The sequence below is a fragment of the Saccopteryx leptura genome, chromosome 5 (genome assembly GCF_036850995.1).
Source record: "Saccopteryx leptura isolate mSacLep1 chromosome 5, mSacLep1_pri_phased_curated, whole genome shotgun sequence".
Classification (NCBI taxonomy): Eukaryota; Metazoa; Chordata; class Mammalia; order Chiroptera; family Emballonuridae; genus Saccopteryx; species Saccopteryx leptura.
In genome coordinates, this window is record NC_089507.1 from 136,974,830 (window position 1) to 137,119,008 (window position 144,179).

At 40.0% G+C, this 144,179-nt stretch overlaps 2 protein-coding genes and 1 long non-coding RNA gene across 10 annotated transcripts in view; 1 reads left to right on the top strand and 2 right to left on the bottom strand.

The window, feature by feature from the left end:
• Positions 1 to 11,550: 11,550 nt before the first annotated feature.
• On the bottom strand, positions 11,551 to 76,193 carry SPAG6 (sperm associated antigen 6). Of its 3 annotated transcripts, XM_066385086.1 has the most exons (11): positions 76,008 to 76,193; positions 75,822 to 75,917; positions 56,804 to 56,970; positions 55,668 to 55,851; positions 43,724 to 43,929; positions 42,280 to 42,453; positions 40,571 to 40,723; positions 37,178 to 37,369; positions 32,810 to 32,926; positions 15,453 to 15,598; positions 11,551 to 11,695 (listed from the first exon to the last, which is right to left on the bottom strand). In XM_066385086.1, exons 1-11 carry the CDS (start codon positions 76,030 to 76,032, stop codon positions 11,626 to 11,628), a joined length of 1,530 nt encoding a protein of 509 aa, XP_066241183.1. In that variant the 5' UTR covers positions 76,033 to 76,193; the 3' UTR covers positions 11,551 to 11,625. The 3 variants fall into 3 exon arrangements, with proteins under 3 accessions (XP_066241183.1, XP_066241184.1, XP_066241185.1); XM_066385087.1 differs by lacking the exon at positions 75,822 to 75,917; XM_066385088.1 differs by lacking the exon at positions 32,810 to 32,926.
• LOC136405578 (uncharacterized) lies at positions 24,432 to 32,876 on the top strand. The gene is made up of 3 exons (XR_010751541.1): positions 24,432 to 25,048; positions 29,541 to 29,671; positions 32,792 to 32,876. It is a non-coding gene; the product is annotated as an uncharacterized lncRNA (long non-coding RNA).
• Positions 76,194 to 103,700: 27,507 nt separating the features above from the next.
• PRPF18 (pre-mRNA processing factor 18) overlaps positions 103,701 to 144,179 on the bottom strand; it is a 52,521-nt gene continuing 12,042 nt past the window's right edge. For 3 of the 6 annotated variants that reach the window (XR_010751540.1, XR_010751538.1, XR_010751539.1), the window contains exons 2-3: positions 123,981 to 124,049; positions 103,701 to 104,402 (exon numbers count right to left, since the gene is read on the bottom strand). Coding sequence is in view for 3 of the 6 variants with exons in the window: in XM_066385092.1 (XP_066241189.1) it covers positions 104,353 to 104,402; positions 122,764 to 122,854; positions 123,981 to 124,049 (210 nt within the window). In the remaining 3 variants the exon portion in view is untranslated. Of the gene's footprint in view, positions 104,403 to 120,295; positions 121,064 to 122,763; positions 122,855 to 123,980; positions 124,050 to 144,179 lie in introns of all 6 variants that reach the window. The other 3 variants (XM_066385092.1, XM_066385091.1, XM_066385093.1) reach the window with 2 other exon arrangements.

Sequence of the window (144,179 nt, forward strand, 5' to 3'; positions counted from 1 at the left end):
ATTCCTCTCTTCCCTGGATGACTTCACTAACCTTACTGAAGTTGGTAGGTTTTCTCGCAGCTGCCTTGAGCCCCCTCAGCAGAGCCCAGCGATACTGGAGGAGCGCATCCCTTCCTCTGGTAGTATTAGGGTCCCAGGCCGGGGGCTGAGAAGGGAGTATGTCTTCTATTTCCCTCCTCCCGGCCGTAGTCTCTCCCTCCTCCCCCATGACCGCCTTTGCGGCCTCCCGCATTATCCTGTCTCTCTCTTCAGAAGTGAAGAGAGTTTGCAGAATCTGTTGACAGTCATCCCAGGTGGGCTGATGAGTTCTGAATATGGTTTCGAGGAGGGAGATCAGCCCTTGGGGCTTCTCAGAGAACGGGGGATTCTGATGTTTCCAATTATATAAGTCACTGGTGGAGAAGGGGACATAAACAAGGCGGGGAGGTGCCCGTGGTGGAGCATCTGGTGCCAGCGGCGCCTCTCAAAGAGCCAAAATGGCGGCGCCTCCTGCCAAAGGCAAAACTCCCTCCCCATAGAATACCCCTCCCCGGGTGTGTGTGGGGGGCTTGGGAGCCCGCCCGCATCCTGACTTGAGGGATCTGGTTCCTCTCGATGCGGGTAAAGTGGAGGCGCATACACCAGGTCTAGGTCCTCCAGTGGTTCGGGCAAGACGGGTAAAGCCTAGGCTGGCTACGAGGCTGTTTCGGGGCGTGGGCTTCCCCCTTTTCCTTTTCTTTGACCTTCTTCTCCCCTGCGGCGAGGCAAACTGCCTGTCTGCCTCACTGGTTTCCCTTCAAACACTTCCTAATGAATCCAGGCTGTTCAGTAGCTATATCTACCCAGATGTCTATGTACAGATATTGGTCTGGGTGGGGAACCCTGCCAGGGGTCCCCAAACTTTTTACACAAGGGGCCAGTTCACTGTCCCTCAGACTGTTGGAGGGCCACCACATACAGTGCTCCTCTCACTGACCACCAATGAAAGAGGTGCCCCTTCTGGAAATGCGGTGGGGGGCTGTATAAATGGCCTCAGGGGGCCACACGCGGCCCGCGGGCCATAGTTTGGGGATGCCTGCTGTAGATGGTGGCTTGAACAGCAAATAAAGTCGGAAGGTCAAAGGTACCCTCTGTGGTCCATCCTACATTAAAGGTGGGCCACTCTAGCTGACTTAAGGTTCGGAGAAATTCGGGGTCAGGCGGCGGGCCTTCGTATTCCCGGGCCCTCCTCTGGAAATCAGAAAAGTTCTTCAACAGGCAATCAAGTGAAGAGCCGGGTACAGATTCCTGCTGGCCCATCCTAAGAAAATCAGGGAGGAATAAAAGGGGAAAACAAACAATATAGACTAGCAAGAAACAGACGAGACAATCTAACTTTTGGACATATGAGAATAACATGTAACTCAAAACTAACGCAGCGCAAGCAAATAAGAACCCTCACGTGACCGGTCACTTCTAATGTTAGCGAAACCATATTTCAGAGAGCGGCGTCCTGCCTCTGAGAGTCCTGGGTAGGTTACCGGCAGTGTCCCACCTACTACCTCAGGGTTGTTTGCTCCGGAGCCCAAATACTGAACCAAAAGCGGATCCTCAGTAAATACTTACTCAGCTCGAGCTGCCTATCCAGTCTCCAAACCGGGGGCGGGGGGGGGGGGGGGAGGAGGGGTTCCCGGCCAATGCACCAAATGTTGCATCCACCAAGCGTGAGAACAAACGTCGGAGACTTTCAGGGGTTAGATCTTACTTTATTGGCCAAGTTTAACCTGCAGAGGGACGAACTCTCAAGGTGTTCGGAGACACCATACCCACAGGGGGCTACAAACGAGAGTCGTGCCTGGCACTTACAATTAGGTCCTTATATATCCTAAGTGAGCAAGCATTCATTATACAGGAGCAAATGTGGCAGTTCGCTATTCGCTAGGGGGGTCGCGCGCAACATAGCAACAGGGGAAGGGTTTAGCTTAATGACGAATTTCAAACATAAACTTCTGATAAGGGTCTCTAACCAATAGAATGCAGGATGTTTGCCCAGTTTTGTGCTGATCTCTTTGTTCTCAGCCTCACAGGGACCCTATCACCCCTTTCCTGTTCCTGCTCCTTCAAGAGTTAGACTCTAGCAGCCACAGCCCATCTCCCCGAACCTAACAGTAACCACTCATGAAAAAACCAAAACTGAAATACACAGCTACAAAAAAGAGAAAGCAGAGGGAAAAATTATGTAATACAACCAAACAAAAACAATAGACAGAAACACAGAAGAAAAGAACCAAAAGAGACACAAAATACCAGAAAACAAAACATAAAATGGCTATAGGAAATCATCAAAAGCCAGTAACTACCCTAAATGTTATGGACAGAACTCACCAATAAAGAAGCACAGAGTAGCAGAAATTGGGTCAAAAAGCAAAACCCAACCATATACTGCCTTCAGGAGACACATCTAAGCTGCAAGAACCAAAGTAGATTCAAAGTGGAAGGTTGGAAAATGATTCTCCAAGCATATAATACCCAAATAAAAGAAGATATAGCCATACTAATATCTGGTAATACTGATTTCAACAACAAAGGTAACAAGAGACAAAGGTGGACATTTCATAATGATAAAGAGGACTCTATATCAAGAAGATATAACAGTCCTTAATATAGATGCATCAAATCAGGAAGCAACAATATATATATAAGACATCTGCTAACAGAACTAAAACAAGAAAGAGACAAAAACAGTCATAATTATAGATCTAAACACACCATTGACAGTTTTAGACAGATCATCCAAACAGAAAATCAATAAAAAAAATCAATTAAGAAACAATGGCACACTAGACCAAATAGACAAACATTTAGAGATCATTTCATTCCAAAACATCAGGTTATACATTCTTCTCCAGTGCACATGGAACATTCTCAATGATAGACCATATGTTGAACCAAATATTTAGTCTCAACAAATTCAAGAAGATTGAAATCATACCAATCATATTCTTTTTTTTTTTTTTTTTTGTATTTTTCTGAAGCTGGAAACGGGGAGACAGTCAGACAGACTCCCGCATGCGCCCGACCGGGATCCACCCGGCACGCCCACCAGGGGCGATGCTCTGCCCCTCCGGGGGCATCACTCTGCCGCGACCAGAGCCACTCTAGCGCCTGGGGCGGAGGCCAAGGAGCCATACCCAGCGCCCGGGCCATCTTTGCTCCAATGGAGCCTTGGCTGCAGAAGGGGAAGAGAGAGACAGAGAGGAAGGAGGGGGGGGGGTGGAGAAGCAAATGGGCACTTCTCCTATGTGCCCTGGTCGGGAATCGAACCCGGGTCCCCCGCATGCCAGGCCGACGCTCTACCACTGAGCCAACCGGCCAGGGCCCATATTCTTTTTTAAAAAATTTTTTTATTTATTGACTTTTAGATAGAAGAGAGAGAGAGAGAGAGAGAGAGAAGTGGGAAGCATCAACTTGTAGTAGTTGCTTCCTATATGTGCCTTGACTGGGCAAGCCTAGAATTTTGAACTGGCAACCTCAGCATTCCAGGTCAACTCTTTATCCACTGCACCACCACAGGAGAGGCCCAATCATAATCTTTAACCATAATGCTCTGAAATTAGAATTCAACCGTAAAAAGGAACTAAAGAAACCCACAAAAGTGTTGAAATTAACATACTTCTAAAGAAATGACTGGGTCAAAGAATAAATAAAAGCAGAGATCAAAAGAGGTATACAGGCAACTGAGAATGAAAATACAACATATAAAAACTTCTGGGATGCAAAACAAAGCAGTAAAAAGATGGAAGTTTATATTATTACAAGCCTATCTCAAGAAACAACAGAGATCCCAAGTAAACAACCTAACATAACATCTTAAAAAACAAGAACCTACAACCAAGACTTCTTTATCCAGCAAAGCTATTGTTTAAAATTGAAGGAGAAATAAAAAGCTTCACAAACCAAACCAAACCAAAAAAACCTCAAGGAATTCATTACAACCAAACCAGTATGGCAGGAAATGTTAAGGGGCCTGTTGTAAAAAGAGCAAAGGGAAAAAAAATCTAGAAAAAACGGATTGTACATTTAAAGAATAAAATGGCATGAATAAGTACATATCAATAATAATCTTAAATGAAATTCAGATTAAATGCTCCAATCAAAAGACATAGGGTAGCTGCATGGATAAGAAAACAGGACCCGTACATATGCTTTCTACAAGAGATTCAATTCAGAACAAATGATACACATAGACTGAAAGTGAAGGGATGGAAAAAAGTATTTCATGCAAATGGAAATGAAAAAAAAGCTGGGATAGCAATACTTATATATGACAAAATAGACTTCAAAACAAATGCTTTAGTAAGGGATAAAGAAGGTCAGTACATAATAATAAAGGGAGCAATCCAACAGGAGGATATAACCATTGTTATATCTAGGTACCTGATATAGGAGCACCGAAATACATAAAGCAGATTTTGATGGACATAAGGAGCAAGGTCAACAGCAATACTATAATAGTAGGAGATTTTAATACCTCACTAACATCAATGGATAGACTCTCTGGACAGAAAATTAACAAAAAAAAGCAGCCTTAAATGACACACTACATCAACTGGATTTAATAGATAGCCTCAGAACATTTCACCCCCAAGCAGCGAATATACATTCTTTTCAAGTGCTCATGAATAGACCACATGTTAGGACACAAAAGAAGTCTCAATAAATTTAAGAAGACTGAAATCATATCAAACATCTTCTCTGATCACAATGGCATGAAACTAGAAATCAACTAAAATAGAAAAACAAAAAAATATTCAAACACTTGATGGCTAAATAGCATGTTATTAAATAATGAATGGGTTAACAATAAGATCAAGGAAGAAATAGAAAATTTCCTTGAAACAAGTGAAAATGAATATACAACAACTCAAAATTTATGGGACACAGCAAAAGCAGTCATGAGAGGGAAGTGCATAGCATTACAGGCATACCTTAAGAAGTAAGAAAACGCTAAAATAAACAACTTAACCCTGCATCTAAAAGAACTAAAAAAAGAACAACAGGCCCTGGCCACTTGGCTCAGTGGTAGAGTGTCAGCCTGGCATGTGGGAGTCCCAGGTTTGATTCCTGGCCAGGGCACACAGGAGAAGCGCCCATCTGCTTCTCCACTCCTCCCCCTCTCTTTTCTCTCTGTCTCTCTCTTCTCCTCCCACAGCCGAGGCTCCATTGGAGCAAAGTTGGCCCGGGTGCTGAGGATGCCTCTGTGGCCTCTGCCTCAGGCGCTCGAGTGGCTCTGGTTGCAACAGAACAATGCCCCAGATGGGCAGAGCATCGCTCCCTGGTGGATATGCCGGGTGGATCCCGGTCAGGCGTATGCGGGAATCTGTCTGACTGCCTCCCTGTTTCCAACTTCAGAAAAATACAAAAAAAAAAAAAAAAAAAAAAAAAAAAGAACAACAAATAAAGCCCAGAGGAAGTAGAAGGAAGGAAATAATAAAGATCAAAGCAGAAATAAATGACATAGAGGCTAAAAACACAATACAAAAGATCAATGAAACCAAGAGCTGGTTCTTTGAAAAGGTAAACAAGATTGACAAACCTTTAACCAGACTCATCAGAAAACAAAGAGAGAGAGAGAGAGAGAGAGAGAGAGAGAGAGAACTAAATAAATAAAATTAGAAATGAAAATAGAGAAGTAACAACTGACACCACAGAAATACAAAGGATTGTAAGAAAATACTATGAAGATCTATATGCCAAAAAATTAGACAAGCTAGGTGAAATGGATAAATTCCTAGAAACATACAATCTTCCAAAACTTAATCTAGAAGAATCAGAAAACCTAAACAGACTTATTGTAAAAAATAAAATTGAAACATTTATCAAAAATTTCCCAGCAATCTGGTCCTGGACCAGATAGCTTCAGAGGCCAATTTTACCAAACATTCAAAGAAGAACTAACACCTATTCTTCTCAAGCTATTTCCAAAAATTCAAGAGAGGAAAAGACTTTCAAGCTTCTTTTATGAGGCAAACATTATCCACATTCCAAAACCAGGTAAAGATATTACAAAGAAAGAATACCATAGGCCAATATCCCTAATGAACATAGATGCTAAAATTCTCAACAAAATATTAGCAAACCTAATCCAGCAACACAGTAAAAAAATCATACATCATGATCAAGTGGGATTCATTCCAGGGAGGCAAGGATGGTTACAACAATCACAAATCAATAAATGTGATTCATCATATAAAAAAAGGAAGGATAAATATCACATGATTATATCAATAGATGCAGAAAAAGCATCTGTTAAAATCCAGCACCCATTCATGATCAAAACTCTCAGCAAAGTGGGAATACAGGGAACATACCTCAACATAATAAATACCATTTATGACAAACCCACAGCTAACATCATACTCAATGGACAAAAATTAAGAGCAATCCCCTTAAGATCAGGAACAAGTCAGGGATGCCCCCTTTCATCACTCTTATTCAACATAGTTCTGGAAGTCTTAGCCACAGCAATCAGACAAGAAGAAGAAATAAAAGGTATCCAAATTGAAAAAGAAGAAGTAAAACTATCATTATTTGCTGATGACATGATATTGTATATAGAAAACCCTAATGTCTCAGTCAAAAAACTACTAGGACTGATAAGTGAATTCAGCAAGGTGGCAGGATATAAAATTAGTATATTTAGAAATCAGTGGCATTTTTATACACCAACAATAAACTGTCTGAAAGAAAAATTAAGGAAATAATCCCCTTAGCTATTGCAATAACAACAAAAAAATAAAGTACCTAGCAGTAAACTTAACCAAGGAGGTAAAAGATATGTACTGGGAAAATAAGAAATTGAAAAGAGAAATCAAGGAAGATACAAGCAAGTGGAAGCATATACCATGTTCATGGTTAGGAAGAATAAACATCATTACAATGTCTATATTACCCCAAGCAATTTATAAATTCAATGCAATTCCTATTAAAATACCAATGGCAAACTTCAAAGTTATAGAACAAATATTCCAAAAATTTATATTGAACCAAAGAAGAACACGAATCTTGCCTCCGCAATCTTGAAAATGAAGAATAAAGTGGGAGGTATCACACTTCCTGATATCAAGTTATATTACAAGGCCATAGTAATCAAAACAGCTTTGTACTGGCATAAGAACAGTCATACAGATCAATGGAACACAACAGAGAACCCAGAAATAAATCCATGCCTTTACAGTCAATTGATATTTGAAAAAGGAGGTAAGAACATACAGTGGAGTAAAGACAGTCTCTTTAATAAATGGTGTTGGAAAATTGGATAGGTCCATTTAAAAAAATAAAACTAGACCACCAACTTACACCATTCACAAAAATAATCTCAAAATAGATAAAAGACTTAAATGTAAGTCACGAAACCATAAACATCTTGGAAGAAAACATAGGCAGTAAAGTCACCGATATCTCTCTTAGCAATATTTTTTGCCAATTTATCTCCATGGGCAAGTGAAGTAAACAACAAGATAAACAAATGGGACTATATCAAACTAAAAAGCTTTTGCACAGCAAAAGACACCATGAACAATATAAAAAGACAAAACACACAATGGGAGAACATAGTTGTCAATTCGTCTGATAAGGGGTTAATAACCAAAATTTATAAAGAACTTCTAGAACTCAACACCACGAAGGTAAACAATCAAATTAAAAAATGGGCAAAAGAACTAAAGAGACACTTTTCCAAAGAGGACATACAGATGGTCAATAGGCAGATGAAAAATCTTCAACAACATTAATCATCAGAGATTTCAAATTAAAACCACAATGAGATACATGAGATACTACCTCATACCTGTTAGAATGACGCTCACTTACAAATCAACACACAGTGTTGGTGAGGGTGTGGAGAAAAGGGAATCCTCCTGCACTGCTGGTGGGAATGCAGACTGGGGCAGCCACTGTGGAAAACAGTATGGTGTTTCCTCAAAAAATTAAAAATGGAACTGCCTTTTGACCCAGCTATCCCACTTTTGGGAATATATCCTAAGAATACCAAATCACTGATTCAAAAGAAGATATGCTCCCCCATGTTTATTGCAGCATTGTTTACAATAGCCAAGTTCTGGAAACAGCCCAAGTGTCTGTCAGTGGACGAGTAGATTAAAAAGCAGTGGTACATATACACAATGGAATACTACATGGCCATGAAAAAGAAGGAAACCTTACCTTTTGTGATGGCATGGATGGACCCGGAGATTATTATGCTAAGTGAAATAAGCCAGGCAGAGAAAGACAAATATCATATGATCTCACTTATATGTGGAATCTAATGAACAAAGTGAACTGAGGAATGAAATAGAGGTAGAGGCAGAGTCACAGGGAGCAGAGCTTAAGCTGTCAGAGGGAAAGGGGATGAGGGGACGGGATCAGAGAGGGTGAAGGGATTAGTGAAATTATATATACATAACACAGAGATACAGATAACAGGACAGCAAGTCCCAGAAGGAAGGGAGGGAGTTAGAGGGAGGGGAATAAAGGGGGGACAAGGGGGTGGGGTGAGGAAGTTATACTGAGTGGGACACTTGAATCCATGTTAACACAATAAGCTAAAATTAATAAATTTTTTTTTTAAAAAATCAATAACTTGCCCTGGCCCACTAGTTCAGTTGGTTGGAGCATTGTCCCATGGTGTTGCAGATTCTATTATAATACATATAACTTATCATTATATATACATAAATAAAAGATTCCATTCACATATAAGTAATATTGGGAAGAACTGGAAGGAATCTCTGCAAAAAAAGAAAACATGAGACAAAGTTTTTAATAAATTGAGAAATCAGTTACATTCTGAGATACATTTATCTATATTTATTGGTGATTTCAACCCACACTCCAATGGGACTTTAATTTAAAGTTGAAAAAAATAAATTTTTGTTTGGAGGAAAAAATAGAAGTAACCAAAATACTTTTGAAAAGGAAGAGTAGTAACAGAAGAGTAACTGTACCAGATGTTTTTACATCTTTTAAACCCAGAGTAATTACAATGATTTTGAACTACTGAGAAAAGATTGGTAGATTAATATTTCAGAACAAATAGCCTTGGAAGAAAATTCATTATGCTAATAAATGAAGCATCACCAATAAGGAGGACATGGATTATTATTCAATAACTATTGTTGTACTAGGAAAACCAGCCAATTTTTTGAGAGGGAAACAAAAGGATTAGATGCTTACTTCATACTATGTACTAAAATACATTTCAGTTGGCTTAAAGAGACAAATGTGAAAATGATACTGGAAAAGAACTAAAAGAAAATATAAATGAATATTTAAGTGATGCCTGAATAGGAAAAAACTAACCACAAAACAATGAAAGAAATCACATAGATGTGTCTGCATAAGCATTTGAGTGTCAAAAAATTATAACAATATTGAATAATAAATTGCAAAGTAAAAAGATATTTGCCATAAATATCATAAAATGGCAGAGTTAGTATTTGCACTAAAGACCTTAAAAGTCTTTCCATGTGAACCAATGTCACCCCAATACATTTATTGAAACCCTACTCCATTTTAGCTCCCTAAGCCAAGGAGGATGCATGTAAAGTCTTAGCTTGATGGTGTTCATTTCAAATTATGTCTTAAAACTCTTAAAAATGTGACTTTTGTAACTTGAAAAAGTGAAGCTAGGACAAAAACAATACTGAAGATCCATTTTACTGCTTCCTTGTTGTTTCATAAGCAGAGCTAAACTAGGAAATCTTTCAATGAAAGTGAAAAGTATGTCTTCAGTATTATAATGCTTAATGTTGGCTTCTATTTTCTCCAGCCATGAAAAGTAAGGAACAGTTTAGGTAGGGTAAGAAAAGAGCTTTAAAAACTTGGGATGAGGCCCTGGCTGGTTGGCTCAGTGGTAGAGCGTCGGCCTGGCATGCAGGAGTCCCGGGTTCGATTCCAGGGCACACAGGAGAAGCGCCCATCTGCTTCTCCACCCCTCCCCCTCTCCTTCCTCTCTGTCTTTCTCTTCCCCTCCCACAGCCGAGGCTCCACTGGAGCAAAGATGGCCCGGCGCGCTGGGGATGGCTCTGTGGCCTCTGCCTCAGGCGCTAGAATTGTTCTGGTTGCAACAGAGCAATGCCCAGATGGGCAGAGTACTGCCCCCTGGTGGGCATGCCGGGTGGATCCCGGTCGGGGGCATGCAGTATGTCTGACTGCCTCCCCGTTTCCAACTTCAGAAAAATACAAAAAAAAAAAAAAAAAAAAACAACCCAAAAAAACTTGGGATGAAAAGGAGAGTTTCCAAAGTTCTTGAGGTTACTGATGGCAGGTTATTCATAGAATCTGTGTATTTGGTTAATGCATTTATGTCACCAGCTTTAGAATCTCTGTATTTCTGTACTTTCTGCCCTGTACTTTGGTCATCAGTTTCCTCTCAACTATTTCCCTTCTTTAATCTACTGTGGAATTTGCAAGGCCAGTTTTCCTTGCCTCAGCCTATGAAGAATTGGCAAAAATAGCTATAAAAGTATTTTTTATTATTGTTTTATTTTTTATTGGTTAATAAAATCATACAGGTTTTTGATAGATAAAATGGTTACTCAGCTGCCATCCTGAGAACAATGTAAGCCCAAAGGAGGAAGAAGGGCTCTAAAAAGAACATTCTCATCCCCCACTGTAAGGCTGTAATTTGCTTGCTATTCACTCTCTTCATGGCTTCCTGGCCTTTACTTTGAAATGTAGCAAAAAATTTACCTTTGCAGGAATGTCAGGAAAAGCTTACATTGAGGAGGGACCTGACAATTAGGGGAGTTTAAATCACAGTAGTTTTGTTTTGTTTTTTCTTCTTATTTTTTTTTTTATTAATTTTACAGTAGTTTTTTTATAAAAGCCTAGCCACAGGCCCAGAGGTGCCAGGTTCCAGCTCTTCCTGGGAGACACCTGACTTCAGCTGTCTTGGAGATTTACCAAAGACACCAGATAGGACCATGCTGATCAGGCCTGTGCTACATCAGAAAAAAACTTGCAAAGGAGGTGTTTCTGCAGTTGAATCTACCTTCTCATGCTCATCATCAAGTCAGTGACCAATGCCATAAACCAAGATATGCTCATCTGCCCCTAGACTCTATATCTACCATTCCTTCCTGCAGCTCAGGGCTGACACCCCTCGCTGGTCTTAGCCCACTTGCACCCAGGTGCTTTTCAAATAAATTTTCCTTTTGGAATACACTAGCTTTGTGGTTTTGGTTTGGCCCACGGTTTGTGCCTTTCAGTTTTAGGTGTACAATTCTATAACACATCATCTGTATATTGTTTTGTGTCTTCACCACCCAAGTTAAGTCTCCTTTCATCACCACCTATCCTAGCTCTACCCTCAGCCCCTTCCCCACCCCCTTTAAGTAATAAATTTCAATAACAAATGCCTTAAAATTCTTTAATGTATTTTTTAAATCTACCTTTAAAGTAAATCCTGTATAAATGGCCATGAATAGTTTCTCATATATTTAAGCTACTATTTAAAGTATTATATACATTTAGAAAATATTATCTAAAGGTATTTTATATTGAATAAATCTAGAATGTACTCAATTCAAATATTTAGAAAGAACTTTAACAACTGTTATTCGTAACTACTGTGCTGTGAAGTCAAGTAAAAATAAATAACTTTGCTTAGTTAGAGAACGGTTGATAGCTGTCCACTCTCTGCAAAAGTGTTTCTGAATATCCAGGAGAATAGTATCTGAAAAAGAAAAATTTCTATGAGATATTTGTGAAAAGATTCAGCACAATAGGTACAAAAAATTCAATATAAATTTTTTATCTGACATAATTCTATGAATAAAACCTTTGAATAATTGTGCTCCAGTAATGTACTATGCACAAGGTTAGAGACTATCAAGAAAAAGAACACCAACTCACAAGACTGTGCTAGATAAATAACAAAACACTTAATGGATACCAATGCAGTGGCAAAAAAAAAAAAAAAAAAGGATATTTTCAAAGCAAGATACTTGGATCCTGTGATAGTATTTTACTAAAGCAATTATTTTTATTATGTCAAGTGACTGATATTGCTTTAATGATCATAGCTTTATAATTTTTCCATAAATTAGATAACACAGTCTATCATTACTAATTAACTTATGTATGCTGATTATCTTAGAGATTATTCCCAATGTATATTTTAATCAGATCTGGTCACCTATAAAAACAAAAATTTCTGGGCGTATAATTCATATTAAGGAACTATTTCATAAATGGTTTACAAATATTCCATCATACAAACCTAGGAAATTAATCTCATTTGTTCTTGGGCATTTTATAGTACTACAAGTTTATATTTATAAATAGATTATTTTATGAAAGATTTAGTATAAAATTATTTAATGCATTGACTAATGCATTGAATTTACATGCATATAGAAATATGTCAAATAAAATATGGCAGACATTCTAGAATATAATAAATGAGTAAAAAATCTAAAGTATAATGTAAACATTTTTAAAACACTTAAAATAAGTAAGCCTCCTAAGGTGTTTTCTCCAGATAAAACTTAATGCTTTGTCTTTTGTTAGATATCTTTATCCTCAGATGCTTGACTTAAAAACTCATAATTGATAGTATATTAATTTCTTTCACAATTTTTCAAATCATAGCAAAACAGAGTTGTATTTTCTTAGGGTGCTTTTATAGGTAGTCACAGATACATTTATACATACATAAAAAGCTTCCTTTAAGAATGTTTTTCATCGGAAGGCACCTAGTCTGAAAATATTCTTTCAACAGTGGATCTCTTCAAAGTATTCATACATCGAGGAATTCACAACCATTTCTCTAAGTCAGAAATTTTAAAGTAGACCTCACCTTCCCAAGCCTTAGAAATATGTCAGATACAAGAAAGGTATTGTTTTTAATGTAAATGGCAAGAAGTAGATTTTAAAAATCCCAAACTTTAAAAAATTGTGCTGCTTCATGGTAGCTGCTAATCACATACTGCTCATAAAAGAATCAAAATGAAATCTCCAAAAAAAAAAAACCTGGAAATTGCTTTTCTCTGCCTGTCAACCACGGTTATCCCAATTTACCTCAATCTGGCTTTAAACATATAAATCAGTGGTAGTCAACCTGGTCCCTACTGCCCACTAGTGGGCGTTCCAGCTTTCAAGGTGGGTGGTAGCGGAGCAACCAAAATATAAATAAAAAGACAGATTTAACTATAGTAAGTTGTTTAATAAAGATTTATTCTGCCAAACTTAGCAAAAATCCAACATAAAATTATATGCTTTAACTTGCTGTAACTCTGCTTTATAAATTTTATAAAGTAAAGTTACCTCCCTACTTTATAAATCACCATTACTGTGGAACCGGTGGGCGGTTAGAAAATTTTACTACTAACAGAGATACAAAAGTGGGCGGTAGGTATAAAAAGGTTGAGTACCCCTGATATAAATGAAGTCACCTTACCCTAGACCCATGTAGAAACTGGGTTATTATACAGTTGCCATATCAGAATGTGCCCAGTGGAAGAATGTATGCACGCCTCCCTCTCCATATTAGATGTTTCCTAAAAGCATCTTCCCCTCCCCAGATTTGACAGAGATCCAGAAGACAAAAGAGTTCCAAAAATACCTCTGGCTACAGAGTGGACAAGGACTAGAACTTAGAGCTAACATCTAGTCCTGGGTCCTTTCTCCCTCATCACACCAAGTACTTTATTAGAAATTTTTAAAGATTATAAAAATTGAAAAGGAATATGAAGTAAATGTTTAGGCTAATAAGAGCAGTGAGAATATAACCCTCTATAATCTCTTATAAAAAATAATTAGTTCTAAAATTGTCACAACGTGATTCTTGAGAATATGATTGCAAACATAGAACCATTTCAAGACTATAGTTGTCTCTTTTCATAGAAAGACAATGTTTCAAATATTTTTATAAAACACTATTTTATAGAACCTAATGCTTTAAAATATATCAGAAACTTTTCAGGTCAGCTAACCAAAATTCTTCATGATAATTAGCCAATTTTTAAAATAAAATCCCAGACTACAGAATATTAGAAGTTAAAATTTTATAGTGGTATTTTGAGAAAGTACCAAATTAGAGTCTAATATGACAGGGTTTTTTATTTTCCCTGTGCTTTGTAAAACAATACTAGAAAGGAGTAGAAAGAAGACTTCTATTCAAGAAAGTACTTCACCATTGGTTAATTCTGAAAGGTCATTCCATTTGGAGGACCCTTTAGTTTGACTTTTTGTAATTTTGAAGGAAATTTTTTTTTTTTAATTTTATTTATTCATTTTAGAGAGGAGAGAGAAAGGGAGAAAGAGAGACAGAGAGGAGAGAGAGACAGAGAAAGAAGGTGGGGAGGAGCTGGAAGCATCAACTCCCATATGTGCCTTGACCAGGTTTGTAATTTTATGTTAGAAATTGTATTTAAAGTTATTTTAAACTTATATAAAATAGCATTCTTCCTAAAGGGACATGTAAATATGTACAAATCAACTTTCTGGAGAAAAAGATTTTCATATTTCCTTTGTTTAGTGGTTTTACACATATTTTATGTGCTGTATAAACTTTTTGGTATATTACTATATTTTTAAGTTATATATAGTTGATATACATTTTGTGATATACTACTCCTCTGGTATATTTTATATGCATTAGTATTTTCAAAGCTACCTTACTGGAACTCTTTTGGTCAAGGGTTCTTTTAAGCCTCCCAAAAGTACAAATTTTATATCTTTGGAAAGAATTTAATTGCAGAATTATATGTGAATGGAAAACATTTTAATTTTAAAGAAAATGATTTTTGTGCTTTTAAAATCAGTTTTACAATATGTATTAAAAACCACTGATATTAAATAGAAAGAATAATTTAATACATGTTTTAAAATTGGAATTTATATTCTCTAATATTAATTAATTAGAAGAAGTAAGAAATAAGTGCAAGATTAGAAAAATACAGCTTACAAAGTCTGAGGCTTAGGTTTAATGTTCTCCAAATTCAAATCAACCTTATTTATTAAAGTTAATCTTGAAAGTATGTCCTGCTACATTACTATGAAGCACCTGTGTATCATAAACAATATCATTTAATTTTTTAAATACAGATTATAACTTTCTTTTTGACACAATCAGCTTAATAATAATAATATGTAGGAGACTATGAAAATCAGAATCTATAGGCCCTTTCTAAATCGGGTTCACATGAAAGATTAATTTAATTTTGGACTCTGTATTAGGTATTCCTTAGTAAAGCATATCTTAAATTGGTACAAAATGTCTCAAATAAAATCCCAGTTTCCTGTAAATGTGTGTGGCAATCAGAACATTATTTAACTTGATGGGAAAAAGCAATCAAGAGAAGAGGTAAAGATATGAGTTGATCTCATGTAGTATTTCAAAGTCCACATTTTGACACAGTGTAAATAAAATCTACTGAAAACAGAAAATACATTTTAATTTTTAATATCTCAAAGTCTATTTTTCCCACCTTACTATTTCCTCTGGGTAGCAGTTGTTAATACTGTGGATGTATTCTTGTAGAAGAGATCCAGGTTCTGCTTTTATCTCTTGAATCTTTTTAAGCCCACCGCTTGTTACAAAAAGTCGTCGAGCTTTGCTATCATGTGGCAGCACCTTGAAAAGTGAAACACGTTCAAGTCTCAGGTTTGCTTTCCCAAGTTGGATTATTACTATTGAAAATCAGTAATAAATCTGAGCAAATGTAAAGGAGAATTTATGCCCAATATACCTGCAACGTAATGAGCCTAAACTAGAAGTAAAATTCAGTCTTTTTAGAAATGTATGAACTTTTTATGTTGTGCAGATGGAATAAAGGAAATGAACATGAGCAAAGGCAATGGGTATCCACTCATTTACATGAAACGTATAGCGCTGTCCCTCCTTTGCTGACAGCCATCCAAAATCTTTCCACTACCTGCAAAATTAAAGGCAAACTACAGTGTATCCGTAAAGTCATGGTGCACTTTTGACCGGTCACAGGAAAGCAACAAAAGACAATAGAAATGTAAAATCTGCACCAAATAAAAGGAAAACTCTCCCAGTTTAATATCTATTCAGTGAAGTTCGATGTGGGCTCACGCACAGATTTTTTAGTGCTCCTTAGGTAGCTATCCCTATAGCCTCTACAGACTCGTCACTGACTGATGGCCTACCAGAATGGGGTTTCTCCACCAAACTGCGGGTTTCCTTCAACTGCTTATCCCACCAAGTAATGTTATTCCTATGTGGTGGCACTTCGTTATAAATGCACCGATATTCACATTGCACTTTGGTCACGGATTCGAATTTAGTGAGCCACAGAACACTCTGTACCATCCACATCTTGACTGCCATGGCCGTGGGCTGCTCCGCTGTATACATGGTGTTACGTCATCATCTGCGCATGCGCACAGCTGCCACATCATCCTACAGAAACTGGGAGGGTTTTCTTTTTTATTTGGTGCAGATTTCACATTTCTATCGTCTTTGTTGCTTTCCTGCGACCGGTCAAAGGTGCACCATGACTTTACAGACACACTGTACTTAACAAGGCCCTGAAGGCCTTCTGTGACCCAGCAACTAAATACCACTCCAGCTTCCTTTCCCACCAATCTCTACCCCAAATTGTGTTCAATAACCTCAAGGGTGCATGCTGGGCCAATTCTTGCCTTTGCCCATGTTGTTTCCTCTCCGAGATGCCCTTCCAGCTTCCACACACACACACACCTGCCTCCATTTGCTTGGCTAATTCTTGCTTATCTTTTAAGATTCAGCTCAGGTGTTACCTACTTTAAGAAGCTTCCTCTGGATGCCCCTACTCTCTTATCCCCAGGGGAGTTATGTTACTTCTCTCCTGGCATTCTGTTAAACCCCATTGGTCCACCTGCCACATAATATTTTAATTATGTTTATATGTCTGTCATACATAAATGTTAAGAAGGCAGAAACTGTACACTTATTCATTCATTTATTTCTCTAGTGCCTAGTGACATCCCTAAGAGATGCTCAATTAATGTTTAATGAATGAAAGAAGGGGTAAGCAGAAAAAGCAAACTGAGATGTTAAAGAGATAGAAGAAGAATCAGGAAAGTAAGGAATCGACAAATCAAGAGAAGATTTTTTTTTTTTTAGATTCTTTTTTTATTTTTTATTTTTATTTATTCATTTTAGAAAGGAGAGAGAGAGGGAAAGAGAGAGAGGAGAGAGACAGAGAGAGAAGGGAGGGAGGAGCAGGAAGCATCAACTCCCATATGTGCCTTGACCAGGCAAGCCCAGGGTTTCGAACCGGCGACCTCAGCATTTCCAGGTCGACACTTTATCCACTACGCCACCACAGGTCAGGCCAAGAGAAGATTTTTAAGAAGCAATCAATGAGAACTAAAGAAAGTCACTGGGTTTGTGAGTGGATGTGTGTGGGTTGAAGGAAAGAGCCAGTGCAGATGGAATAAATTATGCATGACAACTGACCAGACAAGGAGGGTCCTGGAGAGGAGGGGGTTCACAATGTGGCAATTCCTACTCTTTTTTGGTCATTGCTATTATTCCCTCTGACAGAAACACCCTTTCTTTCCCTACCATTTTTACTGTTTTTCAAAACAAGCTTTTTCCACTTGTACTTCCTCCATGGAAATCCTCCCTGAATACCTCAGGCTGCATTCACTTATTCCTTCTTTTTAAAAAGTTTATTATGAAGTCTAACATATTGAAGTATTTTCTCATTCTTTCTTCTAGGCTCCCCAGTTAGATTATAACATTCCTTGAAGAATTTTGTCTTATTTTTTGTCTCCCTCAAAGCTTTTCAAGGTATATGTAAGCATTTAACAAATGCTTAAAACTACAAAGGGAGCCTGACCAAGTGGTGGTGTAGTGGATAGTACATCGAACTGGGATGCAGAGGACCAAGGTTCGAAATCCCAAGGTCGCGGGCTTGAGTGCGGGCTCATCAGCTTGAGCACAGGGCCTCTGGCTTGAGTGTGGGATCATAGACATGCCCCCATGGTCACTGGCTTGAGCAAGGGGTCACTCGTTCTGCTGGAGCTCCCTGGTCAAGGCACATATGAGAAAGCAATCACTGAGAAACTAAGGTGCTGCCATAAAGAATTGATGCTTCTCATCTCTCTTCCTTCCTATCTGTCCCTTTCTCTGACTCTCTCCCTCTCTCTGCCCAAAAAACAAAACAAAACAAAACAAAAACTACAAAGGCATCTGGCTAATAGAATGTTAATACACATCTTCACCTGGACAATAAAAGATTACACTAGTATGTGTTTCCAAAAAAATGGAATGGTAGACAGATACATAAGTTTTAAATATTTTTTTGGCCTGGAGAGTTTTCATACCTCCTATGTCTGTCTCCAGCCACATTAAACTATCTTTTGACCGTCTGCCTCACTCTTCCATCTCTTTCTGGAGCTCTCGTATCCTTAGATTAAGAAAACACAAAATTCTGCCTGAAGCAAATATTCTCAAAGGCACATTTATAAGAATATATAACATGAGGTACTGTCTTTATTTTATCTTGGCTAGCTAACCTTCCACAAATCTCACTGATTTACTTTTATTTGCTTAGTGACTGACCTTTAACTGTTAATCAGGTTAGTGTTATTGAGAATATCTTAGTAGCCTAAAAGAATAGACTATAAAATGAAACTTTCAAAAATAATGTCAACTACTCATTTTTCAGAGCTGTAGATGATTCATTCAGCTCCTTACTGCACCCCCTGTAGTGGAATAACCCATTGCACGGCCTTGGATGGGAACACAGCCAACAAGAAAAGAATGTTTTGTCAAGAAAATTGTTTTGTGACTTGAAGGCGGGTCACTGAAACAGGTCTATGTGACTGAAGGCAGTTGCTGGGCTTTTCTCAGTAAAACATTCTCATAAGATTTCTGTACTTTCCGCCCTGGCCGGTTGGCTCAGCGGTAGAGCGTCGGCCTAGCGTGCGGAGGACCCGGGTTCGATTCCCGGCCAGGGCACACAGGAGAAGCGCCCATTTGCTTCTCCACCCCTCCGCTGCACTTTCCTCTCTGTCTCTCTCTTCCCCTCCCGCAGCCAAGGCTCCATTGGAGCAAAGATGGCCCGGGCGCTGGGGATGGCTCTGTGGCCTCTGCCCCAGGCGCTAGAGTGGCTCTGGTCGCAATATGGCGACGCCCAGGATGGGCAGAGCATCGCCCCCTGGTGGGCAGAGCGTTGCCCCATGGTGGGCGTGCCGGTGGATCCCGGTCGGGCGCATGCGGGAGTCTGTCTGACTGTCTCTCCCTGTTTCCAGCTTCAGAAAAATGAAAAAAAAAAAAAAATATTTCTGTACTTTCCAAGGTTATCCCTTAAGATAAGGAGAGGAATGTTGTGGGATCCATAGAAGCAATAGCAATTAATGCCTTTTGATATTATGTTGTTACTAAGCTATCTTGCAGGTGCACTCCATGTATCTTTAAGTAAAAGTTACACTTAATATTATGCCAATTTCTCAGTAAACAAGCTTTTTGAAGTCTTGTGAATAAAATTAGGACACAGTGTGAACTCGGGGCCATTTGTCTGAGCGAGCGGTGGTCCTTTGCTAGTCCTTGATGATTTCGTCTGCTGATCTCTCTCTCTGCGCCCCTGAATCACAACAACATTTGGCGCCCAACGTGGGGCCTTAACAAGAGATTAGGAACAGGTGGAACCCCGAAAGGGTAAGTTAGATGCTCTGTGTACGTGAAACTTTTGGGTAACTAGCAAAGTCATGGGAAATCCTATTCATTATGGGACAATTATGTACAAGGGATTTTTAAAATCCCTTTTAAAAGGGTCTGGGATTCAGATAAAAGACAAGGTTTTGTTACGTCTTTTAAATACTATTCAGAAACATTGTTATTGGTATACTCCTGAGCATGATAATCAATTGAATTAGAATGTTTGGCAACAAGTAGGAAAATCTTTAAGCTGTGTTCATCAGCACAGAGATCCATTTGATGCTAAAATGTGGGCTGCTTATAATCTTATTGCTACAGCCCTTGGACCTTTGCAATCAGATGGAGATTCTGTTAAAGACTTGAGTGAGGTTATTTTTAATGAGCCTGAAGAATTTGATTCAGCACAGAATGAACAGAATAATGACTTGGACAATACTGTCTCTGCTTCTGAAGTTACTGATAATGTTAATGAAATTCAGCTGTCCACAGGCTTTCATCCCTCTTTGTTAAAAAATGAGGGAGCCCCTATGGATGATGTTGCCTGTCTAAAACATTTATTAAGTAAACTACAATTTACACTGGAACAGGAGAATGGAAATCAGTATACTGCTTATCCTGTTCAAAAGCAAGATATATGTGAGCCTATGGCTCCTCCAATTCAAGGTAAAAAATTAATTGGTACTAGCAGGGGAAGGATTTTTCAATTCCCTAAAAATCTCTGAAATGCAACAGGTGCTTATGCATCATGATGATTTAGAATCTAATTCTAGTAATTTTTCTGCATTTATTTTTCCAATTATTCGACAGCCTTTTCCTCTTAATGCTCCAGATCCTGGGGGAGGCCATAATATCCAATTTGACCAATTTGAATTTATTTTCTTAAAGCTAGTCAAACAATCTGTTGCTATGTATGGACCTCAGTCCTCATATGTTCAAGGTCTTATCTCTTCCTATTGTAATAATCATTTAATCATTCCTTTGGATTGGGATTTACTTGCTAGTATGGTTTTGGAACCAGGACAATATTTACAATTCAAATCTTGGTGGAGAGAGGAGGCTTTTCAAATATCTCGCATGAACGCCAGGAATAATCCCCCGGGAGCTACATTTGAAATGCTCATCGGCATTGGTGTTTATGCAGCTGTGGGACAACAAACTGGTTATACTGATGCTGTTACAGCTCAGATTAGATCGCTTGTCTTAAATCCTGGATGCAAATTCATGGAGTTGGAGACAAGGAAGAAAAGCCTAAAGCTTTACATCAGTTGGAACAAATTCAATTAGAATTAGGACATATAGAAGAATCATGAAGTCCTTAGAATTCTCTAGTATTTATTTATAATAAAATAAATAAATACTAATTTGCTTTGGTGTTTTAGCTACAATCTTCTGAGCTATTGTTTTGTTTCTTTCTTATTCTTTGCCTGGAAACTGAGGCAGGGGACGTGTGTTGGATCTGACTATAGAAAATATCCCAGCAGGTGCCAAGAGAATTTTCTTAGGGAAATTTTGTTTAGTCTCATCCATCGTCAGTCCCTCTGTCAGAAAATGCCCTGATTAAAATCAGGCAGGCATCTTTCTAGTCTGACTGTGCTCTGAAATCCCAGGTTCTCTTTGGTTTGTCTGGTCTGGTTTGTCTGATTCTAGTTTCTGTTTAGTTTTTGTTTGATGTTGTCTAAAATGTGATTTTTAAGGCTTGAATTGTGTTTACAATCAAAGATTAAAAATGCGAGCTTTTATATTGAAAAAATAGTTTCAGCCATATATTTTTTGCTTTAAAATTAGAAATTATAAGTAGTGCTCATTTAAATTTAAATTGAATAGAATATAGATCCTTAAGACTTGCTAATTTAGTTAATACATTGTAAGGTATATTCAAAGTTTGAAATCAAATAAGAATTCAAGTATTAGGATTAAAGTTATATGTTATACTTGTGTTTCTGTGTTGAAAATTGTCTTGTTTGTGTGTAACATATGCTCAAATTTGTAAAACTAAGGAATTAAACAAAATTAAGTCATTTTAAGAATTTATCTCAAGCTTCTTCAGACAGTTGGCTGCTTGTAAGGCAACATCCTGAAAAAGGAGGCACTGAGGAAAGCGGGAATTTAGTTCCTCTGATGCCCTATAATAGACTTAACAATACAATAGACTTTTAGATATAGAAGCTAATGCATCTCTTATTACTAAGCAACATTAGTTTTATTTTTAGCCCACTTAGGCAGTAGTCACTAAGCTGCATGGCTTGGAAAAAGTCCCTAACAAAGCTTTAAGATTTCTTTTACAATAGGAAAATAACAAGGGTCATTTGGCCTCTGATAAAAAAAACATTTATCTTTAAATAATTAAAAAAGCAACTTTTTAAATTACAGTCTAAACTTTCTGACAAGGCATTTTTTATACTCACTATGACCAAATTTCTGTCAAAGCTCTTAAAGAGTTAAAATCAGCTTGCTCCCAGTATAAAACTAACTGTCTTTATACGCAGGAACTGCTATCCTCCTTCATAGACTCTGAATGTTTTATTTCAAAAAATTTAGAAATGTTAGCTTGGACTGTTCTTTCAAAAGCAAGAGTTACGGGCCTGACCTGTGGTGGCTCAGTGGATCAGGTGTCAACCTGGAACACTGAGGTAGCCGGTTCAAAACCCTGGGCTTGCCAGGTCAAGGCACATATGGGAGTTGATGCTTCCTGCTCCTCCCCCCTTCTCTCTCTCTCTCTCTCTCTCTCTCTCTCTCTCTCTTCTCTAAAATGAATAAATAAATTAAGAAAAAAAATGAAATAAAAGTGAGAGTTACAATTTATAACTTAGGAAAATCAAGCTTGTATTCAAGCTAATCAAAATGCTAATGCTAACCCTCTTATTAACATTACACAAGATGAACTTTTTAAATAAACAGTTTTCTATTTACAACAGCAATGTAGACAAAATGTAGGGGTGAGGATTTGTTCTTATTTCCACAGATACAGAACTAGTAGATACCTTCCAGAAAATTGAAGCCTTGGCATAAGTTGGAAATAGAAAAAAGTGAAATTTGACAATTAAATAAACTTACCTATGAGACAAAAATTTTTTTAATTAAGACTAAGACTTCAAAAAACATCATTGACTCTGTTTCTAGCAATGCTAGCTGTTGTGTCTATAACAATAAACATAACTAACTATTCTTACTAAGTTTATATTACTTAAATAAGCAATGTTGAATAGTCAGACACTGTATCATGTAAATCAACCTTTAGAAAAAATTTGTTAAAAATATCCTCAATCTTTAATAATCCATTATATAAATGACATATTAATAGCTTATAAAAATAATGTTGAACATTCAGTCCTCCTTAAAAATGCTTCTGAAACCTTAAATCAGTGTAGTCTGATTGTAGTTAAAGACAAAATTCAAACATCCTGTCCTATTAACATTGTTACTGATTCACAATATGTAGAACATACAATTAAACTTATAGAAACTGTTTATATTTCAAATAATAGTTCTAGATTACAAAAATTGATTACACAAATTGTTTCAAGAGTTACAACTTTTTATTGTAGGAATGAAATTTGCCTATCTATATAACTCACATTTGTTCTCATACAGCTTTACCAGGACCTATGTCTACTACAGATAATGAAGTTGATCAATTACTCATTAGATCAATAAAAATAGCTACTAAGTTTTATACAAAGACTCATACAAATAAAAAAGGTTTTGTAAGGTCGGTGGATAGAGGCATGGTCACATAGGGACTCAGACCCACCCACTTTGGCTAGGACCGCCCACAATCAAGCCCACCAAAGGAAGCTTCCCAGGAACCATTTGGAAAGAAGCAATCGTCCGCCAGCCAGTGAAATTTCACTACATCATAGTAGCTCCACTTCCCTAGAGGGACCCTTTAAATATCTCCCACGCGGTTTAATCTTTGCAACTTCCCTAGCCTCTATGTTTCTTTCCTCAGGGCCAGGGAACCTTGCCGGGTGGGGTGTGCGCTCTGTACTCAATAAAGCCGTTTATTATTTCACACTTTGCGGCTCCGGCCCTCTTCCTTCCTTCTCGGCGGGGAAACATACCTTACATTTTTGGTGCCGAAAACCCGGAAGGAGTTAGAAGTCCGCAAGGACCGCTCCTTTCTTCTCCCCTCCGAGAAAGAACCAGGAGAAAGAACCAGGATCTCCGATCTCCAACCCACTTTGGCGCACGGTGCGGTAAGTCCCCTGCCTCCAGCTTTCCTCTCAGTTCTTTCCTCCGAGACTCCCTGTCCGAAACCGTAGCTACGTCAGGGAAAGTCTTTTCCGTCCGTCCGAGTGAGCCTGTGTTTGTGGAGACCTCCCCAAGCACATCCACTTTTATCCGTGGCTGGACATTGAGTTTTTAGGACGCTAATGCTCAGGTCTGACCACTCCGAGAACTGAGTGCGGCTGTTGGGGCACAGGAATGGAATTTCCCTCCCTAAGGAAGAAACTGTTCTTCTTCTCCGCTGTGGCCAGGCCACAGAACCCACTCAATTAGCCTCCTGAAGGGACTTTCGGTTTTAACATCCTCACCAATTTATCACCAAAAAAGCTGGGAACTGATTGGAGATCTCTTACATTCATGGCTTCTAACCGCGCACCTGTCCTTAATCTCTGTGCTACCTGTTCCACCGCACAGGCCTTTATCTGGCCAGAGAAACCTTACCTAAAACCTCTATTCCTAATCTTTCCTTCTCCGCGGATTCCAAACTCTCCCCTCCCTTCGCAAAAACCTGTTTCTTATTTGCCATCTACTACCATCTCTTTCTCCTCCCCTGCTGGCCAGGGGCCCCTCCCTTCACTGTGTTCTCTAGTCCCGCCTCCATCAGGCCTTTCTCATCCTGGCATTGGCTCTTACACCGATTTTCAGGATGTCCAACCCCAATTTTCTTACAGGAAGCTCCTGCCCTGTCCTGCCTTTGGCTCCAGTGTTTTTCCTGCGAGATCTGGGTGCTGGGCTCTGCACGAGCCCCCCTCCTCTTATTTCCAAACCCCCAAACCCCTATCCGGAACCTGTGAACACAGCATTTAAAGTTTTTAACGGTCCCAACTAGTAGAAACAGGCCTGTTCACCAGGCCCCCATGCAGCAGAAGGTAACGCTCCAAACCCAAACTCTTGTGGCAACCCTGAGACCAGCAGAGCCACCAGCAGCTTGCTTGAAGTGTGGCAAGCAGGACCACTAGTCCCGGCAGGGCCCTGCCGGTGGCTGCCCACTGAGCCCTGCCCTGACTGCAAGCAGCCCAGTCACTGGCGGAGTGATTGCCCCTTTGGGCAACAGGTTTTTTCCTCAGCGCCTCTACGTGGAGGACAAGCCGCCCAAATGGAAGGCCAATCCAGCCAGGTGGGTGCATCGCTCAAACTCCTAGGACATGGCCTGGACTCGGAGAACCCAGGGTTTTGCAACAAGTGAGTAAGTCCATCTCATTTTTTGTGGACATGGGGGCTGCCTTCTCTGTTTTTGCCTTTATACCCTGGACCTCTAGTTCCCTCACAGGTTTCGGTTATGGGAATGGATGGGACCCTCTTCCTTTCCCCTTTTTACACCACTCCTGACATGCAGTTCTGCCTCAAGCTTGCCTCCTTATAGGACCTCTGGCAGTCGGAACCACTGGACTCCATCCATCTCCAGCTCACCAAAAGGCTGGACCCTACAAATTCCCCTATTACTCCTCTCTTTTTTTTAAATCCTTACAGGACCGCATCTGCGAAGTTTCTCCAGTCAGCCACACAGATGTTCCTCCTGACACCCCTCAAAGCCACCACCTTCTGATCTCCCCCTCCCCACGATGCCCCTATTCAGCAGGAAGTAGCCAGATGAATAAACGGCGCCCCTTTTTCTATTTAACACAAAAGGTCAGAATGTAAGGTTAGTGGATAGAGGCATGGTCACGTAGGGACTCAGACCCGCCCACTTTGGCTAGGACCGCCCACAATCAAGCCCGCCAAAGGAAGCTTCCCAGGAACCATTTGGAAAGAAGCAATCATCCGCCAGCCAGTGAAATTTCACTATGTCATAGTAGCTCCACTTCCCTAGAGGGACCCTTTAAATATCTCCCACGCGGTTTAATCTTTGCAACTTCCCTAGCCTCTATGTTTCTTTCCTCGGGGCCAGGGAACCTTGCTGGGCGGGGTGTGCGCTCTGTACTCAATAAAGCCATTTATTATTTCACACTTTGTGGCTCCGGCCCTCTTCCTTCCTTCTCGGCAGGGAAAAATACCTTACAGGTTTTATGAAAAAATTTAAAATAACCTGGCAAAAAGCTTGAAATATTGTTAAAAACTGTCCTCAGTATAGTATTATAAATACTCCTTTATTATCAAGAAAAATGAATTCTAGAGGACAACACAGTAATAACCTATAACAAATAAATATCACTCATATTTGTTCTTTAATAAAACTATCTTATGTACGGTTTTATTAATATTTATTCTTCCTTTCTTTGCCTAAAGAAAAGGCTAATTATGTCATTCAACATCTTATTGAAGTTTTTAATGTTATAGGCATTCCTAAAGCAATTAAAATTGACAATAGTCCTGTCTATACATCTACTAAATTTCAACAATTCTTAGCATTTTAGAATATTAAACATACTACTAGAATTCCATATAATCCACAAGAACAAGCAATTATTGAATGCAATAATTGCACTCTGAAGAATATGTTACTTAAACAAAAGGGAGGAGAAGAAAGGAGATTATTCCCTAGAATTATGTTACACAAAGTTTTATTTACTTTAAATTTCTTAAATACAGGAGAAGATAATTTGCTGCAGACACTAGAAGAAAAGTAACAGTTCTAAGATTAATCAACCTATACATTATAAAAGTGAGTTGAATCAATAGGTACCTAGTGTAGTGCAACATTGGGGAAGAGGGTTTGCTTGTGTCATTGCAGAATCCAGTGAAGTCCTTTGGTGTCCTGCTCACAGAATTAAACTAACAACATGAATAAGAACAATAGATTCTTTCCATATCTGCCCATTGCTGAGCTGGAAGAAATTAATTTCAAAAGAAGAATCTTTTTTTTTATTTTTTATTTTATTTTATTTTTTTGTATTTTTCTGAAGCTGGAAACGGGGAGAGACAGTCAGACAGACTCCCGCATGCGCCCGACCGGGATCCACCCGGCACGCCCACCAGGGGCGATGTTCTGCCCACCAGGGGGCGATGCTCTGCCCCTCTGGGGCGTCGCTCTGCTGAGACCAGAGCCACTCTAGCGCCTGGGGCAGAGGCCAAGGAGCCATTCCCAGCGCCTGGGCCATCTTTGCTCCAATGGAGCCTTGGCTGCGGGAGGGGAAGAGAGAGACAGAGAGGAAGGGGGGGGTGGAGAAGCAAATGGGCGCTTCTCCTATGTGCCCTGGCCGGGAATCGAACCCGGGTCCCCTGCACACCAGGCCGATGCTCTACCGCTGAGTCAACCAGCCAGGGCCAAAAGAAGAATCTTAAAGGTACTGCTGCTTGGTATTGAAAAGGCTAAAATAAGCCTGACCTGTGGTGGCGCAGTAGATAAAGCGTTGACCTGGAAATGCTGAGGTCACCGGTTCGAAACCCTGGGCTTGCCTGGTCAAGGCACATATGGGAGTTGATGCTTCCAGCTCCTCCCCCCTTCTCTCTCTCTGTCTCTCCTTTCTCTCTCTCTCTGTCTCTCCCTCTCTCTAAAATGAATAAATAAATAAAAAAATTTAAAGTAAAAAAAAAAAAAATCAATAACGAAAAGGCTAAAATACCAAGTTGGGTTCAACTTAAAAAGCTGATCTTTAATGGTAAAAAAATACTACAAACTACTAAAAAAGAAAAAAATGCCACTAACCTGTTTTTAGCAATGATTGCTTTGGTAACAATTCTGGTAAGTAGAGCTGAAAATTTTAGTTATTAGGCATATGTTCCTAATTCTCCATTAAGTAGAGCTATTCATTAGGAAAATAGTGCCTTTCCTATTTTTGTTAATGACTCTAATTAGCTTCTAGGACCTTTTAATGATAGAGGTCCCTTAGCACCTTCGAAAGAAGAAGTAAAATTAGAAAATCATACAACAGGAGTTGAGGAAATACCTATATGTATAGGACATGAGCCACATTGTTTAAACATTGAAGCTCAAGCTTGGCTCTCTATTGTCAAAGATAACAGTAAAGGAGATAAAAAAAAAAAACATTTGTTACAAGGATATAGATTTAAAAGTAATACATCTGTACATAAAACGTTATAGATTAAAACCCTCATAGCTCTGCCTAAGTTAAAGGGCAGGGTGCTGATATAAGGTGGCATAAGAACAATGGTTTAATTACAGCTGGTGATCAAAATAATCATACTATCATATAGCATAGAGGAGGGATGTCACCTCAAGCTCCTCATATAAAATTTGGTCCTATACAATATCATTTGTGGAAAGTAGCCATGGCACTTAAACATATGTCAGAGTAGAAAGGAAAAATCTGGAGAAATTATCTTTCTAATCATATTATGTTAATCTTTAAGAAGAATGAAACATATTTCATATCTGCTTGTGTTAGATTGCTTTATATATTTGTTATAGGTGAAACCAAATAGCTGAAAATTATTCAATGACTTGCAATAAGTGTGCTTTTTATACATGTATTAACTCTTCTATTCTTTTTAATAAAATAGTCAAAGTCTTTACATTTTAAGAACCTGAACAGGAGTCTAGATTCCAGTACAGATGCATCAGATGTTGCAGGGTTCCCCTTCCATGATGCTGTTACAACATTTTATTAAGTCCTTGAAGTGAACCAAGAGACTAGTTGGACTAATCATCACCATTATTATGGGACTAATAGCTGTAATCACCGTGGCTGCTGTATCTGGAGTTACATTACATCAAAGTATACAGACTGTGCACTTTGTGCAAAAATGGCATGAAGATTCTGAACAACTGTGGACTTCTCAATAATGTATAAATAGTAACATTAATACTAAAGTTAATGATTTAGAACAGACTATGATTGTGTTAAGAGATCAAATTGTTAGCCTGCAAAGACAAATTAAGCTAAGATGTGATTAGAATGTAACTACTTTTTGTGTTACCCCTATTTCTTAAAATCGTACTTATTTCCATTAGGAAAATGTTAAAAAAACATTTGTTAAATCACTATAATGTAACTAAAGAAATCATTAAATTACAAAGACATATTCATGAAGCTTTTCAAAGAAAATTAGAAATTCTGACAGGTGAACCTATTTTGAAGGGATTAATGGATAATTTATCACAATTAAATCCTATTGAATATATTAAAGAGTTTTGGGGATCCACTGTAGGACTTTTTATAATAAAATTAATTCTATGCTTTATAACATTCAACATAAACAAAAAGGGGGAAATGTAGTGGAATAACCCATTGCACGGCCTTGGATGGGAACACAGCCAACAAGAAAAAAATGTTTTGCCAAGAAAATTGTTTTGTGATTTGAAGGCGGGTCACTGAAACAGGTCTATGTGACTGAAGGCAGTTGCTGGGCTTTTCTCAGTAAAACATTCTCATAAGATTTCTGTACTTTCCAAGGTTATCCCTTAAGATAAGGAGAGGAATGTTGTGGGATCCATAGAAGCAATAGCAATTAATGCCTTTTGATATTATGTTGTTACTAAGCTATCTTGCAGGTGCACTCCATGTATCTTTAAGTAAAAGTTACACTTAATGTTATGCCAATTTCTCAGTAAACAAGTTTTTTGAAGTCTTGTGAATAAAATTAGGACACAGTGTGAACTCGGGGCCATTTGTCTGAGCGAGCGGTGGTCCTTTGCTAGTCCTTGATGATTTCGTCTGCTGATCTCTCTCTCTGCGCCCCCGACTCACAACAACCCCCACCCTTAGTTTGGTCAGTTTCTTACTTATCTGGGGAAAAGGAAGTTTAATTATTTTCTTTGTGTGTTCCTTTGAAGGAAGAAGACAGAACACAGATTTTTGATACACAGAAGTGTATCCTGAGGGAGCTTCAGCATTGTAAAACCTACTGTCCAGTGGCTGTGGTGCCTGACGGTCAGCTAAACTGTTGGAGATCCCTGGAAAAAGGGTAGAGAAACAAAGACTTTGTGACTTTAAGATGAGTACCTAAAACTATACCTATTTAACTGTAGGGACTCGTTTACAAGTTATAACAATATAAAGTTTTGTTCATTATTTGCATAAATATAGTATACAGGTAGTAGTAAAAAGTTTATTTAGTATTAGAACTTTGTATAGCATTATATAAATATGTTGGGTTAGGCTTGCTCGCTTGTATTTTGCATCGGCGTGGGGCAGCGCCATATGTGTGTAGTCTGTGTAAGGCTGAGGGTGCTTCCCTCAGGGAGGCAGATTGCAAATTGTGATTGTCTTCCTGCTTGGGAAGGGCCACTGTTTGGTATTGTTTTCTGAAGAAGGGTGTTTAACTCCAGACTGTTTTGCTGAAGAGAGAGAGAGAGAGAGAGAGAGAGAGAGAGAGAGAGTGCGCAAGAGAGCTGAGGGGCTTGGGAGCCCTTAGATTTTTCCCCAGCCCTTTGGGGGGGGAGTGCTGAGGCTGGTGGGGGCCTATGAGTCGGGAGAGTCCAGAGAGAAAGGGAAGTGGTCTTCCTTGCCTGTTTGCTTGTCCACTGTTATGAGACTTTAATAAATGGAATGGCCCACCATTTTCCCGCTCCACAGTTTCTTTACTGTCTGCCCGAATCCAATGAAAACCAGCATTGCCACAGCGGCAGCCACTGGCCTTACAAAATGCTATATTTTTATAGTATATATAGTATTACAACTAAAAGCATATAGCATTACAACTAACGTTATATAGTACTACAACTATTCAAATAAATCTGGCCCCTATTCGTTTTTTATTTTTATTTTATTTTTGTATTTTTTTTTTTCTTTCATATTTCTGAAGCTGGAAACAGGGAGAGACAGTCAGACAGACTCCTGCATGCGCCCGACCGGGATCCACCCGGCACGCCCACCATGGGGCGACGCTCTGCCCACCAGGGGGCGATGTTCTGCCCATCCTGGGCGTCACCATGTTGCGACCAGAGCCACTCTAGCGCCTGAGGCAGAGGCCACAGAGCCATCCCTAGCGCCCGGGCCATCTTTGCTCCAATGGAGCCTTGGCTGCGGGAGGGGAAGAGAGAGACAGAGAGGAAAGCGTGGCGGAGGGGTGGAGAAGCAAATGGGCGCTTCTCCTGTGTGCCCTGGCCGGGAATCGAACCCGGGTCCTCCACATGCTAGGCCCACGCTCTACCGCTGAGCCAACCGGCCAGGGCTGTATTTTTGTATTTTTTCTGAAGGGAGAAGCAGGGAGGCAAAGAGACAGACTTCCACATGCGCCCGACCAGGATCCACCCCCCATGCCCACTAGGGGGCGATGCTCTGCCCATCTGGGCTGTTGTTCTGTTGCAACTGGAGCCATTCTAGCACCTGAGGCAGAGGCCATGGAGCCATCCTTAGCGCCCAGGCCAACTTTGCTCCAATGGAGTCTTGACTGTGGGAGGGGAAGAGAGAGATAGAAAGAAGAGGGGGAAGGGTGGAGAAGCAGATAAGCACTTCTCCTGGTTGCCCTGACTGGGAATCAAACCCAGGACTTCACATACCAGGCTGATTTGATACTCCCACCACTGAGCCAACCAGCCAGGGCCCTTTGTTTTTATTTTTAAATTGGCCTTAACTAGTTCTATGTTTTCTATCTTAAAGACAACTTTGAGTGTGTGAGTATGTGTAGTGTGTGTGTGTGTGTGTGTGTGTGTGTGCTTAATAGAATTTAGCCTGAGATCAAGCTATATTCTTTTCATATAACATCTCATTGAACTTTACAATGACCCTATGAAAGACGTACTCTTATTACCCCCATTTTATGGGTAATCATACTAAGGTTTAGAGAAGTTAAGACTTTGCTAAAGATATTACAGCTGGTAAATGTAAATCCATGTACCCCAAATCCACAGCCTGAGCTCAGAGCCACTATGGGATACACAGACCCCATTTTCTTTCTTTCTTTTTTCCCTTTTCTTTCTTTCTTCCTTCCTTCCTTCCTTCCTTCCCTTCTCTCTCCTTCCTTTCCTTCCTTCCTTCCTTCCTTCCTCCCTTCCTCCCTTCCTTCCTTCCTTCCTTCCTTCCTTCCTTCCTTCCTTCCTTCCTTCCTTCCTTCCTTCCTTCCTTCCTTCCTTCCTTCCTGTGTGTGAGAGGGACAGACAGACAGGAAGGGAGAAAGATGAAAAGCATCAACTCATACTTGTGGCAGTTAGTTGTTCATTGATTGCTTTCTCATATGTGCCTTGACCCGGGGGCTCCAGCCTAGCCAGTGACAACTTGCTCAAGCCAGTGACCTTGGGCTCAAGCCAGAAACTGTGGGTCATGTCTATGATCCTATGCTCAAACCAGTGACCCTGTGGTCAAGCTGGTGAGCCCACACTCAAGCTGGATGAACCTGCACTCAAGCTAACGATATTGGGGTTTCAAACCTGGGTCCTCAGCATCCCAGTTCGATGCTCTATCCACTGTGCCACTACCTGGTCAGGCCCCATTTTCTTAAATCAATCTCCTGAGCACAATTTAAGTGTTTCTTGATAGCTTAGGGTCACCATCTTGGCCATCAATGGCTGTGACAATGCAGTCACTCTCTCTCAGGCTTTGCTCTCAGTAGTCAGTTCTGCTGGGTGCTGCCCACTGGTAGCAGCTTCACTTTCCTATCTTCCTACTTTTCATCTGCAATAATCTAAGAGACAAAGCAGCTACATTTGTTAAAAGTGTTCATAAAATAATAAACTTTAAATTACTGAGAGCATATCCAGTAAGTGCATGAAATATTTCAGTAGCTCAGAGACCTTTCTCCCTTTCTTTATAAGATCTTTGCAGTGTTCCCAGATGAGCGAGACTAATAGACACTGGGAACATTACTAAAAGTTACATATCAATATAAATTATCTATATTATGAGGTTTTCATGTGTTGACATATTGTTTACTCCCAAAGAACACTAAAAAAGACAGTACAGAGACTGTGAGGAGGAAGAAGGAAGATTTATATATGTGTGAATTTTATTAATCAGTCTTACCATTCTTGTCAATACAATCAGTGACAGTTAAGTAGGAGAACCCTGCCCCCATATTATAGAAGAAAACATTGACCCAACAGAAAAAACAAGTTGATTCATTTTCATTTTCTACCCCCATTTCCAGGCTAAGAGCACATCTTACCTTACTGTACTGTCCAACCACATGCTTCAGAATATTGGGAGGAGCATCAAACAGAAATGGCTCAAGGGCTGGTAAATAAGTGCATTTTTGTAAGATATTCTTTATGGCTTTTTTACTCTATTGAAATACAAAGCAAAATACATATCAAAGTAAGCAATCATATGAAAGCTGGAAAAAATTCATGTCTTATGTTCCTGGAATTTGAAGATGAACTCAATTTCCTGGTTTAAGCTGTAGTTGGTTCATTTTTTAAAATACTTGTCAGAAAAACTCCTATCTTTCATTGGTTTTATCATAGAATACCCTTCCAGTTGTCTTTGTGTCAAATTTTAATACGTATAGTATATTACTGAAATCTTAAAATAGCTATTAGGAAATTAAAATTATAAATCATAAAGCTATAGATGAAATATTAATATGTATTACATTGTATTAATATAAAAATTTGTATATATGAAACTGAGATAACTAATGATTCCTTCCAATCAACAAATATAAGAAAATACTTAGTCTGCTATAGAAAGCCATTATCATTAACATATTATTCTATGTTCTTCAAAAGGCTTTATGGCTTATAGATATGTAGTAAAAAATATTCTACTGTGTGCAATATTCAATGGACATTTGCTAATATGCTGCTATAGATCATGGGTAGAAAATACCCCACTCACAGGTAGAAACAAAATGGAATCTACTCAACGGCAGAGAGAAACTCAACCAAAAGGAGTGAACCACCCACAAGCAGAAGAACAGGTACTGGCAGCGAGCGACCTGCCCCCTCTCCCCAAGCACCATGCATTTCATGTGACACCATGTGGTGCTGTTCCCCTGCCAAACGTGTAGCTGAAGAAGGGCTCTGATGTGACTGGAGCACATCCCTGCAGCCAGCACTAAGGCCATGGCGGGTTGTGATTCTGTGTTTTATGTTAAAGCCTTCCCCCATCACTTTGGAAGGCTTCACAGTTGGCTCTATCTACAACTAGTTTCACTAAGAATCCACATCTGCTTGTATGTGTGTTGTGGTTTGTGCTTCAGTATATCATTGCAGTCTTTCCTCTCATCACCTCTTACCTCTCTGTGGCCTCAGCTGACCTGGTCTTCTGGGATCTATTCCACATTTAGCAATGCTCTTGAATGTCAAGGAACATTTTAATTTTCACATCATGAATTTTATAGTTGATAAATAAATTCTGCAAAAACTTTGATCACACTTGTGCTCTCTAATAAAGGAACTCTTGAATTTATGATTTCCCAGAGACCCAGGCTAAGCAGGCTTGTAATCTCTTATCTCTTGACAGATTTGTCCTCAAATATTGTTTTATAAACTAGATTAAATAAAACAGCAAATTAAGTAATGCAACCCAACCTTTTTCACTAGTGGTATAATATAAGTTAGAATTAAACTCTCAGTTCCCAACACACCTAATTACGCATACCTTTGTGAACCATCTTAGGATCATGGTGACTTTAGCAGGTCAACAAATTTAACTTAACTGGTGACAGGGTCTACTAACAGTACACCAGAGATCACTATTCACTGTACCATGCAGACAACCTTACTCTAATTTGAACAGTTCCAAACTGGAAATATACTATCAAGTTATTAATCAAGATCCCTAAGAATTAGACTTCTAATGACATTAGAAATTTACTTAGCTGTTACCTCAAAAAATTAAAAATTGAACTGTGTTATGACATAGTAATTCCACTTCTGGGAATGTATCCAAAGAAACCCAAAACACTAATTTGAAAGAGTATATGCTCCCCTATGTTCACCACAGTGTTATTTACAATAGACAAGATTTGGAAGCAGCCCAAGTGCCCATCAGTAGATGAGTGGATAAAAAAAGCTGTGGTACATTTACACAATGGAATACTATGCAGCCATAAAAATGACAGAGCTCTTATCTTTTGCAAGGGCCTGGATAGACCTGGAGAGCATTACATTAACTAAAATAAGCAAGGGAGAGAAAGACAAGTACCATATGATTTCACTCATATGTAGAATCTAACGAACAAAATTAACTAACTAGCAGAATGGAGACAGACCCACATATTGAGAGCAGATTAGCAGCTCTTGGAGGGTGGACTGGGTGAGGGGGGTGAAGGGATTGAGTAAAAAAGGACAAAAAAGAAAAGTTCATGGCCACAGACATCAGTGTGGTGACTGCAGGGGGTGGGTAGGTAGAGGGTGTAGTGGGCGTAAATAGTGATAAATGAGGACTTGACTTGGGATGGTGAATGCACAGTACAGTGGGCACCAGAAAACTATATAATTATGTTACCAGTGTCACCCTTATAAACTCAATTTAAAAATGACACATGTAAATAAGCTGCCCTGTAGAACTCAAAGCTGAAAATGGGGTTGTGGCTTCTCAATCAGGAAGTCAAATAATCACAGAATTTTAAACAGGAAAAGGCCTTAGTACTTTGTCAAAATTACTCTTCCTACAAAGCATTGCTAATGAATATCCTCAATATTGGAGAAATAGAATGGAATGGAAAGCCCAAATCTATAGAATTGTTGCTTTGATGTTGAAAATCACAAAAACTGAAAAAAATGTTCAGCTGAGAAATCAACTTCAACTCAATGTGTAGAGAAATGACATGTAAATATAATAAAATATATATAAATTCACTTTTATAAAATTTATAAATAATAATTTTAAATTTACATATAAATTAATTAATTTAATAAATGACTCGCTACATGTAACTTAAGAATCATTGAACTATATACATTTCTAGCTTTCTGCTTCACTGTATCTTCTAAAGTTGTTTCAGCAAATATGTTTTCTTATTTGTTAATTTATTATTTTAATTAAAATTTAAATATTATTTTCCTGGCTGTTGGTGGCGAAGTGGATAGAGTGTCGACCTGGTGCACTGAAGTCTCAGGTTTGAAACCCCAATGTCGCCAGCTTGAGCGTGGGTTCATTTGGCTTGAATGCAGGGTCACCAGCTCGAGTGTGGGATCATAGATATGATCCCATGGTCACTGGCTTGAAGCCCAAGGTGAGCAAGGGGTCACTGGCTCAGCTGGAGCCCCCCAGTCAAGGAACATATGAGAAGCCATCAATGAACAACTAAAGTGAAGCAACTGAGTTGATGTTTTTCATCTCTCTCCCTTCTTGCATGTCTCTCTCACTCACTAAAATTTACATATACATATATAATTTAACTTACTGTTGCTAATTATTTTGAATTATTGTCTTTTTTGTGCACATCTTTAATCCAAGTCAATTCTAAAAGCTGTTCTAAAAAAATCACATATTTTCCTAGTAAGATAGTATGATGGGAAAGATTTTCTTTCTTTGAAGTTCTATAACTATTAAATACTTTAAATTCATGTTTTGTTAATTATTTTAGTAGCTAGTAATATTTTTTTCAGAAATCTGCATTTTTAAAAATGCATAGTTAAAAATGTTTAATTTTCATGAATATTGTGGACCTTTCTCTTTTAAGGAACAAATATAAGACCTATAATTAAAAGCCCAGGCAGACCTGGAGTTAGGAGAGGTAGATCATAGCTTCATGAACACCCCTGCCCAGTTACATCATACATCTGAAAGCACCTTAAATTCTTTTGGACTCAATGTGTGTGTGTGTGTGTGTGTCACACAGAGAGAGACAGAGAGAGGGACAGACAGGGACAAGACAGACAAGAAGGGAGAGAGATGAGAAGCATCGATTCTTCATTGCAGCTCCTTAGTCTCCTTAGTTGCTCATTGATTGCTTTCTCATATGTTCCTTGACTGGGGGGTTACAGCTGAGTAAATGACCTTGGCTCAAGTCAGAGACTTTGGGCTTCAAGCCAGCGACCTCTGGGCTCAAGCCAGCGACCATGGGGTCAGGTCTATGATCCCACGCTCAAGCCAGCGACCTTGCACTCAAGCTTAATGAGCCCGCACTCAAGCTGGCGACCTCAGGATTTTGAACCTAGGTCCTCTGCATCCCAGTCCATTGCTCTATCTACTGTGCCACCACCTAGTCAGGCTGGAATCAATTTTTTAATGTAATATAGGCTAAAGTTCTCTGCTGCCAATTCTAACTCCAAAATTCTATTATTCTTCAAGTCCTCTGCTATAAGAAAAGTCAGCAGGAATGTAAAAGGTAACAACCAGACATTCATTTTACAAAAAACTTTGCACCTGCAGAGAACTTTCTTTAAACATATTACGGATTTTTTAGAGCAAGGGTAACCCATTTGCAAAGAAGTCTATTCAGTTCTTCTGATAAATCTGTATTTCTTTATTCACAAAAGGAACACTGTCCATAATGAAAATTAAAATGTTTTAAATTACATATTTTTAAGGTTGAGTCAAAACCTAACAAATCTTCACAGAACAGTAAGAATTAAGCACTTACTTTTACCTGAAGATCCTCAGAGCTTTCTGTTGACATGTACAAAGAAAGCAGAACTGGCAAAATATTTGTGACTGCGACAGCCCGTGCATGTTCTGGAGTGTGTCTCCCAATCTGTCCCAAGGCCCAAGCGGTAGCAGCCTTAATATGATCTTCCGGTTCTTCTGACAAGCAGACTGACAACTGGGGCACGCCCTGCAGCATTGATCAAAAGAGCAAATGTTATGAATCTAGAGCAGGATTAAAGAGTCTTCCATGTCTCTCAAACCTTACAAGAAATCATTTTGGCCTTCGTTCTTTTTTTCCTAAATGATTCAGTAAATAAGCACATCACAGGGGCTGTCATTTTTCAAGTCAATAAAATGACTAGAACTAATTTACCTTAATTATCTGTTACAATCCTACCAAACTATGACTATCTCTGCTAGCTTTTACTCCTCAGATAGAGAAGCATTTAACCAAACAACAGATGCCACAGATTAGAATACAGGCAAAACCAGATTCCACAGTGGCAAACTTAAAATGCTTAGATTTTAAAAACTTTTATTTTTCTTTGTTAAAAAAGTAAAATCCTTTAAAATGGACTTTTCACAAAGTATAATAGATCTGATAACAAAATAACTACTATAGATTTGAAATACAATGATAATATGAGCCAGAATTCTATTTACGTAACTTTCATTCACTAAAATATATTCACTAAAACCTTTCCTGGAATAGTAAAGAAATTTCCATTAATTTCACTCAACTTTTAAATGATAGTTTACCCGTTTTATCATGATTGAATGTTAAAGTAGAAATGATTACTTTTATTACACAGATAGTGTGTACTTATATTTTGCACTTTAGGCTTCAGTTTTATTTAAATAATCAAAACAGAATTAACCAAAAGGTCTCAAATACATCATAGTTTCTATATCTAAGGAAGAGTCAAATAACCAAATCAAATTATAATTCCAGATTCTGTACAGAAATAATTTTCTAACTAATTTGAGACTATAATAATCATCACTGTAAATTTAGTACTACAAAAGTTAATGTCACATCATTATGCTATGATAACAAAAGCCAAATTATCATATACATCTTTTCCTTCTGTACCTTTAAAGTTGGTTATTCACACCAATTTCCTAATTATACCTGCCACATTTTTCCATTGGGCTTCTTTTTTCCAACTAAAAAATGTTTGTCTGCCAATACAAAAGTTCAGACCTGTCTTCAGAAGGAGGCAACTTTCCAGAAAGTCCATGCTCTGGGATGTATCAAGACTGAAGAAGCAGGAGGAAAAAAAGTCAGCCTCCTCCACCATGTCCTCCAGACTCTGACTTACTGGCCTCAATTTTTATGTATAGCAAATGATATAAGAAACATGAGGCCCTGGCTGGTTGGCTCAGCGGTAGAGCGTCAGCCTGGCGTGTGGGGGACCCGGGTTCGATTCCCGGCCAGGGCACATAGGAGAAGCGCCCATTTGCTTCTCCACCCCCCCTCCTTCCTCTCTGTCTCTCTCTTCCCCTCCCGCAGCCAAGGCTCCATTGGAGCAAAAGATGGCCCGGGCGCTGGGGATGGCTCCTTGGCCTCTGCCCCAGGCGCTAGAGTGGCTCTGGTCTCAGCAGAGTGACGCCCCAGAGGGGCAGAGCATCGCCCCCTGGTGGGCAGAGCGTCGCCCCTGGTGGGCGTGCTGGGTGGATCCCGGTCGGGCGCATGCGGGAGTCTGTCTGACTGTCTCTCCCCGTTTCCAGCTTCAGAAAAATACAAAAAAAAAAAAGAAACATGAGAGTTTTTTTAAAAATTATAAAGTATTTAAAATTTTAAAGTAGTACTTTAAAAATTATAAAGTGTTATTTAAATGTAAAGTTCTATTATTAGTTCTTATATTACTATGTAGGAAAAAGAAAAAATGACAGTCTTGTGGTTTGTCTTCAACTGCTGCTATTACCTTGATCTTCAACTAACGAGACACAACTAGGTGGGAGAGGCTGGCAGCAACTCCAGACCAAAGAAGGGGAGCGTCTCCTGGCTAGTTAGGGGAGGAACAGTAGGAAGCAAAAGCAATTGCTGCTTCTTTCATCATTCTTCCTATCTGATGATCCTCAAAAACACCAACAATCAAAAGTCTCAGTAATATCCCCACAGTGACCCTTCGGAAAGCAGCACTACTGTTCCAGTCATTAATATAGTGTTTGGTAACAGAAGAACAAAAGGAAAAGCATACGAGAAAAAGTGAGCAAAGCAAAAAATTATCAAGGAATAGTTAGAAAATAAAGATCTGAGGCTCCCTTTTATTCTGAGGATTAGCAAGGGATTAAAAAAACCCACACTTCTGTTTAACATATAGCAGAAAGTTTTATATGCTGATGAGAAATCCACACCCCAGGGGGTCACTAGAGACACCATAAGCACACAGTCTCTGAAATGTTCTTCAGGAGATCAATATTGATTCATTTGAGCACTATATTTAAGCACCTACTATGTGCCTGGGCCACATTGTATGCTGGGTTAATACCACGCTGTAAATTGAAATGAGGTCAAATACCTGGAGCAAGAACACAAAACATCGCTATCTGATATGTGTTCTGAATTGCCTTCATCTAAAGAGCAATTAGTTCATGAAAGCTGCAAGCAAGTGACAAAAAGAGATATCCTAGCCATTATCCTCTCCTACCTAAATGATAGGAAAGAGGAGAATGATTACTAGGCATGTAATTTATAATAGTTGTCTTTAATCAAAGTATGCTTTAAATCAGGGGTCCCCAAACTACGGCCCGCGGGCCACATGCGGCCCCCTGAGGCCATTTATTCGGCCCCCGCCACACTTTCAGAAGGGGCACCTCTTTTATTGGTGGTCAGTGAGAGGAGCATAGTTCCCATTGAAATACTGGTCAGTTTGTTGATTTAAATTTACTTGTTCTTTATTTTAAATATTGTATTTGTTCCCATTTTGTTTTTTTACTTTAAAATAAGATATGTGCAGTGTGCATAGGGATTTGTTCATAGTTTTTTTATAGTCCGGCCCTCCAACGGTCTGAGGGACAGTGAACTGGCCCCCTGTGTAAAAAGTTTGGGGACCCCTGCTTTAAATGTTTGCAAATATATAGTCAATTCTTCAAGATGTAATTACACTGACTATTTCAGTACAGGTAATACTACTAGTCAGAGGTATTAATATTTTGTAGATATTAAATACTGAATAAAACTTTAAACTGCCAATAAAGTAAACCTCACTTCAAGCATTGCTTTTAGAATCTTACTAATAAGTCTTGAAAACAAGCTGAAAAATTCTTCAGGCTTCTTTCACTCTGGTCAGTTCTATTTTGTAATCTATGGGAGAGCGTTACTGCGGTTCTGTCTTAGACTATCTCGCTCCAACAACTAGAAGAAAATGAAGAGAGAACCAACCTTGGAAATGATCACTGCCATCGCCAAGTTCTCAGAATGAGCCGCCACGTAACCGAGCATCATGATGCCAGGCAGCCTTATGTTTCCTTTGCAAGACCCGATGCAGTCGATCACAGCAGCAACGCCTCCTACGTTAACTATCAACTGTGAAAGCTAAGGGAAGGAAGGAGAGCTAGGTAGCTGTGACTGTGAGGCATAAGATAATCTTTAAATATTACTTCAGTATTGCCAAACATTTTTTTTTTTTTTTGTATTTTTCTGAAGCTGGAAACGGGGAGAGACAGTCAGACAGACTCCCGCATGCGCCCGACCGGGATCCACCCGGCACGCCCACCAGGGGCGATGCTCTGCCCACCAGGGGGCGATGCTCTGCCCCTCCGGGGCGTCGCTCTGCTGAGACCAGAGCCACTCTAGCGCCTGGGGCAGAGGCCAAGGAGCCATCCCCAGCGCCCGGGCCATCTTTGCTCCAATGGAGCCTTGGCTGCGGGAGGGGAAGAGAGAGACAGAGAGGAAGGGGGGTGGGGGTGGAGAAGCAAATGGGCGCTTCTCCTATGTGCCCTGGCCGGGAATCGAACCCGGGTCCCCCACACGCCAGGCCGAAGCTCTACTGCTGAGTCAACCGGCCAGGGCCCAAACATTTTTATTTAAAATCAAAAAACACCTGGTAAAATTTGAAATATGATTTAGTGAAATTACTATACTTATTGAAGAAATACATAAGTATAATAATCCTATTTTCAATGTACAAATATACTCACTGTGCAGAGCTTACTCTATACTTCGATTTATCATGCATCCATTGCACAACTTTTATCATTATTCTAATGGGTGCCAAAACTCCTCATCTAAGACACTAAGCCTAGGGCTAGTTTATAACTAGCTAAGTACTGAAAGCTCCAATCACAACGTGTGAGTGTGAAACAGATTAATCACGGAATAACTGAATGACAGTCACACTTGAAACATTCTAGCCTAACTATCCCCCCTTTGCAAACAATGATCACTAGCAGATTACACTTCAGTCTTAAAACATCTCAACCAAGTAAAGATATTAGGTGAAATAAAGAAAAAGGACTTTAAACTTTAGTGAAATGAAACTGTTTAGTCAAAATACACACAGAAGAAGATACACTTCAGAATCCAGCAAGGCTCACTGCACCTCTATTCCTCTGGCATCTGAGAACTCAGAGCAGGAACCACTACATAGGAACAGCTACTAGAGCAGTCACACTAGGCTGGGGAGATCTCTCCTCCCCTGGAACTGTGCAGTCTCTCACTACTCCCAGCTGACCTAAAATGACAAGAATGACAAAAGTCTATGGTCCCTACAATCTAGAAATGGAAAGCTAGAAATGATTAAAAACCAAGATTTCTGTCTCAAATGCCACTGATTAACCCAGTGGGATTCTCAACAAGGGGCATTTTTGTCCCCAGGAAACATTTGGCAATATAAAGAGACACTTTTGACTGTCACAATATGAGAGGGAATTCTACTGACATGGGCCAAGGATCCTGCTAAATATCCACCCTACAGGACAGCTCCCCACAACAAAGATGTATCTCATCCAAAATGTCCATACCGCTCAGGATGAGAAACCCTGACCTAACCAAGTCATGTGGCATAGCACCTGAGCCTTGTATACAAACTGATGTTTTACTTAATAAAAAAATAACTAATGTTATTGTATTTAAAGCTTTTTTTTTCTTACCTCGGGTGTATGTTTTGCAATCTCTCTAATTAAAGTAGAAGCATTTTTCTTCACATAGTTATCTTTGTCCTTCAGACAGGTAAGTACAACTGGAAAGATCTCTGCTTCAACCACCATTTCTGCCAGATCCACAGAATGTTTTGCAATCTGACTAAGAGCTGAAAGGACATGACGCTGTCAAACAAAAATCAAAATAAAACAAGACATTACGTAGAGTCCACTGTAGAGTTCAGATATAATTTAAACAGCTTTATACATAGTCAAATTCCTTTATAAAAATAAAAAACAGGCCCTGGCAGTTGGCTCAGTGTAGAGCGTCAGCCTGGCGTGTGGAAATCCTGGGTTTGATTCCCAGTCAGGGCACACAGAGAAGCACCCACCTGCTTCTCCATCCCTCCCCCCTCTCCCTTCTCTTTTTATCTCTCTCTTCCCCTCTTGCAGCCATGGCTCAATTACAGTGAGTTGGCCCCGGGAGCTGAGGATGGCTCCATGGCCTCCTCATCAGATGCTAAGTAAGAACTCAGTTGCTGAGCAATGGAGCAACGCCACAGATGGGCAGAGCATTGCCCCCTAGTGGGCTTGCCGGGTGGATCTTGGTTAGGGCGCATGCAGCAGTCTATCTCTGCCTCCTTTCCTTTCACTGAATAAAAAAAAAAAGAAAAGAAAGAAAAATGAAAAAAGTTACATATCTAACATAACCTAAGATTTCTGAGTCTTGAGACATTAACATCCTAGTCTTCAACCTAAACATTCAATTTCTTAAATTCCCCAATTTCCAAATTAAATCTTAAGTTTTCTGTGGACTATTTAACTCTCTACCGCAGATGATCAAAGAATATGACCTCTGGATAAATACTATTTCTTAATTATGTAATACTTAAATTGTTAATTTAAGATACATGTGGTAATACAGTAGAAAAAAGATCAGGCAGAATTAACATCTTATTTTTGGCATGATGCTGATAACATTTCAAAGAACTTTCTATTGCTTAGTTCTAACAATTTAAAAACCTTATAGGATATAACTATTAGTATATAAAGTATAATTGGTGACTGTTAACTGACAATCAGTTTTTAGAAAGCTATGAAAAGACAAACATAAATATGACAATTTTCATAAGAAACAAATCTAATAGTGATGAACTAGAAAATCATTAGGTGCCTTCCCACCCTGAGATTCAATCATTATGTGATTACTTTATGATTAATGTTAATATTGTTGCTTCTTCTAATTTTCAGCATTGCACATGTTTTTCTCAGGCCTATCTTTATTGAAAAACCTTACAGCATAATTTTCATATATTAAAAGACCAAATACATAATATACTTACATCTGTTTTCAATAATAATTTATAAATTACTTTGAATGTATATTAATCTATACACATTTCCACTTTCTTAGATGAATAAAATTATGTCTGTTTTATAACTTATTTTTAAATACCTTCAATTGAGCATCAGGGTTCAGAATCATCTGGGCCAGGTGAGCAATAGCTCCTGCATCCACTACTGTCTGTGCTAACTCTGGAGAATGCTTTGAAATATCACTGAGGACTGAAGCAGCAATCCTTTTCAAAGCAATTTCTGGCTCCTGGATACAGAGTACTAAAAGAGGAACTGCTCCCGCATCCACTACAGCTTGTGACAGTTCTGTGGGTTCCAGAAAAGTAACCAAATGAGAATGGGTGACTGACCCTTGTACAAGCTCCCCCTCCCCGTTTTTTTTTCTACAGAGACAGAGAGAGAGTCAGAGAGAGGGATAGACAGGAACAGACAGACAAGAACAGAGAGATGAGAAGCATCAATCATTAGTTTTTCATTGCGCATTGCGACACCTTAGTTGTTCATTGATAGCTTTCTCATGTGTGCCTTGACCGCGGGCCTTCAGCAGATCAAGTAACCCCTTGCTCAAGCCAGCGACCTTGGGTCCAAGCTGGTGAGCTTTACTCAAACCAGATGAGCCTGCGCTCAAGCTGGCGACCTCGGGGTCTCGAACCTGGGTCCTCCACGTCCCAGTGCGACACTCTATCCACTGCGCCACCTCCTGGTCAGGCTGCAAGCTATTTTTAACCCTGACAGATACAGCAAAGAAAAAAAAGGGCGGGTGTACTCACTGTCTCAACATCTGCATTTCAAATCGGCCTTCCTGGTTGCATAAACCAGGAAGGTGGCCAATCCTGAGCTAAAAAGATTATAGGCTAATACAGTGGTCCCCAAGCCCCGAGCCGCAGACTAGTACTGGTCCATGGGCCATTTGGTACCACAGAGAAAGAATAAATAATTTACATTATTTCCGTTTTATTTATATTTAAGTCTGAATGATGTTTTATTTTTAAAAATGACCAGATTCCCTCTGTTACATCTGTCTAAGACTCACTCTTGACGCTTGTCTTGGTCACATGATACATTTATCCGTCCCACCCTAAAGGCCGGTCTATGAAATATTTTCTGACATTAACCTGTCCATGGCCCAAAAAAGGTTGGGGACCACTGAGCTAATAGATGGACCTCTATTTACGTGAATGCATTTGAGACATTTGAGGTAGACTAGGCTAAAATGGCTTGTTCTTTTTTCTTTTTAAAGAGACTAAGTAGATGTCACCAGTTTAAGTGCTGACAATTCTGAACGTCTCAGTAGGTAAGCATTTTATTCATGGTTTACAATAACAAAAAATTAAAGTACCAAAAAATTTACCAAACACACTAATTAGTCAGTATTTTGTACAATTTATGGGTAGACATTAACATGAATCTTGTGCTAATAATGTTGATTCTTAAATTTCATTCATCTTACAGTATTTTTAAAAGATTTTTTAAGACTTTATACAAAATAAAAAGGTACATATTTATTATACATATAAAAACACTTCAAAATGAGATCTACAAATAAACAGCATACTTTAATATACAAAAATGTTACAGTTTAAAGGAATAAATTTATCTTATCCATTTTACTTGTCAGAAATAAACATCTTTTGAATATTCACACTGATTTACTTGTATGTCCAAGAATAACTGCTATAAAAAAACATTTTAAATTATAGATAATTTGAGATAGTCAGGCAGACCCTTATAATATATATGTAAAACAAATGTCTTTGAAAAGCATTAAGCACAATATATAGTTACAAGATTCTATTTTCATTGTATTCATGACTTCCCTTACTGAATCACATATACCCATATCTATGATCTCTTCCTTTCAAATTATGTTCTCATTTTCCCACATTTGTAGTACCCTGACCATTTATGTTTTAATAGCCAATCTATCTATTCAGCATATCAGTTAGTCATTAAAAAAATGTTTTCAAAAGATTGGTAGTGCCTGATCTGTATGGTGTAGTGGATAAAGCATGGGCCTGGAACCTGAGATTGCTGGTTCAAAGCCCTGGGCTTGCCCGGTCAAGGCACATACAGGAAGCAACTATTATGAATAGATGCTTCCTGCTTCTCCCCCTCTTTTAAATAAATAAAATCTAAAAAAAATATTGGTAGTATCACATTTTCAAAAAGAAAATAATGTTAGAAAATACAGGTTAGCAGCCCTGGACGGTTGACTCAGCGGTAGAGCATCGGCCTAGCGTGCGGAGGACCTGGGTTCGATTCCCCGGCCAGGGCACACAGGAGAAGCGCCCATTTGCTTCTCCACCCCTCCGCCGCGCCTTCCTCTCTGTCTCTCTCTTCCCCTCCCGCAGCCAAGGCTCCATTGGAGCAAAGATGGCCCGGGCGCTGGGGATGGCTCTGTGGCCTCTGCCTTAGGCGCTAGAGTGGCTCTGGTCGCAACATGGCGACACCCAGGATGGGCAGAGCTTCACCCCATGGTGGGCGTGCCGGGTGGATCCCGGTCGGGCGCATGCGGGAGTCTGTCTGACTGTCTCTCCCTGTTTCCAGCTTCAGAAAAATGAAAAAAAAAAAAAAAAAGAAAATACAGGTTAGCATCCATTATTTGTTATCCTTAAACTATTGTAATTATCTTGACCCAATATTGTATAAACAATTCATTCTTTCATTAAACAAGCTTTAATGGAAGGTTATTGTGTGCCAGATGCTTTCAACTCTAGTGCAGATGACAGAGTTCTACAAATTAACACTACATTGAATAGAAAATATGTTTTAATTTTTAAAAATCTGGTGTGAAATATGAAATACAATGGGAAGTTAATATGTAATCTCAAGGACTAGAGGCAGCTAAAATGGTTTTTGACAAAAAAAAGAAAAAGACAACAGCAGCTACGGACTGGAATTCGTCAACCTTGCACTGTATGTAGCATTCCTTAGAGGCATCGCTGGGATTCTGCTGTAATTGCCTGAAAACCAACAAGGCAGGAGGTGAAACAGGAGACCACTGTTTCTCAGTTTCCCCTACCCCAGCCAGAGGAAATAAAAACATGAAGTGTGATATTATATGTACTTTCTAGGTATAATATTCATATTTTGTTAATTATTAACATTAATTTAATTCTGTCCAAATTATAGAGTTGTTATATGGCAATACCAAATTTATATGTACATATTTAAGGACACCTAGGATATAATGGAGTAAACATCTTTTTAAGAGAGAGTATAAGGATTAGTTCACTATTTTTACTTTTATACATAGTTTCTAACAGTCAAGAGTATGCAGTACACTACAATTGTTTAAAAGTACTATTAATAAAAATTTAAGGTTCTTTTTAAAAGGATTCATTATCTTTGTAATTCCCACACATTTTATCTTTTTCTTGAATAACAAAGTGCCATATTCTCTTTTCCCTGAACTCTATAATGGTAATAATAAAGCAAACTCTGTTCTTCTGACGTGTTACCCAATCTCATTGTGGGCTGTTTCTTGTTCTTGTTCTCTCTAGGGTAGTGATGTTCAATGTGGGAAGGGCTGGGAGAGCACTGAAAAGATTTTGCCATGAAGGCAATGAAGCATTCAAGGACCTGATTAGGCCTAGTCATTATGTACTTGTGATTTCTTAAAGTTTACATGTCCAAATTTGTGCGAGTTTATAAAACTGGCATCTGCATAGTACACACTCCATAGTGCACAAAATAAAGGCTCTTTCACCTGCCTCCTATCACTACTCTTTTTCTTATGGCATATCTTTCTCCTCTTCCCTGCTATTGTTTCGTCTCGCATTTTAGTGCCAGTGACTGTGGGAGTCATCCCACTAGCCTTTGTCAAACAGGACATGGGCTTGTGAACCTATCCTGGCCAATGGGATCTGAATAGAAATCAGCTAAAAGCATCTGTAAGAAGTTTTCCTCAGTCATAAACAGAGATACACAGGAGAGAACACTGCCACTTCGCTGGACATGGCCATGTCTGCAAATGACATCTGGAACTCCTCATCCATCTTGCAACTATAATGAAAGAATTTACCAATATGCTGAGGATGCCAAGTACAAAAATGAAAAACATCTGGGTCCTCCATGACTGTTCAGCTGCATTACAAACTTTGCATCATGTGAAATAAAAAATGTCCTTATTGTTTGAGCCACTTTTAGTTGATATTCTGTAACTTACAGCCAAAAGCATCCTAATGTAATTCTGTCCTCTCTAGTGCTCAGTGTATGTGCATCTTTTCCTCTCTTCCTTTAGTCACTGAGTGTTCATTAAATGCTACCATGTGCTAAAAACTTGGCCAGATGTTGGGGAAGCAGAATAATAAAACACTGCTTTATTCTAGAAGATTCTGTCTAGAGTAAATATATAAACAGACCCCTAGAAGAATAGAACTGGGTAAGAAGTCAAGTTTGTGGAGTTCGGAGAAAATGTACACAGGGCGACAATGGGGGGCCATCATGGTGGCAGGTTACCACAAAACCCTTAATTCTTCACCAGCACATCTGAGAAAGGCAACATCCTTCCACAGGTAACACTCATTATAGCTATAATTCTGAACCGAGAAATTTACATCTCTAATTTCAGATGGGAGTAAGAAAAGGGTAGAGAAGAAATTTGCATAATAATATGAAAAAGTCTAATATGTAATTTTTATCCATTTCCCTCCCTCAAAAATGTCACTTTTTCCCTATATTTATCATTTCCATGCCACTTCTCTCCATCCAGTCTTCACAGCTACTGGTCTAACCCTTACACACAGGCTGGGTGGTAGAGAGATTAAAGGTTAACATATATACAAACACATGCTTTTAAAGTTACATGATTCTGGCTCCTTTAAAAAGTCAAGTTAAGTCAAATGAGCCACTGATAAGTTAATGAGGCCTAAGTAAGAAATTACAATCAACTGGATTAGATTGCACACTTTTATAGGGTTCAAGTATAAAAAGCAGCTTCAAAATCTGTTAAGTGAAGAGAAGATAGGAAAAGATAAAGACTTGGATATGGCCTTGGGAGATAATAGATAGCATAAGATTTAAAGTAACTTCTAAAATCCCAATTTTAACAATTTTTAGTTTCTGACTTTTCACTGCTTCACAGATGAAACTAAGCTGTACAGAATAAGGCGAAGGCAGAGTCTGGAGTGCTCTTGTAGTGAAGAAAATAAATTACTTGGAGTCAGAGCTTTACAAAATATACTTTTTGTAATCAGAAATGTATTCATTTGTTTTCCACTTGCTTTATTTAATATGGCAATGATAGGTGTAGTGTCACTCTACCTGTAAGTGGTTAAAGGGTTCAGTGGTAATAATTCTTAGCAAGAATAAACAGCCTGTCTCGTAAGCAATGTAATCTTTGCTTTATGTCCTTCCGAGAAATATAGGGAGTTGTTTTTCAGGTGGATTCCCAAGAACTCAAGAAGCCAGTACCTTGCAGAACAAGTTAATGAAACTCTGTAAGACCATCACTCATGTCAAGCAAGCATCCTGAGGGACATCCCTGCACACCAGGGCCCAACCACTTGAACTCTACAACATGACTAACTGCTTAGTGATAAGTCACTAACCTCCCTCAAAATATAAACTGCCCAGTCAGCTGAGACTATTAAGGTAGTTTTCCAGACAGTAGTTCTCTAACTTCTCAAGTGGCTGGCAATTTGAATTAAAGACACTCTTACACCTACTCAGTCCCTGTCTCTCATAAGTTGGCTAGATGTGTGATGGCCAACATGAACCCCAGCTTGTTCTGGTAACATACCTACAATTTTGCATTCTACCTAAAAAAACCCCAACTTAAATGGAAAATGCATATTCTCTTATTCAAACCTCACTGACGTTCACACTTTGCTCCAGCCCAGTTTTAGATAAGTCCCTGCCCTTAAAGATTAAAGAGCACAGACTCATGGAGGAGACTAAATAGTACTGGGGTGTTGGCCCCCTGGTGGAATTCTCTACAAGAACACACAAAGGAAAGAGGAAACAGAAAAGGGAAGCAGAAATGAGACACTAGATGGTTAGAAAGTTTACATGGCACTTTTATAAAAGTTATTCCTGGTCAGCAGTTGTTAGTGTTACTCTTTTTGAGTAGTGCTTTGAATGTTTAGTTTAGGGTTTTGCTATCATAAACTACAGTATAGTGAACATCTGTTTGTTTTTTTTAATTTTCATAAGAGTTTATCTGAGTCAAACTGATGACATATGCCAGGGAGCAAGATCTCAGATGCCCTGGAGAAAAAGGTTTGCAATTTCTTTTATGCATTTAGGATTAAGGAGGGAATGAAAGAAAGACAGGATGAAGCAACTCAGGAATGGGATGAGTTAAGATTGGGGGTGGCTTCATGGAGACTGAATTACAGGGAAGGTAGTTAAAATTATATGCTCTCTTGAAGGTGGGTTAAGGTTTATTCCAAAGGTGTGTTAACCTAGATGCACAGAAACAATGAACAGGCCTTGCTGAAGGCAAAGATAACTTTAAAAAAAAATTTTATTGAATTTATTGGGATGACATTGGTTAATAAAATTATATAGACTTCAGTTGTACAATTCTATAACACATCATCTGTATATTGTATTGTGTGTTCACCACCCCAAGCCAAGTCTCCTTCCTTCACCATTTACCCCCCTTTACCCTCTTCTACCTCCCCCTCTCCCTCTGAATCTCTTTGTGCATTAAGATTATGTATTAGTTATCAATTGCTTTGTAACGAATGACTCAAACTCAGCAGATTCAAACATCATTTTACCCCACATGTCCTGCAGATCAGGTATTCAGGAGTGTATAGGGTTATTAGCATACTAGCAATTAACTACTATATACTCATAGCTTAGCAAATAAGTCATAGATAGGGAATTTTATCTTTGCTTCATGTCCTTCCTTCATATCCTTCCTAGTGTGAGGAGTTAAAGGGTTAATAATAATTCTTAGCAAAAATAAATAGCCTGTCTCATGAAAAATATACTCTTTGTTTTATGTCCTTCCAAGGAATGTGAGGAGTTGTTTCTCAGGTAGGTTCTCAAGGATTCAAGATGCCAGTGCCCTTAAGACAAAATTAAAGAACACCTATAAGACCATTGCTCATGTTAAGCAAGCATTCTGGGGGACATTCCTGCAGCCAGATCCCAATCACCTGTGTTTTACTATGCGATTAACTGCATGCTCAGTAATTAATTACTAATCTCCCCCAAAGTATATACACTGGCCAACTACGACCGTTTAAGCAGTTTTTCAGACCCGAGTCCTCTGCCTTCTCAAGTTGCTGGCAATCTTGATTAAAGACACTCTTATACTCACTCGGTCCCTGTCTCTCGTGAATTGGGAAAAAAGGGTGACGGGCAACATGAACCCTGGCTGATCCAGTAACAGGAGCAGCCTTACTGGATGGTTTTGGCTCAGAGTTTCTCATGAAGTTACTGTTACACTGTCAGCTGGGGTTGCAGTCATTTGAAGACACAAGTTGGGGAGGATCTGTTCCCACATTTACTCATGTAGTTGTTGAAAGCTCAGTTTCTTCTGGATATTGGAGACCTTACTTTCTTGTCACAGGGACCTTATCATAGGCTGCCTGAACATCCTCATGTCATAGTAGCTGGCTTCTCCCAGAGCAAGTAATGAGAGACAGAGAAAGAGGGAGAGGGATAGAGAGAGAGAGAGATACTATGACAGAAGCCTCGATCTTTTGTAACTGGTCACCGATCAGAAGTGACATACCATCACTTCCAGATATTAGTGGTCACACAGACGTATCCTTGTGTAATGTGGAAGAAGTCTATACACAGGTGTGAATACCAGTACCCAGTATCTTTTGCTAGGGAGAACTCAAGGGTTAAAACTTTAGCTTGAGTGGTTTTAGTTATAATCAATAGGCTTAATAGTTACTGCAGGTAAAAGCTTTGTTCCAGGAACTGGGATACAAGATCTGCAAAGATCTATCTTTGTGCCCTGGGAGACTACAAGTAATCCACTTTTGTGCCCCAGGAAATCTGCCAGCAAAGCCTTTGTGTTCCACATATAGAGAACCCACTGACTCAATCTCTACATTTCAAAAAGTTGAGCCCTGGCCAGTTTGCTCAGTGGGTAGAGCATCGGCTTGGTGTGAGGACATCCCAGGTTTGATTCCTTGTCAGGGCACACATCAGAAGCAACCACCAGTTTCTCTTCCCTCCTCTCTCCCCTACTCTCTCTTTTCCCATCTCAGCCAGTGGTTCAGTTGGTTCGAGTGTTGTCTCCAGGCACTGAGGATAGCTTGGTTGGTATAAGCGTCAGCCTCAAGTGCTGAGGCTAGCTCCGTTGATTCGAGTATTGGACCAGATGGGGGTTGCGAGTGAATCCCAGTCAGGGCACATGTGGGAGTCTGTCTCTTTATCTCCCTTCCTCTCACTTAAAAAATTTTAAAATTAAAAATAAATTTAAATATAGATTTCAAAAAGTTTACAGTTGAAAAAGTAGGTTCACATATCCAAGTTGTTCCAGTCATGCCTAAAGTGTTTTAATAATTGATCATCAATTTTAAATTCAGAATTTTTGCAAATATTCTTCACATGCCACTCATGCCACCCATATGTAGATAACAAATATCCTAAATTGTATGGAACAAGCTCAGGAAGCAGTGATTAAGATTAAAAATTTAGTTCCTCAGGCATACTAGTTACAATTCAAGAGACATGCGGCTAGTTGCTACCATATTGGTAAAACTTTGGTGTGAAATCCAGTGAGACGTAGAGAATATTCTATGACACAAATGATTAAATAGCTACAGTTAATACCTCTTCAAGGTACATTTTATCAGTGTATTCAGTAACTGGTGGTTCAATCATAAAAATTAAATGACACAATTTGTACTGATTTTTTCTTTTTAAACTGCCATTTCTGGTTGTTAGCCCCCATTTTCTTTGGTTATCTGTGAAATGCTTTAAAATCCATATATATTAGTAACCTTTAGAAATTGTCTGTTTTGAATAAAGCAAAGTTAGATGATGTGAACTGGTTTCTCCCCTCTACTAACTGTATATTTATTTTGCTTTCCTATACACAAAATCTTTTCCTTCTATTGCCCTGAAAGACACACTTTATATCTTTTGCATCTCTATTTGAGGTTTATATTTCTTAAACTGTCTAATGAGATATTTCTCCACTAATACTAAGAAGAAAATACTGAATAAATGTCCTTCCATTAATCTTAATATATTCTATTTTAAGGTTACTACTGAGAAATAAATCAAGTTATTTGAAGGCAAATCCTCTATTTTCACTGATATTCAGGATGTGAATGATGAATTCTTTTACTGCTTACTAGGTAACAATTCCCTTTACTTCAGAGAAATCTATGCAGTAAACTCTTTTGGGAGTTTCTGAGTCCCAGGCCTTTAAGTACCATGAAATATTGAAATTACAGGGGGAATTCCACGTGGAAGCCAGATTATAACAAAAAATTGGAATGGAATTCCTAAGATCCTAATTATAAACTGTTATCATTTTGCCTCAAACTCAACAAAAGGGGGTATGGAAAGATTATCTGTGGGTACCTGCCTGAGAATGTATCTGTCCAGTTACCCTCAAAGCACTTTTGCACCACCCTTTGTAATACTCATGTTACAATCTGTTTGCCACAAAGTTCTCTGACATAAAAAGATTACTAAATACGTTCATGTAGTCTCCCCATGATAACCAGCCTCTGACTTAAAATACACTCTTAGTTTTCTCAGTCAACATGTATTAAGCAATAGTCCTAAGATGAACCTATCTGGAAAACCAAAATCCAGATAGTAAGGAAATAATTTGAATATACTAATTCTGAATCATTCTAACCATAACAATAGTTTTCTTTCTCAATCTACTTTTATATCATTTTCTTTTCTGTCTCTAATAGTGTCACCATGTTATGAACCAAATCATGGGAGAACTTCTTACTGTTTCTCTTTTGAATTTCTTCTTCAATATCCTTTAAATAAGTATTTAGTACCTGAGCAGTACATTACCACTGGGTAATGCGTCAGCCTGGGATGCTGAAGACCCAGTTTCGAAACTCCAAGGTCACTGGCTTGAGCACGGGCTCATCCAACTTGAGCGCCGGGTACCCAGCTTGAATGTGGGATCATAGACATGATCCCATGGTCGAGGGCTTGAGCCCAAAGGTTGCTGGCTTGAAGCCCAAGGTCACTGGTTTGAGCAAGGAGTCACTGGCTCGGCTGGAGCCCCCTGGTCAAGATATGTATGAGAAGCAATCAATGAACAACTAAAAAAAAAAAAAAGTGCCACAACTAAGAGTTGATACTTCTCATCTCTCCCCTTCTTGTCTGTCTCTCTCTTTCTCTAAAAAAAAAAAGTACTTAGTGAAGCTGTACAGCACAGTGGTTATCATGGGCTTTGGATTCAGGCTCAGTTCCAGTTCCACCTTTACATCTTCTCTAAGTTCCACTTTCTTCCTCTATTTAACAGGAAGAGCAGTGTAACTAACCTAAAGGTAGCATGATCAAAATGAGATAATACATCTGAAGCATACTGTACAGAGCCAGGCACATAGTAATTACTCACTAAATGGTAGCTATTATTTTAGACATATATACACATTGAAAAACATGGAAAATGAAGAAAAATATCCTTAATTCTATCACCCTAGTAACACAAACACTATCTTTATAGTTTATATCCACATTAAAACTTATTTTTGTATTATTATAATTATAATATACAATTTTGTCCTTTTTTACATTATAATCACTTTTCCATGTTACCATGTAGGATTCATAATTGCCTTTTTAATTTGTTCAACAAGAGTCCATTAAATAAACTACCATAATTTAACCTCTATATTCCTGCCAAATATCTGAGGGTTTTGTTTTTTTCCCTGATATTACAAATAATGTTACAATAGCATATTCATGAATATAGTTTTTCATTCTGTGAAATTCTTTCCTTAGGATGAATTCCCAAAGCAGGCTTTTAGAGTAACCATAAACTCTTTCATGACTTAGATTAGTTTTACCAAACAACTTTCCACAAGTTTATACAATTTTCAGTGCCTCCACCAATGGGCATAAACATTATCAAATCCCCTCTAACCTTCAGTATTATTAATTTTATTCAGAGTCTTGACCATGTGCCAAGCACTGGTCTAAGTGCTTCCCATACATTATCTCATCATCTTCACAACAAATCTCTGAAGTAGCTACTTTGAACATCCTATCACAAATCTCTGAAGAAACTCTAAAATAGTTATTCTCTTTTCCCAGATGAAGAAGTAAAGGTTCAGAATGTTTAAAAGTCATATCCAATGTCACACAGCAACTAGTGGTAGAATATGGACTCAAACTCAGATACTCTCTAATCTCAAGTTCTCTTAACCACTTAGCTGTATTTTTGCTTTACTCTTTTTATACCCAAATAACAATAGGTGGAAAAAGATATTTGGTTTACTGTTTTAATTATGCAGTTCTTGATCATTTTTACACAACTTTGTTAAATTTCATGTTCTTATTGTGCTATTTGTTCATACTATTTAGCAACTTCTGTAAAGTGGTGGGGCAATCTTGTTCCCTGTGTATTTCTTACTAATCAGTGTCAACACAACCTTCATATAGAGTTCTAGGCACTCACTGAGCTAAAGTGGTCTTTCCTGCCCAATACAGGCTGAATACAAAATGTTCTAGAAAGTTATGTCCATATCTTTTTAACATTACTCATTCATATGATATGGTCTCTGGCTGATTTGGAATACCCTATATAATCAGTAAGAGCGAAGACTCAATATACGCTGAGGGGTGACAAATTAAAACAATTTCTTAACTGAACTAATTTACCAAGGTCTTTGACAATATCTCATTTGCCCCATGTTCTGCCTCTTCTTCTCTTTCTGTGTACAAATTTCTCTTCTACTAAGATAAAGACTGCAATGTATAGATTTTTTTTATTTTGTAAATTAGTAATCCAACTTGGGTTTTTCTCAAAGCTTATTTTTCATAATGTATAACAACATCATTAAAACCTCACCAATGCTTTACGGAGCAAAATCAGATTATAAATACAAACTTTAATAATCCCATTTTAAAATATGCTCCATTACCTGCATTATGTCTTGCAATATAACCAAGTGCCCAAGCTGCAGACTCTTTGACTCCAGGATCAAAATCTTCCAAGCATATTACCAGAGAGTCCAGTGCTCCACAATCCACTACTGCCTGAGCTAGTTGAGGAGAATGTTTACTAACTGCTCGTAACACAAATGCAGCTGCTTTCTTGTAGAAACGCTACAAGGATAAAATAGGTAAATTCAAAGTGAGCTGAACACTTTATAATGACAAGTTAAAAAAAAAAAAAAAAACAAGGTAAAAATAACATTAACAAAATAAAGCTCAAAAGCTTTTAAATATGAAAAGAGGCCCTAGATGGTGGCTCGGTGGATAGGTGTCAGCCCAGCATATGGAAATCCTGGCCTTCATTCCCAGTCAGGGCGCACAGGAGAAACAACCTTTTCTCTCTTTTCCCCTCTCACAGCTAGTGGCTCAATTGGTTCGTGGTTTGAGCGTGGGCCCCGGGTGCAGAGAATAGTTCGGTTGGTCCCAGTGGTCAGCCTCAGACACTAAAAATAGCTTTGTTCTCAGGTATCTTCCCCAGATGGGATTGCCAGGTAGATCCCAGTCAGGGTGCATGCGGTATTTCACCTCACTATCACCCTTCCTTTCACCTAAAAATAAATAAATAAATAAAAAGGAAAAAAAGAGAATTCTAAGTTTTTTTTTAAATGGAGACACAGAGTTACCAGAAAACAAAAGATAAAATGGCTACAGGAAATCCTCATGCATCAATAATTACCCTAAATGTAAATGAACTGAATTCACCAATAAAGAGCCATAGAGTAGAATATTGGCTCAAAAACTAAAACCCAAGAATATACTGCCTTCAGGAGACACATCCAAGCTGCAAAGGCAAAGTTAGACTCAAAGTAACGGTGCAAAATGATTCCCTAAGCAAATAACACCCACAGAAAACAGGTGTAGTCATACTTATATCTGACAAAACAAATTTCAAGAAACTGCGTGTCAACCTCAAAGTAGAGTACTCTAAAGATATTATGCTCAGTTCCAAGAACTGAATGTGTATTAAAATCTTAATAATTCTAATACGTACAAGCTTACAAGTATACCCAAACTGTCAAATTTTTTAAGTAAAGAACATAACATATATTTTTTAAATTCTTACATTCTGTTCTGCCAGTGAATAAACAAGCTGTGGAAGAATGTCACCCTTCACAACTGCCTCTGCTAGGTCATCATTATAGTTAGCCAGTCTCCCAAGAGCCAAAGCAGCAGTCTGTTGAATTGTTGGGACCACATCCAAAAGAAGAGGCCTCAGCAAAGACATTACACCTGAGTTCAATTATGAAAGAACAAAAATCAGCAACGTTTAAATTAAAAAGTAAACATACAATTCAGCATATATGCAGATAAGCAACTTAAAAGAGAAAAAAATCAGCAAAAACAAAAAATTAGCCAGTAAAAATGAATGGATATTTAGAAGCATATAACTGGCCAAGACACAGAATAATAAAACCTGTAATTTTCAAAGACAACACAGTGTAGAAATAGGAATGACTTTGGTATTAGATGAGAGCTTAAATCCCAGATTTGCCAATACTAGCTATGGGGCCTGCCAGGGCTCTCAGGATGAGTGCAAAGAAGATTGTGCAGCACACAATGTTAACACCTAGTTTGGCACAAGAGGGTAGGTGGGAGTGGCTAGATCACCCCCCACCCCCACCCCAGCCTTTGCAAAGCCTATCTTTCAGGGCTCAGTTCAGATCCTTTCTTCTCAAAAAAGTCTTTCTTTTGTTTTGTTTTCTTTTCTGATTCCAAATGAACTGGAGATTACTGCAAAAATTTTATCAGGGTCTATCTCAGAGCCAGGGGAGCTAGGAGGGCCATCTGACTAAAGACCTCACATTCATGAAGGGCTGCAAATAAGATTTCTGACAGTATTTCCAAATAAATAAATTCTTTATTATAAGAAAATATATTATCATCTCTCATAGTATTCATTTGAGGGCTGAATATGGAGTAGGTATGTCATCCTTGCAACACAGGTAAAAGTAGCTTATATTTATGGAGCATCTATATCAGGGGTCGGGAACCTGTGGCTTGCGAGCCAGATGTGGCTCTTTTGATGGCTGCATCTGGCTCGCAGACAAATCTTTAATAAAAATAATAATAACGTTAAAAATATAAAACATACTCATGTATTACAATCTGTTCATTTCCTACTAGTCATGTTCATGGTTGCGGGTGGCTGGAGCCAATCACAGCTGTCCTCTGGGACAACACCAAATTTTTATTGGATAATACGTAATGTACACGGGTCATTGTATGGCTCTCACGAAATTACATTTTAAAATATGTGGCGTTCATGGCTCTCTCAGCTAAAAAGTTTCCCGACCCTTGATCTATATACATATATTGTTTTAAGGATTTGTTTTCCATGCCAATTCATTGTTCTCTCAAAACAAATCTTATGTAGGCCCTATTATTATATCTATTTGACAGAGGACATTGAGACTGAGAAAGGTTAAAAAAATTGTCAAACAACTAATAAATGGTGGAACAAGGTTAGAAATTCTGACATTATTAATAATTGCTAAATAAATAATATGTATTAAAAATTGAGGAGGTATGGAAAGGGAGACAAATAATAATTGCATTGTGGTCAGTTTATTGAATAGTCCAACTCTATTAACTTTACCTTACTAGAAAATATGTAGCCTGACCAGGTGGTGGCACAATGGATAGAGCGTTGGACTGGGATGCGGAAGGACCCAGGTTCGAGACCCCGAGGTCGCCAGCTTGAGCGCGGGCTCATCTGGCTTGAGCAAAGAGCTCACCAGCTTAGACCCAAGGTCGCTGGCTCCAGCAAGGGGTTACTCAGTCTGCTGAAGGCCCATGATCAAGGCACATGTGAGAAAGCAATCAATGAACAACTAAGAAGTCGCAACACGCAACGAGAAACTGATGATTGATGCTTCTCATCTCTCTCCGTTCCTGTCTGTCTGTCCCTGTCTATCTCTGCCTCTGTAAAAAAAAAAAAAAAAAAAAAAAAAAAGAAAATATGTAAAATAGTTAACTCTTATTTGTGCTTTAAAGACGGTGTTTTAGTCTAAGGTTACAAGAAAGGTAATGATGGAGTTCAAACTCCATCATTTTTTAAACTCCATGATTTTCTAAACTTTATTTACAGCAGACTATTCAACTGATGTTATTACATTTTTTTAATAAAAACATATTTCAGTGATCTGTCAAAGCATATATTACCAATATTCTTTTATAATGTTATATTACCAATATTCTTTTATAATATTATATCCAGAAACATTTGAAATAGAATAAAAGGAAAGTTTAAGATACAGAAAAGATGAGGGAATTTATCATCAAAAAACCCCCACTCCAGGAATGGCTAAAGGGGGTTCTCCAATCAGATACAAAGAACAAAAAAAAACAAAGCCACAAGTAAAAGCTCCAAGAAGAACACAATAAAACCAAAGTTAAACTGTGACAACAACAAAAAGAAAATGGGGGAGAGGATGGAGATTAACAGTAGCAAAGGACGATGGAGTGCAAAAGTACTCACAAAATAGTGCGCTACAATGAACAGGGTAGGAACCCCTTTCATTACTTAAAGGTAACCACCATTGAAAAAACCACCACAGAAGCACATGAGATAAAAAAGATAGCAACAGAGGAAAGATGTATGGAATACAACCAAATAAAAACAAAAGATAGAAAAACGAAAGAGAAGGATCAAACAAGACACAAAACTAACAGAAAGCAATATATAAAATGGTAATAGGGAACTCACAAGTGTCAATAATTACACTAAATGTAAATGGATTAAACTCACCAATAAAAAGGCACAGAGTAGCAGAATGGATTAAAAAAGAAAATCCAACTGTATGCTGCCTACAGGAAACTCATCTAAGTAACAAGGATAAAAACAAATTCAAAGTGAAAGGCTGGAAAACAATATTCCAAGCAAATAACATCCAAAAAAAAGCAGGCGTAGCAATACTCATATCGGATAATGCTGACTACAAGACAGCAAAAGTACTCAGAGACAAAAATGGCCATTTCATAATGGCTAAGGGGACACTGAATCAAGAAGACATAACAATTCTTAATATATATGCACCAAACCAAGGAGCACCAAAATATATAAGACAGCTACTTATTGACCTTAAAACAAAAACTGACAAAAATACAATCATACTTGGAGACCTCAATACACCGCTGACGGCTCTAGATCAGACATCCAAACAGAGTATCAACAAAGATATAGTGGCCTTAAACAAAACACTAGAGCACCTGGATATGATAGACATCTACAGGACATTTCATCCCAAAGTGACTGAGTATACATTTTTCTCCAGTGTACATGGATCATCCTCAAGAATTGACCATATGTTGGGCCACAAAAACAACATCAGCAAATTCAGAAAAATCGAAGTTGTACCAAGCATATTTTCTGATCATAAAGCCTTGAAACTAGAATTCAACTGCAAAAAAGAGGAAAAAAATCCCACAAAAATGTGGAAACTAAACAACATACTTTAAAAAAATGAATGGGTCAAAGAAGAAATAAGTGCAGAGATAAAAAGATATATACAGACTAATGAAAATGACAAGACGACATATCAGAATCTATGGAATGCAGCAAAAGCAGTGATAAGAGGGAAGTTCATATCACTTCAGGCATATATGAACAAGCAAGAGAGAGCCCAAGTGAACCACTTAACTTCACACCTTAAGGAACTAGAAAAAGAAGAACAAAGACAACCCAAAACCAGCCAAAGAAAGGAGATAATAAAAATCAGAGCAGAAATAAATGAAATAGAGAACAGAAAAACTATAGAAAAAATTAATAGAACAAGAGCTGGTTCTTTGAAAAGATCAACAAAATTGACAAACCCTTGGCAAGACTTACCAAGGAAAAAAGAGAAAGAACTCATATAAACAAAATCCAAAATGAAAGAGGAGAAATCACCACAGACACTGTAGATATACAAAGAATTATTGTAGAATACTACGAAAAATTTTATGCCACTAAATTCAACAACCTGGAAGAAATGGATAAATTCCTAGAACAATACAACCTTCCTAGACTGAGTCAGGAAGAAGCAGAAAGCCTAAACAGGCCTATTAGTAGAGAAGAAATAGAAAAAACCATTAAAAACCTCCCCAAAAATAAAAGTCCAGGCCCTGATGGCTATACCAGTGAATTTTATCAAACATTCAAAGAAGACTTGGTTCCTATTCTACTGAAAGTCTTCCAAAAAATTGAAGAAGAAGCAATATTTCCAAACACATTTTATGAGGCCAACATAACCCTTATACCAAAACCAGGCAAGGACTGCACAAAAAAAGAAAACTACAGACCAATATCTCTAATGAATACAGATGCTAAAATACTAAACAAAATACTAGCAAATCGAATACAACAACATATTAAAAAGATAATACATCATGATCAAGTGGGATTCATCCCAGAATCTCAAGGATGGTTCAACATACGTAAAACGGTTAACGGAATACACCATATCAACAAAACAGAGAACAAAAACCACATGATCTTATCAATAGACGCAGAAAAGGCTTTTGATAAAATACAACACAATTTTATGTTTAAGACTCTCAACAAAATGGGTATAGAAGGAAAATACCTCAACATGATAAAGGCCATATATAATAAACCATCAGCTAACATCATATTAAATGGCACTAAACTGAAGGCTTTCCCCCTTAAATCAGGAATAAGACAGGGTTGTACACTCTCTCCACTCTTATTTAATGTGGTACTAGAGGTTCTAGCCAGAGCAATCAGACAAGACAAAGAAATAAAAGGCATCCATATCAGAAAAGAAGAAGTAAAGGTATCACTTTTTGCAGATGATATGATCCTATACATCGAAAATCCCAAAGAATCCACAAAAACTACTAGAAACAGGCCTGACCTGTGGTGGCGCAGTAGATAAAGCGTCGACCTGGAAATGCTGAGGTCACCGGTTCGAAACCCTGGGCTTGCCTGGTCAAGGCACATATGGGAGTTGATGCTTCCAGCTCCTCCCCCCTTCTCTCTCTGTCTCTTCTCTCTCTCTCTCTCTCTCTCTCTCTCTCTCTCTCTGTCTCTCCCTCTCCTCTCTAAAATGAATAAAAAAAAAAAACTACTAGAAACAATAAGCCAATACAGTAAGGTCGCAGGATACAAAATTAACATACAGAAGTCAATAGCCTTTCTATATGCCAACAATGAAACATTTGAGAACGAACTCAAAAGAACAATCCCCTTCACGATTGCAACAAAAAAAATAAAATACTTAGGAATAAACATAACAAAGAATGTAAAGGACTTATATAATGAAAACTATAAAGCGTTGTTAAGGGAAATCGAGAAAGATATAATGAGATGGAAGAATATACCTTGTTCTTGGTTAGGAAGAATAAATATAATCAAGATGGCCATATTGCCCAAAGCAATATACAAATTTAATGCAATTCCCGTCAAAATTCCAATGACATTTTTTAAAGAAATGGAGCAAAAAATCATCAGATTTATATGGAACTATAAAAAACCCCGAATAGCCAAAGCAATCCTAAAGAAAAAGATGAAGCTGGGGGCATTACAATACCTGACTTCAAACTATATTATAGGGCCACGACAATCAAAACAGCATGGTATTGGCAGAAAAATAGACACTCAGACCAATGGAACAGAATAGAAAACCCAGAAATAAAACCACATATATATAGTCAAATAATTTTTGATAAAGGGGCCAAGAATACACAATGGAGAAAAGAAAGCCTCTTCAATAAATGGTGCTGGGAAAACTGGAAAGCCACATGCAAAAGAATGAAACTGGACTACAGTCTGTCCCCCTGTACTAAAATTAACTCAAAATGGATCAAAGATCTAAACATAAGACCTGAAACAATTAAGTGCATAGAAGAAGACATAGGTACTAAACTTATGGACCTGGGTTTTAAAGAGCATTTTATGAATTTGACTCCAATGGCAAGAGAAGTGAAGGCAAAAATTAATGAATGGGACTACATCAGACTAAGAAGTTTTTGCTCAGCAAGAGAAACTGATAACAAAATAAACAGCCAACTAAATGGGAAATGATATTTTCAAACAACAGCTCAGATAAGAGCCTAATATCCAAAATATACAAAGAACTCATAAAACTCAACAACAAACAAACAAACAATCCAATAAAAAAATGGGAAGAGGACATGAACAGACACTTCTCCCAGGAAGAAATACAAATGGCCAACAGATATATGAAAAGATGCTCATCTTCGTTAGTTATTAGAGAAATGCAAATCAAAACTGCAATGAGATACCACCTCACACCTGTTAGATTAGCTATTATTAATAAGACAGGTAATAACAAATGTTGGAGAGGCTGTAGAGAAAAAGGAACCCTCATACACTGTTGGTGGGACTGTAAAGTAGTACAACCATTATGGAAGAAAGTATGGTGGTTCTTCAAATAACTGAAAATAGAATTACCTTATGACCCAGCAATCCCTCTACTGGGTATATACCCCAAAATCTCAGAAACATTGATACGTAAAGACACATGCAGCCCCATGTTCATTGCAGCATTGTTCACAGTGGCCAGGACATGGAAACAACCAAAAAGCCCGTCAATAGATGACTGGATAAAGAAGATGTGGCACATATACACTATGGAATACTACTCAGCCATAAGAAATGATGACATCGGATCATTTACAGCAAAATGGTGGGATCTTGATAACATTATACGAAGTGAAATAAGTAAATCAGAAAAAACCAGTAACTGCATTATTCCATACGTAGGTGGGACATAAAAGTGAAACTAAGAGACATTAATAAGAGTGTGGTGGTTACGGGGCGAGGGGAGAGAGGGAGAGGGAAAGGGGGAGGGGGAGGGACACAAAGAAAACTAGATAGAAGGTGACAGAAGACAATCTGACTTTGGGTGATGGGTATGCAACATAAATGAACAACAAGATAACCTGGAGTTGTTATCTTTGAATATATGTATCCTGATTTATTGATGTCGCCCCATTAAAAATAAAATTATTTTAAAAAAAGGAAAGTTTATAATAATATTTAGGATTAGACTAAAGTAAGATCAATAGCACTACCAAATAACATAAACAGAGAATAATAATACTCATCTCAGATACATTTAATGATGTGACCTGTGGCTTCCATAGTTTCCAATTTCAAGGAGTGATCATTTTTATGTCTGAGTTAGCTAGGCTAGATCATCTTCTTTAAGGCCACACGGGCAAGTTTACTCCCACAGGGTGGGTTATCTGTGCAGGCACAAAGCACTCCTACTCATTCATGCCTAGATCATAGCACCTATTAAACAAATCAACATATCTGTGTTCATAAGTGTTGTTTATATTATTCTCTATACCTTTTTCACAGAGAAAATTTCTGCAACATCTAATAAGATGTTTAAAGCACAGAATAAGGTATTAGAATTACTGCCAAGTGTTAACATGGGTTCTTTCTAGAAAGTTGGGTTTAAAACAATTTGTCAATCTCTTCTTTGTAGTTTACTTATTATATGTTTTTTTGTTTCTTAACTGTGGTAAAATACACATAACAAAAATTACCACTTAAACCATTTTTAGTGTACAATTCAGTGGTACTATACATTTCCAACGGTCATCACCACTATCTAGAAACTTAAATCATTTTCTACAGAATCTGCACCATTTTACATTCCCACCAGCAAAGTGCAAGGGTTCCCATTTCTCCATTCTCACCAACACTTATTTCCCACGTTTTTTTTTTAATAATAGCCATCCTTGTATTGCCCCCTAGTGGGCTTGCTGGGTGGATGCCAGTGGGGTGTGTGTGCATGCAGGAGTCTATCTCTGCCTCCTCTCCTTCTCACTAAAAAAATTAAAAATTAAAAAAGAATAATAATAGCCATTATAACTGGTGTGAAATGGTATCTCACTGTGGTTTGATTTTTATTTTCCTAGCACTAATGATGGTAATGTCTTTTTATGTGCTTGCTTATTTATTGGCCATTTTGTACACACCATTTTTGTTGAAATATCTATTCAAGTCTTTTGTCCATTTTTTAATTGGGTTATTTGTTGTTGTTGAATATAACTTGACATTTCTGATAATATGCACCATTTTAAAAAGAATGGCAAAATTTGCTAACATATAGATATTAAAGTTTCATAATAAATACATTAATGAGGTAAAAAAAAATATAAAGTATAAATATGCTTAGAATAGTTTTAAAAGAATCACAGTTTAAAAAATAAAATAAAAAAAAAGAATCACAATTATGGTTCATATTATTTTTTTCCTGATGATTCTGTTATTTTTTTCTCACTTGATAAATATATGTGAAGAAAGTGGCTTATTGTCTTTTGAAATATAATTGGAAAACCAATCCACACTGAAGTATTTAACCTAGATATTTTAAATTAAAATCTCAAGAATTTTGAACTTTAATGTTAAGAATTTGATGAATTCATCTATGTCTATAGTATTTAACTTAATTATGTGTTTATTATTAGCTACTATATTTAATTAACATATCAAAAGTCTCCAATTTTGGAAAATTCATTTGCAATTTTAGCAGTATAATATTTTAGCCCTCAAAGGATATTTCACTTGTCCATATATTCAAGGGAGTTTTCTACTTTATGTATTTTTAACTTTCATTTTTATATTGCATCTGGCTCAGGAAAAATAATGTCAATAAATGACACATAATTTCTCTCCTATTTCTGTATTCACTATCCAAGTTAGGCTTCTACATAAAAAATCCCGCTCTATTGTCCTTTTCCTATACTCTTTAGTTCATACAGTAGCACAATGAGGATTTTCACAACTTTCAAATTTCTGAACCTATAAAAGTTAACACTAGAGTTTCCATTTAAAATATCTTTGTTTGGGGGGGGGTGGAAATAGGAGCAGGTAGGAAAGGGTAAACACTAGAAAGAAAACTAGACCTTGGATGGTGAACACACACTATAATATACAGATGATGTATTATAGGACTATATACTTGAAACCTATATAATTTTGTTAAGCAATGTAGCCCCAATAAATTCAATAGAAAATATCTTTGTTTGAATAAGATCATTCTTATTAGAGAAAATATTGCCCCAAATTTCTAATCCTTAAATTGCCTATTAGTGTTTTATAATCATTAGTCCCAGGAACATGTTTTTTGTCTCTAACAAATTAAGCATGGAGACCTTGTTATTTAATCACAGGTCTGTCCTAAAAATACAGATAATGATGAAAGAGATACTGAGAGAGAAAGAAGGGTAAAAAGGAGGGAGGGAAAGACAATAGAGAAAAAGAAAAAGGGAGGAGAGAAGAAAAGAAGTATATGTAACATAAAAAGAAATTTTTCCTTACTTACCTGTCCATTAGGAATCCACAGTGTTTGATCCTGGGTGAATGCATGCATGCAAATTTAAAGTCCATAAATTACAGTGGTCTGAATAGTTGCTATAATATCTGATACACAAGGTCTTCAAGGAGCAGCTAATGACCTTATCAGGGTCACCACTAAAGGAGCCACATGATTTATCTAATATCTAATCTTAAAAATAATTGATATAGTATACTCTGTCTATAAAACAATTTAGTCTACTGTACATATACAAACTGATTAAATAGTGTGAAATGACTGTTGAAATTTAACTTATAGGATAAAGCTTTACAATTCTCCTCCTTCCCCAACTTTATAACTTTTAGTTCCTTTTCTATTTTTCTTGTTCCAGTGCCATACTGAAGACATTGCTGCTAATACCTACACATTACAATCTAGTTACTCTCAAAACAAAAACAATCTTGCTGATCTTGCCCACAATCATTCACAAAAAAACAGACCAAGGTTTACCAAGTGGCAACGAATAGAACTACGTACACATATGAGTTAAAGAAGCTCCCATTCTCAGGAAACTAATAATCAGATGGAGATTATAAAATAGCCTCAAATAACCACATCTCTTTCCTGTAATTCCTTTCAATGTATCATAGGCCTAATTACTTTGATTCTGCATGCCAACTGCATATATGAATTAAAAAGAAAATGTCAAACATTTCTAAAGACAAAAAAATTACCCATTCATTCTCACATGACATATATACATTTACATATATATGTAATTTATATACATATTACCTCAATCTTCTGTTTATAAAGGTATTTAATATCTCAACTTTGTTTCTTTAAAAACACATATCTGTAAACTGGACCTTTGGGCTTATTTAATTCATAGTAAATATATCTAGTTGCCCTGATTACTTCTTATCTTCTTTGTTTTGTTGTTCACTTTTAAAATTTTTTATTTATTTTTATTGTGGTAAAATATATACAACAAAATTTATTAGTCATTTTTAGATGTATAATTCAGTGGCATTAAGTACAGTCACAATGTTGTGTAACCATCACACTATCATTTCCAGAACTTTTTCATCATCACTAACAGATTCTCTATTCAAATTAAACACTACTCTCCATTTCTCCCTACCCTCCGTCTGTGTTAATCTCTATTTTACTTTCTATCTCTCTGAATGTGTCTACTCTAGATATCTCATATAAATGGAACCATATTTGTCCCTTTTTGTTTGGTTTACTTCATACTTAACATGTTTTCAAGATTCATCTATTGTAGTATGTATCAGAATTTTATTATTTTTGTAAAATGAATATTATTCTATTGTATGTACATTTTGTTTGCCCACTCATCTGTTGGTGGACAATTAGGTTGTTCCACCTTTTGGTTATTGTGAATAATGTTGCCATAAACACTGGTGTACAAATATCTATTTGAGTCCCAGGTTTCTCTTTTTAGTGTATATCCTGGTAATTCTGTATTTAATTTTTGACGTACCACCAAACTGTTTTTCACAATGGCTGCAACATTTTATATTCCCATCAGCAAAGCACAGGGTTCCAATATCTCCACATTCTCACCAACACTTGTTATTTATTTATTTATTTTTATTATAATAGCCATCCTAATGGGTATAAAGTGGAATCTCACTGTGGTTTAATTTGCATTTCTCTAATGACTAGTGATATTGAGCATCTTTTCATGTGCTTATTGGCCACTTTTATAACTTCTTTGAAGAAATGTCTAATCAAATTCTTTGGTCATTTTTCAATCTACTTGTTTGGGTTCTTTTTGTTGACTATTACGAGTTCTCAATATATTCTTGATATTAATCTCTTACTAGATATATGCTTTGCAAATATATTCTCCCATTCTATGAGCTGTCTTTGTACTCTCTTGGGGGTGTTCTTTGATGCCCTTCTTTATATGTTTGACTTAAAACGAAGTGATTTCTACCATAAATATTCTTTACTTTCCAATTTTAGTCAAAATTATCAAAAGCTTATAAAATATGTTAAAGATTTATTATTGTAAAGTTTGCAAAGCTTTAAAAATGTGAATTCCAATAAATGTTTTATTTTATCTAAAACTACTTTCTCTATGACCATTTACTGTGAAATTGCCACTATAGTCAATCAGATTTTGGAAGTGATTTCTGCTTACAAGTAACCAATTCACAGCAAACACTTCACCTTTGACTGACTCAGACATTTTGTTTAGAGTCCAAGGAGAATATAAAAGAAACTACATGCATTAAAAATAGAAGGAATCACTTGCCCTGCTCATTACATGACTGCCTATGTTGAGAGACAACAGACTGAGGTAATTAAAAAAGACTTTATCTGGAGGTAGACTGGGTTCAAATCTGGCTGCTGCCACTTCCTATCTGTGGGACTCAGCAAGGGTACTTAACAGCTCTGTGTGTCAGTTTCCTCATGTAAAATTGAGGTAAATTCTAGGACTACATCATTAAATTGTTGTGAGAATTACAATGAATTAAAATTTCTAAAGTGTTCGGAAGATGAGCTGGGACAAAATAAACACAAGTGCTTGATGAATAAAAGGTTCACTAAAGGAATCAATTCCCTATATCAACTATATTTTTCACCAAGCATATATGACTTGTTAATTAATCAATACCTTCCATTCTGATGAAAAAGTATTTAAGGTTCTATGGCCCCATAGAGTGAGCCTTTTCTACCATATATTTTAGAATGACCATGGAATGAATAATTCGCTCAAGAAACAGCTGTTAGGATTCAACACAATTCCTATCAAAATACCAGGGGTGTATTTCACAGAACTAGAATATTCCAAAAATTTGTATGGAAACATAAAGACACTGAATAACAACAGAAATCTTGAAAAAGAAGAACACAGTGGGAGGTATCACACTACTTGATACCAAACTATACTATAGGGCTATAGTAATCAAAACAGCATGATACTGGCATAAAAAAAGATCAATGGAAGCCAACAGAGTCCCAAAGTAAACCCATGCTTATATAGTCAATTAATCTATGGCAAATGAAGCAAGAACATACAACAGGGTAAAGAACATACACTATTCAATAAATCATGGTGGGAAGATGGGACAGACACTTGCAAAAATAAATGAAACTAGACCACCTTGTTACACCACATAGAAGAATAAACTCGGCCCTGGCCAGTTGGCTCAGTGGTAGAGCGCTGGCCCAGTGTGTGGAAGTCCCAGGTTTGATTCCTGGCCAGGGCACACTGGAGAAGTGCCCATCCGCTTCTCCACCCTTCCCCCTCTCCTTTCTCTCTGTCTCTCTCTTCCCCTCCTGCAGCCAAGGCTCCATTGGAGCAAATTGGCTGGGGTGCTGAAAATGGCTCCATGGTCTCCACCTCAGGTGCTAGAATGGCTCCAGGTGCAATGGAGCAACGGCCCAGCTGGGCAGAGCATCGCACCCTGGTGGGCATGCCAGGTGGATCCTGGTTGGGCACATGCGGGAGTCTGTCTCTGCCTCCCTGCTTCTCACTTCAGAAAAATTAAAAATAATTAAAAAATAATAATAAACTCAAACTGGATTAAAGACTTAAAATGCAAGACCTGAAACTATAAAACTCCTAAAAGAAAACAGGCAGTGAAATCTCCGACATTTCTCTTGGCAATATTTTTTTTTAGTATTCCATCCAGAATGGCATATATAAATGACACTTAGAACAAAAACCAATTTGAAATATTGACAAAACTGAGAATGCAATATGACTTACGAGAGGGGAGAAAGAAGGCTGAGAAATTAACAGAAACCAAAATCCTGAAGGGTTCAATGAATAAACTAGTTTAAGTATTTTGAATTGTATCCGAACATTAAAGGCAGGGACAGAATAGAATATGCACTTTGTAAAGAAGGATCACTTTGATTACATGGGGAATAAAAGATGAAAATAGACAAGATGGGAGGCAGGAAAACCACTTAGGAAGCTGTTTGTAGGAACTTACACCAGATGTGAAGATAGCCTGGAAACAGCAATGGTAAAAAAGAAAGAGGAAAGTGAAAGGTCTAAGGAGATATTTAGGACACAAACTGATTAGTGTGAAAAAGATGGAGGAATCAGTGATACTTTCAGGTTCCCTGCTTGGTCAAGGGATGCATGATTGTGGCAGACTGTTGAAGAAGCCATAATAACTTCAAACCAGCTTGAAATGTCAAGTGGGAAGGGCAACATGGCAAGAGAGAAAGCTAGAGAGTTAGGTTGGGGCCATATAAAACTTGGCAATAGGTCAAATTAAGATTTTGTGATGTTATTCTAAGTGAAATGTGAAGCCATGGGGAACTCTACTGTTTATACTACTTACTGTCAGGGAAATAAATGAAAATGAGGACTGAATAATCCTAGGTACACCATGTTTGTGAGTAGGCTGTATACTGCACAAATCCAGGGAATGCCACTCACATACATCAGGATATAAATGGTACTCCCAAAGTTATGCAAAGCACAGCAGCCAGCCTTGACATAGCATGTTAGGTGGTTCTCTAGTTTGTTTTATGTGAATGTCTTCTCTCCACAGTAAAAAAATAAATATCTCTAGAGCCGAGTTCATGTTTTATGCTTCTTTCCTATTTCTCAAGTTACCTAGCACAGTTCTGAATATACAGCTAGGTCTTATTGAAAAACTTGTGGTCTTAGCTCCAGAAACCACCACTCATTTAGATTTTATTACTCTAATCACTACCTGTTCTATCACAGAGTAACTCCAATTACACTTATCACCTTTAATAGATTTAAATTTTTTATTTCTATAATAATATTATATTTACATGACTATACTTTTACTGAAGCAAGTTTCATGACACTGATGAATTGTACAACTTGTTCTCATTTTCCTTCGTTGGTCATTTTTTATTTGAAAATATTAAGTTTTTCTCCCTTGGTTTTTTTTTAGAGTAAGAATTTTCAGGAATTGGTTTGGTTTCTCTCAGCCTCTATGATTATATACTTCTGGCTACTATTCCTGTACTGAATTAAGAAATCATAAATTTTAGTATTACATGTCTATTTGTTTTGTTTTCTAAGAAATATTTTTACATTATCATAACTATCAAGTCAATTATGATTTTAGATATTAGATCTCTTACAACACACAAAGAATTTTATAATTTATTTAAAGGGCCAAAATGAATCACAAAACATATGTATGGTCTTTTTATACTATAATAAAAAATAATCTTTCTATATTTAAAATTATTCTCATTATGGTTAACACAATAGTATCTTCTGAATTTTGTCTGGTGATTCACTGCTAACTCAGCTGTTTATGACTGAAGGTCTGCCACACCTGATATATCATTTTTTGAATGAGGAGAGGTGAGAGGAAGATGGGATTGAGACAACTGACTCACTGAGCAAGCTAGTAAATCTTCTTAGAGGGCAAGGAAGCAAAGTATGTATTTTTTTACTTATTTAACATATACTTATATAGAATTTACCATTTATCAATGAAAACTGGCCTACTGCCAGGTTTAGAATGCATACCAAAGGGTATAATCTGCTAACTCCACAATATTCTACTATTAACATTACTGTAGCTGTCTTCCATGATTAATGTATTTAATTGAAATTTCATTCATTCTTCCAATGCAACTGTCAGACTCTCAACTAGGTCACAGCCATAACCATCTATATATGTGAGATTTGAACTGAATGCATACAAATTATGGCAAGTTCAGTTTAATTAACTTATATGTTTATACTTACATAAAGAAATATAAAAATGAGCTTTTACTCACTTATAATTTTCAAATGAACATGTAAGTTCCACAAATCTAAACCTTTATTCCCAGCTAAGAGCTTTTCCTGGGCTCCAGAGCCCTATATATCCAAATTGCTTACCACAATCACTGACACATAGACATCCCAGGTACTACGATTTCAACACTGTTAGAATGAAATCACCGTTTCCCCTGCCTTTTGTATCATCTTTCTCCATTAATGAATGGCACTAATGTGCCTAAGCAACCAGGAGCCTGGGAGTCATCTTGAACTCATCTCCCTCCTTACCTACCCCTGCCTCTTGTGACTAAGTCACAAGACCTGCATATCTGCAGTGGATAAAGTGTAGACCTGGAACTCTGAGGTCAGCAGTTCAAAACCCTGGCTTTCCTGGTCAAGGCACATATGGGAGTTGATGCTTTCTGCTCTTTCCTCCCTTCTCTATCTCTTTCCCCCTCTCCCTCTTTTTCTCCTCTCTAAAATGAATAAATAAAATATTTTTTAAAAAGTATATATACTAGAATATTCATTATTTGTCCCTAAAATAACTAAAGAAGTGCTTAAATTGAATCTAGATAACATGACATATGTTAAAATAAATTTCTCAGGAAAAGAAAAATCTTACTGTTTCATCAAGATATTAATCACATGCAGATAACTTTAAAACATTAAGTTATATTCCTTTTGTAGTCCATTCCTTCAAAGCCAGACCATAAGTGGATATAGATGGCTGTTTAAAAATGTCATTATCTAAGTCACTTACACATTGACGATCACTTAACAGTTTGGATTGATTAAATTTTATAATATATTCAAATTTTGTAATATATTCAACTTGTGGGAAGAGAAAACCTGTCATTTTTATACTAAAACATGATATTCCATATTTTAAATACTATCTATAGGCACTTCCATATTTCAGTATCAAAATTTTAATATGTCAATCATTTTCTCCTTTTAAAAAATGTTTTAGTTTAGCTATTGTCCAAAAATTAAATACTTGTAAATAGCAAGTATCCATTCGCAAAGGCCATTGAGTAGGGCTGAGAGGGAAAAACACCTAACATATAAGTACATTTTAAAAATGTATTATGTTCTAATAAATTTTAGTCAGTATATATAAAACACTGTGTGTCCAGCACTTTTCTGAGTACTTTGAGGACTATACATGCATTCATAAAAGCATACACACATGCAGAAGTAAATTAATCCACATGATATAAATACCGAACAAGATTATCTACTTTGAAATGACAAAAATTTTAAAATAGAAAACAGATTAGTGGTTTCCCAGGGTTAGGAACATGGGGGTCCGGGGTGGTTATAAAAGGGCAACACAAGGAGGCATCACTGTGGTGAGGAAAGAGTTCTGTATCTTTACTATAGTGGTGATGGATTACACACAGGATAAAACTGCATAGCACACACACACACAAAATTACAGGTAAAACTGTGGAAACATGAATTAAATCAATGGATTTTCAATGTCAACATTCTGGTTGTGATATCATAGTCCAGTTTTGAGGTATATGGAATCTTATATTATTTCTTACAACTACATCTGAATCTATAATTACCATATTTCCCCTGTATAAGACACTCCTATGTATGATATAATATGCAACTTAATTTGGGGGCCTGAAATTTGAAAAAAAATGTATTACATAAAGTTATTGAACTCAAGTTTTTTTTTAAACAATTATTGCGTTTTATTTTTATTTTTTTATTTTTTTACAGAGACAGAGAGAGAGTCAGAGAGAGGGATAGACAGGAACAGACAGACAGGAACGGAGAGATGAGCGCATCAAAATCATTAGTTTCTCATTGCGCGTTGTGACGCCTTAGTTGTTCATTGATTGCTTTCTCATATGTGCCTTGACCATAGGCCTTCAGCAGACCGAGTAACCCCTTGCTCCAGCCAGCAACCTTGGGTCCAAGCTGATGAGCTTTGCTTAAACCAGATGAGCCCGCGCTCAAGCTGGCAACCTCGGGGTCTCGAACCTGAGTTCTTCCGCATTCCAGTCTGATGCTCTATCCACTGCGCCACCGCCTGGTCAGGCAAGTTTTATTCATTATAAAATTCATACAACTCCTCATCACAGTCAAAATTCCCATCCATTAGCTTGTCCTCATCTGTGTCTGACGACGAATCACTGTCTTCAACAATAAGCGTAAGAACAAGCCGGGAAAGAGCAGGAAATGCAAGTAAAAATACTGCAACTACTGTATAAGACGCAACCAGTTTTTAGACCCCAAATTTTTCAAAAAATATGCGTCTTATACATGGGGAATACGGTATTCCTAAATAAAAAGTTTTTTAAATGATTATAAAATACACTTTCTCTATTTTAAATACATTTCCTGACCCCAAATACCCAAATAGAAACATACAAGGATAGATACCAAAATCCCTTCCAGTGACAAAAAAAAAAAAAAAAAAAATACCATTTAGATGCATTAGTAATTTTCTTTTCTTTTTTTTTTCCATTTTTCTGAAGCTGGAAACCGGGAGAGACAGTCAGACAGACTCCCGCATGCGCCCGACCGGGATCCACCCGGCACGCCCACCAGGGGCGATGCTCTGCCTACCAGGGGGCGATGCTCTGCCCCTCCGGGCGTCGCCCCGCCGCGACCAGAGCCACTCCAGCGCCTGGGGCAGAGGCCAAGGAGCCATCCCCAGCGCCCTGGCCATCTTTGCTCCAATGGAGCCTTGGCTGCGGGAGGGGACGAGAGAGACAGAGAGGAAGGGGGGGGGGGCTGGAGAAGCAAATGGGCGCCTCTCTTATGTGCCCTGGCCGGGAATCGAACCCAGGTCCCCCGCACGCCAGGCCGATGCTCTACCGCTGAGCCAACTCGGCCAGGGCCAGTAGTAATTTTCTTAAATGAAACAGAACAAAACAAAACCCAGAGTAAATATTATGTCTAAACATTCTTGACATGTCGATATGTTCTTAATTTTAAGTCCATGTTAATTTAAATGAGTTTTAAAAATCACATTATATAAATTGAAGGTTTCTCATGACATGGGAGTGAAAAATGCTATCTTACTTTTAGTTCAGATAGTAGTGGAATCATGCTTAATGAGAGAGAGAGAAGAGAGCCACCATTATCTTAATTCTTCATTAATAGATAAGAAGCAACCCCCCCCCCCCCCTCACACACACACACACACACACACACACACACTTCTCTTTAGGGCTGAGGGATGAAATGAGAACATCATAAGGATTTCTCAAAGCTAGGTCTTGATCGACTTTGACTCTCTTGGAAAATATTCAGGCATATCACTGCTCTTTCACTAACGCAAAACAAAAAATAATGTGTCGACCGCTCTGGAATTCCTTTAGTGTAAAGAAGTCGTAGATCAAAGCCAGGGTGACCTGCACTGGCACCCGGATAAAATGGGCCTGATAGGGTATATTCCCATTCATGTAAAATGACTTCCAGGCAATTCTTTGGCGTTGACTTTCAACCTGACATTTGCCTGCTTGCGATAAAGGTGGAAATGGCGACTATGGGCCCCTCTCACGCCTATTGTAAGCTTCACCTTCCCAGCATCACCCCCAAAGACTCGCTGAATAGTCTGAATGCTTCTACAGCCTTCGCGGTGAATTGGAGGAATGAAGGGACGTCTCCCCCAGTCCCCACCTTTCTTTTCCCTCAAATCTCAGCCGGAGAAAGGTTATGGGCAGAGACGGACTTAATGGCTGGCACACCCAACACGCGCCCTGGACCCCAACTTCTGAAAGGCCCCGCAAAACCCCAACTTTACACTTTTTTCTAATATAAGGGGTCCAATATTTTCTTCTGCGCCCGCGGCCTCAACCGACCTTAATCCGTCTCTGGTTATGGGCATAGGAGGCCGGGGTAAGGGGAGGGTTGAGGTGGGGAACCGGGGACTCTGGGCTAATAGAGGCCAGGGGCTAACAGGGCGGGGACTGGCCAGAGGGCAAACGGTGAGGACACCGGGTAACTAAGGACTCGGGGCAAAGGGCAAGGCCGAGGCACTCGGTCACACAGCCCTGGGGGTGCGGGGCGACGGGGGTTGGGCTCACCCGCGTTCTGCAGGGTCTCGATGTTTTGGGGTCTGGTCGCCAGCTCTGCCACCATCTGCACGAACTGGGTTCGGGCCTTCTGGTACTGCTCGAACACTGAGAGAAGAGACACCGTGGAGCACCCCTCCACCCCGTCTTCCCCGGGCTCCCTCTGCCAGCCGTCAGGGCGCTCGCCCCAGGCCCTACCTTGCAGCACCTGCCTCTGACTCATGGCGCCCGCAGCTCCCCGCCGGCCACAAGCTCGAGGACGACAAGGCTAGATAAAGGTGCAGCGACCCGGCGACTGAAAGGGGGACTCGACGTCCCGCGGGAGCCGATCCTCCCTGTGTACCTGCGTCTCCCCGGCAACCGACTGGGACCAGAACGTGGCCGCTAGGCGGCAACAGCCAGCCCGGAGAGTGACGTCACGATGCCCCCCCCAGCCCCCCCCCCCCCCCCCCCCCCCCCGCGTCCCGCGCGCGGGCAAACGGCCAGCCCCGGGGGAACTCCGCCTGCAGGGGTACTTTCAACTTGCCAAGAGCGTCCAGCCCCTGCAGGAGTCAGGAGTCGTGCACCGTCGAGTGTCCATACCCTGCTGAGTAGAGCGTCGCCTGAAGCACAGGTTCTTTACAAACCGATCCCTGACCTGCGTATATGCCAGACTGGGCACGACACGTCCCATCCGGGAGCCCCGCTCGCTCGCGGGGAGAACCGGTACAAGTGCAGAGAGAAAGGGAAACTAGGCAATGGAGTCGTCTTGGCTTTGACATTGAATAATCTGATAAATATATTATTGTCAATGCAACCGTAAAGTCAAGTGTTTTACTCTTTAGTCCACCTTTTATATAGCACCTGGCATTTCGGTTGTCAAAATTCCTGCTGGGTCAAGACAATGATGTTCATACACTTAACGATATTGTATTGAAAGCATTTAGTAAGCACACCGATATTCAAAGAGAAAAGCAGACGAGGAAACGATGTGATAAATGACCTGTCTCTGTATCTCCCATACTACTAGCTTTGCGGTCTCCTTGCTTTTGTATGATTTTAAAACATTTTTACTTTGTCATTTAAATTTAGGCTTCATTTTGTTGCTGAATGTTGTCCCCTCGCCCCAAGAAAGGGAGAGCATCTTTACCTGGAAGGTCCTAATTCAAATTATCTTAACCAGTTTCCCTAGTTAATATAACTTTAACTCTTTACCGAGTCTTTTTAAACAAAAATTAGGCACTCACTGGTTATATCATCTCTAAAAACTGTTTACCAAATGCTTCAATCACGAGTGTCAACTTAAAATGTTTCTCCCACAGAAACTACAATTTTACTAGGTGCTGCTGAGTAAGTGCCAAAACAGGAAACTTTTTGGCATCTCTTATTCAATAGAAGGGAGCATGCAAATTTAGCAGGTTTTGATATTTGGGATGAGTCCTATAAAATAATCTTGGAAATCTTATTCTGACTTGAACTCTCTGATGAAATCCTGATATTTTGTGGAGCCTCAAATAGTTGTGGAATGGACCCTCAATGAGGAAGAGCAGGAAGTGTGTTCAGTAAGGAAGGTGCCTGTCTATTGCTCCGCAGTTCAGAAGCCAGTGATACCCACAATCGCTTAACTTTAAGTAGTAGTAAGTTTCACAGTGATCTCCACTAAGGAACTAGATCCTTTAAAATTAAAGTTTTGGGGCATTTTCTTTTCAAGATGGGGGGGAGATTGAGCAAATAATTAAAATGGGAAATAAACTTTCATTGTACTTTTGTTTACGGTTGGTTCCTTGTTGCATTATTTTTTAAAAATCTCCTTAAAACTAAAAAGTTTCATAATTGGTTTCAGTTCTTAAACAAACTCCCATGCTAGTACACCTGCCATTTTTAGTAATTGTTTTACTATGTATTTTCTACTTTAAAAGTATTGAGATAAGAGCTCAGTGGTGAAAAAGACCTAAACGTATAAACATAAGTCTATCGAATGCTACAAAGGTTGAAAACCTAAGTTCTAATAGTACCTAATTTTTTTTAATTTTTTTATTTATTTTTTTTTTAGTGAGAGAGACAGACAGGGACAAACAGGACAAAGGAGACATGAGAAGCATCAACTCATAGTTGCAGCACCTTAGTTGTTCATTGATTTGCTTTCTCATATACGCCTTGACCCGGGAGGCTCCAACGAAGCCAGTGAGTGACCCCTTGCTCAAGCCAGTGACCTTGGGCTCAAGCCAGAGACCTTAGGGCTCAAGCCAGCAACCATGGGGTCATTCATGCCTATGATCCCATGCTCAAGCCAGCAACCCCGCACGCAAGCTGGTGAGCCCACGCTCAAGCCCGTGACGTGACGTCGGAGTTTCAAACCTGGGTCCTCAGCATCACAGCCTGACACTCTATCCCACTGCACCACTGCCTGGTCAGGCTATTTTTAACTATAGATTCTGAGAGTCTGTCATTAACAATGTTGATGTATTAAATTGTCTTGTTCCTGATAAAATACAACATAGGTTTCCCATTTTATATCTGAAATTGAACATATTAGTGAAAATATCCTTGCTCAATTCTAGCTTTCTTTCTTAGAAGTCTTTAAAATAAATGGATAGATGTAACATAGAATGATCATAGCAATTCAAATATAAAATATGGCAACAGATTACTCTGATTAAAAAAAAGCCTAGATTGGCTTTTTTTTCTGACCCACTATTTTCTGACCCACTATTCAACTTCCTAACTTAAAGATAAAATATTCTGTTTTTACAAAGTTAATTGAATGCCCCATGATCACATACAACAGTGTTTTTCAACTGCCAGTTTTAGGACCAGTGCTGGTCTACCAGAAATTTTGTGCTGGTCAGCGAAAGAGTTGACCATCCTGATGTTGTATGAAGGTTATAGATCAACTCTAATAATAATCTTCAGAGAGATTAACTCTTTTGTGGAAGGGCAGGAAATTCTTGATACAACATCAAGGTGGTTAATTCTTTGGAGAACCAGCATGAAAGTTCTGTCCAACAGGCACCAGTCCCCAACCAGGGTTTGAAAAATTCTGGGCCCTGGCCGGTTGGCTCAGTGGTAGAGCGTCAGCCTGGCGTGCGGAAGTCCGGGGTTCGATTCCCAGCCAGGGCACACAGGAGAGGCGCCCATCTGCTTCTCCACCCCTCCCCCACTTCTTCCTCTCTGTCTCTCTCTTCCCCTCCAGCAGCCGAGGCTCCATTGGAGCAAAAGATGGCCCAGGCGCTGGGGATGGCTCCTTGGCCTCTGCCCCAGGTGCTAGAGTGGCTCTGGTCGCGACAGAGCAACGCCCCAAGATGGGCGGAGCATCGCCCCCTGGTGGGCATGCCGGGTGGATCCCGGTCAGGTGCATGTGGGAGTCTGTCTGACTGCCTCCCCGTTTCCAGCTTCAGAAAAATACAAAAAAAAAAAAAAAAAAAAAAAAAAGAAAAACTCTGAATTTCTAACAGTTAAGCAGTGAGAAAGAAAACTAATTAAAGGGATATTTCAGGTTTTTTAGAAAGTGCTTTTTAAGATTAAAGTTCTTTAAGTACCAGCTACCTTTAAATAAATATACAATGTATTTGACACATTGAACTTTACATTTGATTGAGAATGAAACATACTATATAGACAATTTGTAAAATGCTTCCATGAAAGGTTTGTTTGGAAGATTTTGGCTCTTTTATAAAAAGCTAATCTTATGTAACTTCAAAATCATCTTTGCATTCCTCTATTTATGAAAATGAGACTAAAAAGGATGACAGTATAAAACCAGTTAAAAATCCTGTTCTGCTTCTCTTTAAAAATCTGCTTTGGAAATTCAGAAAATTTCATTATCATGGGAATATAGTCTACACATTCCTAAAAGATTTTGAAATTTAACATACATGTTTTTTTCATCAACTTCTAGCTTAATTAGATAACATCCACATTTTAAGAACTACTTCTGAAGTGAATCAATTGTTCATACATATGTGCTAGACACTTTACTAATAACAGAATATGCCTGTCTTCTAGGACATGAAGTCTAGTGGAAGTCAGACATGTAAACAAAGTTTTAATTCATTCAACAAGCATATACTTAAACAAGGCATAGCCTGCCTTGTTTTAAGGCTGTCATTGCTCTTAGCCAGCAATTTTCAACTTTTTTCATCTTACGGCACACACAAACTAATTACTAAAATTCTGCAGCACACTGAAATAGATATTTTTGCCAATCTGACAAAAATAATATATATAAGTTTTAATCATTCACACCAGATGGTTATTGTGTTCGCTGGTATCAATTTTTTTTTCTTTTATTTGACAGCCTAAGGGAAAAGAGGTCAGTGCCCCTAACTAAATAGTGAGGTTGAGGTATTGCATGTTTTAAAAATATGTGGAACACCAGTTGAAAATTGTTGTTCTGAGCACGTTAAGTGCTTTGGGAGCAAAAAGGAGAGACTTAGGGTAACCTAGGTGAAGAGGTGAGACTAAAACACCACTTAAATAATAAAAGCCTTCTTGTTTCTAATAAATCTCCTTCCCTCCTTCCCCTAATAGTTAAAACATAATGATAGCACTTAAATAGTCATTAACTTGACAACTGCATATAATTCAAGTTGAGAATACCACAATCATTTTACCAAAACCAAATCTAAAATATTGAAATAACTTCATAGTTATATACTTTAATTAAAAATAAAGGCATAACATCCCCCATAACCAAGTTAGTAGGTTCAAAATATAAGGTCTACTGGAAAGTTCTGTCCGTTTTTGGAATAAAACAAAATACAAATTTTTCTTACCGTCAATAAACTTTATTAAATAATATAATTGCCATTATTATTAATGATTTCTTCCAGCGTGAGGGCAATTTGTATATCCCATTTTTGAAAAATGTTTTATCTTTTTTTTTTTTTTTTTTTCTGAAGCTGGAAACCGGGAGGCAGTCAGACAGACTCCCGCATGCACCCGACCGGGATCCACCTGGCACACCCACCAGGGGATGATGCTCTGCCCGTCTGGGGCGTCGCTCTGTCGTGACCAGAGCCACTCTAGCGCCTGGGGCAGAGGCCAAGGAGCCATCTCCAGCGCCCGGGCCATCTTTTGCTCCAATGGAGCCTTGGCTGCGGGAGGGGAAGAGAGAGACAGAGAGGAAGGAGAGGGGGAGGGGTGGAGAAGCAGATGGGCGCCTCTCCTGTGTGCCCTGGCTGGGAATCGAACCCCGGACTTCCGCACGCCAGGCTGATGCTCTACCACTGAGCCAACCGGCCAGGGCCTGTTTTATCTTTTGATGAGAAAAATTGAACCAGTGCTTGTTTGATATCTTCTTCATTTTCGAATTTTTTGCCATTCAAAAAATTTTGTAAGGACAAAAACAAGTGATAGAGGGTGCTAAGTCCGGGGAATATGGTGGATGCAACAGACATGCTTCTGTAGCATTTCTTCCTTGTTAAAATTCGTAAAAATTAGTGGCGTAAATGAACTTTATCAGTAGCCATGGGTACACTATCACTTCACACATAAGACTAATGTGAATCAACTGTGTTTTAGTTAATTTGCTACGTCAGTATGTATACATTAAGTGATAAAAATAGAGAGGCACACATGCGCCAAATAAACGTGCTTACGTGTCGAAACTTGTTGTGATAGAAATGGACAGAACTTTCCCGTAGACCTTATATTATCTATAATGAAGAAAGCAGCCTGACCAGGCGGTGGCGCAGTGATTAGAGTCTTGGACTGGGATGCGGAGCACCCAGGTTGGATACCCCGAGGTCACCAGCTTGAGCACGGGCTCATCTGGTTTGAGCAAAAAGCTCACCAGCTTGGACCCAAGGTCGCTGGCTTGAGCAAGGGGCCACTTGGTTTGCTGTAGCCCTCACGGTCAAGGCACATATGAGAAAGCAATCAATGAACAACTAAGGTGCCACAACGAAAAACTGATGACTGATGCTTCTCATCTCTCTTCGTTCCTGTCTGTCTGTATCTATTCCTCTCTCTGACTCTCTCTGTCTCAGAAAGAAAGAAAAAAAGCAAACACATTACATCTTAAATTACCACTCTTTTGGCGGCGGGGGGCGGGGGGGGGAAGAGTGCTGGGGTCCAGCCCCGGGGGGGATCCAGGGGTCCCACAGGAGGAGACGGCGTCGGCGAAAATGTAGTGAGAGAGCCGAATTCTTTTCTTTCTCTTTATTCTCCGGTTAGCATTTACTGCCAGGCATCTCTGCTCAATGCTAGTATAGCTCCCTTTTTATACACACACACTGAGTTACAATCACTTGGTGTTAATTATTGCTTTTGTTTCACTATGTTTTCATGTTTCGGGATAACAGTTAATTTACATCTATGAGTCACAAATCAGGTAGCAAATCATTCAAAATAACTTGAATAACAACATCAGTAAAAGCTTTTAAAGTATTAGTCTGTTGTGAGTTAAGGGGCAGAGAGAGATTTAGCAGACGACTAACAATGGACCACCGCTTGCTCAGGTAAATGGCCTTGAGTTTATGCAGTGTCCTACAAGATTCTGAAAGGCTTGCCTCTAAAGAAATTAACATAACATTAAGGATAGCTTTCACCCAAAGATATGCAGAGTGCACTTGCAAGATAGCCCAGCAGCAACACAAGACATTAACTGTTATTACTTCCTACATTTTATTTAAACACTAGTTAAGTTCTGACTATTCTTCTCAGAATATACCACTATTTGCAGATCAAATAAGCAGGAAGAAAGGAATGTTTCTCTACTTATCACATGAAAAAGCTAGGGAGGAAAAAATGTTAAGTGAAGGTGAAGGGTGCTCTGTGCACAGCCACTGCCTCCTAAGTCACAATTTATTCTTTTTAACATGATTAAGAAGGAATTCTTCTACAGACTTAACCCTTTACGAGGGATATCATAGCCAGCCTCTTATGTCTATGAGCCCAGTTCAAGGGGCTCACAGGCTTTTCTGTGGAACTCACACCCTCTGTCTCATATCCAAAGAAATCACTACGAATCTACAGGGAAAGCGCGGTACTATTATCCCTGTGCCACAAATAATAGCACACACCCAGAAAAAAGGGGGGATATAAGGCCAGATTAATTCAAAAAGTCAAAGGGGGGAGTATCGTTGTGCCTTTCCTTTGTGGTGACTTTGTCACCCCACAGCCATTGGTCTTCACTGCAGTGACTTTGTCACCCCGCAGCCATTGGTCTTCACTGCAGTGACTTTGTCACCCCGCAGCCATTGGTCTTCTCTGCTGTGACTTTGTCAATCAGCAGTTTTTGATCTTCTTCTGCTGTGACCTTGTCAGCCAGCAGTTGTGGGTCTTCTTCTGCTGTGACCTTGTCAGCCAGCAGTTGTGGATCGGCTCCCGACAGAAGAGGAATTCACACTATTACTTTTAGGTCTGAAGAGACCATCCAATTCTGCCAACAAGTTTGTCAGCAAGGCAGAGAGAGAGTGTGAGAGAGATATTGATTCGTTGTTCCACTTGTTCATGCCTTTATTGATTTTTATACGTGCCCTGAAGGAGGGACAATTTCAGACAAAGCTCTAACCAACTGAGCTACCTGGGCAGGGCACCCACCTTTTTATTAGTACAATACACAAATGACAAAGATGTAAGGTCCTGCGGAGGAAAGGACCCTCGGAGCCCACCAAGCCCGCATCCGACTTACAGTCCGGGAGGACGCGGCCTGTGCATCCCTTAGGTGTGGGTTATTCCAGCCCAAGGTTCTGCAAAGCTGGATGTGGGAAGGTCCCTGCGCAGCATGGGCACTGGATTCTGCGTTTCTTTTGCGCTGGCCCCGGCAGACACCTGCGTTCAGTGGTCGCAGGAATCCCTGGGCTGGAAAGGAAGAGAAGGATATAGACTACATCCCTCTCCAGGGCTTTTTCTTTATCCTGAAGTTTCTAGAAACCCAATGGCACCTCGGCGCCCTTTTTTCGCACTTTCTAATGGGAATCGTTTGGGGCTGGCGTCAGGCTGTGCTTTAGGTTAGAGCCCCGCGATGCCCCTGCCGCGAGTCCCTGGGGTGGGCTGAAAGGGGGGCGCCAGCAGGAGGAAGAGGTGGGGGTGCGTCCCGAGGGTGCGAGTGCGGCAGGACGGCACAGTTTGGCCCGACTGCCCCCGCGAGCGGGTCCTAGGGGTGCCGGGAGCAATTCTTCCCTACAGCTTCCTCGCAGCCCCGCGGGGCGCCGGCCTGGGGATCGGGAAGAAAGGGGCCATGGGACTCTGTTTTGCTCCGGCGGCTGATCCTCCAGCAGGAACCGCACCTCACGCTTCTGTCGCGGAGAGGTCCGGAACTGAGCCTATGGGCAGGGGAGTGGTGCGGCCGACCCGCAGGGGACCTGGAGCGGCAGGAGAGTGGCCTGAGGCCCCAAGCGCTGGTGCAGCCAGAAAAGTTGGCCCGGCTGGTCTGTCCGCCTTGCTTCCCGCTGACTTTCTGCCCTTGGGACTAACAGTACTGTTGTGGGGAAAGAGGGTATGGGCTCTCCAGACTCTCTTTACCCGGGCTGGGGTGTGGAAGCCCTGTACTACGTACATCAGCCAGCTCCTAGACCACGAGAGGGGGGCCGACCTCCAGAGGCAGGGTGAAGAGCCAAAATATTTAAGAAAGCAAGCCTTGGCCAGGTTGGTTAGAGCTTCGTCTGGGATATGCCAAGGTTGCAATCCGATCTCCCTTCAAAGCATATACAAGATTGAATGCATAAATAAGTGGAAAAACAAATAGATGTTTCTCCCTCTCTCTCCCTCCTACTTCCTACCCTCCCCTAAAAAAAAAAAAAAAAAAAAAGCAGCTGCACCTCTGCGCATGTGCGAGCCTCAATCTTATTTTTGACGTCATTTAGCTTTATTAAGTCCCAAGCCAAAAATTCTTGCTTATTGACTACTCTGAAGAACAACTGGCCCTGGCCGGTTGGCTCAGCGGTAGAGCGTCGGCCTGGCGTGCGGGGGACCCGGGTTCGATTCCCAGCCAGGGCACATAGGAGAAGCGCCCATTTGCTTCTCCACCCCCCCTCCTTCCTCTCTGTCTCTCTCTTCCCCTCCCGCAGCCAAGGCTCCATTGGAGCAAAGATGGCCCGGGCGCTGGGGATGGCTCCTTGGCCTCTGCCCCAGGCGCTAGAGTTGCTCTGGTCATGGCAGAGCAACGCCCCTGAGGGGCAGAGCGTCGCCCCCTGGTGGGCAGAGCGTGGCCCTTGGTGGGTGTGCCGGGTGGATCCCGGTCGGCGCATGCGAGAGTCTGTCTGCCTGTCTCTCCCCGTTTCCAGCTTCAGAAAAATACAAAAAAAAAAAAAAAAAAAAAAGAACAACTAACTGTATGCTCTGACGCTTAGGTGCAGATAGGTTTTCAAGGTTTCGGCTTTCAAAATAGCACAGGCTATTCATTCATTCTGCACATCCCCACAGAGATGATCCAAGTGGAGAGTGAGCTACGCAAATACGTAGACTGGATTGAAGACCAGGAGAGTGAGCTACGCTAATACGTAGACTGGATTGAAGACCAGGTAGCGCAGCACGTCATTCTTTAAGAGGGAATACTTGCACTCCAATTTTCAATTCCTGCCACCTTATTTTTTGATATTTCTGAGGAAACATCTGAATGCTGCCAAAGCTGGATTATTTTATCTCCCACTCCAAGATTACCCCATATTTATTTTTAATAAGTGAAGAATAAAGTTTCTTACATGAAAAACATAAGAAAATATTGACTACCTATAAGAAGAAAATACTGTTAATACCTTTCCCATTAGTAAGATAGAGAGTTATAAAAAATACTCTTTATTCTGGAAATGCTTCCCCCCCCCCCCCCCCCGGTGTAATAATACACAATTGCTCATCATTTTAATTGTAAGTCAAGGGTAAAGGTCTTGGAAGTTAACAAATACAAAAACAAAGTATGTTTATGGGCAAATCCCAAAGAAAAACAAACTTACAAACTCTGCTTAGTGTGTCATACAATATTAAGTGCACCAAATGGGGACAGTGAAGACATAGACTTCTTGTAGTACAGTTGGATAGAACAGATTATTTTTAAACTTTTTTATTTTTATTAAGTGAGAGGTGGGGAGGCAGAAAGATTCCCTCATGTACCCCAACCAGAATCCACCCGGCAAGCCCAATAGGAAGTGATGCTCTGCCCATCTGGGGCTGCTGCATTGCTCAGCAACTGAGCTATTTTAGCACCTGAAGCAAGGCCATGGTACTATCTGCAGTGCCAGAGGCCAACTTGCTCAAATGAGCCATGGCTGTGGGAGAGGGGAAGAGAGTGAGAGAGAAGGGGGACAGGGAGGGGTGGAGAAGCAGATGGCCACTTCTCTTGTGTGCCCTGACTGGAATTGAACCCTGGACTTCCACATGCCAGGCCACATTCTACTGCTGAGCCAACCAGCCAGGGCCAGATTTTTTTTTAACGTGGTCTTAATGCTTTAAGTGTATGATAAATGTTTATAAGTGCTACAAGTAACTGATATTATTTATCCTTGGGGAAAGGATATTCCCAGAACCCATTGCAGACCATTATAATACATATAAGAGACATATGCTTGTGTCTACTAGAGTCTCTAAGTTTAAAGAGCTTATATGAATTGTGTATATTAAAGTTCTTAAAAATTAATCTTCTTAAGTGTATTTTAAAGGTTGCTCTTATTATGCTATTATAAACTTACTTTATTGTAATAAATTTCCCTAAAAGTATTCTTGAAAGTGACAAAAATTGTAAGAGGTGGTGCACGGCCAGCAGTCACAGCCATCACAGCTGCCTGGAACATGCAGGTTCCCATTTGATTCAGATAGATGATAATAAAACAGCAGAGCCAAGAATTGGTGAGCCATCCTTTTATTCTAGCTCACACCGGCTGGTGAGTAAAAGCAAACACATAGGGCACCAAAACCTACTCACATGTTCTCCGGTCCACAACCAGAATCTTTCCAGTTTTTCCTAGAATCAAAGGCCCCCATCTCTGTTTCCTTCAACACCTCACCATCTTGCTGCTTTCTCTCTAACCACGTGGCCTCTGACCCAAAATGGCCTTCTAGCTCCTCTTTTAAAACTTTTTGGCACAAAAGCCCCTCCTTCAGCACACATTAGCATAACCAAACCCCTTCCCAAGCAGGAAGGTAATCAGCCGCCCCACGTGGGCAATAAAAGTGAGCAAAACCAGAAAATACAGATTTTACAAACTTACTTATCCAACAGTGGGTGATTTGAGCAGAATGATCATTTAATAAAAGTGAGTAAGTTCTACTGGATCTCATAACTTCTTTCTCCCTAGAAAATGATGGGATAGTTTGAAGAGAACCCAAGTGAAAATAATTAAAGAAATTGTCATGAAGCATGTTTAGAAAGAAGCACATTCTCCCAAGTTTACTTTGAGTTATTCAGTTACACTAGAAAACAAACTGTAATGAATCATGTTCAAAGCAGTAAAATTCTCCTGAGTTAATTATTGATAACATTAATTTTCTGATTCATGACCAGCTAGATGCTTTCAAAACATTACTCTCTCTTCTCGGTACAATTTATACTTACATATTTTGGAAGTGTGTTTATTGAACACTGGAGTCAGGAGACTGAAAAGGAGTCAGAAATTACATGGTAAAATTCTATAGAAACGAAACCAATTGCTTGGCTTTTGAGTTCTCATAGAAGAAATTCTACAGCGTAGGGGTATATACCTAAAAGCAGCAGCATTTCTGGTTTTGGTATAAGTAAAACAATGAAATCCATCATTATGCAGGTCAATGGCAATAATTCACATGAATATGGGTGCACTGTGATCTTACCCTGCAATTCATTGAAAGACACAATTGTAATGAAAAAGGGAGATAATCTCTTTAACTTGGTCCAAAGTAAGTTGTGGGAGCTTCTCATTCTTGAAAAACCATAGAACCCAGATAAAAAACCATAGAAGGAACTTTTCTTTCTTTCTTTTTTTTTTTAAACATTTTATTTTATTATTTTATTTTATTTTTTCATTTTTAGAGAGGAGAAAGGGAGAGAAAGACAGAGAGGGAGAGAGGAGAGAGAGATAGAGAGAGAGAAGGGGGGAGGAGCTGGAAGCATCAACTCCCATATGTGACTTGACCAGGCAAGCCCAGGGTTTCGAACCGGCGACCTCAGCATTTCCAGGTCGACGCTTTATCCCCTGCGCCACCACAGGTCAGGCAGAAGGAACTTTTCAATAAAGGCTTGCTTTACTATTTTTAAGGTGGTGGTGGGAAAAGTATTTGGGCAAACTACAGATTGTTATGCTGCCCTCAGGAACCAGGTAGCACTTGCTTTCTTCTTTGAAGTACACTGTCTTATTTAATGAACTTGATATTTTGTGAAGCTTAAGGGTGAAACTCTTTTATAACATCATACCTAAGAGTCATTTTAAGAGTTATATTCATTTGAGTTTACCATCTGGTATGATTAAGACATATTAACTACTTTCAGTATGTTTTAAAGCTTATTTAAATTAAATAGTACATGTATTTCAAGATGGATTGCCTCAGTAGATTTGCAATATTCGATACTTGCCCCTTAAGTGTTCCTTTTGAACTGTAAAGAGTCAATGCCATGTTTGTGCTCTATGAAAATATGGATGTAACTTTAAAAATCTCATCTTACTTATGGCTTCGTAACCAGTTTTCAGAAGCTTTTGTTGGGAAAATAGCAAAGTTACAACTCCTCATTTACAATTTACCATTCTCTTTAGAATTATGGAAACATCTGTCAGATATTTTTTAGTACCACACTTGAAATAGAATTAGCTAAAAATATGATGAATGAGGATAACTGATTAATGCCACCAGCCCGGAAAATTTTAGGTTTCCACTGAGTTCATTAAAGATACCCAAACTTTATAGTAGTTATTAGTAAGGTTTTGTTTTTCTAATAAGTGTTCTTAAACTTCTGGAATCCTCTGGAAATTCAACAAATGTTTGTTGAGTTATGTTAAAAGGACTCTGGAGCATACATAGATAAATAAAACAGATGTTTGTCTTCAAGGAATTTTAAACTTAGAAATTTCAGCAATCTCTGATTTACATGAAATTTCAATCCATGGAGAACAGTCAACTAACGTAATAACTATTTAAAGGCAAGACAATTAAGAGCAAAGAAATTATTTAGCAGTGCACGTATTTCCCGAGTTATCATCCTACACGGTAGATGAAAAACTGGATACTTTGGTGAGTTTTCTTCAATAAAAATCTGTTTAAAACACTAACAAGAGTTCTATTTTTTAAAAAAATCAGAGTCCTAGAACCACAGAAAATAGAAAAATGCATAAGGTTAATGTCAGTCATTTTCTTTATGCATCAGATCATTCAAACCACACTACCAGGGGTGATGTTGTTCATCAGAGGAAATGAGGGGGTGGGGTGAAATGTCCCATCCACTTCTGCATAACGAGGACAAGTACAGTATTACAGATATAATGGTTAACATGAGTGGTTATATTATAGATTTCGTGCGAAACATTCTTGGCATACAAAGACTTGAGATAGTAGCGTTTGCCTGTGACTCTAACCCAGATAAAAGCCACCATTATCAAGAGCAGAGACAACCAGTGGTTCTTGTTGTTGATATTACTAGAAAGAGAGTGGGCATCTGGTCTTGACTTCTTTCTTTTACTACTATATTTATTTCTGACTTCAAGAAAAGCTTTCTAATGGATTGGCCACTTACAAAGAATTTCGGCTCAAGGTGAAGACGGGGACACCTGGCGCTGGGACTAAGCAAAGCGCCCCCCTCTCTCAGCGGCTCACTTGCCTGCCTAGCGCTGCGGGCGCTGCAGTGTGCCCTCCCAGCACCCTTTTTTCTGCTGTGGGTGCAGGGCCAAGCCTCTAGAATTGGCTTTTGAGCCGAGCTGAGGATCCTGAAGGATGAAGACCTAGGACGGGGCGAGAGATGTCAACGAGATCTACCCGCAGAGCGGCAAATGCTCGACCCGAAGTATACAAGAAGGCAGCAGTACCAAAGACATCGGGGGCGCCCTGGCTACAAAACGGTCACGCGATTGCTAGTGGCAACCGAGCCTTTGTGGATCTGCAGCTCCTCAGCTGTTGGAAGGATGGTAGCGAGGGACAGCCGATGTGGCGCCGCCATGGCGCCTGCTCGGCTGCCGGTAGGGTTCTCTTTTCCGCCTGCGCCCTGCGGTCCCTTCGGGCCTTAAACTGCAGCTGTGCCGCCAAAGAGCTCTCGGGTGGGGAGTTGTCACTGCCTCCGGGGCGCCCTCCATGAACGCAACATGGCACCTGGGGCTGGAAGTCTGGGTTCATTCAGTCCGCTGGGTTCATTCAGTCCGCCTGCTCCTCTCCCGGCACGCCTGCTCGCGCTCCGGACCGGGTTCCCGCGAGTCCAGGGCACCCACTCCGCGCGCGGACCGCCTCGCCTTCACCCCTGCCCTTCATTCTCCTCTTGTAGGTTCCTCACGCTCCGAGGGCTTTTACTGGAACCCTCGAAGACAGAAGACGGCGACCTGAGGGGTGGAGGATTCCAGACCTCCTGGTGCTCACAGCACTGTTTAGCTTTCCCGGTGTCCGGAGGCTCTGGCGGAGCTGGAAATGCGAGTGCGGACTCCACCCGCCGCGGGTCCGGGAGCCGACTCCTGCCCGCGAGGCCCAGCTCGCTGTTCCGCCGCCCAGCCGGGAGGTTGAGTGGGAGACCAGCGGGGACTGGACGGCAGAGACAATGACCACCACGACCCAGAGGAAACGAGACTCTTCTCACCGTGGAGAGCAGAGCTGCGGGCTCGATAGCCAGTCTGGGGAAAACGGGGACGAAAGCATCCCGCTAGGTCTGTGCTGGGCATGGTCGGCTTCACAGGATCCCTTGGATAGTGGCGGCCGCTGCCCCCCGCCCTCCCAGAAAGGTCCCCTGCTCTGGCCCTCACGGAGAGTGGGGAAGGGATTGGCTCCTGGAGGGGAAGGGAAAACCTAGGGGTAGATTTGCATGTTTTTAAACCACGGTTTTAAAAAACGATTATGCCACAGAGACAAGCCAGTTGTGACATTAGGCACAACGTGCTACTGAAATACCGAAATCTGCCACCAAATGGAGCTGCTGCAGTGGACGGCACTGCTAGAGGGCTTGGCGGGCATCGCCCTTTTCAGGCCGCTTTCATTTCTCGGCGGTCACTCCGACCCTCTCTCCCCAAGTCGTCCCTCGCTTAACGGGTTTCTGGGCACACGAGGGACTCCCGGGTCAGAGAACCCTTTACCGTGGGGATCCGGCAGACGCGAGCTCTGCAGGAAGCCGGCTGTGTCTCCAGGCTTTCGGAATCGACATCCCATCTCTCACTGCCAGCGCCAGGGGCGCGAGGGTCCCGGGCCTCCCAGGTTCGGCCTGCCCAGAGACCCATTAGGCGTCGCCATTTGAGTCCGAAGGTGTGGTTCTTTGCCCAGATCTTGAGATTCCTGCCTCCCCTATCCCCTTCTCCACACCGTCACCTGTCAAATTCCATTGTGCAGACACCAGCCCCTCTGGGGCTTTGCAAACTCACTGCACGATGTTAAAGTGCCTCTGGAATACTGCAGTCCTGTGGCCCTGGCACCTGCTCTGCTGGTCTCTACCTAGAATGACCCCTACCACCCATGTCTGTACAATCCTTTATATCCCTCAGGTCTCACCTTGAATTCCTGCAGTACAAGTCCTTGAGTTGACTGTGTTCCTAGTGTACAATACTTGGCATCAGTAAGTAATATTGAATATTGAATAAATGAATGATGACCATGTAAAACATGTTAAAATGGCCTGACCAGGCCGTGGTGCAGTGGATAGAGTGTTTGGCCCAGGATGCTGAGGACCCAGGTCTGAAACCCTGAGGTCACAGGCTTGAGCCTGGACTCATCCAGCTTGAGTGCAGGGTTTCTGGCTTAAGGGAAGGGTGGCTGGATTGAGCATGGGACCATAGATGGTCGCTGGCTTGAGCCTAAAGGTCACTGGTTTGAAGCCCAAGGTCGCTGGCTTGAGCAAGGGGTCACTCGCTCAGCTGAAATCCCTCAGTCAAGGCACATATGAGAAAACAATCAATGAACTAAGGCGATGCAAGGAATAATATCTCTTTCTCTCTCACTAAAAAGAAAAAAAAAGGTAAAATGTAATTTGTCACCAGTTAGCTGATCTGAGTGGAACAGTCTGTTGAGTTCGGCCTCTGATTATTGGCAGCATAACTATACACAAATGTTGGGAGCTCCCATCTGGTCATATGACAATGAAAAACACCCCTACATATGAGAGCTAGAGCGTGGTCCTTACCACGCCAAGATTGCGGGCCATTTAGCTTTGAGTAGAGGAATTTTTTGCTTTGCTGTAGCCCTGAGGCCCTTCTCTCATGGGCTGACTCTCAGATGCCTGTGTGACTGGGGAACAGAGGGGAGCGTGAAGGATCAGTCGAGCCCATCACCAGGCCCAGAAGAGCCATCAAAGGCACATTCCATTGTGGTCAGGTTATTGTGTCTCCTTTCTATACAAATACAGCTCATTTAATTCTTTTAGAGAGAAATTTATGTCTGAGTTCTTTTGAATTGGTTTTGTGGGAGAGGAAGGAAAACTACTTCAGTTAACTAAGCAGTAACTGGTCATCTGATAGCACCTGGATAGGGTATGCTGTATTTAGAATTAAACTAATACTGAACAAAAACACTGGAATTTTTAACTTCTCATTCACCTCCATATAATAAAACTAAAAAATATACCTGTCTCATAACAAAGTCTGATGTGTTTTCACCAGTCTTCTGGCTAAACAATAATTTCTTACGTGAATCCACAGAATCCAGTAGGGGCTTTATATCTGACCAGGGACTTCACGTTTCATCTTATTTTGTTTTTTAATTTTTTTTTTCTTTTTTTTTTTTTTTTAAATAAATTTTTATTAATGGTAATGGGATGACATTAATAAATCAGGGTACATATATTCAAAGAAAACATGTCTAGGTTATTTTGTCATTAAATTATGTTGCATACCCCTCGCCCAAAGTCAGATTGTCCTTCGCCACCCTTTATCTAGTTCTCTGTGCCCCTCCCCCTCCCCCTAACTCTCCCCCTGTCCTCCCTCCCCCCACCCCTGGTAACCACCACACTCTTGTCCATGTCTCTTAGTCTCATTTTTATGTTCCACCAATGTATGGAATCATGTAGTTCTTGTTTTTTTCTGATTTACTTATTTCACTCCTTATAATGTTATCAAGATCCCACCATTTTGCTGTAAATGATCTGATGTCATCGTTTCTTATGGCTGAGTAGTATTCCATAGTGTATATGTGCCACATCTTCTTTATCCAGTCTTCTATTGAAGGGCTTTTTGGTTGTTTCCATGTCTTGGCCACTGTGAACAGTGCTGCAATGAACATGGGGCTACATGTGTCTTCACGTATCAATGTTTCTGAGGTTTTGGGGTATATACCCAGTAGAGGGATTGCTGGGTCATAAGGTAGTTCTATTTGCAGTTTTTTGAGGAACCTCCATACTTTCCTCCATAATGGTTGTACTACTTTACAGTCCCACCAACAGTGAATGAGGGTTCCTTTTTCTCCACAGCCTCTCCAACATTTGCTATTACCCGTCTTGTTGATCATAGCTAATCTAACAGGGGTGAGGTGGTATCTCATTGTAGTTTTGATTTGCATTTCCCTAATAACTAATGAAGCTCAGCATTTTTTCATATATCTGTTGGCCATTTGTATCTCTTCCTGGGAGAAGTGTCTATTCATGTCTTCTTCCCATTTTTTTATTGGATTGTTTGTTTGTTTGTTGTTGAGTTTTATGAGTTCTTTGTAAATTTTGGAAATTAGGCCCTTATCTGAGCTGTTGTTTGAAAATATCATTTCCCATTTAGTTGGCTGTCTGTTTATTTTTATATCAGTTTCTCTTGCTGAGCAAAAACTTTTTATTCTGATGTAGTCCCATTCATTTATCTTTGCCTTCACTTCTCTTGCCATTGGAGTCAAGTTCATAAAATGTTCTTTAAAACCCAGGTCCATGAGTTTAGTACCTATGTCTTCTTCTATGTACTTTATTGTTTCAGGTCTTATATTTAGGTCTTTGATCCATTTTGAATTAATTTTAGTACACGGGGACAGGCTGTAGTCGAGTTTCATTCTTTTGCCTGTGGCTTTCCAGTTTTCCCAACACCATTTGTTGAAGAGGCTTTCTTTTCTCCATTGTGTGTTGTTGGCCCCTTTATCAAAGATTATTTGACCATATATATGTGGTTTTATTTCTGGGCTTTCTATTCTGTTCCATTGGTATGAGTGTCTATTTTTCTGCCAATACCATGCTGTTTTGATTATTGTGGCCCTATAATATAGTTTAAAGTCAGGTATTGTAATGCCCCCAGCTTCATTCTTTTTCCTTAGGATTGTTTTGGCTATTCGGGGTTTTTTATAGTTCCATATAAATCTGATGATTTTTTGTTCCATTTCTTTAAAAAATCCCATAGGGATTTTGATGGGAATTGCATTAAATTTGTATATTGCTTTGGGTAATATGGCCATTTTGATTATATTTATTCTTCCTATCCAAGAACAAGGAATATTTTTCCATCTCATTGTATCTTTTTCGATTTCTCTTAACAATGCTTTGTAATTTTCATTATATAGGTCCTTTACATTCTTTGTTATGTTTATTCCTAGGTATTTTATTTTTTTTGTTGCAATCGTGAAGGGGATTATTTTTTTGAGTTCGTTTTCTAATATTTCATTGTTGGCATAGAGAAAGGCTATGGACTTCTGTATGTTAATTTTGTATCCTGCGACCTTACTGTATTGGTTTATTGTTTCTAATAATCTTTTTGTGGAGTCCTTCGGGTTTTCGATGTATAGGATCATATCATCGGCAAAAAGTGATACCTTTACTTCTTCTTTTCCAATATGGATGCCTTTTATTTCTTTGTCTTGTCTTATTGCTCTGGCCAGAACTTCTAGCACCACGTTAAATAAGAGTGGAGAGAGTGGACAACCCTGTCTTGTTCCTGATTTAAGGTAGAAAGTCCTCAGTTTTATGCCATTTAAAATGATGTTGGCTGATGGTTTATCATATATGGCCTTTATCATGTTGAGATATTTTCCTTCTATACCCATTTTGTTGAGAGTCTTAAACATAAAATTGTGTTGTATTTTATCAAAAGCCTTTTCTGCATCTATTGATAAGATCATATGGTTTTTGTTCTTTGTTTTGTTGATATGGTGTATTACGTTAACCGTTTTGCGTATGTTGAACCATCCTTGAGATTCTGGGATGAATCCCACTTGATCATGATGTATTATTTTTTTAATATGTTGTTGTATTCGGTTTGCCAGTATTTTGTTTAGAATTTTAGCATCTGTATTCATTAGAGATATTGGTCTGTAGTTTTCTTTCTTTGTGCCATCCTTGCCAGGTTTTGGTATGAGGGTTATGTTGGCCTCATAAAATGTGTTTGGAAGTATTGCTTCTTCTTCAATTTTTTGGAAGACTTTGAGTAGAATAGGAACCAAGTCTTCTTTGAATGTTTGATAGAATTCACTAGTATAACCGTCTGGGCCTGGACTTTTATTTTTGGGGAGGTTTTTAATAGTTTTTTCTATTTCCTCCCTGCTGATTGGTCTGTTTAGGCTTTCTGCTTCTTCATGACTCAGTCTAGGAAGGTTGTATTGTTCTAGGAATTTATCCATTTCTTCTAGATTGTTGTATTTGGTGGCATATAATTTTTTATAGTATTCTACAATAATTCTTTGTATATCTATGATGTCTGTGGTGATCTCTCCTCTTTCATTTTGGATTTTATTTATTTGAGTCCTGTGCCTTTTTTCCTTGGTGAGTCTTGCCAAGGGTTTGTCAATTTTGTTGATCTTTTCAAAGAACCAGCTCCTTGTTTTATTGATTTTTTCTATAGTTTTTCTGTTCTCTATTTCATTTATTTCTGCTCTGATTTTTATTATCTCCTTTCTTCGGCTGGTTTTGGGTTGTCTTTGTTCTTCTTTTTCTAGTTCCTTAAGGTGTGAAGTTAAGTGGTTTACTTCAGCTCTCTCTTGTTTGTTCATATAGGCCTGAAGTGATATGAACTTTCCTCTTATTACTGCTTTTGCAGCATCCCAGAGATTCTGATATGTCGTATTTTCATTTTCATTTGTCTGTATGTATCTTTTGATCTCTGCGCTTATTTCTTCTTTGACCCATTCATTTTTTAGAAGTATGTTGTTTAGTTTCCACATTTTTGTGGTTTTTTCCCCCTCTTTTTTGCAGTTGAATTCTAGTTTCAAGGCTTTATGATCAGAAAATATGCTTGGTACAATTTCAATTTTTCTAAATTTGCTGATATTGTCTTTGGGGCCCAACATATGGTCAATTCTTGAGAATGTTCCATGTACACTAGAGAAAAATGTATACTCTGTCGCTTTGGGATGAAGTGTCCTGTAGATGTCTATCATATCCAGGTGTTCTAGTATTTCGTTCAAGGCCACTATATCTTTATTGATTCTCTGTTTGGATGACCGATCTAGAGCCGTCAGCGGAGTATTGAGGTCTCCAAGTATGATTGTATTTTTGTTAGTTTTTGTTTTAAGGTCAATAAGTAGCTGTCTTATATATTTTGGTGCTCCTTGGTTTGGTGCATATATATTAAGGATTGTTATGTCTTCTTGATTCAGTGTCCCCTTAATCATTATGAAGTGACCATTTTTGTCTCTGAGTACTTTTTCTGTCTTGTAGTCAGCATTGTCAGATATGAGTATAGCTACAACTGCTTTTTTTTGGGTGTTGTTTGCTTGGAGTATTGTTTTCCAGCCTTTCACTTTGAATTTGTTTTTATCCTTGTTGCTTAGATGTGTTTCTTGTAGGCAGCATATAGTTGGATTTTCTTTTTTAATCCATTCTGCTACTCTGTGTCTTTTTATTGGTAAGTTTAATCCATTTACATTTAGTGTAATTATTGACACTTGTGGGTTCCCTACTGCCATTTTATAAATTGCTTTCTGTTAGTTTTGTATCTAGTTTGATTCTTCTCTTTTGTTTTTCTATCATTTTTTTCTGTTTGTTTGTGTTCCATACTTCTTTCCTCTGTTGCTACCTTTTTTAAGTCATGTGTTTTTGTGGTGGTTTTTTCTAGGGTGGTTACCATTAAGTAATGAAAAGGGTACCTACCATATTCATTGTAGTACCCTATCTTATAAGTATTTCTGCACTTCATCGTCCTTTGCTACTGTTAATCTCCATTCTCTCCCCCCCTTTTTTTTTCCTTTGTTGTCACAGTTTAAGTTTGGTTTTATTGTGTTCTTGGTGGAGCTGTTACTTGTGGTGTTGTTTTCTTTTGTTCTTTGACTCTGGTTGGAAAACCCCCTTTAGTATTTCCTGGAGTGGGGGCTTTCTCGTGATAAATTCTCTCATCTTTTCTGTATTTGTGAATGTTTTTATATCTCCTTCATACTTGAAGGATAGCTTTGATGGGTATAGTATTCTTGGCTGAAAGTTCCTCTCTTTCAGGGCTTTAAATATTGGGGTCCACTCTCTTCTAGCTTGTAGAGTTTCTGCTGAGAAATCTGATGATAATCTAATAGGCCTTCCTTTATATGTTGTACTCTTCTTTTCCCTGGCTGCCTTGAGAATTTTTTCTTTGTCATTGGTTTGTGTCATCTTTATTATGATGTGCCTTGGAGTGGGTTTGTTGGGGTTAAGAAAACTCGGTGTTCTGTTTGCTTCTTGAATTTGAGGCTTTAGTTCTTTCCACAGGCTTGGGAAGTTCTCATCTATTATTTGTTTGAGTATATTCTCCATTCCATTTTCTTTCTCTTCTCCCTCTGATATACCTATTATTCTTATGTTATTCTTTCTGATGGAGTCAGATAATTCCTGTAGGGCTTTCTCGTTTTTTATTATTTTTGAATCTCTTTCTTCTTCTCTCTGTTGTGCCTCAAGTTGTTTGTCTTCTATTTCACTAATCCTATCTTCAATCTGGGTTGTTCTGCTAGCTAAGCTTGTTACCTCGTTTTTCAGCTCGTGAATTGAGTTTTTCATTTCTGTTTGATTTGTTTTTATAGTTTCAATTTCCTTGGTAATATATTCTTTGTGTTCATTGAGTTGTTTTCTGATCTCCCTATATTGCCTTTCCGTGTTTTCTTGTATATCTCTGAGTATTTTTAAGATTTCTATTTTAAATTCTCTGTCATTTAGCTCCAAGGCTTCCAATATGTTAAGTCTTTTCTCCATAGATTTTTCCACATCTATTTGTGTTACCTCTCTTTCTTTTGTATCCATAATATTCGATTTCCTCTTTCTTATTGGCATCTGAGGGTGGTCTTGTTGATAGCACTAATTAGAATTAATAAAGAGTAAAAAGTAAAAAACAAACAAACAAACAAAAAACAAACAAACAAACAAAAAAAAACCAAAAAAAAAAAACCAGAGGGTAAAACACCCCACAAAAAAAAGCAGTAATAATTTATTATTTCCCCCTTTTTTTTTTTCTTTGTTCCCCTTCCCTCCTCTCCCCTCCTCAGGAAAATATCGTGCCTATAATGGAGGGCCTGGTTTGCGGTGAAGAGTTCAAGGGGGCAAAAAAAAAAAAAAAAAAAAAAGAAAAAAAAATTAAAAATAAAAAAAGGAAGAAAATCTTAGACAAGCATAAGTTGATCTGCCTGCGGGTGACAGTCAACCAAGAGATATAATGAGAGGGACAAGAGGGAACCAGAAAAAAGGACAAAAAAAGGAATAATAAAGAAGAAAAAATAAAAATAATAAGTAAAAATACGTTGTATTAAGTGGAGCAAAGACCAAATACAATGGAGACCTTGGGTTGGGAGGACCCAAAATGCCACAAAAACAAACCAACCAGAAAAAAACAAAAACAAAACCGAAAAAGAAAAACAAAGCCAAAAAAAAAACCTTGAGTCCCAAATTAACTAATTTGTTCATGATTGAGGATTAAATGGGAGGAAAGTAAAATGAGAAAAGAAAAAACGAATAGAAAGGGAAAAATAAGAAAAAGAGTAAAACAAAGGAAGAAATAAAAAAGCAAGAGAAAAAAACAAAATAAGGCAAAAAACAAAACAAAAGAGGAGAGAGTGAGAATTAAGTGTCCTGGAGTATAACCCCAAAGGAGGGTGAGGATGAAGAAGAGAAATAAAATGTAACACTTATGGGTAGTGTAGTTCAAGAAAAGGGAAGCATAAGATGGGCAGAGAATAGAAGGACTGAGGTGGAGGAAATAAAGACAATAAGATAGAAGGAACAAACAACAAAAACAAAACAAAAAAAAAAAACAGTGGAACAAGCTGCAAAGTCTGTGGATTTTTCCTGATTTTGAGATGACAACCTCTTCCTCCTTCTCCTCTCTCCCTCTTCCCGGTCGGCGACTCTGCACCCCAGGCCCTGCCCCTGCGCCACACCCAGGCAGGGACTTGCAGTTGATGGGGTTCTACGGCAATGTCACACAATTGGCTTTAGTCTTGCTGGTAATCAAGGCCTGCAGGCGTCTGCAGGGTCTAACGACGAGAGAGTTCGCCTTCGTGGATTCTCTCTCCCAGTCCCCCCCTCCCGAACCAGCAGCCTGGCGATCCAGCCACAAGGCTGCCACTGCTTCTGCCTGGGGAGTAAGAGGCTCAAAGAGCTGGGAAATCCCCACTCTATCCCCACTCAGTGCAAGGCTCTGGGAAGGGCTCTGACAGTCAGGGCCTCCAGTGTAATCAGGCGGGGGTGGGAGTCAATTGTTGTCAAGGTGATTGTTCAGCGCCTAGCATTCCGTTGGACCTCTCAACCCAGGCTTTCCACACTTTGTAGCCTGTTTTGGCCGGTAAGAGGAGGCACTAGTCTCTGCTTGCGACTAGTTTGGTATAGATCTTATTATCTGCCAAGTCCTTCTTGTTAGCGTTTATCCCTGAATATGGAGGCTCTATCAATCAGAAGTTGCCCCCGCCCCTTTAGCGAGAGGCACCAAAAAATATCACGCCTCTTGTCTTGGGTCGGTGAACTGAGAGAGATCTTATCAATTAGAACCGAGGGTGCGCAGATTTCACGGGTTAAGTTAATTTTAGTAATTGGGTCGCAGCTGTGCTCCCGAAGGTATTTCAGGCTGCCTGCGCGCGCCCCTCCCCCAACGCTTGATTGTTAGCTTGAATGGCTGGGTGAGGTGCCCCGCCCGCGGAGAGAATCTCCCAAGTAGGGAATACCGCCCTGGGGCCTCTCCCGCTCCCCGTGCGCGGGCCGCTGGGAACGTTAGCGGTGCTCGGTCTGCAATGCTCGGTCTGCAACCAGACCGGGAGCGCGCCAGCAGCTGCTCGCCGCTCGTTCTGCAACCGACCCGGGCGCTGCTGGCGGCCGCGGCTGGCGGCAGTGGCTGGCGGCGGCAGCGGCGGCGGCAGCGGCGGCGGCTTCCGAGTGCGGGATGACTTACCCCAGGCGAACTTTCTCGTGGCTTGAATGAACGTCCCTGCGGTAGCTTCCTCCACACCCTCGTCTCTCAGATTCGAGCGATAACAGTCCTTTTGCTTTCAGTTTGCTCCGAAGATAAATTTTCCTGTTTCTAGTTGATAAATTTGTTGTGATTTTGGGGAGATCTGTCGGACGCGCTACTCACGGCGCCATTTCCGTGACGTCCTCCAATTTTTTTTTAAGTGAGAGGAAGATAGACTCCCACAGACGCCCCAACTAGGATCCACCTGGCATCCCCCATCTGGGGCCAATGCTGGAATCAACCAAGCTATCCTGAGTACCTGAGGCCAATGTTTGGACCAAACGAGCTACCCTCAGCACTCAGGCAATGCTCAAATCAATCAAGCCACTGGTTTCGAGAGGGAAAGAGAGAGAGAAGGGGGAGAGAAACAGATGGTCATTTCTCATGTGTACCTGACCGGGGTCAAACCCAGGATGTATGCACACCAGGCCTATGCTCTACCACTGATGGGCCAGGGCCCATCTTGTTTTTTTTTTTTTTTTTTAAAGATAGGCATCTATAGCCTGACCAGGTGGTGGTGCAGTGGATAGAACGTCAGCCTGGGACATAGAAGACCCAGGTTCGAAACCCCAAGGTTGCCAGCTTGAGTGTGGGCTCATCTGGCTTGAGCACAGGCTCACCAGCTTGAGTGTGGGACATAGACATGACCCTATGGTTGCTGGCTTAAAGCCCAAGGTCACTGGCTTGAGCCTAAGGTTGCTGGCTTGAGCAGGGGGTCACTTCCTCTACTGTAGCCCACCCCCACCCCCTCACCCCCATCAAGGCCATATGAGAAAGCAATCAATGAACAACTAAGGTGCTGCAACGATGAATTGATGCTTCTCATCTCTCCCTTCCTATCTGTACCCCTCCCCCCAAAAAAGGAAAGATAGGCATCTATAAAGTGTTGTGGACCATAAATGGCAAAAAACCATTTTAGATTCAAGGCTTAGCAAAAGGCTAAGTTCTCCCCCCTCCATCTCCATATTTGGCTATGATGCTGAGTATTTGCACCCACTCTACTTGCTTCCTTGGGTTGCTGGAAGCAATATACATGCCCTTCCTCTCTTTGTTTGTTTCAGATGTTGGTAGATTTCACTAATGTATCCTGTTTTTGCCTTGGGAGAGTTCCTGTCTTAGCTTTGGATGTGTAACTTTGTATAAAGGTCCTTGATTTGCATATGCTATATAATAAAGCAAACTGGGGCTATGGGGCACTCAGATACAGCCAGGCAGTTTGAAGAGTCCTCCCGGTCCCATCGTTTTTGTTTTTTGATAAGTGTGTTTCCTTAATTCCGCACCATTATTTGGAGCTGCGCTGGTTCCCGGCAATAAAGAGCTTGCAAGTGCTTGTTGTGTACATTATTATTTCCTACCACACTGCTCATTCATCATGTCAGTCTCAAAGAACTAATACTTTGTCACTTTGTACTTGCTGAACACAGCTGAACAGTAGAACATATCTTACTTCATCTCCATCTTTACTACCAGACTCTTATGATGTTTGAACTGTAATCACCCTCCCCTTCTATTCCTTTCTGCCCCCTAGAATCCAGAACCTGGGTGTTTAGAAATAATTTTCATCTCATTTCTTATAACCCAGTTGGGCTAAAAGCTTGACCCAATTGACTTCAGACTTGATGTCAAACTACTGTATGTTGTGTAACCATGTTACCTTTTCTATTTCCCCTTTGACTTTTCCTGTTGCACATAATTTAGTTTGATTATCCACATATCAGCTTTTGGGAGAAAGGAAAATGGCCCGATGTATAATGCTTCCAAGTGGGGAAGGAAAAAAACCCTGCTGTTTGTGGCTTTGGCCATCAAAATAAGAGAAAAAAAAATTAAACATACCCCCAATCAATCCCCAAAATCATTGTCCAGAGGGTCCCAGCCTGCTGAGTCCACAGGCTTTGCCAGCTGCAGCATGGTATTTTGTTTAAGGTCCATCCACACCCTCCTGGTCTGGTGTAGTCTATTATTCTTGGATTCCATGTATGTGAATAACAAATATTTTTCTTTTTATGCTAAAGCTGACTTCAGTCCTGCTTTCCCACAAAACTATCCCCTCCCCAGCTCCTGTCTCTGGTTGTACAATGCTTTTCCGATAGGAAGTCATTAAGAATGAGAAAAAACAGCCCCATCACCCACTTGGGCCAATAGGCACAGCATGGCACCTCTGTGGAGACCATGTTTATGCCTTTTGAATAACCCAACTAAGAGTGTGCACTTGTTACTATTATAAAAGTAGTTCTGAGGCCTTTGAAGATTGATGGCTTTCCAGTTGTGTATCAAGCGTAGCTCAAAACACATGTAAACGTGCAGCTCCCAAACCTTTTTTGCTCTTCTTTTGGTGGCTGCAGACAAATGTGGTGCATCAAGGTGGCTGACTATGCTGTAGGCACACGGATGCCTTGGGAGTTGGCATTTTCTCCAGCCCTGCTCTGCCTAGTAGACACAGGAGTAAAATCTTCCTAAGGGCATAGTTGGGTTTTTTGAATAGGTGACACATTGATTGGTAACTGAGGTCAGATCTGAGCTCTTTGTCACACAAGTGCTACCAAACATAAAATGAGCCACAACAGTTAAACACTTTGAATGAATTGCAGTGTGCTTTTCCCTTGGTTTCCCATAAAAAAATACAATGAAACACCTTGTGCTAAAAAATAGTATACAATTTTACTGGTTGTTTTAATGAGAGAACCACTTTTGGCAATCACCGCCTGCCTTACATTTCCTACAAATCCCCAGAGGAGAGCAGCTCTGTCTTGGGCTTGGGAGCAGAGCAGGGCTAAGGGTGACCACTGCTCCCCCACAGGCCCGTCTCCTCCACGTCTGACTCGCGGAGCTCTGAGTCAGCCCCGCCAGCCAAGACCCCGCTGACCTCACCATCATGTCAGCTTGTCACGGGAAGTGACTCGAGGGAGGACAGATACTCAGTTAACTTTATCAGAGGAGGAGAAAATTTATTAAAAGCTGGTGGAGCACATGGAACTAGTAGCTCCAAAGACATGCTCCCCGAAGTTAGATTTCTTACAGCTTATATACTTTTACAGCTTTAGCTTTCCTGTGACAAATGCCTATTTCTATGACTTCTTTGTTTGTAGGCCTACATGACTTTCGTGTCTCTGGGAAGGGAAGGGGGTAAGAGGAGGCCGGAGGGTCTGTCCTTGACTTATTACTTATTCTTCTCTCTGGAGCTGCGAGTTCATTTCAAGGAACTGATAACAAGCAAGGTCCATAGCAGTGGTTTGTCATTTTCTAAACCTATCTGCCCTTGTTCCCTCAGTCCTGAACACTGACTGAGGTCATGGGCTGGAGCATGAGACCCCAGGCACTGTAGGACCCTCTCTCCTCTGCATTCTTCTTGTTTCTTGTTCCTCAGTAAGGAGGGGTAGGGCCTGACTTTTCTTCCTTAAGCTTAGTGTTTCAGGCTCTCCTCGGAAAGGGGACTGGGAAGAGAAAGGGATAAAGAAGGGAAACAATTTATAAATGGTTGACTTTGACTCATGGTGTCTTGTAGCAGTTCAGAATTTGAGATTTCATTGCACAAAGAATGTCTTCCTCTTGGCCCCTCTTATTTTTCGTGTATTTTTAATCTTTTAAATCTTTGGCAGCATAGAACCGACGATGACCCTCTGATGCATCTCCGACGTGTTAAGCTTCCTTTCTCATTCTCCCCACTCCCCCAAGGAATGTCTGTGTCAACCAGGCATCCCCACTAGGCAGCCTCCTCTTGAAGTGCTGAGCTGGCTGCCAGGGGGCAGGCTGGCCCAGCTCGTGTCTTCCCGGATCATCGCAGTGAGTCTCCTTTCCTGCTCTCTGTACAGTCTCCTGTCCTCAGGAATCTGATGCCAGCCAGCCTCTCGGATGGTTCCTGGCCTGAGGGCTGACATGGCAGGGGGCAGCCACCAAGGTGCTACTGAGGACAGGTGCCTGGCTTTCTGTGGGCAAGAAAGCCCTGGGACACACAGTGGGACCGGAAACGTCCAGAATGTCTCCTTAGTCAGGTTTCCGAGTGTGAGGGGATGCGGAGACAGGAGAAAAAGTGCTGAGGGCTGAAGCTGGTGCAGGGTGCCAGTGCTCTGGGTGAGGCAAACGAGAGGCAGTGAGGTGATCTCAGAATGGCGTCGAGGTGGTCAGATTGAGGCCGCTGGCTCACACGAGGGTCCCGGGCTTGGCTTTCTCCTGCCCGCACCACTGGACGTCAGCTAGTTCTGGATAGAGGGAGGCATCCAGGAAATAGCCATCACTGTAGCTCCTGCAGGGAGGCCAAGGAGAGGACACGGTGAGTAGGGAGTGGCCTCTAGCAGCCTGTGTTCAGAAGTGTGTGCTCATTTATGTGGGTTTCATACTCATCAGCAGTCTTCCCTGTCCACAGAACTAGGCCTGATGCCGCACTGAGCACGCAGAAGGCTCTCACAGACTGAATATTCCATATAATGGAACCTAAACCTTGAACTATGCAAGAGGAAAGTGGAGCTAACGCTTACTAATGAGCTGGGCTGTGTGCCAGAATCACCTGGGATATCGCAAGAATACTCAGGTGTGGGCCCCACCCCAGAGATGCTGCTTTAGGTGGTCTGAGGTGTGCTTGAGCATGAGGAGCTTTCCAAGATCACCAAGTGATCCTCCTGTGCAGCCACGGGACAGAACCCCTGGGCTGGATTTCCCAGGGCTCTTTTTCCACAGAACCACTGCTCTGGGTTGTCTTCCTGGGACCTGGGGCTAAACACATTCCACCACTAGATCTTTATTCTGTCCTAGAAGCACATTTAAAATGTCAAGTTTCCTCTTAGTGAAACTGGAGTCATATTTTGAATTGAGTTTTTAAAAACTGAATCAATGCTGACTATATGAAATAACATGTTTGTGATTATAAAAAAGGTATATGGAAATAATACAAGAAAGCATACAGAAAGTAAAAGGCTTTCAAGTCTCCCAGGTCAGCGTCCTTCAGGGAAGCTGTGCTTAAGGCCTAGGGTAACGTTCCTGAGACGGCGTTGGGCTGAGACTGAGTCAGTAGGTCTGTGTGTGGTTATGGCTGGATTATGAAGTCTGATCTTCCTAGAGAACAGGCCAAGAGGGGGAAGAAAGATCTACCTACAAACACAGGACTTTCCATAAATGTCAGAAGAGTCTCTCCCGTGCTGCTGATCTCCCCATACCTACTGCTAGGGTGACAGGAAGAGCCCCTAACCCAGTGTGGTTCCAAGAAAAGCAAGTTTGAAGAGCACCTGAAGCAGCCTCAGGAACAAGTTTACAATTGAGAACAGTCAGTGATCACTATTTTTCTGTGACTTGCTGACTTCTCTAGGAGCAAATGGATGAACTCATTCTGGATTTGTTAATGTTTCTCACCTGGCTTGTGAAAGAAAACCCATGGAACTTGCAAAATCCCAAGGTGTCTGTGAGCATACTGTGGGCTTTACTGAGAGTTCTGTGCTGGAACCTTGGTTAACGCTGCTTGAATGTAGCTTCAGAAGCAGAGTAACAAAGTTCCTTAACTATGCGCTAGCCATGGGTCTCTATTATTTACATGGTAAACCGCTGACTTCATTACACCGACCCTGCCAACTCCCTCTTTGCCCTGACAAAAGTGACTTTTGCCATTGTTCCTCAGGAATTAAGAAACTTTTGGTGGCAAAAGGTGGTTGAACCCCACAGTGGACATAGACTGTCTCCTGGGGTGAGTGTGGGGCTGGTGGAGTCCCTCTGTGACTTCACGTGGTCCTGGAGGTGTTCTTCAACAGGCGTCACCTATACCCTCTCCCAGGGGGGACAGGTGACTCGGGCAGGCCCACTGGAGTCCTCCAGCCACAGTCACTGGTTCAGAGATGGGCATATGCTGAAGCAAGGCCAAGCGGCTCTCCCACTACGAGGATGTCAGCTTCCTTCTGAGAATGCGGGTATAGGGCCCGAACTCACTAGTTTATGGAAAAACAGTTGGAGCCAAATAAATGAAGGTTACCTGCTCAGTAGCTAAAACTTTTCATTAATATTTGTGGAGAAGACACTTACGATCTTTTATTTGCCTAAGTTCCAAATAACCTCCCCTCTCTTTTTCCTTCAGATAAGAATTACCTCCCAAAGTCTGAATTTCAAAGACAAAGCCCAAATGAGAACTCCTGGAGAAGACCAGGTAGAACAGTGGTCCCCAACCTTTTTTGGGCCACAGACCAGTTTAATGTCAGAAAATATTTTCACGGACCGGCCTTTAGGGTGGGATGCATAAATGTATCATGTGACCGAGACAAGCGTCAAGAGTGAGTCTTAGATGGATGTAACAGAGGGAATCTGGTCATTTTTTAAAAATAAAACATCGTTCAGACTTAAATATAAATAAAACGGAAATAATGTAAGTTATTTATTCTTTCTCTGCGGACTGGTGCTGGTCCATGGCCCAGGGGTTGGGACCACTGAGGTAAAACATTTGTACTCCCCAAAACCAGTTTCCTAAATCCAGATTTTTTACAATATCTGCAAGCCTTCTCAGATGAACAGGGGAGGTTTGGGGATTGGTGAAAAGTACAGGTGGGCTCTGAATTGCTTTGTGTGCTGCATTTCTGTTCTTATAAAGACTATATTTGTAAGACAAGTGTAGTTTTTGATTCCTCAAGGAATTAAGTTGCAATTTAAATAAAGCCAAAAGGATTTTGCAAACTTAATCAGTTGAACTTTGTTTCTTAACAGCTTGATGGCAGTGGCTGACCCCCAAGGAGGTATCACACAGCTTCACAGACCAGAAACACAGGCACCGGTCCCTGTGAACCTTTTGAGTTCTCTTTCTCCCCATTTCCGAGGTTCATGGGGAAGTCCCTCTGGGTCCCGAGCTCAGCTCTCCCTGGGTTGTTATCAATCTAACTGACACTCCAGTCCAGGGTGAATCCGGAGGCTCTGCCAGAGCACCAGTCACGGGCCCTTGCTTAGCCGACAGTCCCCACTGGCCAAGGTCTGCCTGTTCAGTCCGGTTCCACCTTGGGAAATGCTGGTGGTGCTCACCTAAGGCTTTCTCTTGGCCAGTCCTCAGTACCATCTCTGGTTGCTGCTGTTCTGTTAATGTGCACACGAGGTAAAGGAACAATGGTTTCTATGGTTAATGGGAATCTCGAGAGCAAAGCTGCAAAACTGATGAGCACAGGATAAGCACTAAAGCTGTTCAAGGGTTTGCCAACTAACTCTAAGACTCATACTAGGATAAGTTGGTCACAGAACAGGCTCCACTGACACTAGGTCACCCACCAACCTCAAGAAAATGCTCATGCATTGAAGTAGTAATTTGGCTCTGAGATAGCTAACATTTAACTGAAGAAATGGAATCTTCAAGTTTTTGTCAGAAACACAATTTGTATCCATCTGTTCTTTTATAAACCAGTGAGTTTTACATTATCATACTTGTCTCAAGGCTAAAAGTTTTAGACAAAAATTGAAATCTCTGTTTATGTATATTGTAAATGTATAGTATTTTTCTACTTTTGGATGGTATTGCTAAAATTAGCTTGTAAACGAGCTCTATTTAATTGGCTTAAAGATAAATAAGCACTTAATTGTTGGAATCCATGGGAGTCCAAAAGACCAGAGTAACAGGCTTTATTGAAAGGAAGAAAGGAACCCTGCTGGGCACTTCTCCTGGGGGAGAAGAGCACTGGTTACAGACTAGGGGCAAGTTATATAGTGCTTGGGAGAGCCTGAGGGGATACTGAGGCAAAAGTCCTGGTATGTCTGGAATGCTCCTCCTTGGGGGGCTTTGAGCATGTGGGTGTTGAATCAAAAGTCCTGGTGTGTCCGGAGCCCCTCCTTGGGGCGGCTTCTCAGCTTTTTGGAATTCCTGTCTCAGGGTCAATAGTCCAGTAAGGATGAGGTCTGACAGATAAGCGGAACATCAAGAGGGCAGTTTGGAATTCACGTATCTATCATTTCTCAACTCTGTGGTTACATATAAAAGAAAGGCAGTTATTAATTTTATAATATATGGTGAGGGGTGATGAGGAGAAAGAGGAGAAAAAATTGGAAAATTATTGCTTCTTCTGGAGAGAACTCGAGAAGGGAACCTTGCCAAGCCAAGTCCCTCATCCAGTTCAGAAGGTCATCAATTTCCATGCTGTGAGGTCTGAACCAGGCGATGTCTCTGAAAACCTGAGTGAGGAAGTAAAAAAGTTTTGCGGGGTAATAATTGTCAGTTGCTTGCTGTGAGTGCCAAGTGGACAGAGTGACATGGTGATGCATGGTCTCCTGGATGAGCCTCATAAGACGTGCTGGTCTGGTTCCTCTAGAATGAGAGGACATGTGGAGATTTTAAGATACAGGAAACCTGTTGGTGTAAGTTTTTTTAGAAGGATTGAATATGTGTGGTAAAGAGGAAGAGGGTTTGGAGAACATTCAGGAGGGAACTTCTCGGGCTGAGGGGCGGCTTCTTCCTGCTGTCATCCCTACCTATTTGATATTTCCCTCATGAAGTTCTCCTTGGGGTACTGGGGAATTAGGAGTGTAGGAGCATTTGATTGTAGGTAATCCTAGAGATTTCTCTCATCCCGGCCTGTAGGAACTTAATAAAGAAAGAGGCAGGTATTTGGAGATTAGCAATGCAGAGATAAGGAGGGTTGTATAGGGGTGTGTGTGTGAAAGTTCTTCCATGGTAAAGTTAGAGATATTTTTTCCTGGCAGACCTGGAGAGAGCAGTTAGCTTGAGTTAAAAGAAATGTTTCATGTCCATTTGTAGGCTCCAAGAAGACCCAGTGATCTTGTCCTCTTACTATGTGAAGGGAAAAAGACTGAGAAGCGTTAAGAGGTTGCTATTTATTCTCCTAGTTCTTCAGGAATATGGGAGAGCTTTAGGGTTAGGGGAACTGTAGAGGTTGAAAGATAGAATTTAGGAGGTTTGCTGATACAGGGTTTCAGATTTTTCTGTTTCATGAGGGCAGGTTTCAGGGTTGATGTGTAGGGTTAGGTAGATTTTTCCAGTTGTCTGATTGGCGAAGGTCTGCATGCAGTTCTGTAAGAAACTAGTAAACAAATGTAAGAGGCAGGGTTTAAAAGTTAGAAAAGTAAATAGGAGAGTGAGTGGACTAATGAAAGGCAATAGTAAGATACCCAGTTTGTGTGAAACCACTGATTCCATGTATACAAATCCGCTGGGCTTCAGAGAGAGAGAAAGTAGGAATAAGACAGGGAAGTGTGGCTAGTCCCCCTGTCCCTAGATCTACTTTTGTAGAGATTTCTAAAGCAATAAGAAGAGAAATTACCTGTATAGCTTGTTTGGTCCTTATATTAATGGATAGTATATTAGGAACTGGAAGAGGCTCATGGGGTGGGATTAGGTTGATATTTAGGGTGAGATAGATTAGGGTACAGGTTTTTGTCTAATTAGTATGGAGATGCAGATAGGTGTTGGTCCCACACGAGTAGAAAGTTCCTGATTTGGTGAGGCAGGCTGAGAGGTGAATAGAGAATAGAAGGACAAGGGGTCGGTTTTGTTTCTCTGTCTCTGAGCTCCAAATGGTCAGGGTGGAGGAAAGAGTCATCCTAATAAGTGGGGAGGGTAGAGGATTGTTAGCTAGGGTGACTGATTAAACATTCTTTGAAAACCAGTTTTCTGACTGTACAAATTCTTTTTTCTCGGTACAAATCTACAACCTGCACAAACCTTCTACAACTTACATAAACCTTCAACTTTCATGCACTTTCCTATCCAGAAATAACTGGCCATCATAACAACTTGCTTTTCCTTTTTCTTTCAAAAGTATTTCCATACCTTATACCTTCTATTATCAAAACCATCCAATTCCTTTCTAGTCAGAACTCTTGATTTAAAAAATTTTAACCTCTAGTGACAATCAAGTTGACTTTCTTTTTAGCCTAGTTTCCCTTTTCCCAAAGCCTGACTAAAAGAGTCCTTAGTTTTTTCATATATTTGCCATACGTAGACCAACCAGCTTCAGGTTTGTGATTGGAGTAAGGCATTCCGTTTTTCTATTTTAGCAGCAGTGGGAGTTGTCAGGATCATGGTGTGTTGACCTGTCCATGTGAAAGTCAGTCCTTGGGTGATGTAATGCTGGAAGTGCCTTGTTGGGCAGATAAAATGTATTATGCTCACTTTGTTAAAGATTACGCTGCCCACGAGGAGGCCGTTGCCCAGGTGATATTAATGTGTGTTGGGGGCAGGCAGGATTGTTGTAGCCTGGGGCTTGGTTTTGGGATTAAGCCTTTCCCACCCTTTTTTGATGTGGGGTGGTACAATCCAATCATGCCTCAGAGAAGTGACTTTGTATTAGAGACTTCCCTATTTTGTATATTGGATTAGAGGTTGTGAAGCTACAATATAAAGTGGGGGCAGAACAGGAGTTGGCTCTTGGTTCCTGAGATTATCATTAGAAGAGAGAGCAGAGGAGAGCAGAGTAAGGCCACGTGGAGGAGGCCAGGAGAAGCAGCCAAGATGGTGGAATGCTGAGTGAGATGCCAGTTTGTGTAGAGTTTGTATTTGGGAAAAGAAAGGAGATGGGGAACAGAGGTGAATAAGTTTGGTGAGCTAGAAACGTTTGATTTTAGGAAACTCGGATAAGTCAGTGGCTTTGTGAGCACTGAATGTGACTGGGTTTTGGAGCCCAGTGTGTATTTTTACTTGCCCGCCGGGTGCAAGCTAGGATTAAAGACTATGGCCCATCAGTTTTTGGCTCTGCTGTTTCTTTACCGACTGTCCGAATCCAATGCGAACCTGCATAGGCCAGAAGGCTGCTGTGATAGTGGCCCTGGCCTTGGCTCCTGGCTTTACATGCCTCTTGGACAGTGTTTGAACAGTTTGCTGAGTGACCTATAAAACCTGCAAGTACTTAGGGAAAGGGTGTTACATTTCTACACTTTGCAGTTAGAGTTTAAGTCCTAGTGACCACTGCTTCTAGCTGGAATTACCAGCAGGTCCCAGCCTATAATAGGCATGGGGCATTGAGATAGGAGGAACAAAGGAGATACTAAACATTAAATAAAGCCATAAAATCAGACTATCAATACCCACAGTAGAGATCTTTGAGGAATAAAACTTAAATATTCAAGCAAGGCATAGTAGATGGCCCTTGTGTTTACAAGAAATGAGATTAGCTTATCTGCTACTTGGAAGAAATACCTTAGGCTCATGAACGATGTCCTTGGGCCTTCAGTGGCAATTCCCAGCACGCTGGGCAAGGTCAGGTCACAGGTAGCTGGAGCAGGGCTAGAAGAGACTGAACCCTCCCTCCATGGAGCAAGGGGGCAGCTTACCTTCTCATGTCCCTCTTTCCACAGCACAGGTGTGTCAACAGGTGGGGCCAGGAAGCCTGGCAGGCTTCATTCAGTTCAATGACCTTTCTTTCCACTCTGGAGTAGGGCGTTGATGGAATGCTATGAAACCCCTTAGGGCGCTGGAGCCAAAAGTTGGTATTTCCTGACTTCTTTTGGGCCTTATTTGCCTTTTCTGTTACTTCCTTGGTCATTATAGACCTTAAAAGCCATGCTCAGAAGATCTCACTGAGGGGCTTGACTAAGAGCAAAATTGGAAATTCAGTGTTTAAAGAAGCCTATTAGACTGAGGAAAGAAAAGATTTGATCTGTGGTAGGTGGTTGGAGACTGAGGGTCTGAGTTTGATCTAGGGTGAGACTTCAGGTGGTGGGGATTAAAGTAATGCCTAGATAGACTAGGGACTGAGAATAAAGTTGAGCCTTAGCAGAGAAGACAGGATAACACTTCATAGCGAGGAAGTTAAGAAGGGTGGTGGTGAGTCTCCTTGGGTCTTCTTGAGGCTGGCAGGGAGGGGCTGCAGAGGAGTAGGTTATCTACATATTGTAAGAGAGTACTAGTTTTGAGATTGTATGCTGCTAAATCCTGAGCTAGTGCCTGCCAAAACAGGTGTGGGCTGTTTCTGATCCCCTGGGGTAAAATAGTCCAGGTAAATTGCTGGGCTGCATTAGTGTCTGGGTAAAGGCAAACAGAAAGTAAGAGTCAGGGTGTAGGAATGGTAAAGAAGGCATTCTTGAGGGCTAGGATCATGAAGTGAGTGGTGTTTGAGAAAATGTGTGACAGTAATTTACAGAGATTAGGGACTACTGGATGGAGGGGAATTACTGCCTCATTGACTAGGTATAAGACTTGTACGAGGTGAAAAACTCCTGAAGGTTTTTGTAAAGCCAGCAGCCAAGGCCAGGGCCACTACTCAAAGCAGCCCAGCCCATGCAGGTTCGCATTGGATTCGGACAGTCGGTAAAGAAACCATGGAGCCAAAAACTGGTGGGCCATAGCCTTTAATCCTACCTTGCACCCGGCGGGCAAGTAAAAATACACACTGGGCTCCAAAACCCAGTCACACTCAGTGCTCACAAAGCCACTGACTTATCCGAGTTTCCTAGAATCAAAGGTTTCTAGCTCACCAGACTTATTCTCCTCAGTTCCCCATCTCCTTCCTTATCCCAGATACAAACACTCCACAAACTGGCTTCTCACTCAGCACTCCGCCATCTTGGCTGCTTCTCCTGGCCTCCTCCACGTGGCCTCCTTCCGCTGCTGGCTCTACTCTCTCCTCACTCTCATGCTAACCTCAGGAACCAAGAGTACAAACTCCCGTTTTGCCCCCACTTTATACTGTAGCTTCACAACCTCTAATCCAATATACAAAGTAGGGAAGTCTCTAAAACAAAGTCACTTCTCTGAGGCATGATTGGATTGTACCGCCCTACATCAAAAAGGGTGGGAAAGGCTTAATCCCAAAACCAAGCCTCAGGCTACAATGATTCTCAATACACATTAATATCACCTGGGCAACGGCCTCTTTAACAAAGTGAGCATAATACATTTTATCTGCCCAACAGTTTTCAAACAGGAAAGATGGGGGTACTGCAAGGAGATTCCATGGGGATGAGTAAACCTGGTTTATGAGGTGGGTAATTACTGGTTTAAGGTCTTAAAAACAGACACAGTTACACATTAAAGAAAGACTTCACATATTATGAATAAAGTAATTTAAATGAGCGCGCTTTAGTTGTTTCAATTCAAATTATACTAGAGATATTTTCTGACAAAGAGACAAGACAGATTACTTACTCATATAGCTTAATATAATTCTGCTTTTTAAGTTTTTCAAGATGGCAGGAAGTTGCCAGCATAGAGGGGAGGAAGAGAGAAAGCAAACGGATGGACAGTGTGAACAGCTGGATGGAAAGAAGGAAAGTCAGAATCTGCAGGAGGAGAGGAGAAGGAGGTTAAAGTATTAGTGTGGCGCCACATGGTCAGAGGAGTCAAAAAGATTTAGAGCTCTGAGGAGAGAGGAGAGGGCAAGGAGGAAAGAGGCACAGTCACAGTTTGTAAGGAAGGGGGGGGGGTCAGAGAGGAGAGAGAACTGCAGTTTGTAAGGAGGGAAGAGAGGTCAGAGATGAGACAGGCACAGCTTCTAAGGAGGGGGGAGAGGACGAAGAACACAGTGGAGAAGGGAGAGGCCCCTGGCCAGCAGGGGAGGAGAAAGAGAGACTGGTGAAATGAGAAAACAGGACCAAATGTTGGAATCCATGGGAGTCCAAAAGACCAGAGTAACAGGCTTTATTGAAAGGAAGAAAGGAACCCTGCCGGGCACTTCTCCTGGGGGAGAAGAGCACCGGTTACAGACTAGGGGCAAGTTATATAGTGCTTGGGAGAGTGTAAAGCAGAGCAGCCCAGCCCATGCAGGTTCGCATTGGATTCGGAGAGTCGGTAAAGAAACAACGGAGCCACAAACTGGTGGGCTATAGTCTTTAATTCTAGCTTGCACCCAGTGGGCAAGTAAAAACATACACACTAGGCTCCAAAACCCAGTCACGTTCAGTGCTCACAAAGCTACTGACTTATCCGAGTTTCCTAGAATCAAAGGTTTCTAGCTCACCAGCCTTATTCTCCTCAGTTCCCCATCTCCTTCCTTATCCCAGATACAAACACTCCACAAACTGGCTTCTCACTCAGCACTCCGCCATCTTGGCTGCTTCTCCTGGCCACATGGCCTCTTTCTGCTCTCCTCTCTTGTTGGGCAAATAAAATGTATTATGCTCACTTTGTTAAAGTGGAGCTGCCCACGTGGAGGCTGTTGCCCAGGTGATATTAATGTGTTTGTAGCCTGGGGCTTGGTTTTGGAATTAAGCCTTTCCCACCCTTTTGATGTGGGGTGGTACAATCCAATCATGCCTCAGAGAAGTGACTTTGTATTAGAGACTTCCCTATTTTGTATATTGGATTAAAGGTTGTGAAGCTACACTATAAAATGGGGGCAGAACGGGACTGGGCTCTTGGTTCCTGAGATTATCATTAGAAGAGAGAGCAGAGGAGAACAGAGAAAGGCCACGTGGAGGAGGCCAGGAGAAGCAGCCAAGATGGCGCAGTGCTGAGTGAGATGCCAGTTTGTGTAGAGTTTGTATCTGGGATAAGGAAGGAGATGAGGAACAGAGGTGAATAAGTCTGGTGAGCTAGAAACCTTTGATTCTAGGAAACTCGGATAAGTCAGTAGCTTTGTGAGCACTGAATGTGACTGGGTTTTGGAGCCCAGTGTGTATTTTTACTTGCCCGCCGGGTGCAAGCTAGAATTAAAGACTATGGCCCATCAGTTTTTGGCTCCGCTGTTTCTTTACCGACTGTCCGAATCCAATGCGAACCTGCATGGGCCAGAAGGCTGCTGTGATAGTGGTCGTGGCTTCTGGCTTTACATCTCTGCTCTCTCCTCTAATGATAATCTCAGGAACCAAGAGCGCAAACTCTGTTCTGCCTCCATTTTATACTGTAGCTATCCAAACCCTTAATCCAATATACAAAATAGGGAAGTCTCTAATACAAAGTCACTTCTCTGAGTCATGATGGGATTTGTACCACCCTACATCAAAAAGGGTGGGAAAGGCTTAATCCCAAAACCAAGCCCCAGGCTACAAGGATTCTGCCTGCCCAGAGAGACACACATTAATATCACCTGGGCAATGGCCTCCACGTGGGCAGTGCCACTTTAACAAAGTGAGCATAATACATTTTATCTGCCCAACAGAGCCTGAGGGGATACTGAGGCAAAAGTCCTGGTATGTCCGGAATGCTCCTCCTTGGGGGGCTTCAAGCATGTGGGTGTTGAATCAAAAGTCCTGGTGTGTCCGGAGCCCCTCCTTGGGGCGGCTTCTCAGCTTTTTGGAATTCTTGTCTCAGGGTCAATAGTCCAGTAAGGGTGAGGTCTGACAGATAAGCGGAACATCAAGAGGGCAGTTTGGAATTCACGTATCTATCATTTATAAATTAAGTATTCTAAACACTTAGAAATATAGAGACTTTACCCATGTTTTTAAGTTCATATGATCTATATGGATAAATCTTTAGTAAATAAAAGCTAGTTTAAGTTTGTTGGTTTAATTAAAATAGGTATGAATTCAGAGTTATCAGCTTTACTATAATGCAGAGATACAATTTTTATTCTAGGTAGGTTTACTGGTCATGTAAGTTTGTTATCTGTTACAAACATTGTCATCAAGGAAGATAACACATTGCGGACAGATCACGAGAATTCTTGCTTTTTCACTGTTGTCGTTTAGAAAGAAACAGTGTAATGAAAGACTCATTTGCTGAGGTTAAAAATTACAAAAGGAATTAAAAGTGATCATAGTCTCTTGTTGTTAATAATAAAAATTCTGAGTATATTTACTGACAATTTAACAGATATTCCAAGTGAAATGGATGAAAGCTTTGACAGTGGCAGTGATATAGTTATTCCTTCAAAAAGGTGAAAAATTGTAATTTCAAGTGATTCCGAACCTGAAAATTTGAACAATTCCACATATGATTTTGAGTATAATTTTCATCTTTGTTGCTGAGATAATGATTAGTCAAAAAAGTTTCAACCTAATATGGAAAAATTTGAAGGTAATTCTGGGGTTAGTTATACCATCTGATTCTAAGAACATCATTGAAGTCACCAACTTGATTTTTGATGACAATCTGTTTGAACTATTTTGTCATCTGTAGGGAATCACCCATCTAACCTTGAACCCTCTATGACTTGGATTGGGGAACTTTAGTTAAAAGCCCTGAATGAATGTCTCTTGGATGCAAACACCCAAGAAGCTGTGTGAGTGAGTGACCTTTGTGCAGACACAAAGGAATGCATGTGAATGGGCTTTAGAAAGTTAGCCTAGAGGTTCTGGATTGCCCCTTCCTTTGTGCTTGTTAATTAGCAAAAGAAAAAGGATGTACCGACCCAAATTAGCCCTTTTCTCCGTGTCAGCAAAATGGCCATTAGTCATTCTTTCCCCTTATCACCTGGCCTCCCTCCCTTGTAATCCTGTTACCTCTGTTCTGCTTCTGATCTATAAAAGCTGAGGGAGAAGGAGGTTCAGGTCTCTTTGCCTCCCTTGGCAGGCCTCCCCCTCTTCCTCTTGACATAAGTTTGTGTCTTGAGTAGGTTTCTTACATGTGACACTGGTAGTTCCCAGCAGGCTGAAGTACCATAGTCATCAATCGAACATATGTTATAACCAAAATTTGGGAAAGCACAAAATTTTGAAAGCAATAAAGTGGTCTGTTATTCCAACAGATATGAAAAAAATTTTAGGACTTAACAATGTTTTACAAAGTATCATATTTTAAAAAGATATTAGCTTGTAAGAACATGTAATAAATAACTTCAAAATGCAATGGGTATTTAATTTTAAAGCGTGCCTTTAACATTTATGTAAAGACTTTTTTTTGAACTTGTTCAATAGAAACTTATCTGGCCACTGGATAAAGCTAGCAATAAAACTACTGGTCTGCAATGTGTTAAGATTTGGCTCACTGTTTAATATCTTCAGAAACTTTCATGATTATCTTAACATAATTGTTAAGAACAAATAAACAAATATGTATTGGTCATGGTCTGTATGTTTCTCACTAGGTAAAAGCTTTTCCTGTTGATAAGCAACTCCCTTTTTTGAGGCAAAGAAATTACTTGAGAGTATCATCCCCACATAGGATGATTTTTTTGCATGGTGACCTCAGAGCTCATTTTACAGGTCAGGCAACCCAAGAACTCCATACAGAATCCTTTCTATGCTACATGGAGGCTGCACTGCCCATATCATCCTCAGTCTTTAGGACTAGTAGAAAGGACTGATGTGGACCATTAAAACCCAATTCAGAAAACTTTGCGAGTCTTGAGAACTTCCCTGGACCAAGATGTTCTCACTGGTCCAGAGAATCTAAGGTCCTTCTTTAACTTCTGAAAAACATAAGCTTGCTCCCTCTGAAAAGTAACCTGTAGAACCATGCATCAGCCTTATTCTCCATACTTTGACCATCACACTGTCCAATAGGACCTATTAAAATATTGCTAGTTATCTAGTCTGTATTTCCAGAAACATCTCTCAAAAGTTAAAAAAAGCATATGCATAGGTTAACACACCTGCCATCTGATTTCCCTCATGACCTACTTCCTGAAGAATACCTCTACTGAAAAAACAAACCCCTTTCCTCACACTGATTAGAAATCTGTCTTCCTTCCTGTACTGTAATCAGTCCATAACCACACATAACAAGTTTAATCCCTCTTCCACCACAAAGCGCTTGATCTATAACTCTCTTGTCTAGATCCCAACCAAGAGTCTCTTTTCTCAAGGACTCTCGTGTCCTATAGAGCACTGGTCCCCAACCCCCAGGCCGTGGACCGGTACCGGTCCGTGGGCCATTTGGTAAAGGTCCACAAAGAAAGAATAAATAACTTACATTATTTTCGTTTTATTTATATTTAAGTCTGAATGATGTTTTATTTTTTAAAAATGACCAGATTCCCTCTGTTACATCCATCTAAGACTCACTCTTGATGCTTGTCTCGGTTACGTGATACATTTATCCGTCCCACTCTAAAGGCCAGTCTGTGAAAATATTTTCTGACATTAAACTGGTCCACGGCCCAAAAAAGGTTGGGGACTACTGCTATAGAGTATTCAATCCACAAATATTTGTTGAGCACCCACCACAAGTGTAGTGAGTGCATTCTAGACTTGGAGTTATAACAGTGAACTCTGTTCTCGCTCTGTGGAACCAACAATAAATTATTATATCTAATAATGTAACATAAGCTATCATTAGACTTGCCAATAGCCACACCATATTGCCAATTTTATTATATTTATAGTCCACTAAACTTCCTAATTCTTTCACTTATACATTGCTCAGATCAGCGGTTCTCAACCTGTGGGTCGTGACCCCGGTGGGGGTCGAACGACCAAAACACAGGCATCATTTGACCCCCGCCGGGGTCGCGACCTACAGGTTGAGAACCGCTGGCTCAGATATATACTCAAATAACTAGGTAATTGGATCCAAATTATTTTATGGTCATCCTTGGTAAATGTTATATTTTTAGATTCTTCCCTTTTCTTCAGTCTGTCAAGAACTTCTAGAATTCCAGTTTCTTTTCTACCTTAACACACAACCCATCCCTTCTAGTTTCTTGCTATCTATAAATCTGATAAATATGTCTCTGTATAATCATATGAATCGGTCATTACAGTGTTGAACAGGACAGTACTGAAGTCACTAAGACCCTATAACATATGTCACTAGCATGCACTCAAGCAGACATAGATTTATTATTCAGTAGTCCATGGCTTATCTTACTCATCAAGCTATGAGTCACCTAATTGTATTGTCAGTCTATATTTGTCCACAAAAATATTATTGGATTTAGGGTAAATACCTTTGGTTCAGATATACTATGTTCACTAATATTCCCTAATCATTTTGGAAAAAAAGAGAATTTTTTAAAATGTGAAGGTAACAGTTAAAAAAGATAAACAACTAGAGGAGAATAATCACTATGTAGCTATCAATATTAACCAGAGAGCTTTAAAAATAAATACTAGGTATACTTTAAATATGGGAAGGTACTATTATTTTTTTAATACTCTTTGACTTAAAGATAATTTAATTATAAAACCCATATATATATATGTTTATATACATATATATATATATATATAAACCCATATATTTATATATAAAAACCCTTATATATATATAAGCTTTGACCAGGGTACACTGAACACAATTAGCAAATTTAATCATTAGAACTTGTTTTTTTTTATTTTTTTTCCTAACTAAAAACGTTCTGCCTTCAATACATTCAATGGTAGTTATTCATAAAATGAAGTGTCCTAAAATTTCTGTAAATATACTTGAACTCGATAAATTCTATAGTTTATACCAGCGAGTGAGATTAAAATCATTTTTAAAATGCTAATAAATGTGAACAGAGCATAAAGCATAACAAAAATTAACATCTATGACTTGGACTCGAAATACAAACAAAATATACTAATTAATGAATATGGTAATGTTGTTCTCTGGCAAAAAATCTGAAAGCACTTTATGCATTTTAAATGAATTTTAAATTTTAAGTAAGGTTCCAGAGTATCATCTTCAAGCTTCAGAATTAACATACAGCAAAATTCCTTATACAGACACAACATCGGATTCTTGACAATTTGGTAAAGCTAAGAATAGAGTTGATTTTTTTCCCCACTAAGAAGAAAAATTTAACCAGTAGGAGTACACAAGTGTATGTGATGTATGTACAACCAAGAAAATAAACTACAAGCACTTCAGACCTGTTTGTGTAGAGAAGTGTTCTACACTACTTAAAAATTATGTTCATTAAATCAAATTTTTATTATTCATACCTTTACCCTGGTAGATCTACTTTAAAAGTAACAAAATGCAACTGCAAAATACTCTACATTTGTTGCTCTTCATAAATTCCCAAAGCAAACTGCAATAGTCGTATTTCAATGCTAAGGCAATTAAAGCACAACCCATCACCCTGTCTTGCCCTGGATAGGAAACTCAGAAAGTTTTTATTCCACTTATTTATGCATGCAGTGGTTGGTTCTTATATGTGCCCTGACCAGGGATCAAACCCGCAATCTTAGCACATTGTGACAATACTCTAACCAACTGAACAATACTCTAATCCTCCTGGCCAGGGCAGGAGGATTTTATTTTATTCAGAAAAGAATAAAACCTTAAACACAAGTATTTATAAGGAGTGAACTTGTACCCTATCATGCTGTCCTATCTACTATATAATTCTTTTGCTCTCCAAATTTAGTTTTGGAATTGAAGAACGTTAACCTCCAAAGAAATTCTTTCCCCTCCAAACTGCTTACCTGAATATATTTCCACTGTATTTCATCATTTAAAACAGTGATTTTCAACTAGTGTGCTGTGGTATAGTGGTGTGCTGCCAGAACTTTTCTTTTTTTTTTTTTTTTGTATTTTTCTGAAGCTGGAAACAGGGCTAGACAGTCAGACAGACTCCCGCATGCACCCGACTGGGATCCACCCGGCACGCCCACCAGGGGGCGATGCTCTGCCCCTCCGGGGTGTTGCTCTGTTGCGAACAGAGCCACTCTAGCGCCTGGGGCAGAGGCCAAGGAGCCATCCCCAGCGCCCGGGCCATCTTTGCTCCAATGGAGCCTCGCTGCGGGAGGGGAAGAGAGAGACAGAGAGGAAGGAAGGGGGGTGGAGAAGCAGATGGGTGCTTCTCCTGTGTGCCCTGGCCGGGAATCGAACCCGGGACTTCTGCACACCAGGCCAACACTCTACCACTGAGCCAACCGGCCAGGGCCGCCAGAACTTTTCAATTAAAAAAAAATGACAACAGCCAATACAACAATAGCTATCCAGTGTGACTCAATCAAAATTGTACCTTCTTTAAAAAAAAATCAGATTAGCAAAAAATGTATATTTTGGTGTGTGGCATGGCATAATTTTAGTAATTAATTCATGTGTACCATGAGATGAGAAGGAAAATCACTGACTTAAAACGTGTGACATGCTTGGAAAAAATATTTTCCCTACCGTCCTGGCATAGATAATAACCATGGAGACGCCAAGCAGCATTTCCAATAGCTATCTGAAGATAAGCATTAAGCCTAAAAAGAAAGAATAAGAAGAGATCAGAATATTAGAAATATTGTATTAGTCAAAATTTTTATTTCAAGTATTTCACAAGTATTTAGAATGTAACTTTCATCCATCTCTTAAGCATGTTGAAAATATTACCATTCCCTTTACTTAAACAAAAGAAATATTCAAATATGAGATGACTGCCCTGCCCAAGACCACAAATGTCCACGGAAAAGACAAGACTCCAAAGCTAACCTTGTGAGAAAAAAGACAAACATTCCTCTGCAGCCTTTGTGCACTGAAAATTAATACATTTCAGATCTAAAATGACCAGTAATATAATGTACTGACAGTGACTCTAGTTTGCATCTACTTTCCTTTTTTAAAATTCTTATTAAGTGAGAGGAGGGGAGGCAGACAGATTCCCACATGTGCCCTGAATGAGATCCACCCCACAAGTCCCCTAAGGGTGATCCTCTGCCCATCTGAGGCACTGTTCCGTTGTTGGGCAACTAAGCTATTTTTAGCGCCTGAGGCAAAAAGCCATGGCACCATCCGCAGCACCTAGGGCCAACTTGCTCAAACCATAGAGCCATGGCTGCATGAGAGGAAGGGTTGGGTGGGTGGAGAAGCAGATGGTCGCTTCTCCTGTGTGCCCTGACCAGGAATCCAACATAAGACACCCACAGGCCACATGGGCACTGTACCACTGAGCAAACCAGCCAGGACCTGGATCTACTTTTGATGAGTTTTCTCCACAGGTAGTCACACAGAAGACAAAGGCCTAGCTTTTCACAATCCAACCTGAAACTATGTCCACTCCTTGCACAGCAGTGAGACCCCCTGAAAGCAGTGGGGGCTCTGCACACTGGGACAACTGCATAGGCCCACAGCAGATGTGTAAACTCAGATTAAATACTGGCCCTTGAGCAAAACAGCTAAAGGATGAGATTGGTTCACTTGGCCCCCAAACCTCCTACATGCCAAGAACCTTAAAATAAAAGCTACAAAACATAAAGACAAATGAGGACAAATCACTCTTTTTCTAAACCAAACCTGGTGACTTGTGATGAAGGAAAAGAAGAAAAAATAGAAAGCAAAGAAACTCTAAAAGACCCGAGGGTTCAGAAAAGCCTGTATAGCCAGGCCTCAAACAGATTTTAATTTAAAAACACCTATGTGATTGTTATATAGAACTGATTTTTTAAAAATTAGGTACTATGAATAGGCTAACTGAGAGATCATTTCTACAGAAAAGATAAATCTGAATCTACTCAGTTTTTTCAAAGCTTAATTTTAAAAGGGTATTACACATTTATATTACTGATTTTCATGTGTGTAAATTTTAACACTGAATATTAACTCATAAACTAACCAATATTTAGTTTCTCTAAATTTCCAAAGAAAACTGTCTAAATAAAATTAAAGTTTCTTGGTACTTTCCATGGTTTACACAAAATAAACTTCCACCTGATTATCAATACATGAGAATGAGAAACATAACAAGAGGAAAAGCAAGTGATCTGAATTCCTTCTGCAGTGATGGTGACCTAGCCACCCACCCCAATGCTGTCCTTAGTAAGCAGCATGCAGCTAACAGAAACAATCCAAGAATAAAATGTACGGCCATAGAACAAAAACTATTTTTTTTCCCTTAAGTGAGAAGTAAGGAGGCAGAGAGGCTCCCGCATGCACCCTGACCACCCGGCGAGACAAGCTCCCCTACCTGGCAATGCTCTGCTCCAGCTCAGCAACTGAGGCAAGGCCATGGGGCCAACCTCAGCACCTGGGGCCAACTTGTTCCAACCAAGCCATGGCTGCAGGAGTAGAAGAGAGAGGAAGAAAGAGAGAGAGAGAGAGAGAAAAGGGAGAGAGGAGGGGTGAAGCAAATGGTCGCTTCTCCTGTGTGCCTTGACTGGAAATCGAACCTGGGACATCCACATGCCGGGCCAATGCTCTATTGAGCCAACTGGCCAGGGTCCAAAAACATATTCTATGATGAAAGTAACTGGCTGTCATACAGAGGGAGTGAAAACGATACTTTAGCCTCATCAGCATGAGGCTCTGATCACAGAGACCACCAGTCACCCAGGAATGCCAGAGACCCCTTCTCGTGGGTATACTCAGAGCACAGAAATAGCAATGTCGTTCCCACCTCTCTGTCAGAGCCCTGCCTACTGTTCTGGAACTGTCACTGAAATCCTCTACTGCTACTCTCTTGGGAGGCACAGCCACCAAAAGGCCGCCTCCTCACCCTCAGCTTATGGCCCACCAAGCAGTGTCCGATTTCCCTCCCCTCTACCAACTGACAGCTGTCCACTCGACCCGTTCTAAACCGCCCCAGCAGCTTGGACACCAGAGCTCGTTCCCCAGGCCGTCTCCTTCCAGGGCCCCTTCAGGAGGAAGACACTGAGCACAGGGAAAGTCTTCCCCTACAAGGTGTCTACTACGATCGCAGACCTGAAATGGGAAAGATGAATGCCCGCAGCCTCACTCGGAACATTTCCTCAAAGAAACAAGTATAAAGTGTGGTCACACTCCACTGCACAATTAGTACAACAGTACAGCTATATTATGAATAAAGTAGGTGTTTATAGCTACACAACATTTTTCTATGGGACAATTTGTTCCAAACAATAACCAACAATCTACAAATTTTGATTCAGCCCAATTCATGAAGTGAACATTGTTCATGATTGAAGAATCTTTACACCTATCTTAAAAATGACTAAAACATACGGTGTGGTTGCAAACTTTAACACTGAATGCCCCGCCACAATAAAGCTAACAATACATATGAAAAAGTTTTTTCTACTAATTCAATTTACATTTATTATTAAATCTCCTAAGTAAAACCTCCCAAACTAAATGTACATATCATGTACACAACCTAGATAGACTCATAACCATAATTCCGATGCACAATGTAGTAATGTAACGTACCTTCACACAATCTCTTTGCAACACGAATTTAACATCTGTTATGGATTCTTTAATGTCAGAAGAAAGATTCTGGAAAAGAAAAAAAGCATTACAAATTTTAGAAGCTATTGTGTATAGCTACAAACTTCAGTCATTCTAATTTTATATATTCTATTTTTTTTCTTTTGTATTTTTCCAAAGCTGGAAACGGGGAGGCAGTCAGACAAACTCCTACCTGCGCCCAACCGGGATCCACCCGGCATGCCCAACAGGGGGCAATGCTCTGCCCATCTGGGGCGTTGCTCTGCTGCAACCAGAGCCATTCTAGCGCCTGAGGCAGAGGCCATGGAGCCATCTTCAGCGCCCGGGGCCAACTTTGCTCCAATGGAGCCTCGGCTGCAGGAGGGTAAGAGAGAGACAGAGAGGAGGGAGAGGGGGAGGAGTGGAGAAGCAGATGGGCGCTTCTCCTGTGTGCCCTGGCTGGGAATCGAACCCGGGACTCCTGCATGCCAGGCCGACGCTCTACCACTGAGTCAACCGGCCAGGGCCTATATATTCTATTTTATAAAGTCAGTTAAAAAAAGCATTTTTTGAGAAATGTCACCCTTTTCCGTAGCTTTCCAAAAAGGGGTCTGAGATAGGACTTGGTCTATTTCTGAGTAGCACTGTTCAGTTACCCTGCACACTGCTCTTCACACAATCTCTCACATTCAGTTCTTTAATCCAAACACTGAGAAGTAACTGTTGAAGAAGGGGCAAATTTAGACTACAATGCCACCCAGTGGTTGAACACGTTTAAAAGTTCCCTAACACACAAAACAGTATGCTATGATCCTTGAGTAAATTTCTTAACTGATTCCAAGATCATCCACTAATATTTAGGCAGATGTTACCACTTACAGTCCAACAGAATGGCGGCTATTTAACAGCTCTGAACGGAGTCTGAAATGTGTTCTACACAATGGTAATGTTTATGCAGCGGTTCCAATTGGTTATTCAACTCATTTGTGAGATTATAATGACATAAAAATTGTCCTCGACTCTCTGAAGTATGAGGAGCATAACTGGATCATTTGTGTGGATCTTAAAATGGTAAATTTCCTGCTAGGACAACAGAAAGGTTTCACGAAGTATGCTTGCTTTCTGTGTTTGTGGGACAGCTGAGCTTGGGAGAAACATTGGACACAGAAGGAGTGGCCGAAACATGAAGCTCTGGAAGTAGGGATGCAAAATATTGTGAATGAATCTGTAGTTAATTGAGACAGAATCATTTTTGACCCCTTTCGCATCAAACTTGGCTTAATGAAGCAGTTTGTTCAGGTTTTCAATAGATAAAAGTGAATGCTTTCAACATATTATTTTTGCTTTTCCTGCTTTCTCTTTTGAGAAGATAAAAGCAGGTATATTCGATGGACCTCAAACTGAACCCTTATATGTGACGAAGAATTTGCTAGGAAGATAAATTTGCCAAGAGGAGAAAGCAGCATGGCAGTCTTTTGTGGCAGTTACAAAGAACTTCCTTGGAGGCAACAAAAAGCAGAAAACTATGAACTTCTAGTTCAAAGGATGCTGTTGGCTTTCCACGACATGGATGTAACATGAGCGTTAAGATTCACTTCCTGAAAGAGGACACGAACAGACACTTCTCCCAGGAAGAAATACAAATGGCCAATAGATATATGAAAAGATGCTCATCTTCATTAGTTATTAGAGAAATGCCAATCAAAACTAAATGAGATACCACCTCACACCTGTTAGATTAGCTATTATTAACAAGACAGGTAATAGCAAGTGTTGAAGAGGCTGTGGAGAAAAAGAAACCCTCATCCACTGTTGGTGGGAATGTAAAGTAGTACAACCATTATGGAAGAAAGTATGGTTGTTCCTCAAGAAACTAAAAATAGAACTACCATATGACCCAGCAATCCCTCTACTGGGTATATACCCCCAAAACTCAAAAACATTGATACGTAAAGACACATGCAGCCCCATGTTCACTGCAGCATTGTTCACAGTGGCCAAGACATGGAAACAACCAAAAAGTCCTTCAATAGATGACTGGATAAAGAAGATGTGGTACATATATACTATGGAATACTACTCAGCCATAAGAAATGATGACATGGGATCATTTACAACAAAATGGATAGATCTTGATAACATTATACGGAGTGAAATAAGTAAATCAGAAAAAACTAAGAACTGCATGATTCCATACATAGGTGGGACATAAAAACGAGACTAAGAGACATGGACAAGAGTGTGGTGGTTACGGGAAGGGGGGGGGGGATGGAAGAGAGGAAGAGAGAGGGGGGAGGGGAGGGGCATAAAGAAAACCAGATAAAAGGTGACAGGATAATTTGACTTTGGGTGACGGGTATATAACATAATTGAATGACAAGATAACCTGGAGATGTTTTCTTTGAACATATGTACCCTGATTTATTAATGTCACCCCATTAAAATTAACAAAAATTTATAAAAAAAGAAAAAAGATTCACTTCCTGAACAGTCACCTTGATAAGTTTCCCGAAAATCTTGGAGCTGTTAGTGAGGATCAGACTACTGCTATAGTATCAAATGAGATTGTCCTCAACAAGTACACAAACGCAAGAGCTACAAACGCAAATTTTTGCCTGAATAGAATTTAAATAAGTTTTGCGCAAATTTTATGATTAAAATAAGTGTTTTAATATGTTCTGTTTTAAAACTGTAGACAAATTCTGATGCAATCATATCTTTTAGTATATTAGTGTATTTATTACATTATGTAAATTATTATATTTTCACAGAGATGATGCCCATGAAGACATTCTACTTCATTAGTTATTAGAGAAACAACATTCATTATGTTAAACTAAATGTTGAAAATTTTACAATAAGATGAAAACCTAAAATCTTGAATTGTAAAAAAACTGTAGCTTACAGAGAAAAACTAATGTCAGATTTGAGATCAGCACACTCAAATTAGGTAAGAACAAATATGTTTGTGAATGCAAAAAATTTTGTTCCCCAGTGTAATCTAATTAATAATTCCCACTAAAGTGCCTAACTAAAGGAGAAGGAAAGAAAAGAGAAATAAAAGAAACGATGACCCATACCCTCTCCCAACCCCACCCTGGAAAACGACCGCCGGGCCCCTTGGGTTCGGTTCCCCTGTCCAAAGAGCACCCTCTAGAGCAGTGTTTCCCAACCTTTTTTGTGCCATACCCCACCTTAACCTTTCTAAAATTTTTATGTCCCCCCCATGTAACATACATAATTTTTAACATTAAAAAATTGATTTGTTCACTTAATAAACATAAATGATAGGTTCTAGGAAGAAATCACTAAGAAATTGTTAACAAAACACAGTAAGTAAAATTTCAAAACATATAATGAAAAACAAATTTAAATTCCAAATAATTTTAATACAGATTTTTCTATATTAATTTATTATTTTAAATTAGTGTGATCCTTGCGCTTGACGCTTGCTGCACAGAGATTTTATATTAGGTTCCAATTTGGTTAGCTTTAGTCTCAAGTCTCCACGTTGTGTTATATCAGCCAATTTCTTTTTTTTACCAGTAAATCATTTACAGCACTAAATCCACATTCAGCTAAAAATGAAGATGGAAACGGTAGCAATAGTTTTCTTGCACATTTGGTTGAATTTGGGTATTTGATTTCTGTTTCCTCACAAAGCCATGCCATCGCTCTTTTGATATTAAATAAAGCTTTAACTGACTCATCATTTTGCAATTCTGCGAGTTCTTCTTGATACTGCATATTTGATATATCAGACAAATCCACGAACATTGGCTGCATCATCCATGTTGGGAAATCAATTTGTTTTAAATCAGAAAATCTTTCTTTTAAATCAGCCGATAGAATATTCAAATGATTGACAATAACAAGTAAAGCGGTATCAGTTACTTCACATTTTTGGAGCCAATGAAACTGTTTAAAGTTTTTGTTGTTAATATGTTTCTGACATAACTCAATATTGGTAATGAAACCAAATATCTTTGCTTTTGCATCGACAAGAGTTTTATTTGTTCCTTGAAGTTGCTTATTTAATATATTTAGTTTTTCAAAGATATCAGCTAAATAACTCACAAATGCTTTACCATCTATTGTTAACAGATACTTCATTTCAGGTTTGTCGCTTAAAAAATCACTAAGAGTATCAAACAGTTCCATAAATCTTTTCAAACAGTTTCCTTTAGATAGCCATCTTACTTCATATGAAGTAAAAGTCTCACATGGTCTTCATTTTGTTCTTCACAAAATAGCTTGAAAAGACGCTCACATTTGGCACTAGCTTTAATAGCATTAACACACTTTATTACTGTATGTAAAACTTCATTCAGAACAGGCGAGATATTTTTAGCTATCAAGTTTTTCCTATGAATAACACAATGCACAAGAATCATTTCTGGATTCGCATCTTTCATCAATTTTAAGCAGCCATTTTTCTTGCCCATTATATTGGGAGCACCATCTGCAGCACAAGATGTTATATTTTTCATTGGTATATCATTGACATCTAAGTAGTTTTTTAGCTTATTATATATATCTTTGGAGGTAGTGGTGCTTTCTAATCTTTTACAGAACAACATTTCTTCAGCAAAATGTCCTTTATCAATATATCTTACGTAAGTTATCAATACTGCCTCACTGTCTCTCAAAGTTGATTCATCCATTTGCAAGGAGAATTTTCTTGTTTTCAGCTTTTCAATAAGTTGTTTTCAATATCCTCACTCATTTCGTCTATTCTTCTGCTAACAGTATTGTTACTGAGTGGCATAGCTTTTACATCTTTGTCATCTTTTTCAAGAACTGTTTTAAGAAATGCTGATATTGACAGTTTTATTAAACTCTCTCCTATAGTGTGATTTTCTCCAGTTTTAGCGATGAATAAAGAAATTTGATAACTAGCCTCAAGAACACGATTATTAGTTGAAGTATGAGCAGTAAATAGAGACTTTAATGTTGTTCTTTTTTCAAAATTTTTCTTTAAAGTTTTAAAGTAACTCAAATCTGAATTAATATGAGCACTATGTTTTGCCTTCAAATGCGCCTCAAGACGACCTCGTTTCATTGATTCGTTGGTCAAGCATTGCTGGCATAAAAGACAAAAAGGAATCCGCTCATCGTGAACAGCGGGTATGAACCCAAATTTTAAATATTCCTCCGAATACTGACGAGTTTTTTTCTTGCTTGCACCACTCATTTTACTATGGGCTATAATAAAAATAAGATCAATTAAAAACTAATATTAAAATGTTAAAATATATTCAATGTGACATAGAGTAAACGTATACTAAAAATTCATATTTATTTAAATGTATATAACACATTTACTACACTACCACCGCAAATCAAAAGGTATCTATATTTTTTCCACTTGACAAAATTTTCTGGAAAGTTATGCTTCTAAAATTAAAATTGTTGTGCATGCACTATTATAGCCCCAATAATATTTATAAAATATTATTGCTTTCTAGCCCTGATGCAAGAAGTACTTAATAAAGAGTTTAATATTGATAAAAATAAAATCAAATACTTACCAATTTTATCTATACAATATATATGTATATTTATTAAATCAACGAGCTTTTACAACAGTTTTGACTAACACTTATTTCAAATTAACACCAACTGAATGATGTGAAACACTACAGAAGTTGCGATGGGCCAATTAGGTGAGAATAACTGCGTTGTTTAGGAGTTTTTAAAACGTCCGGGGTTCCCTGCAGCAGACGGCACGCTCCACGGTGAACCCAGGACGAAGTTTATTTGACGACGCCAATCACCCAGTTGATATTCTGGTCTCGTCAAACGAAATTATACTTAATAATTATTTAACGCAATTATTTAAGAATTGCATTTTTTGTTAAATTTGGCACCGATATCTAGCATTGCATTTAAATGGCCCAGGGCAAAAGAGTTAAAGTCGTGTCGAGTCCATTTTCAAATTGCCCCCCTTAACTATCGAATTGCTCCCCTGTGGGGTGTGGGCCCCATGTTGGGAAACACCGCTCTAGAGGCAGACAGACGGGGAAGGCTGAGGAGAACATGCCCCCCCCCAGTGCAGTCCCTGTTCTGTCCTATGTAAGGAGAGACGTCACTCCAGGAGAAAATTCTAGTTCATAACTAGTTCCGTGCCCCATCTAGTTCCACATTATCTCCTGAATGGATTCAGAATCCTGATAACTAATATGCTGTTCTTAACCTGTAAATGCAGGTAAAAGCATCTTGCATTTCAGTCTCGTGACCAAACACAAATAATTTGTAAATACATGCTGAAATAAACCTGGGATTTGCACACACTCTACCTAAACTGCTAAAGACAGGACTGTCGAGAAGAAAGGTGGAATGAGCATTTCACAGCACAAATAAGCAGCTCTCCGCAGAGCTGCGAGAATGAATGGTCTCTGGAAATGTCACTGATGTGTCTTTTATCACTGCCAATGTCTTCCTACCTCCTTCCTTTCCTTATGCCATCACCTCTCTCAGAGCTACTAGCACTCTCCCCACACGGCACTCCTTCCCAGAGGTTGTAAATAAATATAGAACTCCCCAAACTTTGTGCTCACTCCACTGCTGTAATCCTTTCCTTTGTGTTAACATTAATAAGTCAGCTTTAAAGAAAGTGCCACAAGGCACATCCAGGGGTCGTCAAACTTTTTATAAAAACCGCCCACTTTTGCAGTGCTGGTCAACCTGGTCCTTACCGTGCAACCAAACAGCGCTGCGATTGGCCCATCATGAAAGCTGGAACGCCCACTAGTGGGCGGTAGGGACCAGGTCTACCAGCACTGCAAAAGTGGGCAGTTTTTATAAAAAGTTTGACGACCCCTGCATGCAGAAGGGCTTCCTGAGCTTTCCTCCCCAGTCCTTAGCCCTTGACAACACCACATATAAAAACCAATCAAAATGCCCTCCTTTCTTAGCCTAAAAGTACCTACTTCAAGGAATTTGGTGATGATGTTCATGTCTTTATGATCATCACCTTTTCCTAAAGACTCTCCCAGGACCTGCAGAAAAACAATGCCTCGCACCTGACTAGTCCTGGTGGTGGTGACTCCACAGCCGAGGTGAGCGGCCTAAATCTGCTCAGTTGCCCCACAGGTCACCTCGGATATTACCAATTTCTGTTATAAGAGGTTTTTAAAATTGTTTTTTATAGTATTTTGACAAATTAGAAAAGCAAATGTAGAAAGTAACTCTTTTAGGCTACCATTTGTATTTAAAAAACAGAAAACAGACTCTGGTCAAGATGAGAGTGTAGATAAGTGCTCCTCAGGCCTCTTTCCACAACCACATCAAAATTACAACTAAATTATAGAATAACCATCATTGAGAACCACCTAAAGAACAGATGACAGACGTCCTAGGGACATAAAGAAGGAGCCACTAGGAGACTGGCAGGAGGGTGGAGATATAGACCCCACAGTGTGGGGATTCAGAATTATGTTATTTGTCGGCTGCAGAGGTCCCCCCGAGGAGTGAAGGATCCAGCCCCACACTGGGCTCCCAAACCTGGGACAACCAGTGCCAGGAAGGAGTCCCCCTAACACCGGCCTCTGAAAACCAGCAAGGATTGCTTCCAAATAACAGGGCTAATAAAGACCAAAGTGTTCTTAAAGGACCTGAGCAAAGACTCCCTTGCTTGTAAATTCACTCACTGTAGGCTCCAACACACAGGCAGCAATTACAAACACCGGGGACATACAGGGAAGAATTAAATGGATGAGACTCAGGGCAAAGGCTGGAAGGGCAGAGGTCAAGGCAACTGCCTCTTGGGAAGGATGAACTGGCAGGTGCCAAATCTCAGCTCTCCAATGACCTAGATAACACTGTTTACCTTGCCTTGTTGATTCCATGAGATCCCCTCCACCAAACTCATACACCTGATTGGGGCCACTTGCTGCAGCTTACCCACACCAATGGCCATCCTTAGCTGGTGCTGAAACTTACATAAAATCTCTCAAAGGTCCAAAAACACCAAACAAGCAATGGTGGGCCTCAGTATGCCCTGTACCTCTTCCTAAGCAGTCCCAAGTTTGGCACAAGCAGCAACTGGTCTCAACTTGCATTTTAACTCCTACCAGGTGGCGCCAACCTTGCAAAAAGGGCAGCTGAATTGACCTGCACTGAAGCCCTTTTAAGAGGTTCCAGAACCAACAGTCAGTGGCTGGCTTCAAATAACACCAGAGCACCACGCAACCTGTACCACAAATGATACACCTGACGGGTAGCTAAACTTAGCTGGCACCAGAGCCCCATTAAAATGATTCCTACCCTGTGTGGTCAGATCCCACACAACAGTTTAAATGCTGTAGTCAGTCAGAGAGGGCCAATGAGACCCACTGAAATGCCAACAGTAATCAGGCTCAACTACAACAGAAAGGCACACACAACTCACACAGGGGACAGGGGACACCTCTAGAGCACCTGGCTGAGGTGACCAAGGAGACTTCACCACTGGGCCTCTCAGGACACCTACTACATAAGGCCGCAATGCCAAGAGTGGTAGACATAGCAGATCTACCTAATATACAGAAATCAACACTGGGAGTCAGTCAAAAAAGAGACAATAAAAGAACTGGACAAAACTTCAGAAAAAGAACTAAACAAAATGGAGATAAGCATCTACCAGATGCAGAGTTCAAAACACTGGTTATAAGGATGCTCAACAACTTAGGAGGAAAATAGATGAACTCAGTGACAACTTCAACAAAGAAACAGAAACCATAAAAAAAGCAACCAGTAAGAAATGAAAAACACTGTAACTGCAATGAAAAATACATTTGAGGGAAACATCAGCAGATTAAATGAAACCTAAAAACAAGCAGAGGATCAAATCAGCCATTTGGAAGAAAAAGTAGCGGGAAACAATCAGAACAGCAAAAGAAAAAGGAATCCAAAAAACAAGGGTAGTTTAAGGGACCTCTGGGACAACATTAAGCATGCTAACATCCACATCATCACCACCTAATTTTATTATAAAAATAAAATAAAATACCTAGAAATATTTTTTTGTGTGTGACAGAGACAGAGAGTCAGAGAGAGAGGGACAGATAGGGACAGACAGACAGGAAGGGAGAGAGATGAGCAGCATCCACTCTTCATTGCGGCTCCTTAGTTGTCCATTGACTGCTTTCTCATATGTGCCTTGACCAGGGGGCTACAGCAGACCAAGTGATTCCTTGCTCAAGCCAGCAACTTTGGATTCAAGCTGGTGAGCTGTGCTCAAACAGATGAGCCTGCGCTCAAGCTGGTGACCTCAGCGTTTTGAACTTGGGTCCTCTGCATCCCAGTCTGATGCTCTATCCACTGTGTCACCACCTAGTCAGGCCTAGAAATAAATTTAAACAAGGAGATCAAATACTTGTGCTCAGAAAATTATGAGACACTGAAGAAAGAAATTCAAGAATATGCAAATAAAATGAAGCATATACCATGCTCATGGATAGGAAGAACTAACATCACTAAATTGTCCACACCTAAAGTAAGGACATATAAGATTACCTAAAGTAATCTACAGATTCAATGCAATCCCCATTAAAATATCAATGGCATTTTTCACAGAACTAAAACAAATAATCCTAAAATTTATTCAAAACCACAAAAGCCCCAATAGCCAAAGCAATCTTGAGAAAGAACAAAGTTAGAGGTATCACACTACCTAGTATCAAACTATACTTCAAGGATATAGTAATCAAAGTGGCATGGTACATAGATCACTGGAACAAACTAGAGAACCCAAAAATAAACCCACATCTGTATGGTCAATTAACCTAATACAAAGGAGGCATAAATATACAATGGGGTAAAGATAGTCTCTTTAATAAATGGTGTTGGGAAAACTGGACATATACATGCAAAAAAGTGAAACTAGACCACCTTTTTTACATCTTATACAAGAATAAACCCAAAACGGACTAAAGACTTAAGTTTAAGACTCAAAAGAATGAAAATTCTAGAAGAAAACACAGGCAGTAAACTCTCTGACATCACTCTTGATGTTATTTTTTTGGATATGTCTCCTAAAGCAAGGGAAACAAAAATAAAAAATAAACGGGGCTATATCAAACTAAAGAGCTTTTGCACAGCAAAGCAAATCATTAACAAAACAAAAAGACAACCTACTGAATGGGAGAAGATATAACTGATAAGGGATTAATATCCAAAATATATAAAGAACTCATATAACATAACATAACACAACACACACACACACACACACACACACACACACACACACACACGGCAGAAGACCTGAATAGACATTTCTCCAAAGAAGACATACAGATGACCAACAGACACGAACGCTCAACATCACTAATCAACAGGGAAATGCAAATTAAAATCACAATAAGATATCATCTCTCACTTGTCAGACTGCCTATCATAAATAAATCAACAAGTAAGTGATAGTGAGGATGAGGAAAAAAGGGAACCCCCTTGCACTGTAGGTGGGATTGCAAATTGGTGCAGCCATATGGAAAACAGTATGAAGGTTCCACAAAAATTAAAAATACAGTGTGTTTGTAAAGTCATGGTGCACTTTTGGCCAGTCACAGGAAAGCAACAAAGACGATAGAAATGTGAAATCTGCACCAAATAAAAGGAAAACCCTCCCAGTTTCTGTAGGATGATGTGGCAGCATGTGTGCATGTGCAAATGATGATGTAACACCGTGTATACAGTGGAGCAGCCCACAGCCATGCCAGTTGAGATGTGGACGGTACAGAGGAAAGTTCAGTGTGTTCTGTGGCTCGCTAAATTCGAATCTGTGACCAAAGTGCAACGTGAATATCAGCGCGTTTATAACGAAGCGCCACCACATAGGAATAACATTACTCGGTGGGATAAGCAGTTGAAGGAAACAGGTAGTTTGGTGGAGAAACCCCATCCTGGTTGGCCATCAGTCAGTGATGAGTCTGTAGAGGCTATACGGGATAGATACCTAAGGAGCCCTAAAAAATCTGTGCATGCGTGTGCTCGACAATTACACCTAAACAAGACTACAGTTCATAAGGTGTTAAAGAAACATCTCTGTTTTACGGGGTACAAATTGTAGCTGTTGCACACTATCAAACTGGCGGACAGACCCACATGATGCGTGTTTGCTACAGATATGCTTCATGAGATCGACAATGATGCAAGATTTTTGCAGAAGAGGGTGTTTAACGATGAGGCAACCTTCCATATCTGTGGACATGTTCATCGCCATAACGTCCGAAAATGGGCTGCTGAACATCCTCATGCCTACGTTGAGTACAAACGTAACACCCCTAAAGTGAATGTGTGGTGTGGCCTGATGCATGATAAGGTGATAGGCCCATTTTTTTCGCGGAGCAGTCTGTGACAGCAAAGTCCTATCTTGACATGTTGGAAATATGCAGTGCCACAATTTCCAGAAGGTGTCATCTTTCAACAGGACGGCGCTCCTGCAGACTACGCCACCATTGTTCGTGAGTTTCTGGATAGAACATTCCCCCAGCGGTGGATAGGCAGGGGTTCTGTCAAGCCATGGCCACCACAATCCCCGGATCTGACGCCCTTAGACTTTTACTTTTGGGGTAAAAGTCTTGATTGAACGTATCAACGACATTAATCACTTAAAACAGAGAATCACAGACGTTATTCACTCTGTTACACCAGACGTCCTTACCCATGTGTGGCAAGAACTTCACTATCATTTGGATGTGTGTAGGGCAACAAATGGAGCCCACATCAAACTGGACTGAATAGGTATGAAACTGAAAGAGTTTTCCTTTTATTTGGTGCAGATTTCACATTTCTATCATCTTTTGTTGCTTTCCTGTGACTGGTCAAAAGTGCACCATGACTTTATGGACACACGGTATAACTACCTATAAGCCCAGCAACTCCATTTCTGCATATTTATCCAAAGAAATCCAAAACACTAGTTCAAAAAGATATATTCATCCCTATGTTCAATGCAGCATTATTTACAATAGCCGAGAAATGGAAGCAACGTAAGGGTTCCTTGGACAACTGGATCAAAAAGATGTGCTACATATATACAATAGAATATTACTGGCGACAAAAAAATGAAATCTTGGCATTTGTTACAACATAGACAGCCTGGAGGGCATTAAGTCAAGTGAAATAAATTAGAGAGAGAAAGACAGGTACCATATGATTTCATATATATGTGGAATCTAAAAAACAAAATAAACAAAACAGAAGCAAACTCAGATACAGAGAATAAATCGATGATTACCAGATGGAGGGGCATTAGGGGGATAGATGAAAAAGGGAAAGGCATTAAGAAGTACAAATTGGTTGTTACAAAATAGTCATGGGGATGTAAAGTACAGCATAGGGAATATAGTCAATGATACTGTAATAATTATGTATTGTAATAACTATGTATTGTGTCAGATGGGTACTAGACTTACTGGAGTGATTACTTTGTAAATTATATAAATATCTATGCACTATTATGTACCCCTGAAACTAGTATATTATTGTACGTTAACTGTAGTAGAACAAAAAAAAAAACTTTCAGGAGAAAAATACATTTGTTTTTATATGTGAAGATACACAATAATTGTCAGATACATAAAAACTGATAGCCGTAGCTACTTTGGAGAAGATGAACTGGGCCGCTGGGGAACATGAGCAAGAGAAAACATTTTATCATATACCCTTCGGGATGTTTTGAATTTGAAAACGATATGCTTGCTTTTCAGTTTAAATTTTTTTATTGATTGATTTTAGAGAGAGAAGAGAGGGAGACATAAAAACATCGATTTGTTCCACTTTTTATGCATTCATTTTTTAAATTTAAAATCGATTTGAGAGAGGGGAAGAAGAGGTGGGAGAAAAACGGGGAGGTGGTAAAGGGAGAAGGAGGTAGGGAGAAAAAAAAAGAGCAGACAGAGAGAGATATTGTTGCAACAGAGACAACTGTTTAATTGTGCACTCATTGGTTGCTTCTCATGTGACCTGATCAGAGCTTGAACCCACAACCTTGGCATATCAGGACAACACTCTACACAACTGAACTACTCAGCCAGAGCAGATATGCTTACTTTTTCTAAAATTAAATATATAGGTGCTCTATGACAGAGAAAATCTACTTCCTAGCTTTTTCCCAGAGAAGTGAAAACCTAAGACTTGTACGAAAAGGTTCACAGCAGCTTTAATTTTAACAGCCAAATCTTGAAAACAGCCTATCATCAGTAGAACAGATAAACAAACTGAGTATACACTGAAAACACTATGCTACTCAGCAATAAAAGGAATAATAAACAACTGATATATACAATATCATGAATATAACTCAGAACATTTTTTGATTAACCAAAGTGGGACATAAAAGAGTCCACAGTATAATGCCACTTATGTGAAGTTCCATAGCAGGCAAAACTGAATATAACGAAAAGAAATCAGAACAGTGGTTGCTTGTAGGGGCAGCAGGGACAGGGACTGACAGCAAGGTGGAAGGAGGGTAATATACAGTATCTTGATTCACACTGGGTTACAGAGGTGCATGCACTTGTCAAAATACATTAAATGGCACACTATGATTTGTGTATTTCTTCATATGTAAATATTTGCAGACTCACCAAAAAAAGTATGAAGAAACATTAGGTAATGATACACATGCCAAATTGTTTCAAGGTAAACTGTACCAATATCTGCAACATAATTTGAAATGCATAAAGATGAGTAAATTGTTTTCATTACTCTAACTGCAGCTGAAAAACCCTGTCTCTTTGGAACTGCTTGCTGTTCCAGAAGAGCTGCTGCATCCTTGGTAATTTTAAGTGGCGTCTCAGCTTTTTATCTGGGGCAGTTGATATAAACTGCCAAGATTGCCTCCTGGCAAAGAGGAGAAGCTGCTGAAAGAGCCTATCACATACCCTAATATATTTTGCCTGGTGTAACTAGACTGAGGTTAAAGTAGTTTATGCAGTGCTAGATGAATTGATGAATGGATACAGAATGATGGATACTTATATGATAAAGCAAATATATTAAAATGTTAATTGCAGGTTTAATTGTAAAATCCAGGTTGTAGGCACATGAGTGTTCACTATCCAATTCGTTTGAATTTTCTGTAACTTTTACTGTAAAATTTTCTGAAACGAGAAAAAAAAATCTTTTCAGCAGATGTCAAAATATGGTATCAGAATGACAGTAAACTCCCTCCATACTGTCTTTTGATTGTACAATACTAAAAACACTCTCAAAGGCTCCTCACTAATCACTAAAGACAGACAAGTTGGAAAGGGATATAGAAGACCGTTGCAAGTAAAGGGGTGAACAAGTATGGGGAAAGGCAAGTTCAATAAACTGTAAAAGCAGAAAAGTTCAGTCAAGATGGACCAACTGTGACTGGAGCTAGGAGGTGATAATGGGCATGGAGACTTTCCTCAGCATACACATTACTAGTTCTTGAGCTTTCTGAGTCAAAGATCCCTTTAATAATATTATAATCAGGAGAAGGGGAAGAGGGGACATATATATACCTGCATGCTAAATTTTTTAAGACTTTCATTTATTCATTTTTTAGAGAGGAGAGGGAAGGGTAGGAGCAGGAAGCATCAACTCCCATATGTGCCTTGACTAGGCAAGCCCAGTTTTGAACAAGCAACCTCAGCATTCCAGGTCGATGCTTTATCCACTGCACCACCACATATCAGGCATGCATGCTAAATTTTTTAATAACATTTCAAGGAACTGATGGATACTCTGAAGACATCCAAAGGCTCCATTTAAGAACCCCTAACACAGGTGGTAACTGAAATCTAGAGGTGAATAAAAATTAATGTAAGAGAATATTCAGTGTGAGGAGAAAGTGGCCTAGGCCTGAACTGTAAAGAAAACTGACATTTACAGAACAAAAACCAACAAACAATAAAACACAAAAATGTGGGCTGGCTTTAGTGTTGTGGTGCAACTCCTAAGGAAATGGAACCAGAGCCCAAATTGACAAACTGATTAAGAATTTGAAGAGCCTTTATTAGCTGGCTGGTGACTGTCCACTGGCAATCCACGCAGGGGAGGAACGAACAGCCCCGAGCTCAGGGGGAGAGAGGTATTTAAGGGCAAAACCCACAAGGTTACAGTTGTTTCAGCACGTTTGCACAATACCTTGCAAAAGTACACATTGTTCTAAAGATAATAAATCGCTTTCTTGCAATACCTGCAAGGCTGAAGCACAAAGAATGCATCCTGCCTCTGTTACCAAGATTAGATCTGAGCCTCACTGCTGAGGCTTGTAAAAATTTTCTACTTGCAGCTGTAGCTATAAACTAGTTCCTCTTAAGTGTTGAGCTAAATTGGGGCAGGGGTCTTTAGTGTGGGCTGGTACACCAGCACATTTAGCTCAGCAGTTCCTTCAAGTCAAGTTCACTTGTTAAAAAACCAAAAAACAAGAAGCCTGCCAAGGAGACCAAGAAGTTGAAGGAAAAACAGGAAGCTGTGTTGGAAGAATGGAGGAGGAGCACTAGTCATGGGTGCTGCTGTTAGAAATGGAGGTCACTGTTGTCCCTGATTAAGAATGGGGGCAAAACCCAGCTTGCATCATGTGAAGGAATGAGTGAAATTTAGAATTTATTTTAAGAAGCTTGGCTATAAAGAAAAAGGACAGTTGCTGTTGGGCAGATAAAATGTATCATGCTCACTTTGTTAAAGATGACATGAGGAGGCCATCGCCCAGGTGATATTAATGTGTTGGCGGTGGGCTAAAGGCAGGCAGAATCCTTGTAGCCTGGGGCTTGGTTTTGGGATTAAGCCTTTCCCACCCTTTTTAATGTGGGGTGGTACAATCCAATCATGCCTCAGAGAAGTGACTTTGTATTAGAGACTTCCCTGTTTTGTATATTGGATTAAAGGTTTTAAATCTACACTATAATATAGGGGTAGAACGGGAGCTTGTGCTCTTGGTTCCTGAGATTATCATTAGAAGAGAGAGCAGAGGAGAGCAGAGAAAGGCCACGTGGAGGAGGCCAGGAGAAGCAGCCAAGATGGCGCAGTGCTGAGTGAGATGCCAGTTTGTGTCGAGTTTGTATCTGGGATAAGGAAGGAGATGGGGAACTGAGGAAAATAAGTCTGGTGAGCTAGAAACCTTTGATTCTAGGAAACTCGGATAAGTCAGTGGCTTTGTGAGCACTGAATGTGATTGGGTTTTGGAGCCCAGTGTGTGTTTTTACTTGCCCGCCGGGTGCAAGCTAGAATTAAAGATGACAGCCCATCAGTTTTTGGCTCCGTTGTTTCTTTACCGACTGTCCGAATCCAATGCGAACCTGCATAGGCCAGAAGGCGGCTGTGATAGTGGCCCTGGCCTTGGCTGCTGGCTTTACAGTTGCTTAAAAACAAACAAACAAAAAAACCTCTTTAAAGAAGGAGAGACATTTGTATGTTTCAGTGCTGATGGGGATAAGCAAGTAGGGACACTAAAGACACAGGAAAAAAAAGGTAAGTAATACTAAGGTTCCTGATAATGCTAAAAAAGATGAGTTGGGATCCAATGTGCAGGTAGAAGGTGTGACCCAAGATGTAACAGATACAGTATCTCATTCATTTTAACAAAGGAAAAGGGGAAGAATTTCTTGCCAACAGGAAATTGAATGTATGTTCCTTAAAGAAAAGGATCAAGCATTTATTTCTTTTTAATCCTCTGCAACAGAGTGTAACATTATGCATATAAGAAACATCTGATAAATATTGGGGAAGAAAGCTATTATTCTACAGAAAGCTTCTCCTCATAACAACTACTAAAATTGCTAATTGTGTCCCAACAAGTTCCTTAAGCAGCCTGGTTTTCCACATCATGAGGCGTTGCAGTAAGTAAAGATTCACCCATCCCAGGGCTCCAAAACATTGGTATCAGAACAATTACTTCAGAGTAGTTATACCAGGCAGAACGTTTTAGGACAGGTGATAGGAGGCTTATCTTAGGAACTTCTCCAGTTTAACAAAGGGGCACTCACAAGGTATTTACTATTTCAACTAGCAGACTAACAATAAAAAGCAAGGACACTCCTGGAAATGATCAAAATGAGGAGGCTGTTGATCAGATAAGTTTGCAAAATATGATTTTTATGTTTGCTCGCTTATAGTTTGCATTGGGGGCTGGGCAGCGCCAGGTATATGTGGTCTGTGAAATTGCACATTACCTTCCTGCTTGGGAGGGGCCATTGTTTTGCTAATATTTGCTGGAGAAGAGGTTTTTGTGCCAGAAAGTTTTGAAAAAAGAGAGGGAGAAGAGGCAGAAAGAAGCCATGTTTTGCAGGGAAAGCAGAGAGAATGCAGAGTGCTGAAGAAGCCAGTTTGTGCAGAGAGAAGGTATGCAGATGGGGAACCAGAGGTGAGGGGCTTTGTGAGCTCCACTAAGACTGGTGGGGCCTTTGATTCTAGGAGGAACTGGAGAATGTGTCAGGGCTTTGGTAGCTCTGAATGAGTAAAAAGGAAGTGTTTTCCCTGTGTGTTTGCTTGGCGGCTGGTGCAAGTTTTTAATAAAGGAATGGCCCACCATTTTTTGGCTGCACTGTTTCTTTACTGTCTGTCCGACTTTAGTGTGAACTTGCATGTGAATGACCGTGATAGACACTACTGGCCATACAGAGGCCCATATGGAAGAACAATACAACACAGACAGGTGATTTCCAGGTACGGATAGAGCTATGAAACAATTCAGTGATCTCCAACCAGCATTTTTCAAAATGAAACAGAATAGATTAATATAATAAAACAAATGATAGAATCACAGATAGTTAAGGTAACAACTGTGTCATGAAACTTTTTTCATATATATATATATATATATATATCAACAAAATATAAAAATTTATTCCTTACTGTGGCTAGAACAGTGGAAAAAAGTTTGAAAGTTACTGACACTATGATGCAGAAAAATGAAGGCTATAAAGCAAATGTTTCTGTATAAAATTATACACTATAGCCTGATCAGGCGGTGGCGCAGTGGACAGTGTCAGACTGGGATGCAGAGGACCCAGGTTTGAAACCCTGAGGTTGCCGGCTTAAGCATGGGGTCGCTGGCTTGGTCGTGGGATCATACACTGTAGTAAGGTACCAAAAAGCTACAAAATTAATAATAATATTTTAGGGAAAGAAATGTGAAAGTTTCCTGGCTTGCAGAAATGTACTGTGTAGGAGGCTCCCTTCTACTAGGAAGCTTAAAGAGCATTTTATTAATTTGAGCTAGGCGTGCAGAGAGATTTTGTGAATATATGATAGATATATGAATTTACTAGAAATTCCAACTGCCCTTTTGTTGTCCCACCTGGCTGCCTGACCTCACCTTTACTTCTTGGACAGTCACCCCTGATGCAGAAGAGTTCCAGAAAGCTGATCAACCTCTCAAGGAGAAGTGTTCCAGGAAGCAGAAACCATAAAACTGTAAAAGGGAACATACCAGAACTTTTGACTCAGTATCCCCTCAGGCTCTCCCAAAACGCTATAACATCCACCCCTAATCTGTAACGGGTGCTCTTCTCCCTGGGAGAAGTGTCCAGCAGGGTTCCTTTCTTCCTTTCAATAAAGCCTGCTACTCTGGTCTTTTCAGACTCCCATGAATTCCAACATTTGGTGCCGAAACCCGGGACAGGGTACTAACTGCCTGGACGATCCCTCTTTGCCGTCCAAACTTACAACCAGGGAGGCAATGGGCAGTGGCAGCTCGTCCCAGGCTTACTCCCTGATTCTGTTTGGACGTGTAATTGTAGGTTGATTGGCCGGCAGTCTAACCCTGTCCTGAACCCCTGCCAGATCAGAAAGGTAAGGAGTTTCTCCCTCCCCCTTCCCTGGTTGGCTTCTCTTTGCCACAAAATTTTCTCTGGTCAGATGGTTTTCTCTGACACGCCTCCTGTTTTGAGGGGTTTGACTTTCAGTCTCAGTAGACTGCAAAAAAGACTAGGCGCCTAGCCAAACCTTTCCACTTTCTCTCTCTCTCGGAGCTCCCTGACAGGTGGTGAGATCTCTATCAGGGACGACACCCCCACAAGGAGATTTTCTCTTCTTGGGACAGTGACAAAAGGCAGGGACGCCCCCTCCTGCTCACCTGTATCCACTATGGGCTCCTCAGAGTCTAAGCCTTCAGACCAGACCCCTCTAGGAGGTCTCATAAAAAACCTCACTAAGTTGGGCCTCTCTGACCTTAAGCCAAAAAAACTCATTTTCTTCTGTAACACGGCATGGCCTAATACAAATTAGACAATGACTCCCATTGGCCTGAAAACGGGACATTTGATTACAATATCCTAAGAGATCTTGACAACTTCTGCCACTGGACAGGGAGGGTATCAGAGATTCCTTACATGCAGGCTTTTCTTCTCCTTTCTCTCCTGTCCTTAATTTCTGTGCCTTCTGTTCTACACGCAGGCCGTTTTTTGGCCAAAGAAACCTCACCTAAAACCTCTACTCCTAATCTTTCCTTCTCCATGGACTCGCAACTCTCCTCCCTTCCTGCCTGACCCCCGGGGGCGCCCCTCTCTCGGGACCTCTCTCTGGTTCCTCTGCAAATCTCTTTCACTCGAGTCTCTTTCCTCCAAAAAGACCCCTCTCTTCGCAGGATTCCTGTTTTCTCATTCACTTGCAAATACCAGTCTCTCTTTCTCCTCCCTGCTGGCCAGGGGCCCCTCCCTTCTCCACTTTGTTTGTGTTCTTAAACCCCTCCTCCCTCCTTACAGACTGGCAGCTCTGTCTCTTTTTCTTCTTTGACCCATCCTTCCCTCCCCCCCAGAGACTAACTGTGCCTTCCACTACCCCTTGTCCTCTCCCCTCTCCTCAGAGCTCTAAATCTTTTGACTCCTCTAACCACGTGGCACCACCACCTCCTCCTCCTGCAGATTCTGACCCTCCTTCTTTTCCATCCAGTTGCTCACACTGTCCATCCGTCTGCTTTCTCTCTTCCTCCCCTCTATGCTGACAACTCCCTGCCATCTCGAAAAGCTTAAAAAAAATAGAATTGTCTATTGAGCTATGTGAGTGAATAATCTGTTTTGTCTCTTTGTCAAAAAACACCTCTAGTATAATTTTAATTGAAACAAGTAAAGCATGCTCATTTAAATTTCTTAATTCATAATGTGTATCTAAAGTCTTTGTTTAATGTGCAACTGTGTCTGTTTCTAAGGCCTTAAACCAATAATTACCCGCCTCTTAAACCAGGCTTACTCATCCCCACAGACTCTCCCTGCAATACCCCCATCCTTCCTGTTTGAAAAC

Excerpts from the sequence above, each read along its gene's own strand:
- SPAG6 (XM_066385086.1), bottom strand. The coding sequence starts at position 76,032 with ATGAGTCAGAGGCAGGTGCTGCAAG. Across the intron at positions 42,454-43,723 it reads ACCCTGATGCTCAATTGAAG|CGTCATGTCCTTTCAGCTCT; the intron begins GTATTTAAAAAT and ends TTTGTTTGACAG. Across the intron at positions 37,370-40,570 it reads TGGCAGTGATCATTTCCAAG|GGCGTGCCCCAGTTGTCAGT; the intron begins GTTGGTTCTCTC and ends TCAATGCTGCAG.